The 142,184-nt window shown below is 42.8% G+C and overlaps 5 protein-coding genes, 1 long non-coding RNA gene and 1 pseudogene across 6 annotated transcripts; 4 read left to right on the top strand and 3 right to left on the bottom strand.

Moving 5' to 3' along the window:
* The window catches only part of LOC110498366, a 12,140-nt pseudogene extending 7,565 nt beyond the window's left edge, over window positions 1-4,575 (top strand).
* A 1,560-nt stretch (window positions 4,576-6,135) lies between these two features.
* LOC118941482 lies at window positions 6,136-7,771 on the top strand. The gene is made up of 2 exons (XR_005037752.1): window positions 6,136-6,416; window positions 7,438-7,771. It is a non-coding gene; the product is annotated as an uncharacterized LOC118941482 (long non-coding RNA).
* Window positions 7,772-33,548: 25,777 nt separating this feature from the next.
* On the top strand, window positions 33,549-34,295 carry LOC110498581 (uncharacterized protein K02A2.6-like). Its single transcript, XM_021575234.2, has one exon. The coding sequence runs from the start codon at window positions 33,895-33,897 to the stop codon at window positions 34,213-34,215; it is 321 nt and encodes a 106-aa protein (XP_021430909.2). The 5' UTR covers window positions 33,549-33,894; the 3' UTR covers window positions 34,216-34,295.
* Window positions 34,296-72,722: 38,427 nt separating this feature from the next.
* On the bottom strand, window positions 72,723-98,737 carry LOC110497981 (serine/threonine-protein kinase PAK 6-like). Its single transcript, XM_021574481.2, has 9 exons — window positions 98,307-98,737; window positions 86,972-87,219; window positions 85,203-85,814; window positions 82,979-83,512; window positions 80,489-80,622; window positions 76,929-77,055; window positions 76,720-76,845; window positions 74,796-74,930; window positions 72,723-74,303 (listed from the first exon to the last, which is right to left on the bottom strand). Exons 2-9 carry the CDS (start codon window positions 87,173-87,175, stop codon window positions 74,136-74,138), a joined length of 2,040 nt encoding a protein of 679 aa, XP_021430156.2. The 5' UTR covers window positions 87,176-87,219; window positions 98,307-98,737; the 3' UTR covers window positions 72,723-74,135.
* A 14,618-nt stretch (window positions 98,738-113,355) lies between these two features.
* Window positions 113,356-116,488, bottom strand: bub1bb (BUB1 mitotic checkpoint serine/threonine kinase Bb). The gene is made up of 9 exons (XM_021574480.2): window positions 116,089-116,488; window positions 115,663-115,831; window positions 115,351-115,410; window positions 115,086-115,230; window positions 114,785-114,981; window positions 114,512-114,678; window positions 114,200-114,396; window positions 114,029-114,126; window positions 113,356-113,801 (listed from the first exon to the last, which is right to left on the bottom strand). Exons 2-9 carry the CDS (start codon window positions 115,803-115,805, stop codon window positions 113,531-113,533), a joined length of 1,278 nt encoding a protein of 425 aa, XP_021430155.1. The 5' UTR covers window positions 115,806-115,831; window positions 116,089-116,488; the 3' UTR covers window positions 113,356-113,530.
* Window positions 116,288-119,961, top strand: zfyve19 (zinc finger, FYVE domain containing 19). Its single transcript, XM_021574479.2, has 11 exons — window positions 116,288-116,720; window positions 116,858-116,979; window positions 117,087-117,140; window positions 117,230-117,393; window positions 117,480-117,622; window positions 117,764-117,869; window positions 118,043-118,270; window positions 118,490-118,566; window positions 118,825-118,926; window positions 119,039-119,202; window positions 119,334-119,961. Exons 1-11 carry the CDS (start codon window positions 116,667-116,669, stop codon window positions 119,410-119,412), a joined length of 1,293 nt encoding a protein of 430 aa, XP_021430154.2. The 5' UTR covers window positions 116,288-116,666; the 3' UTR covers window positions 119,413-119,961.
* Window positions 119,962-121,648: 1,687 nt separating this feature from the next.
* On the bottom strand, window positions 121,649-138,927 carry zgc:162989 (uncharacterized protein LOC100037351 homolog). The gene is made up of 4 exons (XM_021574478.2): window positions 138,508-138,927; window positions 122,710-122,790; window positions 122,274-122,306; window positions 121,649-122,078 (listed from the first exon to the last, which is right to left on the bottom strand). The coding sequence occupies exons 1-4, from the start codon at window positions 138,694-138,696 to the stop codon at window positions 122,010-122,012; spliced, it is 372 nt and encodes a 123-aa protein (XP_021430153.2). The 5' UTR covers window positions 138,697-138,927; the 3' UTR covers window positions 121,649-122,009.
* Window positions 138,928-142,184: the final 3,257 nt, after the last annotated feature.

The raw sequence follows: 142,184 nt of genomic DNA, 5'->3' as shown, positions 1-142,184 counted from the left end.
TTGTATATGTTGAATAAAGTACGTTTATTGACTCATATCTGCTGTCCTGCGCCTGACTCCTCTACACCAGCTACACACAGACCTCATTACACCCTCTCATTATCCTGTGGACAGAGAAAAACAAGAGCTACCTCATCTCATCTTTTGTGGAGACCAAAGGGGAGATTATGATATCCAAGACTGCAGTTGAGTTTGTGGGGTATCCTTTTCTCAACTGCCACTTTAGCCCTGATTGAATTACCCTCAAATACTAAGACATCATCATTCTTTTCTGCCACACATTGTGAATGCAAACTCCCTTAACATGTCAATCCGGGCATAACAGGCAGATGAGAATAATCTACCCTAAAGGAACCAGACTAGTCCAACTACAGCCCACAGCCCTTCTGGAATGCTGGCTGCCAGATGGTGGCGCTCAACTATCAAACTATGGGTAAAGCTACTGTATAACATCTATCTGGGATTAGGATTGTTTTATGGCTGATAAACTGGTGTAATAACTTATGATTGTTCCATCATTATTATTAGTCATTATAAGGCACATTTGTAGAGTTTCTTTATTGATGTTAAGTGATGTTAAGTGCTTCTTATATTCACCACTGCAGGTCAGTGTTGACCTGTTTTGAGTTGCACGTTGCACACTGCTCTACTGCACATGCCACAAAAATGCAGATCCATCTCACATGAAAATGTTGTGCTGTATGCATTAGTGAAGAAACATGAATGTGATTTTGAAATGTTCTGAAAATATGTTGTTTTTTTCTCCAGATTTCCTAATGCAGCACAACATGTCTTTATTTGAATTCAACAGAAGAACAGACTACCTCCTCAATCATGACCTCTTCTGCGTTAGTAACAAGAAGTTTGACCCCTACTGTGACAGGATCGACACCATCGTTGACAACACACTGACCATCAAGGCATGTAATTATTATTATTATGTTAACTCCAATCTCAGAGAGAGCAGCAGACATCGGCACTATTCAGTATTCTTGCTTCGGGCTTTTGTGCCAGGCATTTAAAATATCTCATAAAAGATCTAATGTAGTTATTGGACTGTTTAGTCATTATCAAACCACTCTGGATTATTATCCACGGTTCCACTTTGGAAGAGCTGATGCAGCTGGCTGTTTGTAACTGGGGGCTATTTTCCTCCCACTTGTTTTTCAGAGTAGCATACCCTCAGGCTTTCTCTCGCTCTCATCTCTCTCTTTCTGTGTGTGTGTTCATCTTGGTTGAACATGTCTGTCTGTTTTGTGATAGTCTACTGTAAGTGGACAGTCAATATGTATACAGGTCTGCTGTGTCTGCAGCTCTATTTCTTCTTGGGTCTTTCTATAAATAATGGGGAAATGTGTGACATTGGGATCAAATTTCTAAATGGTTTGAAACGACAACAAAAATATTTTTATGCAGTTCCACATGTGTACTTAGAGGAATAAAAGTGAATATATTAAAATTGGCCCATAACTCTACCTATACAACATCATAGGCCTAGGACTATACATAATTTAAGCAGGCTTTATACAGACATTTGGCAAGTCAATTCAAGGTTTTTCAGGGACTTTTTCAAGCACTTAATTGTAATCTTCAAGGACCTCAATGTTATACACTTGTATAATTTATATAATTGTACATATAGGGCCTAATATAGAACCCTCCCCCCAAAAAATCAAGCAATAAGTGTAAAAAAAGTAGGCCAATGCCAATGCATTGATATTCAAATTATTATTACATTCTAAAATATGTGAGAATAATGTGGACATTGCCTGACTAAATAGATTGGATGCATGCTGATTGTTTTGTAGCCTATGTGGCCGACACAGAGACACATAATAAACCCATGAATAGCGATGAATTCATCTCACCATTTGAATCTCACCATCGCAGTTTTTATGATGAGAAAGTGACCAAAAACCAGGTTCTTTTTTTTTAGAGGAATGATTTTTTATGGAAAGCCAAGTTGAAGCCAACATTAGATGTTGTCGTCCTCATAATAACCGAATGTGGTTTTACCGCAACAGAGTAGCACAATACCCTTCAATTGAAGCGATGGGAAACAAACATCAATTCCCACATCTCTCACAAAAATGGATCAAAAAGGAAACCACAGATAATTATATGGGAGCATGAGCACTTTTAATTGAGTACAATGATTACAAGAACATTTCAAGCACCAAATTGAGGAAATTTTCATATTTTCAAGGTAGGCCTATTCCAGTAGGCCGCTTACATTTCTGAGCTCCAAGTTCAAGTAGATGATATAGGTTTTAAGTATCAAGGTCTTTAAGAATTTGATTTTGCAATGCATACATTATTTTAGATTTTTGTGCCCACGAAAACTGTTTTCACCCCATTACATTAAAATACACAAAATGTTACCTAGTTACACTGCATTTCTGAGATCTCTATACATAAAACTATCCGACAGCTAGATCCAGGATTCTTACAGGGTTCAAGTTCAATGACACATTTAACTGATTCATACTTAACAACTTGCAAGGACAGAAAATAAATGTTTTATGCCACACGGTTGTGGACAAATCAATCAATACAGCAACCATGATAAAGGGTTAAACATAGGTTGTAAATCAACTTGTACATTTGATTGAATCTAGCTATGATCCTCCATAATATATTAAGGTAATGACATGAAAAAAATGGGGAGATTATTGTCAATTATCAGTTGTAACAAGATGTCCAGTGTAGGAAATCCTCAATGTTAACCTAGTTCATAGAAAGACCCTTACCATAGGCCTACATGTGTTTCTAAAGGCGTTACAGTCATTTAACTGACTTGCCTAGTTAAATAAAGGTTACATTTGTTTAACCAAATCATCAGTGGAGGCTGCTGAGAGGAGGACGGCTCATAATAATGGCTGGAACGGAGCAAATGGAATGGCATACAAAAAAATGCTAACCATGTGTTTTATTCCGCTCCAGGCATTACCACAAGCCCGTCTTCCCCAATTAAGGCACCACCAACCTCCTGTGTATCATATATATCCGTTATCATAACTCCATCATAATTCCTTACAGATCTATTCAGGCCCGTTTCTGTCAGACAAGAGTGTGAAGACAGGCGTGTAAGAAGTACCGGACCAAGTTGTATCCCATACCGAACACCATTAACCCAGTGTGGAACGAGGAACCATTTGTTTTTGAGAAGGCATTTGTTCAACTATAATTTCTACAAGCTAACCATTTTGCCTTGCTGAATGCATGTCAGAAGGGTCAAGCTTGTTGTGTGGACAGATCCTGCTACCTGACATGGCCTCCCTCAGGATCGTGGTTCACGAGGAGGGCGGGAAGTTTCTGGGCCACAGGATCATTCCCACTGAGGCCTTTCAGTCAGGTCCACAGGATCATTCCCACGGAGGCCTTTCAGTCAGGTCCACAGGATCATTCCCACTGAGGCCTTTCAGTCAGGTCCACAGGATCATTCCCACTGAGGCCTTTCAGTCAGGTCCACAGGATCATTCCCACTGAGGCCTTTCAGTCAGGTCCACAGGATCATTCCCACTGAGGCCTTTCAGTCAGGTCTGTATGATAACATGTTGCATTACCTTTCTCTTATACCTGTGAAGTAACACTGCTATTAATCTAGTAAAACCACAGTATTAACATGGTGTTGTTAGTGTTGAGTGATTACAGCTTTGCTACATAGATATAAGAGCAACTTCATGTAGCGTTACCTACAGTATTTCTACATGGGTTTAAACTGCACCTCTGCCCAGTCTTTCCGACAATGAGGCTGATTGAAGTAGACCTTGAGTCAGAAGGCTTCTGACTGTGTCTGATTGATTCATGGGGGTTTGAGCCCTGCAGGCTTCCAGCACATCTGTCTGCGCAGCGAGAGCAACATGCCGCTCACTCTGACAGCTCTCTTTGTGTACATCAAGGTCAAGGACTACATCCCTGCTGCTTTTGCAGGTACAGTACACTTACTTTCAGCTTCTATTTTTTAGAAAAGGTACAGAATAATTTGTATTCACATTTCAATTTTCACATTGGATGATTGTGTAGGTAGGATAGGTAGAACACCTATAGATGGTGTTTTAAGAGTCATTGATTTGAAATAAAATTTTCACTAGGGGACTGATTTCTTCTGTACTGTCTTGTTCTGCCTCAGATTTCAAAGATGCCTTATTCAACCCAACAAAGAATTCTGAGAAGGCAACAAAGACAACAGAGGTAAATCAATTCCCAGACAGAGCTCATTGAAACACTGAAAATGTTTCACTCCTAAGGTTCTCCTTTCACAACAAAACATTTCCATAGTAAGATGTGAACAGGGCTTGATTGGTTTTATGGTGTCTTTGTTAGGGATTTGATGGACTTGTTCTCTGTCCCCACATTCTTCAGCAGACTACGTCTCCCCCTATGAGGTGCCCCTTGTCAACATAACACAGACTGTGGGGGAGGAGACTGCATTTGCAGAAACAGGTAAGAAGGCTGTTTCCTGTTGGATAGGGTCAACATTTCAATTCACTATACTAAAGATACTAAAGCTTCCTCTCCAGTGAAGTAAGCTGATACTTCTACTAGTACCCAGGATACTCCACCTACTCCTGAAGAGGCCCCTTCAGAGCCTGAACCCAACATGGATTAAATGTCACCCCCAAACACTGTCAGTGTGGAGGATGAACCTGCCCCAATCATTCAGCCATCTGTTGTTAACCCCACCCAGAGTGTTAAGAAGTTTCCAGAGCCTGAGGGCCTCCCTAAGGTTGACCCAGAGGCTGAACAAGCCACAGAGTTGACTCCTGACCCCAAGGTCGTCCCTACCCCTGATCCAGATGTTGAATCCACCACAGGAGGTTGGTGGCACCTTAATTGGGGAGAACGGGCTTGTGGTAATGACTGGAGCGGAGTCAGTTGAATGGTGTTTGATGCCATTCCATTATTTCCGTTCCAGCCATTATTATGAGCCGTTCTCCCCTCAGCAGCCTCCATTGGAATCCACTCCTGTTGCTGACCCTGCTGTGGCTCCTGACCCTGCATCTGAGCCCAGCTCATCTGATCCTGCACCTGAGGACTCCACTCCTGTAGATGCCAATGAAGGTAACATCAGTGACTCTTCTGTGTTGTAAAAAGGAAACACATCAGTGGCGGTTGGTGCAGTTAAGATGAGAGAGGATGTTTTTTTTTCATGAGCATTGCTGATTCAGAGGGGTTGGGTTAAATGCAGAAGGTACATTCAGTTGTACAACTGACTGGGTATCCCCCTTTCCCTTATTTATATTACAGCATATTGGATGACTGTCATTCATATTCCATTCACCCAGCTCAATGTAACATCGATTCAGTTTAGACAACTACATTATACTCGAATCTCTATATCCCTATACCCATCATGAGGTTGCTACAACCTAGCCTATAAATGAACGTTTACAACATAGGTGTATAGGTTGATAGAAATTTGAGCAATCAAGTTGATTGAACTTGACACGTTCAATAATGCCTTGCACACTCTTGCCTGCATCTAGCTGATCTAGGGTGTAATCATTAGTCCAACAGTTGCAAACAAGAGTTCAGGTATGTTTATTCTCTTTTCGTTCAGCTTGCTTCCAGTCAATAAACGTTTTTCAACAGAATCGGCAGAATGAATACACCCCTGCTCACACACAAGCACAGTTCACTTTCATACCAACCACATACAAACAGCATAATCCCTTTGATCTTATAATTCCTCTTATCTGTTCCCTTCGCTTGTGGACTTCAGTTCACAACACATCAGCTGCCTGTGACCAAGCAAAAAAAACTTTCCAAGCCAAACCTTCAAATCCTAACCGCTACATACAGCCTATATCATTGTCACCATGTTAGCTAACACCATAATAAACACAGCAACTAAAACTAAAACGTTAGTAAATCCACTACAATCATGCAGTACGGAGTACAGTCAGCAAGTAGTTTAGCAGTTACACCAGTGGGTCCCGGTGGCAATAAATGAATAAAACCTGTCACGTGTGCTCCCTCTCCAGCCTCTAGGCTGCTCGTTATGGAACACACCAGTCACCATCATTACGCGCACCTGCACGTCATCAGACTCACCTGGACTCCATCACTTCCCTGATTACCTTCCCTTTTTATGTCACTCCTTTTGGTTCCTTCCCCAGGTGTTATTATTTCTATGTCATGTCTGTGCTTCTTATTTTGTAGTGTTTATTTATACACGCACTCCCTGAACTTGCTCCCCAACTCTCAGTGCTCATCATTACAGAATAACACCTCACCTAAGGGAAGCATCAGGGAGTGTTTTTAGTTTTTTTGGTGGGAATGACATCGGGTCCAGGAGCCGCTACAGGCTCTCATGCCCTGCCTCCGCTGGTTCGTCTGGCTCTCATGCCTCAGCCAGATCTCCAGGCTCCAGTGCCTGTCAGGTTCCCACACCCCAGCCGGCGACAGGTCAAGTGAGTACAAATTCTTATTTTCAATGACAGCCTAGGAACAGTGGGTTAACTGACTTGTTCAGGGGCTGAACGACAGATTTTTACCTTGTCAGCTCGGGGATTCGATCTTGCAACCTTTCAGTTACCCAGTCCAACACTCTAACCACTAGGCTACCTGCTACTCCCTTTGGTTCCTTCCCCAGGCATTATTGTTTCTGTTGCTGTGTCATGTCTGTGCATTGTTTGTGTTTCTTATTTTGTATTATGTTGTGTTTATTTATTAAAACACTCACTCCCTCAACTTGCTTCCTGAATCTCAGCATGCATCGTTACAAAACCAAAAGCTTACCTTGACTTAGAAGAGTTCCAATGTTGGATAGCCAGCTAGCTACCTTAGCATCCCTCTCTATTTGAGCCGGGTGTTTGAGTAGGCTAAACTAGCTAGCTGCATTCGCTAGCTAAGTAAGTTAAAGTAAAAAATACTATGAAATATAGCTCTGTCTCTCTTTCTTCTCCTTTAAATTATTCTGTTCAAAACTGTTAAACTATTATATTTTTCTCTCTTTGAGTCAACTACTCACCAACGGTTTATGCACTGCAGTGCTAGCTAGCTGTAGCTTATGCTTTTAGTACTAGATTAATTATCTGATCCTTTAATTGGGTGAACAACATGTCAGTTCATACTGCAAGAGCTGATAGGTTGGAGGATGTCCTAATTACTGTGTAAGCCTATGGAAGGGAGTGAACCACGAGCCTCCTAGATTTTGTATTGAAGTCAATGTACCCAGATGAGGCCGGACACTAGCTGTCCTCCAGCTACACCATGGTGCTACCCTACACAGTGCTGTTGATGCTACTGTAGACCTTCATTGTGAAACAGTGTGTTTTATCAATTATTTGGTGATGTGAACATATTTAGTATAGTTTAATCTAAAAAGGTTAACTTTTTTAATGTTTCACTATTTTTGTTTTCAGGAAATTCACTAAGGAGGATGCTCTAAGGAGCCTCTGAAATTCATATATCATATGTGTCCTCTTTCAGAGCTGTCCACAGTTGCCTGTGAGGACATAAAGGAACTGGAGAAGAAGTTCCAGAAGAAAGTAGAGCAGCTCATCCAGAAATACAGCGACACATTCAAAGCGCTCAATACAACTCACTCCTAGATGTTTTAAAGCCCTCTGTAGTTAAGTTTTATGACTCAACAAATTCATGTTTTATTTTAATCTCATCCACTAGGGGTGATGGCAGACACACAGAATGTATTCATGTTGTTTTTCTCTTGGCCCGTTTAATTAACAAGAATTATATTTAGACGTATAATAATTAGCTTTAGGCAGATTTTGAATATTCCTCAGCTAATGTGTTTTTCTTGGTAGAGCACTTAATGAAGGGATAAAAATAATATCCTCTAAATGTGCTTGCTAAATGACTAAAATGTAATGTGTAAGATATGTTTTTAACTAGAAACATTTATTGCTTGTGGAAGAACAATTCTAGGCTTGTACCCGGACACTTTTGTTGAGTAATAGGACCAGGAGTTTTACCTGACCATTTCCTGGTCAGGTTACATTATCAGGAAAACATCCTGGCCCTAGGATCCTACTTTAAATCAGCATACTGCTGCTAGGATGAAGTAACAGACCTCTGTGAGGCAGTAATGTGGAGGCCTGATAACGCCCCTGGAGCCGTTGATAGAGCCCCGTGAGTTTACAAAGATCATGCCATATAATTAGAAAATAGATTGGGTATGAACCTTCTTATGATGGGATAAAGGTCAGACATTTTGGTCAGGGAGTTGTTCATACATGGTTTGCCAGCGATGTGATACGATATTGTGTAAAATAATTAATTTGAATTTATCTGCACTAGCTTTGTTAGCTAGCTAGTCAGACAGTATAAGAGGAATGATTCCAATACTTGTTCAACTGAACTGCCAATATGCCAACATTCCATTCAGACTATGTAGTCAGTCCACAGCCATACACTGGCTGAAATCTGTTGATGATAGGACTTAGAGTATTGATATTGTAACATATAATAGCTCTCACAGCTTTCTAAGAAAACATACATGTTATGGTCTGTTTACATATATTTTAGAGGCTATTTATACAGAAATTTGTTATAAAGTTGTCACTAATTCTATTACTCAATTTATGATATATCACATGCCTTTTATTTTCATGCAGACGTCAAATATGAATTATGCCTATACTGTCATTCATTCCAATTAGACTGGTTTGGAGTTCTCCCTGATCAATATGGCTGCCATTTTCACCCCATTATGGAACATTGAGAGTTTATGGGATAGCCCCTCTAGTAATTTAATAGGATCTCTATGGATCATCCATCCCCCTCTGGGTATTACTGTAGGGATCAGCAGCAGACTATTGTCCCCTTTGCCATGTCATGTCTAAAACCTGGTCTCTGATGGTGAGACGGCAGAGACCGTCCCTAGGGAAGAGGGGGATGTAGCAGAAGGGGAGGCTGCAGGTGGATCTCAGAGCTCTGTGGATGGAGCAGTGTGATCAGATGAAGAAGAGGAAGAGGTGAAGTTCAGACAAACTGCCAGAGTCAATTTGATATTAAAGATATTTTTGATAGTTCTTTGCATAAACATAATGTATCTCTTATTCAAGGATGTCTTTATTTTTTACATTGCATCCCATGTACTGGATGAGCAGTTCAGGTAAGGTGTGTTTATTTAAAGCCAATAGTGTGTAATGAACTTACACCTGTGACTATTCACCTGAGCACCCTAACCACTGAGCACCCTAACCATTTCTCACCATACACTGCTCTTGGCTCTGTTTACCATGCCTATCAATTTCCTCTGGACTCACCCAAAACTGTGACTCATTCCCATGTGCACGGCCCTACCATGTACCTAAACTCATGAGTGAATCTCACCTCATGCCTTCAGCTGATGGCTGGAAGCCAGGCCTGTAGCACGGTATTGATTATCCATCAAAACCAGGTGCTCTGTGGCGCTCTTAACATAAGCTCTGGATCTGCATCAGAGGTCAATCAGGTAATTTTCTCTGGGTTGTGACCTCACCGCCCAGGGAACAGACACCCCCCCCCCGGAATGGAAGGCCAATCGAGCTAGCGACAGCAGCATCTCATAGTCAGGTCTCAGGCAGTCACAGTCAGAATCTGTTTCTGAGTGTGTGCAAATGCATGGCAAAGGTTGTGTTACAGTCGTTTTTATATACAGTTGAAGTCGGAAGTTTACATACACCTTAGCCAAATACATTTAAACTCAGTTTCTCACAATTCCTAATTTTTCACAAATGTCAGAATAATTGTAGAGAGTGATTTACTTCAGTTTTTATTTCTTTCATCACATAGTATTTGGTAGCATTGTGTCACGACTTCCGCCGAAGTCGGCTCCTCTCCTTGTTCAGGCGGCGTTCGGCAATCGAAGTCACCAGCTTTCTAGCCATCGCCACTCCATTTTTCATGTGTCCATTTGTCTTGTCTTGTTGTCATACACACCTGGTGTTCATTTCCCCAATCAATCTACTTGTATTTAACCCTCTGTTTTCCATCATGTATTGTGTGTAATTGTTTTCATGTCTAGTGATGTTCGGTAAGCTCTTTTACTTTATTGTTCTGTTTTATGAGCATGTTTGTTTTGTTGTGCTCCCGGTTTGAAACTATAATAAAGTGCGCTTTATTTAATCATACTCTGCTCTCCTGCACCTGACTTCGCCTTCATACACATCTTGACAGAATTACACAGCGATTGAATTTATTTATTTTATTTTACCTTTATTTAACTAGGCAAGTCAGTTAAGAACAAATTCTTATTTTCAATGACGGCCTAGGAACAGTGGGTTAACTGCCTTGTTCAGGGGCAGAACGACAGATTTGTACCTTGTCAGCTCGGGGATTTGAACTTGCAACCTTTCAGTTACTAGTCCAACAGCTCTAACCACTGCCGCCCCAGGGTAGCCCAGAGTAACCTTGAATGTAGTCAGCAGGATCAGGTACCCCGGTTAGAGGAGTCGAGGAGCGCGTCCAGGAACATTCGGCCATGCTACATCATCTTGGTGCCATGATGGATCGCGTTGTCCAGACCATGGACCGCTGGGAGAGACAGGTGGTTTCCAGTGCCTCGACCAGCACAACCGGGGTTGTCTCCACCCGTTTCATCCGGAGAGAATTCCGGGGGGATGCGTCTCTCCCTTCTCAGGGAGTATGATGGAACGGCAGCACAGTGCCAGGGATTCTTGCTACAACTGGACCTCTAGGGGGGCGAGGAGCGCCCAGGACTTCGCCCTTGAATTCCAAACCTTGGCTGCCAGAGCAGGCTGGAACGACAGAGCCCTCATTGACCACTATAGATGCAGCCTATGAGAGGACGTCAAACTGGCCTGCAGGGATGCCACCATTACCTTTGACCAACTGATGGATTTGTCCATCTGGTTGGATAACCTGCTGGTCACCAGCGGACGTTCAGAGGGGGCTCTGTTGGTTCCATCATCCAGCAACCCAGCTCCAGTGTCAATGGAGTTAGGAGGTGCAGCGCATAGGGAGACGGAAGGAGAAGCCATCACGTGCACCATCTGTGGCCGCAGACACAAACACACTGCCGGTCGGTGCAGTGTTGGTTCCTCTGGGAGTCGAGGCAACAGGCAGGGCACTCTGGCATCACCCCAGGTGAGTTTGCACCACACTCATCCAGAGTCCTCTGTTGATCAACTGTTTGTGCTTCTTTGTTTCCCTGAGTTTTCCCCACATTTTCAGCATAAGGCGCTCGTCGATTCAGGCGCAGCTGGGAATTTTATCGACAGAGCATTAGCCATTCGGTTAGGGATCCCCATTTTTCCTATAGTTAGACCCTTCCCGGTATACGCTCTAGATAGTCGACCATTAGGGTCCGGGCTAATCAGGGAGGCCACCATCTCCTTGGCCATGGTTATGCAGGGGAATCATGAGGAGAGAATAAGTCTCTTTCTTATTGACTCACCTGCATTTCCTGTGGTACTATGCCTTCCCTGGTTGGCTCTGCATAACCCACTATTTCCTGGCAACAGAGTGCTCTCACGGGGGGAGGTCGTGAGAGTGCTCAGGGATGTGTGTGGGGGTTTCCGTTGCTGCTACTACGGTGGAAAGTCCAGATCAGGTCTCCACTGTGCACATCCCCTCAGAATATGTCGATTTGGCTCTCGCCTTATGTAAAAAGAAGGCGACTCAATTACCACCTCATCGATGGGGGGATTGTGCGATAAATCTCATGGCAGACGCTGCGCTTCCCAGGAGTCACATGTTTCCCTGTCGCAAGCAGAAACGGTGGATATGGATACATATGTCTCTGAATCCCTGCATCAGGGGTACATTCGGCCCTCTACTTCACCTGCCTCCTCGAGGTTCTTTTTTGTGAAGAATAAGTATGGAGGTTTACACCCGTGCATTGACTACCGAGGTCTCAATCAAATCACGGTGGGGTACAGTTACCTGCTCGCTACCTCTTATCGCTACGGCGATTGAGTCAATGCATGGGGCACGCTTCTTCACGAAACTGGATCTCAGGAGTGCGTATAACCTAGTGCATATCCGGGAGGGAGACAAGTGGAAGGCAGCATTCAGTACCACCACAGGGCATTATGAGTACCTTGTCATGCCGTACGGGTTGAAGAACGCCCCATCAGTTTTCCAATCCTTTGTAATCTATATTTTCAGGGACCTGCACGGGCAGGGTGTAGTGGTGTATATCAATGACATTCTGATTTACTCCGCTACACGCGCCGAGCATGTGTTCTTGGTGCACAAGGAACTTGGACGACTGTTGGAGCATGACCTGTATGTCAAGGCTGAGAAATGCCTGTTCTTTCAGAAGGCCGTCTCCTTCTTAGGGTATCGCATTTCCACACCAGGGGTGGAGATGGAGAGTGACCGCATTTCAGCCATGTGTACTCCCACCACAGTAAAGGAAGTACAGCGATTTTTAGGGTTTGCCAATTACTACTGGAGATTTATCCGGGGTTTTGGCCAGGTTGCTGCGCCCATTACCTCATTGCTAAAGGGGGGTCCTGTAAGGTTGCAGTTGTTGGCTGAGGTGGACAGGGCCTTTGGGCAGCTAAGAGCTCTGTTTACTTCGACGCCAGTGCTGGCCCAACCGGATCCCTCTTTGGCATTCATAGTGGAGGTGGACGCGACCGAGGCTGGGATAGGAGCTGTGCTCTTGGGCACGCCACTGAAACTCCGCCCCTGTGCTTTCTTCTCAAGGAAGCTCAGTCCAGCAGAGCGTAACTACGATGTGGGGGACCGAGAGTTGTTGGCTGTGGTTAAAGCATTGAAAGCGTGGAGACATTGGCTTGAGGGGGCTAAACACCCTTTCCTCATCTGGACTGACCACCGCAACCTGGAGTACATCCGGGCAGCGAGGAGACTGAATCCTTGTCAGGCGAGGTGGGCTATGTTTTTTACTCATTTTGTGTTTACCTTATCCTACAGACCAGGTTCCCAGAATAAGAAGGCAGACGCACTGTCCAGACTGTATGACACAGAGGAGCGGCCCATGGATCAGACTCCCATATTCCCGGTCTCCTGCCTGGTAACGCCGGTCGTGTGGGATCTGGATACGGACATTGAGCAGGCACTGGATACGGAGCCCGCTCCCCTCCAGTGTCCCGTTGGGCGTAAGTACGTTCCGTCTGCTGTCTGTGACCAGTTGATCTCTTGGGCCCACACGTCTTCCCTCCTCTGGTCATCCGGGAATCGGTCGGACGGTGTGCTGTCTGACTGAGAAGTACTGGTGGCCCACTTTGGCAGAGGACGTGAGGGTTTATGTTTCCTCCTACTCGGTGTGTGCCCAATAGAAGGCTCCGAGACACCTGCCCAGAGGTAAGTTACATCCTTTGCCCGTTCCACAACAACCTTGGTCACATCTGTCAGTGGATTTCTTAACAGATCTTCCTCTCTCACAGGGAAATACCACGATCCTGGTCATTGTGGATCGTTTTTCTAAGTCCTGTCGTCTTCTCCCTCTGCCTGGTCTCCCTACGGCCCTACAGGCTGCGGAGGCCCTGTTTACTCATGTCTTCCGGCACTACGGGGTGCCTGAGGATATAGTGTCGGATCGGGGTCCCCAGTTCACGTCGAGAGTTTGGAGGGCGTTCATGGAACGTCTGGGGGTTTCGATCAGTCTTACCTCAGGTTTTCACCCCGAGAGTAACGGGCAGGTAGAGAGGGTCAACCAGGATGCGGGCAGGTTTCTGCGGTCCTATTGCCAGTGCGGTCCTATTGCCTATTGGACGACTGTGGTGCGCGGAGGAGACATAAGAGGCCGCTCGATTCCATCTCGTCGTCAGAAAACCAGCGCGGACCGTCACCGCAGTGAGACCCCTGTGTTCGTACCGGGGGGCCTGGTCTGACTCAGCCCCAAAACATCACTGCTCTAGAGGAGATATGCATGGAGGAATGGGCCAAAATACCAGCAACAGTGTGTGAAAACCTTGTGAAAACTTACAGAAAACGTTTGACCTCTGTCATAGCCAACAAAGGGTATATAACAAAGTTGAGATAAACTTTTGTTATTGACCAAATACTTATTTTCCACCATAATTTGCAAATAAATTCATTAACAATCCTACAATGTGATTTTCTGGATTTTTTTTCTCATTTTGTCTGTCATAGTTGAAGTGTACCTATGATGAAAATTACAGGCCTCTCTCATATTTTTAAGTGGGAGAACTTGCACAATTGGTGGCTGACTAAATACCTTTTTGCCCCACTATATATATATATATATATATATATATATATATATATATATGTATATATGTATGTGTGTGTGCTTATACAGTGCCTTGAAAAATAATTCCCCCCACTTGGTGTTTTTCCTACTTTGTTGCATTACAACCTGTAAATTAAATGGATTTTTATTTGGATTTCATGTAATGGACATTCCAGCAGGACAATGGCCCTAAGCATACTGCTAAAGCAACACTTGAGTGGTTTAGGGGGAAATGTAAATGTCTTGGAATGGCCTAGTCAAAGCCCAGACCTCAATACAATTTAGAATCTGTGGTATGATTTAAAGATTGCTGTACACCAGCAGGAACCCATCCAACTTGAAGGAGCTGGAGCAGTTTTGCCTTGAAGAATGGGCAAAAATCCCAGTGGCTAGATTTGCCAAGTTTATATAGACATAATTGCTGCAAGAAAGTGGCTCTACAAAGTATTGACTTTGGGGGGTGAATAGTTATGCACGCTCAAGTTTTCTGTTTTTTGTCTTATTTCTTGTTTGTTTCACAATAAAAAGTCATTTGCATCTTTAAAGTGGTCCAGTATCTGTTTGGATTACCTGGATTACCTTCACACACACACACACATGTTGTGTAAATCAAATGATACAAACCCCCAAACATCTATTTTAATTCCAGGTTGTAAGGCAACAAAATAGGAAAAATGCCAAGGGGGTGAATACTTTCGCAAGGCACTGTATATGTGTTTATGAGACAGGGAGTGCGTGTGATTGTAATCCAGTGTCTCCAGCCGGCAGATGGTTATCTAAGGCCAGCCATTAGCCACCAGGTGTTCAAACAGCAGTATAAGGGATAAGGTACCTTCTGTTTTTACTTATCAAACAGATACTGGACATCTTTAATTACCCCTTACACTTACAAAATATGAACTGGAACAATATCTTACAGCCTGTCTGCAGAATATATTTTGGGAATGGTAGTTTTCATGTAATGGGCTGAGTGAGGCTTTCACTTAAATGGCCTCAAAATCATCTCCAGTGACGAGTGTTGTCTGTTTCCTCCCCAAGTGAATCCAAGGAGACTAAGAAGTAAAGGCAGTCAAAGCGCTCAGGTTCAGACAAGGTAAGATGAGCTGAATGTGTACTTATGGAATCACATAAAAGACCACTCATTCAACTCATTGATTCAATCATTGTTCGATGTACTGGTACAGTACAAACAATACAGTGTTCTTGTATTCAGAGCTTTAAATGCAGGTTGGAAAGCAAAATCGTTTGCACGTGGTAGAGTGCTGCTGTGTTCTGAGTTGGAACATCTTCATTTTAGACAGACTACAAAGTTTAATGGTAACATAATCAATTAGATTATTTTTATATATATATTTAGGCTGAAAAGGGCAGTGAGCGTGGGCCTGGCTGAGGAGTCTGCCAAGACTGATACAGTGGCAAGTATATTCCTTTTGAGTTAAAATAGAACCTGCTATTACAGATTATAATTATAGATGTCTCAGGTCTATTACTTTAATGGCAACACTAGGATGTACACGTGTCTCTGTAACTATTGCAGATCTTTCCACATCCACATTCAGAAATTCACATGGTTTTCATTATCATTATCTACTGTGGTAGACAGGGAGAGTAACTATGGTTACACTGACTGAAAGAGCTTTTCCTGAAGTGTATTGTACAGAAATGTGATTCATTCACATGACCACCCTGTCTGTTCACTCACATGCAGACACACGTGCCACATATGGAATCATGTAGTGACCAAAAAAGTGTTAAACAAATAAAATAACATTTTATATTTGAGATTCTTCAAATAGCCACCATTTGCCTTGATGACAGCTTTGCACACTCTTGGAATTCTCTCAACCAGCTTCACCTGGATTGCTTTTCCAAAAGTGTTGAAGGAGCTCCCAGATATGCTGAGCACTTGAATGCTGATTTTTCTTCATCCTGCGGTTCAACTCATCCCAAACCATCTCAATTTGGTTGAGGTCGGGGGATTGTGGAGGCCAGGTCATCTGATGCAGCACTCCATCACTCTCCTTCTTGGTAAAATAGCCCTTACACAGCCTGGAGGTGTGTTGGGTTATTGTCCTGTTGAAAAACAAATGATAATCCCACTAAGCAGCGTATCGCTGCAGAATGCTTTGGTATCCATGCTGGTTAAGTGTAAATAAATCACAGACAGTGTCATCAACAAAGCACCCCAACACCATAACACCTCCTCCTCCATGCTTTACGGTGGGAAATACACATGCGGAGATCATCCGTTCACCCACACGATGTCTCACAAAGACAAGTCGGTTGGAACCGAATATCAGGACAGATTTCCACCGGTCTAATGTCCATTGCCCGTGTTTCTTGGCCCAAGCAAGTCTCTTCTTATTATTGGTGGCCTTTAGTAGTGGTTTCTTTGCATACATTTGACCATGAAGGCCTGATTCACAAAGTCTCCTCTGAACAGTTGATGTTGAGATGTGTCTGTTACTTGAACTCTGTGAAGCATTTATTTGGGCTGAAATTTCCGAGGCTGGTAACTCTAATGAACTTATCCTCTGCAGTAGAGGTAACTCTGGGTCTTCCTTTCCTGTGGCGATCCTCATGAGAGCCAGTTTCATCATAGCGCTTGATGGGTTTTGCAACTGCACTTTAAGAAACTTTCAAAGTTCTTGAAATGTTCCATATTGACTGACCTTCATGTCTTAAAGTAATGATGGACTGTCATTTCTCTTTGCTTATTTGAGCTGTTCTCGCCATAATTTGGACTTTTCCAAATAGGGCCATCTTCTGTATAGTACCCCGACATTGTCACAACACTCATTGGCTCAAATGAATTAAGAAGGAAAGAAATTCCACAAGTGAACTTTTAAGGCACACCTGTTAATTGAAATAATTCCAGGTGACTACCCCATGAAGCTGGTTGAGAGAATGTCAAAGCTGAGAGAGTGTACAAAGCTGTCATCAAGGCAAAGGGAGGCTACTTTGAAGAATCTAAAATGTATTTTAATTTGTTGAACACTTTTTTGGTTACTACATGTGTTATTTCATTGTTTTGATGTGTTCACTATTACTCTACAATTTAGAAAATAGTAAAAAATAAAGAAAAACCCTTGAATGAGTAGGTGTTCTAAAACTTTTTACTGGTAGTTTGCATTTCAGAGAGGGGTTATAATGTGATAACTTATTTGGTCAACACAACAAAAGACCACTTGATGGAATTGTCTAATCTATTGTGACCCATCAGTATTGATCTCCTCTCAGGTTGCACCTTCTGAGTGGCAAGAAAAAGTATGTGAACCCTTTGGAAATACATGGATTTCTGCATAAATTGTTCATAAAATTTGATCTGATCTTCATCTAGCTCACAACAATAGACAAACACAGTCTGCTTAAATTAAAAACACACAAACAATTATACGTTTTCATGTCTTTATTGAACACACTGTGTAAACATTCACAGTGCAGGGTGGAAAAAGTATGTGAACCCTTGGATTTAATAACTGGTTGACCCTCCTTTGGCAGCAATAACCTCAACCAAACGTTTTCTGTAGTTGCAGATCAGACCTGCACAACGGTCAGGAGGAATTTTGGACCATTCCTCATTACAAAACTATTTCAGTTCAGCAATATTCTTGGGATGTCTGGTGTGAACCGCTCTCCTGAGGTCATGCCAAAGCATTTCCATCGGGTTGAGGTCAGGACTCTGACTGGGCCACTCTAGAAGGCGTATTTTCTTCTGTTGAAGCCATTCTGTTGTTGATTTACTTCAGTGTTTTGGGTCGTTGTCCTGTTGCATCACTCAACTTCTGCTGAGCTTCAGTTGGCTGACAGATAGCCTAACATTCTCCTGCAAAATGTCTTGATAAACATGGGAATTCATTTTTCCGTCGATGATAGCAATATGTCCAGGCCTTGAGGCAGCAAAGTAGCCCCAAACCATAATGCTCCCTCCACCATACTTTACAGTTGGGATGAGGTTTTGATGTTGGTGTGCTGTGCCTTTTTTTCCCACACATAGTGTTGTGTGTTCCTTCCAAACAACAACTGTAGTTTCATTGTCCACAGAATATTTTGCCAGTAGCGCTGTGGAACATCCAGGTCCACTTTTGCAAACTTCAGACTTTTTTGACAGCAGTGGTTTCTTCCATGGTGTCCTCCCATGAACACCATTCCTGTTTAGTGTTTTACTAATTGTAGAATCATCAACAGAGATGTTAGCATGTTCCAGAGATATCTGTAAGTCTTTAGCTGACACTCTAGGATTCTTCTTAACCTCATTGAGCATTCAGTGCTGTGCTCTTCAGTCATCTTTGCAGGGTGGCCACTCCTAGGGAGAGTAACAACAATGCTTAACTTTCCCCATTTCTAGACAATTTGTCTTTACCGTGGACTGATAAACATCAAGGCTTTTAGAGATACTTTTGTAACCCTTTTCTGCAAGTCAAAAATTCTTAATCTTCAAAATTCTTAAATTCTTAAATAGGTATCCTGAGATCTCTTTTGTTTGAGGCATGGTTCACATCAGGCAATGCTTCTTGTGAATAGCAAACTCATATTTTGTGTGTTTTTTATAGGGCAAGGCAGCTCTAACCAACATCTCCAATCTCATTGATTGGACTCCAAGTTAGCTGACTCCTGACTCCAATTAGCTTTTGAAGAAGCCCTTAGCCTAGGGGTTCACATATTTTATCCAGCCTTCACTGTGATTGTTTAAAGGATGTATTCAATGTAGACAAGAAAAATACAATAATTTGTGTGTTATTAGTTTGAGCACACTATGTTTGTCTATTGATCAGATCAGATCAAATTTGATAACCAATTTATGCAGAAATCCAGGTAATTACAAAGGGTTCACATACTTTTTCTTGCCACTGTACTGTACCATCTAATTTGTAACGGGTAGAGTAACTGACCAGATGAACTGTTTACAGACATACTCTTCATGTCCTTCAGTCATTCACACTTGCTTGGCATTCACACACAGCCATTCAAAGTCTCTGCCCTCATTGACACATATTGGTACTGTAGTCTACAGACAGCAGTCCTCAGCAGGATACTCTGGTGAAGAGACACCTGGCCTGGCCAATCATTTGCTGTAAACAAACACACACCCCTACACACACCAATTATTTTATTTACTTTCACATACATTTTGAAGTATTCATATATACATTTTTTTGAAAATACAAGTAGTTGAATATTGCAATGTAATTGGAAATACACTTGGAAAGCACTGGCATGTATTTGAAAAAACTTAAATACATAGAGCATTTTCAAATACACATACAGTGCCTTGCGAAAGTATTCGGCCCCCTTGAACTTTGCGACCTTTTGCCACATTTCAGGCTTCAAACATAAAGATATAAAACTGTATTTTTTTGTGAAGAATCAACAACAAGTGGGACACAATCATGAAGTGGAACGATATTTATTGGCTATTTCAAACTTTTTTAACAAATCAAAAACTGAAAAATTGGGCGTGCAAAATTATTCAGCCCCCTTAAGTTAATACTTTGTAGCGCCACCTTTTGCTGCGATTACAGCTGTAAGTCGCTTGGGGTATGTCTCTATCAGTTTTGCACATCGAGAGACTGAATTTTTGTCCCATTCCTCCTTGCAAAACAGCTCGAGCGCAGTGAGGTTGGATGGAGAGCATTTGTGAACAGCAGTTTTCAGTTCTTTCCACAGATTCTCGATTGGATTCAGGTCTGGACTTTGACTTGGCCATTCTAACACCTGGATATGTTTATTTTTGAACCATTCCATTGTAGATTTTGCTTTATGTTTTGGATCATTGTCTTGTTGGAAGACAAATCTCCGTCCCAGTCTCAGGTCTTTTGCAGACTCCATCAGGTTTTCTTCCAGAATGGTCCTGTATTTGGCTCCATCCATCTTCCCATCAATTTTAACCATCTTCCCTGTCCCTGCTGAAGAAAAGCAGGCCCAAACCATGATGCTGCCACCACCATGTTTGACAGTGGGGATGGTGTGTTCAGCTGTGTTGCTTTTACGCCAAACATAACGTTTTGCATTGTTGCCAAAAAGTTCAATTTTGGTTTCATCTGACCAGATCACCTTCTTCCACATGTTTGGTGTGTCTCCCAAGTGGCTTGTGGCAAACTTTAAACGACACTTTTTATGGATATCTTTAAGAAATGGCTTTCTTCTTGCCACTCTTCCATAAAGGCCAGATTGGTGCAATATACGACTGATTGTTGTCCTATGGACAGAGTCTCCCACCTCAGCTGTAGATCTCTGCAGTTCATCCAGAGTGATCATGGGCCTCTTGGCTGCATCTCTGATCAGTCTTCTCCTTGTATGAGCTGAAAGTTTAGAGGGACGGCCAGGTCTTGGTAGATTTGCAGTGGTCTGATACTCCTTCCATTTCAATATTATCGCTTGCACAGTGCTCCTTGGGATGTTTAAAGCTTGGGAAATATTTTTGTATCCAAATCCAGCTTTAAACTTCTTCACAACAGTATCTCGGACCTGCCTGGTGTGTTCCTTGTTCTTCATGATGCTCTCTGCGCTTTTAACGGACTTCTGAGACTATCACAGTGCAGGTGCATTTATACGGAGACTTGATTACACACAGGTGGATTGTATTTATCATCATTAGTCATTTAGGTCAACATTGGATCATTCAGAGATCCTCACTGAACTTCTGGAGAGAGTTTGCTGCACTGAAAGTAAAGGGGCTGAATAATTTTGCACGCCCAATTTTTCAGTTTTTGATTTGTTAAAAAAGTTTGAAATATCCAATAAATGTCGTTCCACTTCATGATTGTGTCCCACTTGTTGTTGATTCTTCACAAAAAAATACAGTTTTATATCTTTATGTTTGAAGCCTGAAATGTGGCAAAAGGTCGCAAAGTTCAAGGGGGCCGAATACTTTCGCAAGGCACTGTAAATACTCCCATTCATTTGAACCCAGGTCCTAGGAGTATTTGAAATAATGTTTTTGGAAGAGATATTTGAAAATATTTTCAAACTGTAAGCTATTTATAGGAAATTATTTGAAAATACTTTCAAATCATTCCAAAATAAATACTTGATTTGGTCCATGTTACTTGAAGATACTCAAATACACAGAAAGTAAGTATGCAAATAACAAATAATCAAATACACATGTATTTGAACCCTGGTCTGACACATTCACATACACACACCTGTCCGCACATGTCTGTACGCATGCATTGGTATATAGTGGCGGTTGTCGTAAATGTTGTTACAACAGATTGGCCATCCAGGCCTTGGCCATCCAAAACGCAGATGAGCTAACACATGTAATAACGCATAATGCATACAGTTCAATCTTAAGCATGTACAGATCCTATATGCCTACTGGTAGACAAATTACAAATGTGGAATTCTATCTTGTGTTCCAACATGTGCTAGATACAGAATAGTTCCAATGCTGATGTGTGAACATCATATGGATTTTTTTTTTGATGCACGTATAGGCTTCAGATTTTCCAGTTCATGCTGCCAAAATTAAATATCATGCAGACCTGAACGCAGGGATGCAAAGGTCATCCACCTTGACCTTCGGATAACATACAGTATACATCTATAAGGGTTAATTATATTGACATATAGTTAATCCTGTAATTAATAAATATGTTTGCTATTTCTTTATCTCCGCATTGTCTCCCTCTTTGTTACGAGCCGGATTGGGTTATGAGTCTCTCTCTCACCCACTCACCCTCTCTGACCTCTCACGTCCACTTGTCTGCAGCTCAATCAGGGGGCCCTGGCGGAGCACAAGAGGAGGATGAGGTCACTTCCTGATGATCTGAGGGAGCCTGTGAACGTTTGTGTGGGGACCCACTTCCCTGAGCAGGTAGACCAGGCTGGTGAGAAGCAGCAAGACACGGTGGGCTTCTATGGAAATGTCTTCCTGTGGTAGACAGGTCGAGGAGCATATCTCCTCTCCTTCCTCTTCCTCAGCATAGGAGATATATTTGTATGGTCAATATCTGAGAATATTGGGCGTGACATGTTAGAAGTGTTGATACTACAGTTACTATTTTTGAATTCTTCTATGTTTCACTGTGCTCTAATACAAATCGGAGGGGCCTATTAAGGTTATCTATGAGTTGGATGAGTTGATGATAGTCAAGTTGGAATGTTAGGCATTTTTCAAACATAAGCCTCTAACTCTTAAGTCTCATAGTCACAGTCTGTAGTAGTTCTCTTTTTGCCTTAATAGATTGACAAATTAGGTACAATGTGGCGAGAAGGAGGGGATCTGTCACAGTTCAATTGGACTCGGTTTTATTAATTACATTCTCCCACACATAATTCATACAATGGCTTTCTATGCATAAGAGCACAGAATCCATGTTGTAATTTTCTGAGAAACTTTAGATAAAGGAAAGGTAGAAGATCAGAACAGAGAAGTCGCCCATTATGCAGGCTTTGTGTCAATTCTATTCTGTTTTTATGGATGAACTGATGTGCATTTAGGCAGACTTCCTCCCACCATGGGAGACTACTTTTACCTGCGTCTATGTAGTTAGTAGCAGTGACGTGAAATACAAATTCATACTCAATCATGTGTATTGTTATAACACATTTGTTTTCAGAGTTTACGGTAATTCAGCTAGCTAACTACTGTACCGTCTGATGATAAACGTTCAGTCGCATCGCTTGTTTGTTGTATTGTGTGTGTGAGCTTGTAGAGCTGTGTGAGTGTGCTTGTTTGTATACAGGCATATATTTAGGCCCAAATGACAAGCGTGTACAGGCCAGGGTGAATCATCAGCAGCATGTCCATTACTGAGTGAACTGAGTGCATCTTAATGACAGACACAGTGAAGACAGGGGAGAAGCAATTTAGTAAAAGCATGCAGAGGCACTACGCTATTTATAACTAGCTATGCTGTTTGAGCTCACTGGCTCTTTTGTATTTAAGCAGATGACACATGTGAAGACTGGTTCCTATTGCCAGAGTGCCTCTGTCTCTCTCTACTTTCAATACAGGGAAACCAGAGATTGGGGCCCTGGCAGATCTTCTGCTGTAAAGCTCTTCTTCTGCCTGTCCTGGCCACCAATCTGGAACACAATGGGCTTACTCATTCATAATTACACATAATTACAATGCTGTTTCTCTCTGTCTATTATGATTTTAGCCCCAAATGGGGCAATTCATTCCCACAAAGGCAAGGCGATGAGAGAGGCAGGTGGAAGGTGCAGGTCTCACGCCACACATTTGAGGATATGTTGTCAGGAGCTGAGGAATACTCTGAGTTGAGACATTCATCCACATTGGCAGTTATATGATGGAGAGGCTGTCACATCAGGAAGAGGCATGGGGACTCGTTTATCAGACCTTTACATACAGTGCCTTCAGAAATTATTCACACCCCTTGACTTTTCCACATTTTGCTGTGTTACAGCCTGAATTTAAAATTAATTAAATTGAGGTATTTTATCACTGGCCTACAAACAATACCTCATAATGTCAAAGTAGACATTTCTGCTGAATAATTAAACATGAAAAGCTGAAACGTCTTCTGTCAAGTATTCAACCCCTTTGTTATGGCAAGCCTAAATAAGTTCAGGAGCAAGAATATACAGTGCCTTGCGAAAGTATTCGGCCCCCTTGAACTTTGCGACCTTTTGCCACATTTCAGGCTTCAAACATAAAGATATAAAACTGTATTTTTTTGTGAAGAATCAACAACAAGTGGGACACAATCATGAAGTGGAACGACATTTATTGGATATTTCAAACTTTTTTAACAAATGAAAAACTGAAAAATTGGGCGTGCAAAATTATTCAGCCCCTTTACTTTCAGTGCAGCAAACTCTCTCCAGAAGTTCAGTGAGGATCTCTGAATGATCCAATGTTGACCTAAATGACTAATGATGATAAATACAATCCACCTGTGTGTAATCAAGTCTCAGTATAAATGCACCTGCACTGTGATAGTCTCAGAGGTCCGTTAAAAGCGCAGAGAGCATCATGAAGAACAAGGAACACACCAGGCAGGTCCGAGATACTGTTGTGAAGAAGTTTAAAGCTGGATTTGGATACAAAAATATTTCCCAAGCTTTAAATATCCCAAGGAGCACTGTGCAAGCGATAATATTGAAATGGAAGGAGTATCAGACCACTGCAAATCTACCAAGACCTGGCCGTCCCTCTAAACTTTCAGCTCATACAAGGAGGAGACTGATCAAAGATGCAGCCAAGAGGCCCATGATCACTCTGGATGAACTGCAGAGATCTACAGCTGAGGTGGGAGACTCTGTCCATAGGACAACAATCAGTCGTATATGTAACGGTTTTCTTTATGAGAAGGAGAGTCGGACCAAAATGCAGCGTGTAGATTGCGATCCATGTTTTAATGAACAAACGTAAAACACGAATCAATGCAAACACTACAAAATAAAGAACGTGATGAACGTAACGAAAACCTAAAACAGCCTATCTGGTGAAAAACACATAGACAGGAACAATCACCCACCAACACACAGTGAAACCCAGGCTACCTAAATATGGTTCCCAATCAGAGACAATGACTAACACCTGCCTCTGATTGAGAACCATATCAGGCCAGACATAGAAATAGACAAACAAGACATCCAACATAGAATGCCCACCCAGTTCACGTCCTGACCAACACTAAAACAAGAAAAACACACACAAACGATGGTCAGAACGTGACAGTACCCCCCCTCCAAGGTGCGGACTCCGGACGCACAACTTAAACCTATGGGGGAGGGTGTGGGTGGGCATCTGTCCGCGGTGGCGGCTCTGGCGCTGGACGTGGACCCCACTCCATAACAGTTTTAGTCCACCTCCTTTGCGTCCCTAGATAGGTTACCCTCCTTAAAGACCGCTCGGGACAGAGGGGCAGCTCGGGACAGAGGTAGCTCGGGACTGATGGGTAGCTCAGCACTGAGAGGAAGCTCAGCACTGAGAGGAAGCTCAGCACTGAGAGGAAGCTCAGGCAGGTGGTTGGATCCGGCAGATCCTGGCTGGCTGGCGGTTCTGGAAGAGTCTGGTCGACTGGCGGATCCGGAAGAGTCTGGTCGACTGGCGGATCCGGAAGAGTCTGGTCGACTGGCGGATCCGGAAGAGTCTGGTCGACTGGCGGATCCGGAAGAGTCTGGTCGACTGGCGGATCCGGAAGAGTCTGGTCGACTGGCGGATCCGGAAGAGTCTGGTCGACTGGCGGATCCGGAAGAGTCTGGTCGACTGGCGGATCCGGAAGATTCTGGTCGACTGGCGGATCCGGAAGATTCTGGTCGACTGGCGGATCTGGAAGATTCTGGTCGACTGGCGGATCTGGAAGATTCTGGTCGACTGGCGGATCTGGAAGAGTCTGGTCGACTGGCGGATCTGGAAGAGTCTGGTCGACTGGCAGATCTGGAAGAGTCTGGTCGACTGGCAGATCTGGAAGAGTCTGGTCGACTGGCAGATCTGGTAGAGTCTGGTCGACTGGCTGCTCTGGCTGCTCCATGCTGACTGGCTGCTCCATGATGACTGGCAGCTCTGGCTGCTCCATGCTGACTGGCTGCTCCATGCTGACTGGCAGCTCTGGCTGCTCCATGCTGACTGGCTGCTCCATGCTGACTGGCGGCCCTGGCTGCTCCATGCTGACTGGCGGCCCTGGCTGCTCCATGCTGACTGGCGGCCCTGGCTGCTCCATGCTGACTGGCGGCCCTGGCTGCTCCATGCTGACTGGCGGCCCTGGCTGCTCCATGCTGACTGGCGGCCCTGGCTGCTCCATGCTGACTGGCAGCTCTGGCGGCTCCTTGCAGACTGGCAGCTCTGGCGGCTCCTTGCAGACTGGCAGCTCTGGCGGCTCCTTGCAGACTGGCAGCTTTGGCGGCATCCTGCAGAAAGGCAGCTCTGGCGGCTCCTTGCAGACTGGCAGCTCCTTGCAGACTGGCAGCTCTATGCAGACTGGCAGCTCCTTGCAGACTGGCAGCTCCTTGCAGACTGGCAGCTCCTTGCAGACTGGCAGCTCCTTGCAGACTGGCAGCTCCTTGCAGACTGGCAGCTCCTTGCAGACTGGCAGCTCTATGCAGACTGGCAGCTCCTTGCAGACTGGCAGCTCTATGCAGACTGGCAGTTCTGAACAGGCGGGAGACTCCGGCAGCGCTGTAGAGAAGGAAGGCTCTAACAGCGCTAAACAGGCGGGAGACTCCGACAGCGCTGGAGAGGAGGAAGGCTCTGGCAGCGCTGGACAGGCGAGGCGCACTGTAGGCCTGATGCGTGGTGCTGGCACTGGTGGTACTGGGCCGAGGACACGCACAGGAAGCCTGGTGCGGGGAGCTGCTACCGGAGGGCTGGGGTGTGGAGGTGGTACTGGAAAAACCGGACCGTGCAGGTGCACTGGAGCTCTTGAGCACCGAGCCTGCCCAACCTTACCTGGTTGAATGCTCACGGTCGCCCTGCCAGTGCGGCGAGGTGGAATAGCCCGCACTGGGCTATGCAGGCGAACCGGAGACACCGAGCGCAAGGGTGGTGCCATGTAAGCCGGCCCAAGGAGACGCACTGGGGACCAGCTGCGTAGAGCCGGCTTCATGGCATTAGGCTCGACGCTCAATCTAGCCCGGCCGACACGCGGAGCTGGAATATACCGCACCGGGCTATGCACCCGCACTGGAGACACCGTGCGCACCACTGCATAACACGGTGCCTGTCCGGTCTCTCTAGCCCCCCGGTAAGCACAGGGAGTCTGCCCAGGTCTCCTACCTGGCGTAGCCACACTCCCTGTTAGCCCCCCCCCAAGAAATTTTTGGGGCTGCCTCTCAGGCTTCCATCCGCTACGTCGTGCTGCCTCCTCATATCTGCGCCTCTCCGCTTTCGCCGCCTCCAGTTCTTCTTTGGGGCGGCGATATTCTCCTGGCTGAGCCCAGGGTCCTCTTCCTTCTAATTCGTCCTCCCATGTCCATACCTCCTCTTTGGGCTGCTCCTGTTGCCTCTTCTCCTGCTGCACCTTTGGGCGGCTACACTCCCCTGGTTTAGCCCAGGGTCCTCTCCCGTCGAGGATTTCCTCCCATGTCCAGAAATCCTTATTGCGCGTCTCCTCGCGCTGCTCCTGCCTGTTGACACGCTGCTTGGTCCTTTTGTGGTGGGTGATTCTGTAACGGTTTTCTTTATGAGAAGGAGAGTCGGACCAAAATGCAGCGTGTAGATTGCGATCCATGTTTTAATGAACAAACGTAAAACACGAATCAATGCAAACACTACAAAATAAAGAACGTGATGAACGTAACGAAAACCTAAAACAGCCTATCTGGTGAAAAACACATAGACAGGAACAATCACCCACCAACACACAGTGAAACCCAGGCTACCTAAATATGGTTCCCAATCAGAGACAATGACTAACACCTGCCTCTGATTGAGAACCATATCAGGCCAGACATAGAAATAGACAAACAAGACATCCAACATAGAATGCCCACCCAGTTCACGTCCTGACCAACACTAAAACAAGAAAAACACACACAAACGATGGTCAGAACGTGACAGTATATTGCACAAATCTGGCCTTTATGGAAGAGTGGCAAGAAGAAAGCCATTTCTTAAAGATATCCATAAAAAGTGTTGTTTAAAGTTTGCCACAAGCCACCTGGGAGACACACCAAACATGTGGAAGAAGGTGCTCTGGTCAGATTAAACCAAAATTGAACTTTTTGGCAACAATGCAAAACGTTATGTTTGGCGTAAAAGCAACACAGCTCATCACCCTGAACACACCATCCCCACTGTCAAACATGGTGGTGGCAGCATCATGGTTTGGGCCTGCTTTTCTTCAGCAGGGACTGGGAAGATGGTTAACATTGATGGGAAGATGGATGGAGCCAAATACAGGACCATTCTGGAAGAAAATCTGATGGAGTCTGCAAATGACCTGAGACTGGGACAGAGATTTGTCTTCCAACAAGACAATGATCCAAAACATAAAGCAAAATCTACAATGGAATGGTTCAAAAATAAACATATCCAGGTGTTAGAATGGTCAAGTCAAAGTCCAGACCTGAATCCAATCGAGAATCTGTGGAAAGAACTGAAAACTGCTGTTCACAAATGCTCTCCATCCAACCTCACTGAGCTCGAGCTGTTTTGCAAGGAGGAATGGGAAAAAATGTCAGTCTCTCGATGTGCAAAACTGATAGAGACATACCCCAAGCGACTTACAGCTGTAATCGCAGCAAAAGGTGGCGCTACAAAGTATTAACTTAAAGGGGCTGAATAATTTTGCACGCCCAATTTTTCAGTTTTTGATTTGTTAAAAAAGTTTGAAATATCCAATAAATGTCGTTCCACTTCATGATTGTGTCCCACTTGTTGTTGATTCTTCACAAGAAAATACAGTTTTATATCTTTATGTTTGAAGCCTGAAATGTGGCAAAAGGTCGCAAAGTTCAAGGGGGCCGAATACTTTCGCAAGGCACTGTACTTAACATGTCACATATTAAGTTGCATGGACTCACTCTGTGTGCACTAGTTAAAGTTATAAGCATGCTTGTTGAATGACTACCTCATCTCTGTATCCCACACATACAATTATCTGTAATGTCCCTCAGTCGAGCAGTGAATTTCAAACACAGATTCATCCACAAAGACCAGGGAGGTCAGAAGGACAAGCTATTGTTTGATGGGTAAAAAAACAAAAACAGATATTGAATATTCCATTGAGCATGATGAAGTTATTAATTACACTTTGAATGGTGTATTAATACACCCAATCACTTCAAAGATATATGCATCCTTCCTGACTCAGTTGCCGGAGAGGAAGGAAACCACTCTGGGATTTCACCATGAGGCCAATGGTGACTTTAAAACAGTTACAGAGTTGAATGTTTGTGATAGGAGGAAACTGATGATCGAGCAACAACATTGTACTTACTCCACAATACTAACCTAAATGACAGAGTGAAAAGAAGGAAGCCTGTAGAGAATAAAAATATTCCAAAACATGAATCTTGTTTGCAACAAGGCACTAAAGTAATAATGCAAAAAAAGGATTTCACTTTTTGTCCTGAATAGAAAGTGTTAATTTCAGGGCAAATCCAATAGAACACATTACTGAGAACCACGCTCCATATTTTCAAGCATAGTGGTGGCTGCATCATGTTAAGGTTTTAATCACTCGTAGATGTAAGGTCCCCTGATTTGGGGACCTGTGTGGTTCTGGTACCAGTTCTAACCAATATTTTCCCTTATAAATCGATCTGTGGACACCGTAGATCAAAATTGCTTGCATTGAGCGATAGCCCTGGTTCCCACGAACACAGTAGTATATCTGAGCCCGTGTGACATAGTATGTGAAATTTGAAACCACTGGTATGTCCCTCCTACAATTTCATTCTCTCTTCCGACTGTCCATCACCTCCTGGCTGAACCCTACTTTGCAACCACTGACAAAGCACATGTATGGAGCGAGATGGCAAATTGTTAGGATAGTAAGAAAAGCTATGCATGAAACATAAACATTAAATTAGATCTATAAACGTACAAACCCTATGTTACGACTATGAATTAACATTTACAAGTTCAATTCTAACTTTACATCTCCCTTTATTCAGTTACAGATCTTTTTTATGCGTACAAACTTTTGTCAGTAATGTGGCACCTGCAAAGGACATGAAGCGAACGTACTGTAGCTAGTTGAAGATAGCTAGTCAATCAAGCAACTCTAGCCCAGACATTAGAGTTGCTTTGCAGCTTCCGGTTTCATTTCCAAAATAAAAGTCTAGAGCTTGTTTTAGAACTGCATTCAATAATGATGTTATACCAGTAGATGGCGTAGTATAGGCTTTGGCATTCAGCAAATGACTTGTGTGAGAATGATAAAGACACAGAAGAGCCTTGTCTAGAATAACTGCCTGAGCTGCAAAATAGAAAGAGCTGCAAAATAGAAAATATTATTTAGGCTAGGCCTATTCCGCTATCTATATATGCCATGCTATTGTGTGTTATTTAAAGGTCATTTATTTTTATAGCCGCATGGGTCTACTGTGGTGATCATGTAACCTAATGAATAACACTTTTTCCAGTATTTGGGAGCACGGAGTGTAGGCCTTATATTAGGCAATTTGACTGTTGTATTAGTGAATTCCACTCTGTATGCAGGCTTGTTACAGCCATTTGCGTTACACAACCCCATCACACTGAGGCTATATCCATATAAATAAATGAGACAAAACAAAATATTAGGTCTTGGCTATAACCTGTCCTGAGTGAAATAGCCGAAGGATCCCAAATGGTCAAGACTATCTATAGCCTATTCTTATTGCTAGATCTGTTTTCCCCATCGGCCACTGTACGTGTTTCTTCAACTATTTTGTTTAAAATGTATTTAGAGGCTATATTTAAAGGCCTGTGAGCTAGGGTCTCTTTTTAAGGGGAGCCTTATAATAGAAACAGTTATAAAACACAAATTGAGTTCTAAAATTATTCCACAAGACACCAGTACCCAAAATGATAGCCTAAATTGTAGTGCTTACAAGTTGAAGGCCTATTTTTTATTTGGATAGGCCTAAATGAAACATTGAATTATTAAAGTGATAGACTAAAGAACTTTGGATAATTTCTATCATTTTGAGCACACAGTCCCAAAATAGAACAGTCCCCCTTCTAATTTCCTTAATTTTGTAGCTAGAGTCAAATACATTCTGTGGCACACATAAGAGTCAAATACTTTCTATAGAACAAACTTCACATCAGGATAGGCAACCAAAATTAATAATTAACGTATGTGTGTTATATTAAACATAGAGGAGGGAGTAAAATGTAGGCAAGCAATAAACATTTCAGAACTACTACTAGTCAAATAAGACATGGGAGAGATGACAAATTTTGGCAAAGAGATTTATTTCTAGACTAATACTCTTGAAACAAAAAGCCAAACCGAAAACTGCAGACATTACAAGTGCCTCCCCACGATTCGCGATCAAACCGACATGCAAATTCAAATGAAACGCAGCCTAACGTGAACAGAAATCTCAACCAGCAAGCAAGCAAGTTGCAGCGATGAAGAATTCAGTGCGTGCGTGTTCACGCGAAGGGGGAGGGGGGATTCTGGCAGGGGGGGAACTTTTTGGCACAACACCGGCAACCCACATTGCGCACACCTGGCAACCATCATTGCGCACACCTGCTCCCCATCGTTAAGCACACATGGACTTCATCACCACCCTGAATACTCACTCTCCCTTCATATAGCCCTCAATTTTCCTCCGTCATCAGGCTGTGTTGGTTTTTGGGTGCGTTCAGTACGCAGCTCCTGTTTTGTATTATTATGAAACTCACCTTCTGCACCTGCTTCCAGACTCCCTGCGCATACGTTACAATTATGCTATATTTAGAAAGCATATAAGTCATTGCATGCCTTGCTCATACAGTTTTGTTGAATAGGAAATACATAATATCAAATATTTCATATTATATCATATTTGTACTATGTACTTGAGCTTGTGTCCTCAAAAGTGACTACACCTCAGTCATGTATAACAATTTGTACCAGAAAGGTGAGATTTTAACCTTTTTTTGAGCAGCATTACTAGTTATTGTTTATGGCACTCATGATAAATAATTATTTTGGGGCATTATGTAGAGGACATTTTCAGTTACATTTAACTGGTTAAGGACTGGGGAGTTTTTCAGGATTAAAAAAATGGTGGAATGGAGCTATGCACAGGCAAAATCCTAGAGGAAAACCTGGTTCAGTCTGCTTTCCACCAGACGCTGGGAAATTAATTCACGTTTCAGCCGGACAATAACCTAAAACACAAGGAGTGAATGTTCTTGAGTGGCAGAGTAATAGTTTTGACTTAAATCTGCTTGAAAATCTGTGCAAAACTTGGAAATGGTTGTGTAGCAATGATCAACAGCCAATTTGACAGAGCTTGAAGAATTTTGAAAAGATTAGTGGGAAAATATTGTACAATCCAGGTGTGGAAAGCTCTTAGAGACTTACCCAAAAAGACTCACAGCTGTAATCGCTGCCAAAGGTGATTCTAACATGTATTGACTCAAGCATGAATACTTATGTAAATGAGAGATTTCTGTATTTAATTTTCAATACAATTGCAACAATAATAAAAAAAAAACACGTTTTCACTTTGTCATTGTGTGTAGATGGGTGCTGCAAGCTGAGGTTCTGTGCGGACTACAGGCGGCTGAATGAGGTAACCAGGAAGGACTCATACCCCACACCACGTATCGATGAGTTGCTGGACCTGGTTAGGAGGTCCGCCTGGTTCTCCTCACTAGACCTCCGCAGTGGCTACTGCCCCTCTCCACAGAGGCCAGAGCCAAAACTGCATTCTCCACTAACAGAGGACACTGGCAGTTCAAGGTCCTGTGCTTCGGCCTGTGCAACGTTCCAGCTACTTTTGAGCGTTTGAAAGACAGGGTGCTGGATGGCATCCCCCGACAGCAGTGTCTGGTATACCTCTATGACATCCTGGCCCATGGCAGCTCCTTCCAGTCAGCCCTGGTGGCTCTTCGGCGTGTGCTGGAGCGGGTGGTTGCCGCAGGTCTGAAGTGTCACTTCATGAGGAGAGAGGTGTCCTTCTTAGGCCACAGAGTGGGGAAGGAGGGGATCAGCACCATGGAGGACAAGGTGGGGGCTGTCCGAGACTGGCACACCCCCACCGACCAGCGTCAGCTGAAGAGCTTCCTGGGCCTGGCCTCGTACAACAGGAGGTTTGTACGGGGCTTCTCAAGTGTCGCTACTCCCCTGAACCGCCTGCTGCTGAAGGACAAGGCCTTCACTTGGACTGTGGAGTGTGACGAGTCCTTCAACACCCTCAAACGTGCACTGATCGAGGACCCCGTGCTCGCCCCCCTTGACCTCACCTTGCCCTTTATCCTGGACACAGACGTAAGCAATGTGGGCATGGGTGGGGTGCTGGCCCAGGTGGGGCCAGAGGGGGAGAGAGTGGTGGCGTACTTCAGCAAAACATTTGACTAACATGAGCGCCACTACTGTGTCACCCGGCGGGAGCTCTTGGCTGTTGTGGATTCCGTCAAACACTTCAAGTACTACCTGGGTGGCCTGCCCTTTACTGTAAGGAATGACCACTCTGCTCTCCAGTGGCTCATGTTTTTCAAAGAGCCAGAGGGGCAGGTGGCTCGCTGGTTGGAGGAGCTTCAGCCATATGACTTCACAGTGGTGCACCGGGCAGGGGCATGCCACTCCAACGCCATGTCCCATCGGCCCTGTACTGCAGACGGCTGCCGCCACTGTGAGCGGAGAGAGGAACGGGAGAGAGACCTGTGTGCAGAGGAGGGGGTCTGTGCCACAGTGTGTCGGGCGAGCGGGCCTGTCTGCTGTGAGCTGCAGACTGTCGACATGGCTGAATGGGGGCAGCAGCAGGGACGGGACACAGGCCTGCAGCCAGTGCTACAGTGGGTAGGGGCGCAGGTGAGGTCACCATGGGAACAGGTGACAGCGCTCTCACTCGCGACCAAAGGGTTGTGGTCAAAGTTTGAGAGACTGCGGCTGGCTGAGGGCGTGCTACAGCGGGCATGGAAGGAGTCAGCTACGGGAGAGGAGAGGTGGCAGGTGGTGGTCCCAAAACCACCGCGGGAGGCTGTGCTCCAGAGTACTCATGGGAGGGTGGTGACTGGACATTTTGGGGTCACAAAAACACTCCGCCGCCTCCATCAGGGCTTTTACTGGGGGCAGCACTAGAGGGATGTGGAGGACTTTTTCCGCCACTGTGACCACTGCACAGCGAGAAAGGGCCCCCCAGGCAGCTCTCATGCTCAGCTCCAACAGTTCCCAGTGGGGGCTCCCATGGAGAGGGTGGGAGTGGATGTAGTTGGGCCATTCCCCACCACAGACAGTGGAAACCGTTGGGTGCTCACGGCCATGGACTATTTAACAAAATGGCCCGAGTCCTATGCTCTGCCTGACCAGGAGGCAGAGACCATCGTCGACACCCTGACAGCGGAGATGTTCAGCAGGTTTGGAGCTGCAGTGTCCATCCACAGCGACCAAGGCAGAAACTTTGAGTCTTGTGTTTTCGCCACCATGTGTGAGAGGCTGGGTATGCACAAGACCCGCACTACTCCTCTCCATCCTCAAAGTGATGGCCTTGTGGAGCGCTTCAACTAAACGCTTGGACAGCAGCTAGCCATCGTCTCTGCCAAACACCAGCGTGACTGGGACAAGCACCTGCCTATGGTCCTCATGGCATGCCGCTCTTCTCCACCTCCTGCACGCCTGCCCTCCACATGCTGGGGAGAGAGATTCGCACCCCTGTGGAGATGGCGTTTGGTTGGCCCCTGGTTAGCACTCATGTTCTCCCGGGGCCGGAGTATGCCCGGAGACTCCAGGACCGCCTGGAGACAGCCCACACCTTCGCCAGAGAGCAGCTGGTGTATGCAGGTGTGAGGCAGAAGAGGAACTATGACGTGCACACCCGGGGAAGGAACTTTGTGGCTGGGGAGCTGGTCTGGGTCTACAGCCCCCTAAGAAAGAAAGGCAGATGCCCCAAGTTGGACAGTCACTGGGTGGGATCCTGCAGCATCCTGGAGAGGGTAGGGGAGGTTGTTTACCGGGTGCAGCTTCCTCCCAGGAATTCCCCTCTCTGGCAATGACATTCTCCAGGCACCCACCCCCAGGTGCCGCAGACAAGGCTCCAGACAGCCCACTCCCCCTGTCTCCCTCCCTGTGTCACCGCGTGGTTCCCCGGAGCCACGAATGGTGTTCCCTATTCCTGCTTCCTTGTCCCCCATATCCCTTCCTTCATCCCCTGGGTCCCAGAGGGGCAGCCCCCTGCCACGGATGGAGCCCCCTGTTTCACATCTGGACACTCTGAGATCATCACGGCCACGCAGGCAAAGGAGACCTCCGGGTCGCTTCAGACACTTTGTTTGTTCCCTCTGGGACGAGGGACTTTGTGGCGGGGGGCTGTGTAGTGACCTGCACAGACTGCTGTGTGTTAGGCTATTAGTGGGTTGTGTTGTACTTACCAGTGTTCGCGGGGAACGACATGCCAATCAACCTGCTATAGGCCAATCACGGGAATGCCTGGGATGTTCTGATGCCGGGCATCCTGGCGGTTGGTGTAGTGACGTGGAGGGTGGTTGGGCAGGGGGATGGAGACCAGGTTTAGCCATTGTTCTCTCTCTTACATTTGGCCTTCACAAGAGAAGGTCACGGTTGGTTTGTGGGGTATCTTTCATTTAATTTGCGTGGGCTACGGCCAAACTGTAGCCTGTGTAAAGTTGGGTTAATAAACCGTCAATTTGTAAACTCAAGCCTCAGTCTGGACAATTGTTCCTCCATGATCTAGTCAGGTCATTACAATATTACAAGTCTCCAGGTCCAGAAGGTTGGAACTTCCATTCCCCAATTGGACTTCTCCCATCTTCTAATGCTTTGACATTTAAAAAAAAGAGGATATCAGTGTCCACAGGCCATTTGCTTAGGACAGCTTGAGCCTGAGATTACTGTCACCTCACATACTGCTGAAATGTGTGATACCACTCAGCCTTGAGTCACTTCTATCATAATGTTACATAAGGACCAGCAGAAACTCACCCACCAGCTGGAGGGTGAAGGCCCCAGGCAGGCAGCATCCTGTCTGGTCAACACCGTGGACAGCTCACAGTCCAGGGAACACAGGACTAGATTAGGTGTATCAATCACTCGCTTTGGTGATCAAAAACTGTGGTACAGATACATTCCTTTCTGGAATTGCATCTCCCTTTTGAGAATCAATCAGAATAAAATAATATGTGGTGTTTGTGATTTTTTTTCTCTGTCGATGATGAAAGAGAGAGAGAAAGAAATTGCGAATGCGTCTAAGACATGATCATTTCAGTTGACTGAATAGATGGGTGGTATGAGAGAGAAATAAAGCAGATAGGAAAGGAGTGTGAATGAGAGAGAGAGAGAGAGAGAGAGAGAGAGAAAGAGAGGGGGGGGGGGGGGGAGAGCGAGAGAGAGAGAGAGTAAAGGACATGACAGAAGGTGCAAGGTTTCTCTCTCCCGCTGAAGATGAGTGTTAGCCTGTGTGGGCTGGGAGGGGGCGGGTTATGAACAACACCATGTGTGGGGTTGAGAGGGATATGAGCACCCCACACCTTCCTACACAAAAGGCCAATACATTCACAGCCCAAGTCCAATCAAATTAACAACCCAAGGCATATTGTTAAATAAGTGGATTTTAACAGGCCCATCTCCTCTAGTTCTATCAAATAAATGCTGAGGGTCTGTCCCATTTTTGCAAGGTCTCAGACCGTATGATTTAGCATTTACTTGTGATTCAAATAAGAGTGACTTCTTGGTCCCACCTATGGTTTAAATCCTAATGCCCTCCCTCCTGTTTGCCAGGCAGGTCTTTCACCTGTAATATTTACCCTCAGACCTGCCCAGGTGATTAATTCTGCTCTACCTCTGCCTCCCGGCACCATCTGGAAACACTGTTGCCTAGTAATACCTCCATAATGGCTCCTAGCTCCTTTTTTAATGGGCCTATGACTCACAGTGAGCAGAGTAGCTAAAACAACAACAGTTACACACAGTGGCCCTGGTGAGGTCATGATTCCAACAAGAGTGTGATATTTGTAACTCTTTGACTGGGACTTCGTGCTAACGAGAGCTCTTGCTCTCTCTAAACTCATGTTTAGTTCTCTAAGCCAATTGCCATTTGGAAAGCTGGGTGAGCTTTACATTACCCGCATGGGATGCATGGTTAAAAATAGTAGGGGTTGGAAAGAGTGAATTCATGTAATTCATGGTGGGAAACCAATTAGTATGACTGGCAGGTCTATCCAAGATGGCGTAGCAGTTCAGACGTCTTTGTCTTTGTCTTGTCGTGTCCCGCGCATATATATTTTTTTCCTTCGTATATATTTCATATTTTTAAAATATATTTTTAACCTCAGTTTCAACATACTCTTCTGCAACCCGCCTCACCCAATGTGGTATGGATCTGCTATTTTCTATACTTTAGAACCGGAACCCCTAACAGAGGCTAGTCAGCTAACTAGCTACTAGCTAGTAGTCAGTTAGCCACTGCTAGCGGTGTTCAGCTAACCTTAGCCCGGTCAACTCCTGCCAGTCTGCACAGTGCGATTCAACCCAGCGCATACCGGACTGCTTTTCTCCACATCTCCGGTTTCCTACCGTAAGCTCTAAGCCTTTTCACATGGATCATCGCAGCTAGCTAGCTGCTATCTGTGTGGCTACCTCCTGGCTAACGTCTCTGTCCCGAAGCAAGCACCAGTGAGCCTGGAACTAGCCTCGTGCTAGGCCAATCTCCCGGCTAGCTGAAGAGGTCCATCAGCCACTCCTTGGGCTACAATACCTATTTTGCCAATTGGCCTGGACCCCTTTTGCTGCCGACAAGGAGCCCTGTCGATTCAATCACAACTGGTCTACCGACGTAATCCATCTGAAGGGTTTCAACATGCTCCTCCATTGCAACGTCCGCCTAAGGCCCTTCTGCTAGCCACGGCCTGCTAGCTGTCTGAATCGCCGTGTCTCCAGCTCGCCTAGCTATCCACTGGTCCCTGTGATCACTTGGCTATGCATGCCTCTCCCTAATGTCAATATGTCTTGTCCATTGTTGTTTTGGTTAGTGATTACTGTCTTATTTCACTGTAGAGCCTCCAGCCCAGATAACTGATGTTCTGAAAGAGTAGCAAAATCTGAACCCCTACAAATCACCTGGGCTAGACAATCTGGGCCCTCTATTCCTAAAATTATCCGCCGAAATTGTTGCAACCCCTATTACTAACCTGTTCAACCTCTCTTTCGTATCGTCTCAGATCCCCAAAGGTTAGAAAGCTTCCGCGGTCATCCCCTTCTTCAAAGGGGGAGACACTCTAGACCCAAACGGTTACAGACCTACAGTATATCTATCCTACCCTGCCTTTCTAAGGTCTTCGAAAGCCAAGTTAACCTTTCTGATCTCCCCATCCCGGATCCGGGTTCGTGAATACAGACTCAAGCTCATTACCATAACGCAACGTTAACTATTCATGAAAATCGCAAATGAAATGAAATAAATATGCTAGCTCTCAAGCTTAGCCTTTTGTTAACAACACTGTCATCTCAGATTTTCAAAATATGCTTCTCAACCATTGCAAAACAAGCATTTGTGTAACAGTATTGATGGCTAACGTAGCATTTAGCATTAGCATTCAGCTGGCAACATTTACACAAAAAAACAGAAAAGCATTCAAAAAAATCATTTACCTTTGAAGAACTTCAGATGTTTTCAATGAGGAGACTCTCAGATAGCAAATGTTCAGTTTTTCCTGAAAGATTATTTGTTTAGGACAAATCGCTCCGTTTTCTGCGTCACGTTTAGCTATGAAAAAACCCCTGTATCCAGGATTGTGTAAATCTATCAGCAAGCTCATTAGCATAACACAACGTTAACTATTTATGAAAATCGCAAATGAAATGAAATAAATATGCCATCTCTCAAGCTTAGCCTTTTGTAAACAACACTGTCATCTCAGATTTTCAAAATATGCTTCTCAACCATAGGAAAACAATAATTTGTGTAAAAGTAGCTAGCTAGAGTTAGCATTTCGCGTTAGCATTTAGCGTTAGCATTAGCGTTAGCATCCAGCACGCAACATTAACAAAAACATAAAAGCCTTCAAATAAAATCATTTACCTTTGAAGAACTTCTGATGTTTTCAATGAGGATACTCTCAGTTAGATAGCAGATGCTCAGTTTTTCCAAAAAGATTCCTTGTGTATTAGAAATAGCTCCGTTTTATACATCACATTTGGCTACCAAAAAAAATCCATAAATTCAGTCCTCAAAACGCAAACTTTTTTCCAAATTAACTCCATAATATCGACTGAAAACATGGCAAACGTTGTTTAGAATCAATCATCAAGGTGTTTTTCACATATCTCTTCATTGATACATCGTTCTTGGACACATGCTTTCTCCCCTGAATCAAATGGTAAAGTAGAAGCAGCTGGCAATTGCGCACCGAATTCGACGCAGGACACCAGGCGGACACTTGGAAAATGTAGTCTCTTATGGTCAATCTTCCAATGATATGCCTACAAATACGTCACAATGCTGCTAAGACCTTGGGCGAATGACAGAAAGTGTAGGCTCATTCGTTGCGCAATCACAGCCATATAAGGAGAGAATGGAAAACAGAGCTTCAGAAATTCTGCTAATTCCTGGGTGATGCATCATCTTGGTTTCGCCTGTAGAATGAGTTCTGGGGCACTTACAGACAAAATCTTTGCAGATTCTGAAACTTCAGAGTGTTTTCTTTCCAAAACTGTCAAGAATATGCATAGTCGAGCATCTTTTCGTGACAAAATATCGCGCTTAAAACGGGAACGTTTTTTATCCAAAAATGAAATAGCGCCCCTAGAGCTCTAACAGGTTAACAAACAGATCACCGACCATTTCGAATCCCACCATACCCTCTCCGCTGTACAATCTGGTTTCCGAGTTGGTCATGGGTGCACCTCAGCCACGCTCAAGGTCCTAAACTATGAATAAAATACAATGCTGTGCAGCTGTATTCATCAACCTGGCCAAGGCTTTCGACTCTGTCAATCACATCATTCTTATCGGTAGACTCAACAGCCTTGGTTTCTCAAATGACTGCCTCGCCTGGTTCACCAACTACTTCTCTGACAGAGTTCTGTGTGTCAAATTGGAGGGTCTGTTGTCCGGACCTCAGGCAGTCTCTATGGGGGTGCCACAGGGTTCAATCCTCGGACCTACACTTTTCTCTGAATACATCAATGATGTCACTATTGCTGTTGGTGATTCTCTGATCCACCTCTACGCAGACGACACCATTCTGTATACTTCAGGCCCTTCTTTGGACACTGTATTAACTAACCTCCAGACGAGCTTCAATGCCATACAACTCTCTTTACTTGGCCTCCAACTGCTCTTAAATGTAAGTTTAACTAAATGCATGCTCTTCAACCGATCGCTGCTCGCATCTGCCCGCGAGCTGCATCACTGCTCTGGACGGTTCTGATTTAGAATATGTGGACAACTACAAATACCTATGTGTCTGGTTAGAATGTAAACTCTCCTTCCAGACTCACATTAAGCATCTCCAATCCAAAATGAAATCTACAATCGGCTTCCTATTTCGCAACAAAGCATCCTTCACTCATGTTGCCAAACATACCCTCGTAAAACTGACTATCCTACTGATCCTTGACTTTGGCGATGTCATTTACAAAATAGCCTCCAGGACACTTCTCAGCAAATTGGATGCAGTCTATCTCACTGTCATCCGTTTTGTCACCAAAGCCCCTTATACTACCCACCACTGTGACCTGTATGCTCTTTTTGGCTGGCCCTCGCTTCATATTTATCACCAGGTCATCTATAAGTCTTTTCCTTATCTCAGCTCACTGGTCACCATAGCAGCACCCACCTGTAGCCCACACTCCAGCAGGTATTTTTCAATGGTCACCCCCAAAGCCAATTCCTCTTTAGCCGCCTTTCCTTCCAGTTCTCTGCTGCCAATGACTGGAATGAATTGCAAAAATCACTGAAGCTGGAGACTTATATCTCCTTCACGAACTTTAACTTTAATTTAATTTGATTTCATTTTTATTTCACCTTTATTTAACCAGGTAGGCTAGTTGAGGACAAGTTGTCATTTACAACTGCGACCTGGCCAAGATAAAGCATAGCAGTGTGAACAGACAACACAGAGTTACACATGGAGTAAGCAATAAACAAGTCAATAACACAGTAGAAAAAAAGAAAAAAAAGAGTCTATATACATTGTGTGCAAAAGGCATGAGGAGGTAGGCGAATAATTACAATTTAGCAGATTAACACTGGAGTGATAAATGATCAGATGGTCATGCGCAAGAAGATATACTGGTGTGCAAAAGAGCAAAAAAGTAAATAAATAAAAACAGAATGGGGATGAGGTAGGTAAATTGGGTGGGCTATTTACCGATAGACTATGTACAGCTGCAGCGATCGGTTAGCTGCTCAGATAGCAGATGTTTAAAGTTGGTGAGGGAAATAAAAGTCTCCAACTTCAGCGATTTTTGCAATTCGTTCCAGTCACAGGCAGCAGAAAACTGGAAGGAAAGGCGGCCAAATGGGGTGTTGGCTTTAGGGATGATGAGTGAGATACACCTGCTGGAGTGCGTGCTACAGGTGGGTGTTGCCATCGTGACCAGTGAACTGAGATAAGGCGGAGCTTTACGAAGCATGGACTTGTAGATGACCTGGAGCCAGTGGGTCTGGCGACGAATATGTAGCGAGCTGTTGGCTGAGGTTGGAGTAGCCAGGAGGAAGGCATGGCAAGCCGTTGAGAAATGCTTGTTGAAGTTTTTGATTATCATGGATTTATCAGTGGTGACCGTGTTACCTAGCCTCAGTGCAGTGGGCAGCTGGGAGGAGGTGCTCTTGTTCTCCATGGACTTTACAGTGTCCCAGAACTTTTTGGAGTTAGAGCTACAGGATGCAAATTTCTGCTTGAAAAAGCTGGCCTTTGCTTTCCTGACTGACTGAGTGTATTGGTTCCTGACTTCCCTGAACAGTTGCATATCGTGGGAACAATTCGATGCTATTGCAGTCCGCCACAGGATGTTTTTGTGCTGGTCAAGGGCAGTCAGGTCTGGAGTGAACCAAGGGCTATATCTGTTCTTAGTTCTGCATTTTTTGAACGGAGCATGCTTATCTAAGATGGTGAGGAAGTTACTTTTAAAGAATGACCAGGCATCCTCAACTGACGGGATGAGGTCAATATCCTTCCAGGATACCCGGGCCAGGTCGATTAGAAAGGCCTGCTCGCAGAAGTGTTTTAGGGAGCGTTTGACAGTGATGAGGGATGCTCGTTTGACTGCGGGCCTGTAGCGGATACAGGCAATGAGGCAGTGATCGCTGAGATCCTGATTGAAGACAACGGAGGTGTATTTGGAGGGCCAGTTGGTCAGGAAAACGTCTATGAGGGTGCCCTTGTTTACAGAGTTAGGGTTGTACCTAGTGGGTTCCTTGATGATTTGTGTGAGATTGAGGGCATCTAGCTTAGATTGTAGGACTGCCGGGGGTTAAGCATATCCCAGTTTAGGTCACCTAACAGAACGAACTCTGAAGCTAGATGGGGGGCGAACGATTCACAAATGGTGTCCAGGGCACAGCTGGGAGCTGAGGGGTGGTCGGTAGCAGGCGGCAACAGTGAGAGACTTATTTCTGGAGAGAGTCATTTTTTAAATTAATAGTTCAAACTGTTTGGGTATGGACCTAGAAAGTATGACATTACTTTGCAGGCTATCTCTGCAGTAGACTGCAACTCTGCCCCCTTTGGCAGTTCTATCTTGATGGAAAATGTTATAGTTGGGTATGGAAATCTCAGAATTTTTGATGGCATTCCTAAGCCAGGATTCAGACACGGCAAGGACATCAGGGTTGGCAGAGTGTGCTAAAGCAGTGAGGAAAACAAACTTAGGGCGGAGGCTTCTGATGTTGACATGCAAGAAACCAAGGCTTTTTCGATCACAGAAGTCAACAAATGAGGGTGCCTGGGGACATGCAGGGCCTGGGTTTACCTCCACATCACCCGCGGAACAAAGGAGAGGGTGCGGCTAAAGACTATCAAAACTGGTCGCCTAGAGCGTTGGGGACAAAGAATAAAGGGAGCAGATTCCATCAGCAAGGGCATTGAAGATGAAATGTGGCTGGGTCTTTCAGCATGACAATGATCCCAAACACACCACCCGGGCAACGAAGGAGTGGCTTCGTAAGAAGCATTTCAAAGTCCTGGAGCGGCCTAGCCAGTCTCCAGATCTCAACCCCATAGAAAATCTTTGGAGGGAGTTGAAAGTCCGTGTTGCCCAGCAACAGCCCCAAAACATCACTGTTCTAGAGGAGATATGCATGGAGGAATGGGCCAAAATACCAGCAACAGTGTGTGAAAACCTTGTGAAGACTTACAGAATACGTTTGACCTCTGTCATTGCCAACAAAGGGTATATAACAAAGTATTGAGATAAACTTTTGTCATTGACCAAATACTTATTTTCCACCATAATTTGCAAATTAAATTCATTAAAAATCCTACAATGTGATTTTCTGGATTTTTTTTCTTCTCATTTTGTCTGTCATAGTTGAAGTGTACCTATGATGAAAATTACAGGCCTGTCTCATCTTTTTAAGTGGGAGAACTTGCACAATTGGTGGCTGACTAAATACTTATTTGCCCCACTGTATATATATATATATATATATGTATATATATATATATATATATATAATATATATATATATATATATATATATATGTATTTATTTGTATTGTGTTATTGACTGTACGTTTGTTTATTCCATGTGTAACTCTGTGTTGTTTGTGTCACACTGCGTTGTTTTATCTTGACAGGTTGCAGTTGTAAATGAGAACTTGTTCTCAACTGGCCTACCTGGTTAAATAAAGGTGTTCTCAACTAGCCTACCTGGTTAAATAAAGGTGAAATAAAAATAAAATAAAATGTAAAAGGTGCAGATCTCAGGTGAGATCAAATGGAAATGGAGACTGACGTCGAAGTGAAACTGAAAAACATCCATACCATTATCACAAAAAAATTATAGTTTTCATATTATAATAATAGCATACTCATTAAGTAATGTTCTGTCGATGCTTAAAAATAATTTTCAAGAAATGTCAGAAATGTCAAGCAAGCTTTTGAGGTTTTGTAACAAGCCTTTTCAGTCGCTGTGTGAAGTGGGGCTAAAATAAGCGTTTTCATTATGCCTCTATTTCAAAGCACTTGAAAGCTTTTATTGTTGCAAGTGGCCACAGTAGGATTCCAAGCTGTCAGAAAAGCAGAGACATTTTTCTTCAAATCTATTCGTACACGAGAATTTCAGCTTTTCATTGTATAACACAACGTATTGAACTCCACTGCTATGCCAGAACAAAGCAATGCATGTTGTTACAAGAGTAAATACAGTGTTACAAGACAGGTAAGAGCAACATATATAAAATCCTTTGAATTAAGACCTAGACATCCAGGTGAGGGGAGGTCCTTACTAATTAGCGACCTTAATTCATCAATCAAGTACAAGAGTGTAGCGATAAACCGCAGACACTCGGCCCTCCGTGGAATGAGTTTGACAAGTGCTCTAGAGAGTGCTCAGAGAGCTGTATTCCAGCCAGTATCTAAGCTTTGTGCTGTTGCAGTCTGAAAAACCATTCCATCAGTGTTGTAGAACTCGAGCCTAGGACTTGACAATGACTCGACCAGTGGTGACTCGGACTTGGACTCAACTACTTGTGACTTTGTTGTCAAACTCTCTATTTTTCATAATTCAACATACTGGCTAAAACAGCAAATGTTAGATAGCTGTATTATCTATTTAGCCTTAGAAATGTGTAACACTAATGAAATGTAGCTTCAAAAATAGTTGGACAGCAACTTTTAGCACTACCAAGGGACTCGTGACTTGAGTATAAAGGACCTGACCATGGACTCGTACACTCGGGACTTGAGACTCGACTCAGACTCGAGGTTTAGTGACTTGACTACATCACTGCTTTCCATCATCAACATAGTTTTATTGCACTGCACAGAATTGATCTTGTAGAAATTAACATGCCAGGATACTGTACAATGCTTGTTGTGCCCCTTGACATTTTGATTAATTCATGCCATTAAAAATACCTGAAGAGCCTTTCTTCTAGAAATGTGTTAATCCTTTTCAGCCAATACAATAGCAATGTTTCCATTGGGAGATGTATTAAACCATCCTGAATTCCAGTCCTTTACTAAGCCTGTAATGGCTGGTGGCGGTACAAGAAGGTGAGGACCAATGGTGTGGTAAGTGTCAATTTTTTTAATAAAGTAAAAGAACACTGAACAAAAACAACAAAGTGAACGAACGAAACCGAAACAGTTCTGTCTGGTGCAGATACAAACACTCAACAGAAAACAATCACCCACGAAACACAAGTGGGAAAAGGCTACCTAAGTATGATTCTCAATCAGAGACAACTAACGACACCTGCCTCTGACTGAGAACCATACCAGGCCAAACACAAAACACAACATAGAAAAACTAACATAGACAACCCACCCAACTCACACCCTGACCCTACTTAAACAAAGACATGCCAAAAGAACTAAGGTCAGAACGTGACAAAGCCAGACAATTTCCTTAAACCTGAAATATTTAGAAGCATTTAGAAGCATTATATTTTGCATTATGTGTTTATCAAAATAAAGTTTTGATACGAATATAAATAGAGAACTGTTGCTATGTTGCAAAGCTGCCATGCGCATTGCATTTGACAATTCAACATTTTTGTCAATTGATTTATCAAAAATGATCCAACTCCTTGAGTGACATCCTCTCTGAGGACATTCTCTCTATAGTGTGCTGCCAACAGTAGAACTGACCTCCGCTAAGTCTCCTCAGAGAGAGACACATGGACCAGCCCCATGACAGGAGGCCTGCTGCTTCCTCCCTGTGTGTGAAAACTTTGCCTGAACTCAAGCTGTTGTGTCCTCATACCAAATCAAAGGCCATTAGTATAATTAAAAGGAGATGAGGAAAGCAAGACACTCGAGCAGGCTCCTCTCCACTGCATACAGCGAGATCAATCTTGTGAGCCCCAGTCAGATATCTACCAGCGCCCAACCAGAGGTAATGTTCAACTACCATGAAGCAGTGGAAAAACACAGGGAGACACAGGGATCTTTGCACAAAGCACAAATGGACTGGTGTTCTGCCCTGTCCATACTGATTTATACAAGATGTGTATAATCTGATGTTGGCAAACAGGCATTGGATGTACTCTAATTTTTTGTGTAATTTTTAAGTATTGTATTATTTCTATATATTTTTGTAAATGTATTACCTTCATTTTAACTCTCACTCCAGCCTGGTCTCATAGACTAGACGTCACATAGTAAATGTAAATCCAGGACACCCAAATTAGTATTATATTTATTTTTATTTATTTTATTTCACCTTTATTTATTTATTTTATTTTTGAATTTTACCAATTTTTCTCCCCAATTTCGTGGTATCCAATTGTTTAGTAGCTACTATCTTGTCTTATCGCTACAACTCCCGTACGGGCTCGGGAGAGACAAATGTTGAAAGTCATGCGTCCTCCGATACACAACGCAACCAAGCCGCACTACTTCTTAACACAGCACCATCCAACCCGGAAGCCAGCCGCACCAATGTGTCAGAGGAAACAGAAACACTGTGCACCTGGCAACCTTGGTTAGCGCGCACAGCGCCCGGCCCGCCACAGGAGTCGCTGGTGCGCGATGAGACAAGGATTTCCCTACCGGCCAAACCCTCCCTAACCCGGACGATGCTAGGCCAATTGTGCGTCGCCCCATGGACCTCCCGGTCGGTTACGACAGAGCCTGGGAGCAAACCCAGAGTCTCTGGTGGCACAGCTGGCGCTGCAGTACAGCGCCCTTAACCACTGAGCCACTCGGGAGGCCCTATTTCACCTTTATTTAACCAGGTAGGCTAGTTGAGAACAAGTTCTCATTTACAACTGCGACCTGGCCAAGATAAAGCAAAGCAGTGCGACACAAAAAAACAACACAGAGTTACACATGGAATAAACAAACATACAGTCAATAATACAATAGAGAAAGTCTATATACAGTGTGCAAATGAGGTAGGATAAGGGGGGTGTGGCAATAAATAAGCCATAGTGGCGAAATTATTACAGTATGGCAAATTAAACACTGGAGTGATAGATGTGCAGAAGATGAGTGTGCAAGTAGCGGTACTGGGGTGCAAAGTAGCAAAATAAATTAAACAAATAACAATATGGTGATGAGGTAGTTGGATGGGCTATTTACAGATTGGCTATTTACAGGTGCAGTGATCTGTGAGCTGCTCTGACAGCAGGTGCTTAAAGCTATTGAGGGAGATATGAGTATCCAGCTTCAGTGATTTTTGCAGTTCGTTCCAGTCATTGGCAGCAACGAACTGGAAGGAAAGGCAGCCAAAGAGGAATTGGCTTTGGGGGTGACCAGTGAAATATACCTGCTGGAGCACGTGCTGCGGTTTCGGTGCTGCTATGGTGACCAGTGAGCTAAGATAAGTCGTTGCTAGGTAAAGCCCTGCCTTATAGATGACCTGGAGCAGGTGGGTTTGGCGATGGACATGAAGCGAGGGCCAGCCAACGAGAGCATACAGGTAGCAGTGGTGGGTAGTGTATGGGGCTTTGGTGACAAAACGGATGGCACTGTATGCATCCAATTTGCTGAGTAGAGTGTTGGAGGTTATTTTGTAAATGACATCGCCGAAGTCAAGGATCGGTAGGATAGTCAGTTTTACAAGGGTATGTTTGGCAGAATGAGTGAAGGATGCTTTGTTGCGAAATAGGAAGCCGATTGTAGATTTAATTTTGGATTGGAGATGCTTGATGTGAGTCTGGAAGGAGAGTTTACAGTCTAACTGGACACCTAGGTATTTGTACTTGTCCACATATTCTCAGAACCGTCCAGAGCAGTGATGCTGGACAGGTGGGTAGGTGTGGGCAGCGATCAGTTGAAGAGCATGCATTTAGTTTTGCTTGCATTTAAGAGCAGTTGTAGGCCACGGAAGGAAGGTTGTATGGCATTGAAGCTTGTCTGGAGGTTAGTTAACACAATGTCCATTACTTTTAATTTAACCTTTATTTAACCAGGTAGGCTGGTTGAGAACAAGTTCTCATTTACAACTGCGACCTGGCCAAGATAAAGCAAAGCAGTGTGACACAGACAACACAGTTACACATGGAATAAACAATAAACAAGCCAATAACACAATAAACAAGCCAATAACACAGTAGAAAAAAGAAAGTCTATGTACAGTGTGTGCAAAAGGCATGAGGAGGTAGGCAATAAATAGGCCATAGGAGCGAATAATTACAATTTAGCAGATTAACACTGCAGTGATAAATGAGCAGATGATGAATTGCAAGTAGAGATACTGGTGTGCAAAAGAACAGAAAAGTACAGTGCCTAGCGAAAGTATTCGAACCCCCTGGAACTTTGCGACCTTTTGCCACATTTCAGGTTTCAAACATAAAGATATAAAACTGTATTTTTTTGTGAAGAATCAACAACAAGTGGGACATAATCATGAAGTGGAACGACATTTATTGGATATTTAAAACTTTTTTAACAAATCAAAAACTGAAAAATTGGGCGTGCAAAATTATTCAGCCCCCTTAAGTTAATACTTTGTAGCGCCACCTTTTGCTGCGATTACAGCTGTAAGTCACTTGGGGTATGTCTCTATCAGTTTTGCACATCGAGAGACTGAATTTTTTTCCCATTCCTCCTTGCAAAACAGCTCGAGCTCAGTGAGGTTGGATGGAGAGCATTTGTGAACAGCAGTTTTCAGTTCTTTCCACAGATTCTCGATTGGATTCAGGTCTGGACTTTGACTTGGCCATTCTAACACCTGGATATGTTTATTTTTGAACCATTCCATTGTAGATTTTGCTTTATGTTTTGGATCATTGTCTTGTTGGAAGACAAATCTCCGTCCCAGTCTCAGGTCTTTTGCAGACTCTATCAGCTTTTCTTCCAGAATGGTCCTGTATTTGGCTCCATCCATCTTCCCATCAATTTTAGCCATCTTCCCTGTCCCTGCTGAAGAAAAGCATGCCCAAACCATGATGCTGCCACCACCATGTTTGACAGTGGGGATGGTGTGTTCAGCTGTGTTGCTTTTACGCCAAACATAACGTTTTGCATTGTTTCCAAAAAGTTCAATTTTGGTTTAATCTGACCAGAGCACCTTCTTCCACATGTTTGGTGTGTCTCCCAGGTGGCTTGTGGCAAACTTTAAACAACACTTTTTATGGATATATTTAAGAAATGGCTTTCTTCTTGCCACTCTTCCATAAAGGCCAGATTTGTGCAATATACAACTGATTGTTGTCCTATGGACAGAGTCTCCCACCTCAGCTGTAGATCTCTGCAGTTCATCCAGAGTGATCATGGGCCTCTTGGCTGCATCTCTGATCAGTCTTCTCCTTGTATTAGCTGAAAGTTTAGAGGGACGGCCAGGTCTTGGTAGATTTGCAGTGGTCTGATACTCCTTCCATTTCAATATTATCGCTTGCACAGTGCTCCTTGGGATGTTTAAAGCTTGGGAAATCTTTTTGTATCCAAATCCAGCTTTAAACTTCTTCACAACAGTATCTCGGACCTGCCTGGTGTGTTCCTTGTTCTTCATGATGCTCTCTGCGCTTTTAACGGACCTCTGAGACTATCACAGTGCAGGTGCATTTAAACGGAGACTTGCTTACACACAGGTGGATTGTATTTATCATCATTAGTCATTTAGGTCAACATTGGATCATTCAGAGATCCTCACTGAACTTCTGGAGAGAGTTTGCTGCACTGAAAGTAAAGGGGCTGAATAATTTTGCACGCCCAATTTTTCAGTTTTTCATTTGTTAAAAAAGTTTGAAACATCCAATAAATGTTGTTCCACTTCATGATTGTGTCCCACTTGTTGTTGATTCTTCACAAAAAAATACAGTTTTATATCTTTATGTTTGAAGCCTGAAATGTGGCAAAAGGTCGCAAAGTTCAAGGGGGCCGAATACTTTCGCAAGGCACTGTAAATAAAATAAAAACAGAATGGGGATGAGGTAGGTAGATTGGGTGGGCTAATTACAGATGGACTATGTACAGCTGCAGCGATCGGTTAGCTGCTCAGATAGCTGATGTTTAAAGTTGGTGAGGGAAATGAAAGTCTCCAACTTCAGCAATTTTTGCAATTCGTTCCAGTCACTGGCAGCAGAGAACTGTAAGGAAAGGCGGCCAAATGAGGTGTTGACTTTGGAGATGATCAGTGAGATACACCTGCTGGAACGTGTACTACGGGTGGGTGTTGTTATCGTGACCAGTAAACAGAGATAAGGCGGAGCTTTACCTAGCATAGACTTATAGATGACCTGGAGCCATTGGGTCTGGCGACGAATATGTAGCGAGGGCCAGCCGACTAGAGCGTACAGGTCGCAGTGATGGGTGGTATAAGGTGATTTGGTAACAAAACAGATGGCACTGTGATAGACTGCATCCAGTTTGCTGAGTAGAGTATTGGAAGTTATTTTATAAATGACATCGCCAAAGTCGAGGATCGGTAGGATAGTCAGTTTTACTAGGGTAAGTTTGGCGGCGTGAGTGAAGGGGGCTTTGTTGCGAAATAGGAAGCAGATTGTAGATTTGATTTTGGATTGGAGATGTTTTATATGAGTCTGGAAGGAGAGTTTACAGTCTAATCAGACACATAGGTATTTGTAGTTGTCCACATATTCTAGGTCAGAACCGTCCAGGGTGGTGATGCTAGTCGGGCAGGCGGGTGCGGGCAGCGAACAGTTGAAAAGAATGCATTTGGTTTTACTAGCGTTTAAGAGCAGTTGGAGGCCACAGAAGGAGTGTTGTATGGCATTGAAGCTCGTTTGGATGTTAATTAGCACAGTCTCCAAGGAAGGGCCAGAAGTATACAGAATGGTGTCGTCTGCGTAGAGGTGGATCAGGGAATCACCAGCAGCAAGAGCGACATCATTGATATATACAGAGAAAAGAGTCAGCCTGAGAATTGAACCCTGTGGCACCCCCATAGAGACTGCCAGAGGTCCGGACAACATGTCCTCCGATTTGACACACTGAACTCTGTCTGCAAAGTAGTTGGTGAAGCAGACGAGGCAGTCATTTGAGAAACCAAGGCTGTTGAGTCTGCCGATAAGCATGTGGTGATTGACAGAGTCGAAAGCCTTGGCCAGGTCGATGAATACAGCTGCACAGTATTGTCTCTTATTGATGGCGGATCACTGACCGGTTATGATGTCGTTTAGGACCTTGAGTGTGACTGAGGTGCACCCCTGACCAGCTCGGAAACCAGATTGCATAGCGGAGTGGGTATGGTGGGATTTGAAATGGTCAGTGATCTGTTTGGGAAAGGTGTGCCGCTAGCGGGACACCTCGACAACATCCGGTGAAATTGCAGAGCGCCAAATTCAAATGAAATTACTATAAATCTTTAACTTTCATAAAGTCACAGGGGTAATACATCAAAATAAAGCTTAACTTGTTAATCCAGCTGCCGTGTCAGATTTCAAAAATGCTTTCCTGTGAAAGCAAACCATGCGATTATCTGAGGACAGCGCCCCGCATACCAACACATGAAAACATGTAGGCGCAACATGAAAGTCAGAAATAGCGATGTAGAAAATGCCTTAATTTGATGATCTTCTTCTGTTGGCACTCCAAAAGGTCCCAGTTACATCACAAATGGTTATTTTGTTCGATAATGTTTTTCTTTATATCCATAAAAACTCAGTTTAGCTGGCGACCTTCAATAATACAATAATCCATCCAGTTTCCCTCCATCAAAATGCATACAAAATGAATCCCAAACGTTACTAATAAACTTTTCGAAACATGCCAAACAACGTTTATAATCCAACCTTAGTTTATTTGCGTATTAGGATACCTATCAAATTTAATACGGAGAATAGTATGTTCATTACCGGAGCTAAATAGGAAAGAACACGTTTTCTTCCACGCACTTGGAAACACTACAGCCAAAATGGGAGCCACCTAGAAAAACTCCACTTTCTGGCTCATTTTTCCAAAAACAAGTCTGAAACTCTTTCTAAACACTGTTGACATCTAGTGGAAGCCCTATGAACTGCAATCTGGGAGGACTTGGGCTTATAATTATAGTACTAGCCATGGAAAATAGTGGTAAACTGAATTTTGATTTTTTGGGATGGTTTATCCTTGGGGTTTAGCCTGCCATATCAGTTATGTTATACTCACAGACATTATTTAAACAGTTTTAGAAACTTTAGAGTGTTTCCTATCTAAATCTACCAATTATATGCATATCCTAGCTTCTGGGCCTGAGTAATAGGCAGTTTACGTTGGGCACACTTTTCATCCGGACGTGCAAATACTGCCCCCTATCCCAAAGAAGTGTTTAACTTGGCTTTCGAAGACCTTAGAAAGACAGGGTAGGATAGATATAGGTCTATAGAAGTTTGGGTCTAGAGTGTCTCCCCCTTTGAAGAGGGCAAAAATTTCCAATCTTTGGGGATCTCAGACGATACGAAAGTGGGGTTGAACAAGCTAGTAATAGGGGTTGTAACAATTTCGGCTGATAATTTTAGGAAGAGAGGGTCCAGGTTGTCTAGCCCCGCTGATTTGTAGGGATCCAGATTTTGCAACTCTTTCAGAACGTCAGCCATCTGGATTTGGGTGAAGGAGGAATGGGGTAAGCTTCGGCAAGTTGCAGTAAAGGATGCAGTGCTGTTGACCGGGATAGGGGTAGCCAGGTGGAAAGCATGGCCAGCCGTAGAAAAATGCTTACTGATATTCTCAATTATAGTAGATTTATTGGTGGTGACAGTGTTTCCTAGCCTCAGTGCAGTGGACAGTTGGGAGGAGGTGCTCTTATTCTCCATGGACTTTACAGTGTCACAGAACTTTTTGGAGGTAGTGGTACAGGATGCAAATATCTGTTTGAAAATGCCAGCCTTTGCTTTCCTAACTGCCTGTGTATATTGGTTCCTAACTTCCCTGAAAAGTTGCATATCGCGGCTATTTGATGCTAATGCAGTACGCCACAGGATGTTTTTGTGCTGGTCAAGGGCAGCCAGGTCTGGAGTGAACCATATCTGTTCCTGGTTTTGAATGGGGCATGCTTATTTAAGATGGTGAGGAAAGCACTTTTAAAGAATAACCAGGCATCCTCTACTTACGGAATGAGGTCAATGTAACAATCTCGTCTTCATCGGATGAGGAGTAGGAAGGATCGGACCAAAATGCAGCGTGGTAAGTGTCCATGATTATTTATTATACCAGAACACGAAAATACAAAATAACAAAGTGAATGTAAGAAATGAAAATCGAAACAGTCCTGAAAGGTGAAAACACAACACAGGAAACAACTACCCACAAACACCAGGTGGGAAAAGGCTACCTAAGTATGGTTCTCAATCAGAGACAATGATAGACAGCTGCCTCTGATTGGGAACCATACCAGGCCAAACACATAGAAAATAAAACATAGAAAAACAACATAGACTGCCCACCCAACTCACGCCCCGACCAAACCAAAATAGAGACATAAAAAAGGAACTAAGGTCAGAGCGTGACAGTCAATATCATTCCAGGATACCCAGGCCAGGTCGATTAGAAATGCCTGCTCAATGAAGTGTTTAAGGGAGCGTTTGACAGTGATGAGGGGTGGTCGCTTGACCGCAGACCCATTACGGACGCAGGCAATGAGGCAGTGATCGCTGAGATCCTGGTTGAAGACAGCAGATGTGTATTTGGAGGGAAGGTTGGTAATGAGGGTGTCCATGTTTACGGATTTGGGGTTGTACCTGGTGGGTTCATTGATAATTTGTGTGAGATTGAGGGCATCAAGTTTGGATTGTAGGACGGCCGGGGTGTTAAGCATGTCCCAATTTAGGTCATCTAATAGCAAGAGCTCTGAAGATAGATGGTGGGCAATCAATTAGTGCATGGTGTCCAGGGCACAGCTGGGGGCAGAAAGTGCTTTATAGCAAGCGGCAACGGTAAAGAGACTTGTTTCTGGAGAGGTGGATTTTTAAAAGTAAATTGTTTGGCACAGACCTGGATAGTATGACAGAACTCTGCAGGCTATCCCTGCAGTAGATTGCAACTCCGCCCCCTTTGGCAGTTCTATCTTGTCGGAAAATGTTATAGTTGGGGATGGTAATTTCAGGGTTTTTGGTGGTCTTCCTAAGCCAGGATTCAGACACAGCCAGGACATCCGGGTTGGCAGAGTGGGCGAGGGCAATGAATAAAACAAACTTAGGGAGGAGGTTTCTAATGTTAACATGCATGAAACCAAGGATTTGACGGTTACAGAAGTCAACAAATGAGAGCACCTGGGGAATGGGAGTGGAGCTAGGCACTGCAGGGCCTGGATTAACCTCCACATCACCAGAGGAACAGAGGAGGAGTAGGATAAGGGTACAGCTAAAGGCTAAAAGAACTGGCCGTCTAGTACGTTCAGAACAGAGAGTAAAATAGCAGATTTCTGGGCACGGTAGAATAGATTCAAGGCATAATGTACAGACAAAGGTATGGTAGGATGAGAATACAATGTGTTCCGTTTGGCATGGCTACATAAGACAGATGGTTACTTAAGGCAAAAACAAAAGTAGGGTGGTTGGTCGAGGTGGATGGGTGGGATATAACGCAAACATCTCATCATGGACAACTTTAGCATTTTCACTAATTAGCAACTTTTCGACTACTTAGCCAGTTAGTTAACCCTTCCCCTAACCCTAACTTGAACCCTTTTAGCTAACCCTTCCCCTAACCATAACCTTAACCCTTTAATCTAACTCCTAAACTTAACCTTAACCAGTAACCCTAACCTCTAGACTAACAGCCTAGCTAGAATTCGTAGCATATCTTATGTTTAGCAAATTCATAACATATTTTTCGTTTTGCAAATTTGTAACATATCATACAAAATGGGTGATGGATATCCACACGTCTCACATTTACGTACATAATAATATAAAATGCTCTGAGACCAGGTTGCTCACTCAGCAACTTCACTCCCACTCGTCTCTAGTTCCAAATTCCAACCCTCGGTTTCCCTCAACCCATCCCACCTATCTCTGCTGGCCACCCTCTTTTGATTTTTATGAGCCATATATCTTTCAACTATGCTGTGATTTTTAACATACAATTTGAATATATCTAATCGAATAGAATCCACCGATTGCGAGTTAAAGATAAATACTTTTGCTAAAAGTATTAATATATTATCAATTGACTGACCAGGTCTCGAATCTTCCAAAAATGCTGTACTACATATGAAAAAGTATGTGGAAACCCCTTCAAATTAGTGGATTAGACTATTTCAGCTACACACGTTGCTGACAGGTGTATATAATTGAGCACACAGCTATGTAATCTCCATAGACAAACATTGGCAGTAGAATGGCCATCCTGAAAAGCTCAGTGACTTTCAACGTGGCACCGTCATAGCATGCCACCTTTCCAACAGGTCAGTTCATCAAATTTCTTCCATGCTAGAGCTGCCCCGGTCAGCTGTAAGTGCTGTTGTTGTGAAGTGGAAACGCCTAGGATCAAAAACGGCTAGGGCCGAACAGTCGCACACAAGCCTGAGATCATGCACAATGCTAAGCGTTGGCTGGTGTGGTGTAAAGCTCGCGGCCATTGGACTCTGGAGCAGTGGAAATGCGTTCTCTGGAGTGATGAATCACGCTTCACCATCTGGCAGTCCGACGGAAAATTCTTGGTTTGGCGGATGCAAGGGAAACGGTACCTGCCCGAATGTATAGTGCCAACTGTAAAGTTTGGTGGAGGAGGAATAACGGTCTGGGGCTGTTTTTTATGGTTCGGGTTTGACCTCTTAGTTCCAGTGAAGGGAAATCTGAACGCTAACGCATACAGTGCATTCGGAAAGTACTCAAACCCCTTGACTTTTTCCGCATTTTGTTACATTACAGACTTATTTTAAAATTGATTAAATCGTTTTTTTCCTTATCAATCTACACACAATACCCCATAATGACAAAACAAAAACAGCTTTATAAAAATTTTTGTTCATGTATTAAATATTAAAATCTTAAATATTACATTTACATACAGTTGAATTCGAAAGTTTACATACACCTTAGCCAAATACATTTAACCTCAGTTTTTCACAATTCCTGACATTTAATCCTAGTAAAATTCCCTGTCTTAGGTCAGTTAGGATCACCACTTTATTTTAATAATGTGAAATTTCAGAATAATAGTAGAGAGAATGATTTATTTCAGCTTTTATTTCTGTCATCACATTCCTAGTCGGTCAGAAGTTGACATATTCTCAATTAGTATTTGGTAGCATTGCCATTAAATTGTTTGACTTTGGTCAAACGTTTCAGGTAGCCGTCCACAGCTTCCCACAATAAGTTGGGTGAATTTTGTCCCATACCTCCTGACAGAGCTGGTGTAACTGAGTCAGGTTTGTAGGCCACCTTGCTCGCACACACTTTTTCCGTTCTGCCCACAAATCTTCTATAGGATTGATGCCGGGGCTTTGTGATGGCCACTCCAGTACCTTGACTTTGTTGTCTTTAAGCCATTTTGCCACAACTTTGGAAGTATGCTTGGGGTCATTGTCCATTTGAATAACTTCCTGACTGATGTCTTGAGATGTTGCTTCAATATATCCACAGAATTGTCTTCCCTCATGATGCCATCTATTTTGTGAAGTGCACCAGTCCCTCCTGCAGCAAAGCAACCCGCACAACATGATGCTGCCACCCACGTGCTTCACGGTTGGGATGGTGTTCTTCGGCTTGCAAGACTCCCCCTTTTTCCTCCAAACATAACGATGGTCATTATGGCCAAACAGTTCTAATTTTGTTTCATCAGACCAGAGGAATTTTCTCCAAAAAGTATGGTGTTTGTCCCACGTGCAGATTCAAACCGTAGTCTGGCTTTTTTATGGTGGTTTTGGAGTAGTGGCTTCTTCCTTGCTGAGCGGCCTTTCAGGTTATGTCGATATAGGACTTGTTTTACTGTGGATACAGATACATTTATACCTGTTTTCTCCAGCATCTTCACAAGGTCCTTTGCTGTTGATTGATTGCACTTTTTTGCACCAAAGTATGTACATCTCCAAAATTGCTCCCAAGGATGAACCAGACTCGTGGAGGTCTTGACTGATTTCTTTTGATTTTCCCATGATGTCAAGCAAAGAGGCACTGAGTTTGAAGGTAGGCCTTGAAATACATCCGCAGGTACACTACCAATTGACTCAAATTATGTAAATTAGCCTATCAGAAATGCATAAAGCCATGACATCATTTTCTGGAATTTTCCAAGCTGTTTAAAGGCACAGTCAATTTAGTGTTTCTAAACTTCTGACCCACTAGAATTGTGAGTTATAAGTTAAATAATCTCTCTGTAAACAATTGTTTGAAAAATTGCACAAAGTACTTGTCCTAACCGACTTGCCAAAACTATAGTTTGTTACCAAGAAATTTGTGGAGTGGTTGAAAAAATAGTTTTAATGACTCCAACCTAAGTGTATGTAAACATCCGACTTCAACTGTAAGTATTCAGACCCTATACTCAGTACTTTGTTGAAGCACCTTGGCAGCGATTACAGCCTTGAGTCTTCTTGGGTATGACGCTACAAGCTTGGCGCACCTGTATTTGGGGAGTTTCAATCTCCTCTGCAGATCCTCTCCATCTCTGTCAGGTTAGATGGGGAGCATCGCTGCACAGCTATTTTCAGGTCTCTCCAGATGTTCGATCAGGTTCAAGTCTAGGCTTTGGCTGGGCCACTCAAGGACATTCAGAGAATTGTTCAAAAGCCACTCCTGCGTTGTCTTGGCTGTGTGCTTAGGGGTTGTTGTCCTGTTGGAAGGTGAACCTTCACCCCAGTCTGAGGTCCTGAGCACTGTGGATCAGGTTTTTCTCAAGGATCTCTTTGTACTTTGCTCTTTTCATCTTTCCCATGATCCTGACTAGTCTCCCAGTCCCAGTCCCTGCAGCTGAAAAACATCCCCACAGCATGATGCTGCCACCACCATGCTTCACCGAAAGGATGGTGCCAGGTTTCCTCCAGACGTGACAATTGGCTTTCAGACTAAAGAGTTCAATCTTGGTTTCATCAGACCAGAGAATCTTGATTCTCATGGTCTGAGAGTCTTTAGGTGCCTTTTTGCAAACTCCAAGCGGGCTGTCATGTGCCTTTTACTGAGGAGTGGCTTCCGTCTGGCCACTCTACCATAAAGGCCTGATTTGGTGGAGAGTTGCAGAGATGGTTGTCCTTCTGGAAGGTTCTCCTATCTCCACAGAGGAACTTTAGAGCTCTGTCAGAGTGACCATCGCTGCTCCCTTGTGGCGCAGCAGTCTAAGTCACTGCATCTCAGTGCTAGAGGCGTCGATACAGACCCTGGTTTGATTCCAAGCTGCATCACAACCGGACGTGATTGGGAGTCCCATAGGGCGGCACACAATTATCTTAGCATCGTTCGGGTTGTTGTTTTGCCGGGGTAGGCCATCATTGCAAATAAGAGTTTGTTCTTAACTGACTTTCCTAATTAAATAAAGGTAAAATAAATATAAATAAATATATTCTTTGTCACTTCCCTGACCAAGGCCCTTCTTCCCTGATTGCTCAGTTTGTTCGGGCTGCCAGCTCTAGGAAGAGTCTTGGTGGTGCCAAACTTCTTCTATTTAGGAATGATGGAGGCGACTGTGTTCTTGGGGACCTGCAATGTTGCAGAAATGTTTTGGTACCCTTCCCCAGATCTGTGCCTCAACACAATCCTGTCTTGGAGCTCCATGGACAATTCCTTCAACCTCATGGCTTGGTTTTTGATCTGACATGCACTGTCAACTGTGGGACCTTATATAGACAGGTGTGTGCCTTTCCAAATCATGTCCAATCAATTGAATTTACCACAGGTGTACTCCAATCAAGTTGTAGAAACATCTCAAGGATGGTCAATGGAAACAGGATGCATCTGAGCTCAATTTCGAGTCTCATAGCAAAGGGTCTGAATAGTTATGTATATAAGTTATTTCAGTTTTTTTTTTTATACATTTGAAAAAAAATCTAAAACCTGTTTTTACTTTGTCATTATGGGGTATTGTGTGTAGATTGATGAGGAATTGTTTTTATTTAATACATTTTAGAATAAGCCTGTAACGTAACAAAATGTAGAAAAAGTCAAGGATCTGAATACTTTCCAAATGCACTGTAAAATGACCTTCTAGACGATTCTGTCCTTCCAACTTTGTGGCAACAGTTTGGGGAAGGCCCTTTCCCGTATCGGCATGACAATGCTCCCGTTTACAAAGCGAGGTCCAAAGCGAGGTCCATGCCTGACCTCACTAATGCTCTTGTGGCTGAATGGAAGCAAGTCCCCACAGCAATGTTCCAACATCTAGTGGAAAGCCTTCCCAGAAGAGTGGAGGCTGTTATAGCAGCAAAGGGAGGACCAACTCCATATATATTACCATTAATATGAGATGTTCGATGAGCAGGTGTCCACATACACTACATTTGGTCATGTAGTGTTTTTCTAAAGTTAATTTTAGATAATTGTTATGCTTTTTCAGCTATTCCTGAACCTGAGACCAGAAGCAGGCTACCTGAGGGCAATACCAGAACAAATGGTCTATTGATTCTGTTTCCTCGCAACAAAATCTGCAGAACTGCAATGGTTGTATGCATCCCAGGGAGTTAATACTGTACCATGTCTGAATATGAAGCTTAGTTAATTAATCTGGAGGGCCCTTCGTTATGGCCCGGCTGGTCTTATTTTTCTCCTCTGGAAGTTGTCAAGGGAGAAGCAGAATAATGATAGTGAAGGAGTACATCTTGTTTTCCTCAGTGTGATCTGGGTAATCCCAGACCCAGGCAGGCATCCTCAGGTGTGGTCCAATTAGGACAGACATGATGAAACACTCCTAATGGGCTGTGTGCCTTTTGGAATTTACAGGTAAAATTAAAAGGTCTGGTTTAATCAGGCCCCAGACTAACTCCTGTTCATGATTTCTATAAAATAATGATCATACATGTTGTGTGAGGATTCTTTACCATCCACAAGTAGCTATGTTATTTTTCTCTGCTGTGCCTTGAGAGACTTGTTGATTCAGTATATGTGGACGTGTCCTCTCCCTAGAGACTAATTCAGTCATTATGACTGATAATAACAAGCTGGCTTTACATGAGCCTTAATTTTTGATCAGCCATTCTAGTGGGCTGCAGCTGGGTGAGAGCGAGCAGGGAATGGGAGATAGAGTATTTATCCTGGCATCTCTGCTTTCTCCGCATACATCTGTTCAATTAGTCAGCCTCATGGGTCCTGCTCATTCAGACTCTGCATATTTAAACTATATCCCTTTCATTCTATTATCTGAATGGAAGGTATAGTGTATTTAATGACAAATTCAATCCCTGTGCATTTTTGTCATCTCTGAACATATTCAATGACAATTCTTATTCTGCACTCTTTTGGATCACTTAAAATTCTAACCACATGCAATTGCACTTTTTTGTCAAAGCCTATGAAAATGATACATGAAAATGATGTACACGTAGAATGACATGCCAGGCACCGATCGTGAGCTATTTATGTATTATGGAGTGTATGTTATTTATAATGAGGGATACCTGGAAAAAATCAGATCACTCTAAAATGAAAATGGATGGCCCTCCCTTTAGTAAAATATATTTTTACCCTACCCTCCCTGAACTCTTGAAAAAAAACGACTGACCCTCCCCTATACCCTAAATAATTATTAAAACATAAAATGGATAGCAGATAACATGGCTACTGCTTATCCTCACTCTTAGGACAGACCAGAGCCTTAGATATGCCGTTTTTTCAGGGATCAAGGTCAGACCCAAGTGCAAACTGTGTGAAGTAGCAATGTTTATTGTAACATGGGCAGACAAAGGACAGGTCAAGGCAGGCAGGGGTTGATAATCCAGAGTAGGAGCAAAGGTACAGGACGGCAGGCAGGCTCAGGGTCAAGGACAGGCAGAATGGTCGGGCAGGCAGGCTCGGAGTCAGGACAGGCAAGGGTCAAAGCCAGGAGGGCGAGAAAAGAGAAACTGGAAAAAGCAAGCGCTGAGACACAAGACGCTTGTAGGCTTGAACAAATAAGACGAACTGGCACAGACAGACAGAAGACACAGGTATAAATACCCAGAGGATGAGTGGGGAAGATGGGAGACACCTGGAGGGGGTGGAGACAAGCACAAGGACAGGTGAAACAGATCAGGGTGTTTTTCGATTTGTAAGCATTACATGACAAAGTAGCCAGATGGTTGTGGATTTGCAGATCACCGCGGACAAGGGTGAAAAGATATCCATTATAATAAAGGCACTGCATGAATCAATCATGCCTGAATGAATCAATTAATTTCACATGACTGGAGACAAGCAGAATCTTTAATACCACAACAGAGCATGACAACGAATGAGTACATGCTGCAGCAACGGAGAAGTTTTGATTTCTATACAGGCTATTGTTTAAAAAGAGTATAGTGTAAGTTTGGAACAGTGCTAAAATTGTCTATCAACTGTAAAAATGTAGGCAACAGAACCAGTTACAACTGAAGTATCTGATCATCAATGAAAAAGCCATTAATTGTTTAACACAGCAGCCACATATCATCAGGTTGGCCTATATTGACTTGTAAAAAAATATAATTTGGGAAACTTTCATTTTTTTGATATTACAAAATAGGTGTGTGTTGACTGTGATTAGGCCATGGGAATGTAAGAGCATCTGCTAGGCTAAATTAACAAACTAGGCATGCATAGCTCACCACATGATCCTTAAACCAAAGACTGACCAAACTCGAGTATCTAAAACTGAATTCAAAGGCACTGTTGAATGACTGTATAGCCTAATAAGGCATTTTCCATTTCATTATTTTTTAATTCTAAGTAATTGTATGTTTTAAATGTCATTGTATATAGCATAAATGCTAAATATATAGGCATGTTGGTGAAGTGCTGTTGTTGATGTGTTGATGAAAGGCTGAGCGTTCCTGCCAGCCTGTAGCGTGTCACAAATGCTTTACAAATGATTTCTTAAATGGCAGGCTATAGCCTTGAAATAATAAAATAGCCTAAATCATTTTCATTCCTTAGGCCACCTGGCTTGCTCCTGACTGATTTAGAGTTAGTACGTTGTTTAACAGTCTGTTGAAAGATCCAACGTCAATGTCGAAAATCAATGTCGAACAGAATCATTACTTCCCATACAAAGTACATGTTTTGTCTCCTCATCGGCTATAGAAGGCTCTGAATGTCATAGAGACAAACCAAATATATCCCATATTCATCAGAGTCACGTCTTTCCCCAGGATTTTACAGCTAGTTTCTAGCATAAAGCATTGCGGATTAAAGCGTCGTTATAGATCACTTTGCATAATCATAATCATGTTTCTTTTTTCAAAATCTCAAGTTAACAAGGAGTAGTCCTATGCTTTTAGCCATTTTCTTTAACAAAACCCACAACTCCCTCACATACTCCTTCAATTCAAGCACTGGTTTTAACTTAACACACCAAGCTCATCACTGACACTGAGATATTTAAGGAGTTCTTGGTGACTGAATTGGCTGACAAAATCTTTGGATAGTAGACTATCATTTAATCTGTCAAACAGGTAGGCCCACCTCTTATTTCTTGAATAGGAAGAAATAGGGTCCAGCACAAAGCGGTCTTGTTGTCAAATTAAAATGAGGGCTGTTTATATTAATTTGGTCTTCTCTAATTAGCCTAACTTCAGCACCGATGTGCTGTCCATCTCCACGGTGACGGCATCATGTAAATTATTTGAACATGGCTTATCTACAGTATAGGCCAGCCTTTCTCAAACTGCTTTGTGCCAGGGACAGTCCAGAGGTGTCAAGGTGTTTTCAACAGCCAGTCTGTTGTGATATTTAGATGTTGTTGCAGCGAGAGGAGAAACTGGTCTCACATAAGTAGGTAAAATGAATGGGGATTAACGTCTTCACTGCCATCTCGCAGAGTTGGTGGTATTCTCCGCTACTGAACAGCTAGAATGTGGATTGGCGCATCTCATTAAAACGAGTGTGCAGGCCTTGGTCACAGGACAGCTCCAATAGGGCCGAATGCACTGTATGCTGCAGACCAGCAAGCATTCCTCAACAGATTGGTGTCGGTCCACGGAACAGGGTTTGAGAAGGGCTTTTATAGGCTATGGATAATTTTATTGAGACCACACTAGACACACTTAATATTGCATGCCCAGCAGAGAATCAGGGATTAGGGGCATCGCCAAGCACACATGAGACAATAAGCAACTAATTATCAAACCCTGACCAATATGACATTTCATTCATTACAAATTACATGATGCTCCTCTAGACAAAAAAAAAAAATACTAAACCCTCCCTGTCTGAAATTGAAAAAGCATGAAACTCCCCCATTTTCCTCCAGCTAACTATTGTGTACATTTCGACCTCTCCTAAAATATATTTGTAATATTATGCACCTCAAAAGGCATCAATGATATCAACAAGTAGGCCTACAGATTATCTGGAGATGGAGAGAAGTGTGAGAGCCAACACAGTAACTCAAGCACAGCCTGCAGACTCCCTGCTAGGATTCACTTTAGTCTGAGAGCGCAAGTCTATTTCTGGAGGAACCCAGCTCTGAAATAGCCGCCAAGGGCTGCAAGCACTCCACTGGAGTACCAGATAAGAGCATGGAGAGCACAACTTTTATCAAGCAGCCTACTGTGAAACTTTCCACTAAGTCATAATCTACAAGGTGGGCTTGTTTGTACACTACATGGCTAAAAGTATGTGGACACCTGCTCATCGAACATCTCATTCCAAAATCATGGGCAGTTGGTCTCCCCTTTGCTGCTACAACAGCCTCCACTCTTCTGGGAAGGCTTTCCACTAGATGTTGGAACATTGCTGCGGGGACTTGCTTCCATTCAGCCACTAGAGCATTAGTGAGGTCAGGCATGGATCTCACTTTGGACCTCGCTTTGTGCAAAGGGACATTGTCATGCTGAAACAGGAAAGGGCCTTCTCCAAACTGTAGCCACAAAGTTGGAAGGACAGAATATAGAATGTCTAGAATGTCATCGTATGCTGTAACGTTCAGATTTCCCTTCACTGGAACTAAGGTGCCTAGCCCGAACCATGAAAAACAGCCCCAGACAATTATTCCTCCCCCAATAAACTTTACAGTTGGCACTATGCATTCGGGCAGGTAGCATTCTTCTGGCATCCTCCAAACCCAGATTCATAATTCAGACTGCCAGAAGCTGAAGCGGGGTTCATCACTCTAGAGAACGCGTTTCCACTGCTCCAGAGTCCAATGACGGATAGCTTTACACCAGTCCAGCCAATGCTTGGCATTGCACATGGTGATCTTAGGCTTGTGTTCGACTGCTCGTCCATAGAAACCCATTTCATGAAGCTCCCGACGAACAGTTCTTGTGCTGACGTTGCTTCCAGAGACAGTTTGGAACTCAATAGTGTTGCAATCGAGGACACGTGCTACGCGCTTCAGTACTCGGCAATCCCGTTCTGTGAGCTTGTGTGGTCTACCACTTCACGACTAAGCCGTTGTTGCTCCTAGATGTTTCCACTTCACAATAACAGCACTTACAGTTGGCATGGGCAGCTCTAGCAGGGCAGACATTTGACGAACTGACTTGTTGAAAAGGTGGCATCTTATGATTGTGCCACGTTGAAGGTTGAGCTCTTCAGTAAGGCTAATCTACTGCCACTGTTTGTCTATGGAGATTGCCTGGCTGTGTGCCCGATTTTATACACCTGTCAGCAACAGGTGTGGCTGAAATAGCCAAATCCACTCATTTGAAGGGGTCCACATACTTTTGTATATATGGTTTATCAATGACTCATATAATTACCTTAATTACCTTAGTTGCTAAAACTATTTTTGGACTTATTAATTAATGATACAGTTTATATACCTATTGATTATTGAAGAATATAATTTATTAATTAATCATGAGCTACGTTCAACTGTCATACCCCATCAAAACCCAGAATATAAGCTTGTTTTACTTTAATGTTTGTAAACAATTAAAATCGAAAAAATAACACTCTACAGCCTCAAAACATTGTTAAAACTATAAATTGTGATATCATGGATGGTCAGTAATTGCATCCATAGCTCTGTCTATGAGTTTAAGAGTGGTTACATTTCTCTAGGGCTGACCTAGTTTGGCTTCCTGGGATTAGGTTATATTGTTAAGTTACAGAATCTGCTGAATCACATTGACCTGATTAAGATCTTATCAGCATTGGAGGAGACAGAGGTTGCATCATAAACACAATGGCTCATTGGTATGGAGAGCGTACGTTAGCAATAATTAAAGTAGAATGGTGGTGAGAAGCAGAGACGCTGGCTGACCTGGAGCTAAAGGAATAAAGCTGTCTCTGAGGACATTCAGCGCTGATACACCACTCAGTCTGCGCTTTTACAAGAAAATACAACAGAGGTCCTCTGGAGTTAAGTTACCCCTTGGGATAACTTCAAATTGAAGGGGAAAGCCTAAAATATTTGAGGGTAGACGGGGAAATGTATCCTTGAAATTAAGAGGGTAAATGTAGAACCATAATTAAAATATGTATACAAATATTTGCTAATACCACATTATTACATATCTGCACTACAATGATATATTCTAAAACGGGTTGTTTGATCCTGGATACGGATTGGGCAAGCAGAGTTCCAAGCCGTGCTGTATTGGCCATCACAGACACACCTGCTAACAGTTCCATCTGAAAAAGGAGCTTGTCAAGAAAACAACACGAAGAGCAAAGTCTACTGATGCAGCTCCCATTGAGGCCACTAGCACTACTCCGTCTCCTTCTGTCACGGAGGAAGTGCCAGAGACCATCTCAGAAGCTACAGTTGTGGCAGCTACAAAAGGAAGAGGAAAGGCGCCCCAAAAGGGAAAAGCTGTATCTCAGGAAATTGACATTGAGCCAGCTACTGAATCAGAGCAGCCGAGAAAGCCCCACAGAGGGAGAGCGGCAAGAAAATAGAGCTTAGGCCTTCATAGATTTTTGTTTGTATGCTTGCTAATGTATGATTGCTCAACTTATTATTATTTATTTTTTTACTTCTCTGGTGTTATAGCTAAGCAAGGCCCGAGGGGGTGTGGTATATAGCCAATATACCATGGCTAAGGGCTGTTCTTACATACGACGCAACACGGAGTGCCTGGATACAGCTCTTAGTCGTAGTATATTGGACATATGTCAAAACCCCCCGAGGTGCCTTATTGCTATTATAAACTGGTTACCAACGTAATTAGAGCAGGAAAAATAAATGTTTTGTCATACCCCTGGTATACAGTCTGATATACGGCTGTAAGTCAATCAGCATTCAAGGCTTGAACCACCCAGTTTATAATAACATATACAGTGCATTCGGAAAGTATTCAGGCCCCTTGACTTTTTCCACATTTTCTTACGTTACTGCCTTATTCTAAAATGGATCAAATATATTTTTGCCCTCATCAATCTACACACAACACCCCATAATGACAAAGCAAAAACAGTTTTTTTAGAATTGTTTGCAAATGTATTAAAAGTAAAATACCTTATTTATATACATTTAAGTGTAAAGGCTGTTGGAAGGAGAAGGTGAGGTCCAAGGTGCAGCGTGGTACGTGTTAATCCTTTTATTAATGGAACTGAACACTGATGAACAAAACAACAAAGAGAACAACTAAAACAGTTCTGTCTGGTGCAGACACAAAAACAGAAAGCAACTACCCACACCCATAGTGGGAAAACAGGCTGCCTAAGTATGGTTCTCAATCAGAGACAACGATAACCAGCTGCCTCTGATTGGGAACCATACCAGGCCCAAACATAGAAACACAACACCTAGACATACAACATAGAATACCCACCCACATCACACTGAAAAATAGAAACATTCAAAGCAATCCCCCCCCCCCCACACTGAGAGAAGATGATGAAGATGATTGACTGAGAGAAGTTGATGATGAAAAGACTGTGGGGGCTTTGACATTATCGATCATAGTCTGCTGCTGGAAAAACATATGTTTTTTTGCTTTACACCCCCTGCTATATTGTGGATAAAGTGTTACCTGTCTAACAGAACACAGAGGGTGTCCTTTAATGGAAGCCTCTCCAACATAATCCAAGTAGAATCGGGAATTCCCCAAGGCAGCTGTCTAGGCCCATTGCTTTTTTCAGTCTTTACTGATGAATTGCCACGGGCTTTGACTCAACACTATACGTCAGCTACTACAGCGACAGAAATGACTGCAACACTTAACAAAGAGTTGCTGTTAGTTTCAGATTGGGTGGCAAGGAATAAGTTAGTCCTAAATATTTCTAAAACTAAAAGCTTTGTATTTAGGACAAATCATTCACTGAACCCTAAACCTCAACTAAAACGTGTAATAAATTATGTGGAAATTGAGCAAGTTGAGGTGACTAAACTGCTTGGAGTAAAGCTGGATTGTAAACTGTCATGGTCAAAACATACTGACACAACAGTAGCTAAGATGGGGAGAAGTATGTCCATTATAAGGTGCTGCTCTACCTTCTTAACAGCACTATCAACAAGGCAGGTCCTACAGGCCCTAGTTTTGTTGAACCTGGACTGCTGTTCAGTCATGTGGTCAGGTGCCACAAAAAATGACTTTTCAATTGGTTCAGAAAAGGGCAGCACGGCTGGCCATTGGATGTACACAGAGAACTAATATAAATATTATGCATGTCAATCTCTCCTGGCTCAAAGTGGAGGAGAGATTGACTTCATCACTGCTTTTATTTATGAGAGGTATTGACATGTTGAATGCACCGAGCTCTCTGTTTGAACTACTGGCACACAGCTCAGACACCCATGCATACCCCACAAGACATACCACAAGAGGTCTCTTCACAGTCCTCAAGTCCAGAACAGACTATGGAAGGTGCACAGTACTAAATACATGGGACTCTATTCCACATCAAGTAACTCATACAAGCAGTAAAATTAGATTTAAAGAACAGATAAAAAAAAACACCTTATGGAACAGCGGGGACTGTGAAGCAACACAAACATAGGTACAGACACATCCATATATACACACATGATAGCATGTGCACTATACACAGCTCATGGGGATCCATAATAAATACAAATACCAAAACAACCAGATTTAAACTCTTACTGTCAGTTTCTGCATGAGTAAACTTCAGTCCTATTTGTATCACATTGCCTCTGATCAAATCTATCTGAGGGGAAATCTTAGATGTAATGTTGAGATAATGGATCTGGCTCATCAGACCTGCTGTGGGTTTTGATGAAGAGACATGTTGACCGGCTGGTGAACAGTAAGGAAGTGCTTCTTCTCTCACCTACAATATCTGGGTCCTGCTTTTCTCCTGCTGTCTTTTATATTAGCAATTAAAACCTAATTAAAATCAACAGAAGGCGTGGAGGGGGGTGCTGCTGGACATGAGTTAAAAATTGCCTTAAGCATTTTCTACTTACTAGAATTCAGGCCAAGTTGTGTTAGTGTGTTAGTGTATACTGCTGGTGGTTAATTACACCAGTTGACAGACAGAATGGGCTGATTCATCCTCATTCTCTCCTCTAAATCTCCTCTTCCAGGAGCCTGGTTGCTGCGCTCTTACAGGTCAATGCCATTGAACCTGAAACAATAAACTTCTTGAAAGGAGTTGCTGAGGGGAACATGAATAAGGTTTTTGAACAACATCATCAAATGAATGATCTACTGTATGTACACTGAGTGTACAAAACATTAGGAACATGTTCCTAATATTGAGTTGCATCCCCTTTTGCCATCAGAACAGCTTAAATTTGTCAGGGCATGGACTCTACAAGGTGTCGAAAGCGTTCCTCAGGGTTGCTGGCTCATGTTGACTCCAATGCTTCCAATGCTCCAATGCTTCCCACAAGTTGGCCGACAGTGGATCTCTATACTGATTAGCTAATTTCTTCTCAACCCACAGATTCTCATTGAGATCTGGTGACTGGGCAGGCCACTGCAGTAAGCAGAATTCACCATAATGTTCACGGAACCATTCCTGTATAATCCTAACCTTGTGACATTGGGCATTAACCTACTGAAAAAATACATTTGCAGATGGATACATTGCTCTCATGAAGGGATGCATCTGAATGGCACTGATGTTCAGATATCCTGTGGCATTCAAATGTTGCTTCACTTTTATCAAGGTGCCCAATGTGTGCAATGGAAACTACCCCACACCATCACACCACCAACACTAGCCTGAAATGTTGACACGCGTCATAATGGATGCATGTACTCATGTGGTTTTCTCCATACCCTAGTCCTCCCATCAGCATGAAACAGCAGGAACCGGGATTCATCAGACCAGACAATGTTTTTGCAATTTTCCAGTGTCCAGTGTTTTCATTCCTTAGCCCACTGCAATTGCAGGTTCTTGTTTTTTGCTGAAAGAAGTTGAACTCTGTGAGGTCGTCAGCTGCCATACCCCATTCATGTCAAGGTACGATGAGTTGTACATTCTTTTATGGGTCTTTGGGCACTATTGTTGTACTGGACTGTCAGTTGACTAACTGTAGCCAGTCAGTTGCGCTGCACAATTTGTCAGCCTTCTTTGTCCTCTTTCATCAATTATATTTTTTTTTACCATTGGCCTGCCGTTGGCTGGATGTCCTTTGGGTGGTGGACCATTCTTGATACACACGGGAAGCTGTTGAGCGTGAAAAACCCAGCAGTGTTGCAGTTCTTGACACACACAAACCGGTGCGCCTGGCACCTACTTCTATACCTCGTTCAAAGGCAATTCAATATTTTGTCTTGCCCATTCATCAATAGCTTTCACCTGGATTCACCTGGTCAGTCTACGTCATGGAAAGAGCAGGTGTTCCTAATGTTTCTAAACTCAGTGTGTATGACAAACAAAAAATAACAGTGATTTACAAAACAGTTGGTTGCGAAACACTTCAACAGGACAAATAAAGCATTGAAAAAACATTTTCCTCAATACAGTATTCATCACGGTAGCCATGTTCAGAGACCGCTCTCCTGTCACGTGGACAGAACATGACACATTATTAGTATCACAGCATGCAGCAGGTTACATGGGAAAAGAATAGACGTTGTCGTACAAACAGGGTTCTTGTCACTGATTACAGAGATCAAAGGGATCAAAGGCAGTGAGAGGGCCAGGTTTCCTGGCACAAGGGAGCCGAGGGGAGTTGCTACAGTATGTAAATAATACCTCAATTCACTGGAGCTGTATCATAGGGGTGGGATGGTGTTTTTGGCACCTGTGCAGTGATGAAAACTCAAATTTCCATTCTGTCTTAAAAAGCTAAATCAGTGCTCCAAACCTGACTATACTATATTATTCTCTGAAAACTTTGGTAAGAGAAGAAACTATATTCATGCATATGTATAAGTCATAATATAATACATTATTTAAAACGTTCATATCATGCAGGATTCGCTGACCTTTAGCAACGAAATGGTATAAAATTGAAAATCCAAGCTTTCTATTTTGACCCATGTGAGAGAGGCTGCTAAATTTAATTAGAGCTGTATGTGAAAGAATGGTATTAAACCTGGGGGGAAAAGAGACTGATTTAAGCACCTCTTTTGCAGCCGCTTTAACCTGGCACACATCAAAAACGCAGCAATGTTTTTCTCCTTGAGTAATTATTCAGTTCAAATAGCATATATTTCCTCCCGGCGGAGGGAAGTTATTCTGAACGGATGTTGCAGCAGCATAATGGACCTCAGATGGCTGTTTCCTTGACAACGCAAGGAGGGTGTGTAGAGAGAGAGGTATAAAAGCACATGCAGCTCCTCGCTGAGGCTCACTCTGAGGTAAATACACTCACTGTCAACACAGAGGGGGCCCTGATTCACTCTCCCTTTCTATCTCAGAACACAGTCTGAGGCTCACCTCCAGAAGTTACCGTCAAGCATGATGAGACCTAAGGATCTGCGTCAGGGCTCTGGCACCAAGACCTTCCTGGACGCCATGCATGATGGCAAAGTGCACCTGGCGCGCTTCGTCCTGGATGCGCTGGACAACCGCATAATCAACTCCAAGACGGAAAATGGCCGTACCCCTTTGATGTTCGCCGTTTGCCTGCAGGACCCCGGGGGTAGGGCCAAGTTTACCCGCCTGCTGCTGGAAAAAGGGGCCGACGTGAATTGCCAGGATGAGCACGGGCGTACCTCCTTGAGCCTGGCCTGTGAGCTGGGCCACCTGGACGTGGTCAAACTCCTGGTGCAGTTCAACGCCGACCCTGATGTATCTGACGCCTGGGGGAACAGCGCCCTGATGTACGCAGCCTACACCGGCCATAGCCCCGTGTTGGATTTCCTGGTCAGGGCTTTCAAAAGAATGGGCCTGAGACTGGACCGCACCAATCAGGCTGGCCACTCTGCCATCCAGGTGGCCAACTTCTTTGGGCATGACCACTGTGTCCAGGCCCTGAACTCTGGGAGGAGGGGGGTAGTGTCAGATGACCCACTAGGGGAGGTCGGATTTGGGATGGAGGCCGGGACAGAGCGGCAGCAGCCCAACAAGCTCCCCAGGCAGGTTCTGGAGAGGTTCTCTAAACAGTTCCAGAGTCAGGATGAAGACCATCTGCCTGGCGTGTTCCAGAGACAGCTGAGGGTCGGGGACAGTAACAAACTGTGGGCGCGCATCAGATGCCAGAATCAGTCTCTAGATAGAAATCACCTTGAGCGGGCCCTGTCAGAAGAAGAACAGGATGACATATTCACAGCCAAACAGATACAGAACCATAAGCTATGGGACATGAGGGGGGTTAAAACACTGAGCCATCACCCATCGCCATGCCAGAAAGATGTCAACAGACACAGAGGAATTAAACAGGAGGAGCCAGAGAGTATTCCACTCTGGGACAAAGCAAAGCCATTTAACCTGGACCTCCTGAGCAGCAGAAAGCAGTCCTATCAGGGTGATGTGTGTGACATGAGCCTATCAGGCAGGAAATTAAAGAGAGCCTCGCTGCAGGACGAGAGATCCCTGATAGCAAAGATTGAATGTCAAAAGAGCACCTGGGAGGTGACAAACGACACTGACAAATCCGTCACGGCACCAAAAGCACTTTTAATCGGTATAAATAAATCTCAGAGAGCACCCGAGGATTCCATCAGGGCGCCAAAAAATGATAATAATGACGTCGCTCAATCAAGCAGGAGAGGGAGTCAGAAGCGTGGCAGCCTCCCGCCGAACGGGCGACTCAACAAACTCCTCTTCCACAGAGCAGAGATGGAGCCGGAGAAGATTCCTGTCCGTCCACCGGGGTTCACCGGGCTGGGGACCAGATTACTGCGGCGATTCACCGCCCCCGAGTTCATGAGACTGGTAATTGACTGTTCCTCCGGTTCCTCACAGGGCAGGGGGAGGATGTCCCGGTCCGAGACTTTTCCCTTTTCACACACGCACCAGAGAGTTAACAGTCAGCCAAGCGTGGACAGCATTAGCGGGGTGAAGTGTGAATTTGAGAGCACTTCCCAAGTTGTCTCCCTGGAGTAACAGGGAAACCAATTGTTCAATTTGAAGAATTAGGAGAAGTCGATTTGATAAAGCACTTTAGATTCCACATGTTCAAGCAGTGTGGTACATTATCTCCTTTATTCTTAGATTGTAAAATAACGATAATCCTATAGCTCTATCGTGTTTCTTCAGGCTAATGAACATAGCCCATTGCTTTGTCTGTCGATTCAGTCATGTGCTATATGCATCAATCGTAATGATGGCAGTGTCGCTTTTATTTGTCAAAAATAATGTTATATTATACTATTATACTATGGAATATGTAGCCTATATTCTAGGTAAGCCTGTCATGTATAATTGTTTACAATGAATCATGATGTTAATATGCACAAGCTATGCTATGTGACTTGTCATATATTTATTAAAATATAAAAAAAATGTGACAGAATTTTCATTTCTGCATTTGATATGATGCATGTATGTGAGAGAGAGAGCTGGGAGAGAGAGAGATACAACTGTGTGAAAGGGGGCATTAAACATCAAACTGAATTGGAACAAAATAACAGTGCTTAGATTATCAAGATCAAGAGTCAATATGCATTATTTATTGATTTTTAGAAAATGTAAATAATGTATAATTCTCTTTTTCATGAATGTCCTACATAGAAATACAAATACATGAAATATGTTGTGTCACTGGTAAGAATACAAAGACAATGTGCAATGTGCTCTCAGCTGGTGGACGTTCTTCACATGCCAAACCTGTGTGCTTTATCTATTCAAACCAATGCAAATACTGCAAACACACACACACACACACACACACACACACACACACACACACACACACACACACACACACACACACACACACACACACACACACACACACACACACACACACACACACACACACACACCCACACACACACACACACACACATGTTCAGTAGCAACACACACATCCTGTAGTTTCAAAAGTCAGTCACCACACAGTGGAAGGGATGTTTGAGGCAATACTAACACAGCGTCCAAGCGTAAACACAAACACTTTCAAAATTAAGTCAAATTCATCCCATATAACTAACTATACAATGGCTCTGCAAGTAGTAAGTCCTAATATACAGTATCTGTATTTACATTATTTGTTCAACCGCTACATTTCAAGTTGATAATCTAAAATGTTTACTTATTTGCAATTTCACATCTTAGGCTACAAACAGTTCACAACCCTTTTCAGAAAAGCAAAATATAATAAATATTAAAATAAATATGATTCATTGAGCCCAATAAAAATAAACAGCCAACCCATCCACACATTTGTCATGGTGATGTTGGAGGATGTCTCTCATGTCATCTCTCAGTAGCATGTTTTAACCATTCCGATCAGGCCAGGTGTGCCTTCATTTGGCCATGCAAATTGTTCACTGACAAGGTGCAAGGTTTCACTGAACTTCAGTCAGTGTCCCATATGGTTGTAGAGGTATGTAACATCACGCTTCTCTCAAAGTCATGAGCTACCACAGCTTGAGCCTATAGCACAAGCTGAAAATACACAACTAATATCCAAACACTACGATGGGAAACTGCTCAATTACGGTAAAGGTTCACAATATGCTACAGTTTACAGTTCCCTTGGATTTCAAGTTTTATATAATGCACCAATGCTAGATTGGTGTTATGTTGAGAGGAATTCTATTGGATGTTGTCTATCACAGGTAGGCCCAGACGTTGTTGAGATGAGTGAGGAATACTGTTTGTTTGCATGCTGCCGTAACACTATGCCAACTCACTGCTAAAGTGCTTCTTAGATTTGCAGGCCCAGGCTGTGTCACTGTCTACCAAGCCTGCCGGCCTGCTGCCATGAGCTCTGTAGCAGCACCAGGCTCTCTGGTGCTGCTCCCTCCCTGGGATGGTTGCTGACTGGGTTGGGCCTGGGCAGGTCACACTCAGGGTACAGTAGTAATCAGAGATCAGGGTCCATCAAGGGGGGGAGAATCAGCAGCGGGACATGCGCTTGCGGTACTGTTCCACCAGGGGCACCAGGCACTGCGGGGAGCCGCTCTGTAGGAGGAAGGGGTGTTCTAGCAGGTCTGTGGCGCTGGCACGCTCCACTGGGTCTCGGATCAACATACGGTCCAGGAAGTTCTTCAACACCGGGGAGACCTACACAAAGTGTGAAGTCCAAGTTAATTCAGCAGACATGTTGAAATAGAGAAAAGGTGTTATCTCTCCATGTATGTATTATTTTATTTTTTAAATATTTTTTTACCCCCCTTTTTCCTAATTTCGTGATTACGATCTTGTCTCATGACTGCAACTACCCAACGAGCTCGGTAGAGGTGAAGGTCAAGTCATGCGTCCTCCAAAACATGACCCGCCAAACCGCACTTCTTAACACCCGCTCGCTTAACCCGGAAGCCAGCTGCACCAATGTGTCGGAGGTAAGTAACACTGTTCAATTGACCACCAAAGTCAGCCTGCAGGCGCCCGGCCCGCCACAAGGAGTTGCTAGAGCGCGATGAGCCAAATGAAGCCCCCCCGGCCACACCCTCCCCTAACCCGGACGCGCCCTTTAGGACTCCCACTCACGGCCGGTAATGACACAGCCCCAGACTCGGGAGGCCCTCTATGTATGTATTCTGTTTCACCTCTGACCTGTGTTGAGTTCCGTACAGTGGGAGCTGGCTCATCCCTCAGTCTTCTCATTGCTGCAACAGGGGTCTCACTGAAGTAAGGGGGCTCTCCATCCACCATCTCAACTACCATGATACCCAGAGACCACACATCTACCTGGCAGACACAACAAACCAGTATATATTCACCTTCAGTCAGTGTTGACATGCACATGAATACTGGACATCATGAGTATTTGTTTGGATACAGCTAGTCTGTCATTAGTATGCAGTAATATACAGTGCCTTGCGAAAGTATTCGGCCCCCTTGAACTTTGCGACCTTTTGCCACATTTCAGGCTTCATACATAAAGATATAAAACTGTATTTTTTTGTGAAGAATCAACAACAAGTGGGACACAATCATGAAGTGGAACGACATTTATTGGATATTTCAAACTTTTTTAACAAATCAAAAACTGAAAAATTGGGTGTGCAAAATTATTCAGCCCCTTTACTTTCAGTGCAGCAAACTCTCTCCAGAAGTTCAGTGAGGATCTCTGAATGATCCAATATTGACCTAAATGACTAATGATGATAAATACAATCCACCTGTGTGTAATCAAGTCTCCGTATAAATGCACCTGCACTGTGATAGTCTCAGAGGTCCGTCAAAAGCACAGAGAGCATCATGAAGAACAAGGAACACACCAGGCAGGTCCGAGATACTGTTGTGAAGAAGTTTAAAGCCGGATTTGGATACAAAAATATTTCCCAAGCTTTAAACATCCCAAGGAGCACTGTGCAAGCGATAATATTGAAATGGAAGGAGTATCAGACCACTGCAAATCTACCAAGACCTGGCCGTCCCTCTAAACTGTCAACTCATACAAGGAGAAGACTGATCAGAGATGCAGCCAAGAGGCCCATGATCACTATGGATGAACTGCAGAGATCTACAGCTGAGGTGGGAGACTCTGTCCATAGGACAACAATCAGTCGTATATTGCACAAATCTGGCCTTTATGGAAGAGTGGCAAGAAGAAAGCCATTTCTTAAAGATATCCATAAAAAGTGTTGTTTAAAGTTTGCCACAAGCCACCTGGGAGACACACCAAACATGTGGAAGAAGGTGCTCTGGTCAGATGAAACCAAAATTGAACTTTTTGGCAACAATGCAAAACGTTATGTTTGGCGTAAAAGCAACACAGCTGAACACACCATCCCCACTGTCAAACATGGTGGTGGCAGCATCATGGTTTGGGCCTGCTTTTCTTCAGCAGGGACAGGGAAGATGGTTAAAATTGATGGGAAGATGGAAGGAGCCAAATACAGGACCATTCTGGAAGAAGAACCTGATGGAGTCTGCAAAAGACCTGAGACTGGGACGGAGATTTGTCTTCCAACAAGACAATGATCCAAAACATAAAGCAAAATCTACAATGGAATGGTTCAAAAATAAACATATCCAGGTGTTAGAATGGCCAAGTCAAAGTCCAGACCTGAATCCAATCGAGAATCTGTGAAAAGAACTGAAAACTGCTGTTCACAAATGCTCTCCATCCAACCTCACTGAGCTCGAGCTGTTTTGCAAGGAGGAATGGGAAAAAATGTCAGTCTCTCGATGTGCAAAACTGATAGAGACATACCCCAATCGACTTACAGCTGTAATCGCAGCAAAAGGTGGCGCTACAAAGTATTAACTTAAGGGGGCTGAATAATTTTGCACGCCCAATTTTTCAGTTTGTTAAAAAAGTTTGAAATATCCAATAAATGTCGTTCCACTTCATGATTGTGTCCCACTTGTTGTTGATTCTTCACAAAAAAATACAGTTTTATATCTTTATGTTTGAAGCCTGAAATGTGGCAAAAGGTCGCAAAGTTCAAGGGGTCCGAATACTTTCGCAAGGCACTGTACATGTACAGTTTGTTAGGATACACATTTTTTTGAATATCTTCTTTCTCACCTCAGTGCTGTATGGTGATTTAGAGATGACCTCCGGAGCCATCCAGTAGGGTGTTCCCACTAAAGACTTCCTTTTGGGGATGTCTTTACTGATCTGAGCACAGAACCCAAAGTCGGACAGCTTGATCTATACAGGGACATTAAAATTAAATTATAAACAGATGTGTTTTTCTCAACTGAATTAAAAATACTTATGAGAGAGAGACTTACCCTCCCATCCAGTGTTAGCAGTATGGAGTCACTCTTGATGTCCCTGTGGATAACCCCCTGGGAGTGAAGGTAGGCCAGGGCTTGCAGCACAGCCTCACACACTGTGGCTATCTGCTCCTCACTCAGCCTGCATAGGAGAGTGACACTGATATATCAAATCAAACTTTATTTGTCACATGCGCCAAATACAACAAGTGTATACCTTACTGTGAAATGCTTACTTACAAGCCCTTATCCAACAGTGCAGTTCAAGAAGAGTTGAGAAAATATTTACCAAATAGACAAAAGTAAAAAATAATAATAAAAAGTAACACAATAACAATAACGAGGCTATATACAGGGGGTGCCAGTACCAAGTCAGTGTGCGGGTGTACAGGTTAGTTGAGGTAATTTGTACATGTAGGTAGGGGTGAAGTGACTATGCATAGATAATAAACAGCAAGTAGCAGCAGTGTACAAAAGGGGGGGGGGGGGGGGGGTCAATGTAAATAGTCCAGTGACGATTTTATGAATTGTTCAGCAGTCTTATGGCTTGGGGGTAGAAGCTGTTGAGGAGTCATGTTTGGCCACACAGTTGTGGGTGAACAGGGAGTACAGGAGGGGACTATGTACACACCCCTGAGGGGCCCCAGTATTAAGGATCAGCGTGGCAGACGTGTTGTTGCCTACTCTTACCACCAGGGGGCGGCCCGTCAGGAAGTCCAGGATCCAGTTGCAGAGGGAGGTGTTTAGTCCCAGAGTCCTTAGCTTAGTGATGAGCTTCGTGGGCACTATGGTGTTGAACACTGAGCTGTAATCAATGAACAGCATTCTCACATAGATATTCCTTTTGTCCAGGTGGGAAAGGGCAGTGTGGAGTGCGATTGAGATTGCGTCATCTGGGGATCAATTGGGGCGGTATGCGAATTGGAGTGGGTTTAGGGTGTCCGGGAGAATGCTGTTGATGTGAGCCATGACCAGCCTTTCAAAGCACTTCATGGCTACCGACGTGAGTGTTATGGGGCGGTAATCATTTAGGCAGGTTACCTTCGCTTCCTTGGGCACAGGGACTATGGTGGTCTGCTTGAAACATGTAGATATTGCAGACTCGGTCAGGGAGAGTTTTAAAATATCAGTGAAGGCACTTGACAGTTGGTCCACGCATACTTTGAGTACACGTCCTGGTAATCCGTCTGGCCCAGCGGCTTTGTGAATGTAGACCTGTTTAAACCTTTTGTTAACATCGGCTACCGAGAGCGTTATCACACAGTCATCAAGAAAAGCTGGTGCTCCCGTGCATGCTTCAGTGTTGCTTGCCTCGAAGCGAGCATAAAATAAATTTAGCTCGTCTGGTAGGCTCACGTCACTGGACAGCTCACGACTGGGTTTCCCTTTGTAGTACGTAATAGTTTTCAAACCATGCCACATCCGATGTGTGTCAGAGCAGCTGTAGTAGGTTTCTATCTTAATACTGTATCCTGCTTTGCTTGTTCGATGGTTTGTCTGAGGACATAGCACGATTTCTTATAAGCTTTCAGATTAGTCTTCCGCTCCTTGAAAGTGGCATCTCTAGCCGTTAGCTCGACGCGGATGTGGCCTGTAATCCATGGCTTCTTGTTGGGATATGTATGTACGGTCACTATGGGGCTATGGGGAGGACATCGTCGATGCACTTATTGATGAAGCCGATGACTGAGTTGGTGTACTCCTCAATACCATTGGATGAATCCCGGAACATATTCCAGTCTGTGCTAGCAAAGCAGTCCTGTAATGTACTATCCGCGTCATCTGACCACTTCCGTATTGAGCGAGTCACTGGTACTTCCTGCTTTAGTTTTAGCTTGTAAGCAAGAATCAGGAGGATAGAATTATGGTCAGATTTGCCAAATGGAGGGCGGGGTAGAGCTTTGTATGCATCTCTGTGTGTGGAGTAAAGGTGGTCTAGGATTTTTTTTTCTCTGGTTGAACATGTGACATGCTAGTAAACATTTATTTAAGTTTATCTGCATTAAAGTCCCAGGCCACTAGGAGTGCCGTTTCTGGGTGAGCATTTTCTTCTTTGCTTATGGCCTTATAGAGTTGGTTGAGAGCAGTCTTAGTGCCAGCTTTGTTCTGTGGTGGTAAATAGACGGCTACCAATAATATAGATGAGAACTCTCTTGGTAGATAGTGTGGTCTACAGCTTATCAGAAGGTACTCTACCTCAGGCGAGCAATACCTCAAGGCTTCTTTAACATTAGACATCGCACACCAGCTGATATTAACAAATAGACACACACCCCTACCCCTCATTTTACCAGACGTAGCTTTTCTGTTCTGCCGGTGCATGGAAAATCCCGCCTGCTCTATATTATTCGTATCGTCGTTCAGCCACATCTCGGTGACACAGAAGATATTACAGTTTTTAATGTCTCGTCAATTTTATTTTCCAATGACTGCACGTTAGCAAGAAGAATGGATAGTAGTGGGAGTTTACTCGCTCGCCTATGGATTCTCAGAAGGATGCCCGATCTGCGGCCCCTTTTCCTGCATCTTTTCTTCAAGCAAATGAAAGGGATCTGGGCCTGTTCCAGTGAAAGCAGTATATCCTTGTGGATAGGGTTCTACATGGAGCCCAAAACGGTTCTACGTGGAACCATCAAGGTTTCTTTAAAATGTTATCCTATGGGGACAGTCGAAGAACCCTATTAGGTTCTAGATGTAACCTTTTTTTCGAAGAGTGTAGTGGTGGTTCAGACAACTACATGCATTCACTGTATCTCGTGTTTGCATCATGAAAATATAGCCTAGCTGATTTTGAACACTGAAGAACTGTGCTACAGAAACACCCCAGAAAATAGTTTTTTTTTTTGTTCTGGCTAATAGCTTTATTGATTGTTTAAAAAACGTATTTGGGGTTGGATTGGAGTATGAAGGAGGTATAATTTAGCTGACAAAAGCTGAAAATGACAGCCAATGTGATCTGGCCCATTTTTATATGTCAGTTAGAAATGCACTCAGTCCCCATGTCTCTAGGCTCTGAGGTATACTCCTGTCTCTGTATTGTGAATGAGCCAACTTTCAGTTTGGAATTTAAAATACATTGACAGGTAGAGTTCAAATTCACTGACAATTCCTTGTGTCTAATATCGAGTGGGCCATTTTCTTGCTTTTGTTTATGCATTTCTAGTATCTGATATACAGTACTGAACAGGATGAGAGCATAGATAAAATTGTGTTTTGGGACTAAATTAATTTCACCACATTTCATTTGAACACACACAAATCAAATTATGTTATCGGATTATATTTTCCCATAGGAGGACAGTGTTTTGCTAAAGTGGCAGTGAAAATGGGAGTGACTGTGCGTAGTTGCCTGTCCTCTCAACTAATTAGTACCACACTACCCCTTAATGGTGAAAATAGGTACTGAAGACATAACAAGAATTTTGCTTCATCCTTCTGTCACACATGTCCTTGAAGTCTTGTCTCTTAAAAATGCCTATATTTGACATTATATTGACCCCTCAATACAATTTGCCCCCTGTATGACAGCAGTTATTTCTGGCTGTGTAGGTCAAGTCTGTGCAATGTCTCCATACCTGGTCTCAGACACGATGTTGGTTAGTGCTCCACCCTGTAGGTACTCCATAATGACCCAGAGCTCCTCCTCCACCAGGGCACTTTTAAACATCTCCACCACATTCCTGTGCTGGTAGTCCCTCATGATCACCACCTGGACAAACACATACAGTTGATAACAGAGGTGTCATGTAACGTACCTGATGATTTCAAGAGGGTACTCATGGGCAAAAAAAGGTTATTTGGGTATTATTGTCTGGGAAACAGTTTTTACTTTCTTATTTTTTTTATTTAACCTTTATTTAACCAGGTAGGCCAGTTGAGAACAAGTTCTCATTTACAACTGCGACCTGGCCAAGATAAAGCAAAGCAGTGCAACACAAACAACAACACAGAGTTACACATGGAATAAACAAACATACAGTCAATAACACAATAGAAAAAAGTCTATATAGAGTGTGCAAATGGGGTGAGAAGGTAGGCAATAAATAGGTCATAGTAGCGAAGTAATTACAATTTAGCAAATTAACACTGGAGTGATAGATGTGCAGATGATGATGGGCTAGTAGAAATACTGGTGTGCAAAAGAGCAAAAACGTAAATGAAAACAATATGGGGATGAGGTAGGTAGATTGGATGGGCTATTTACAGATGGGCTGTGTACAGCTGCAGCGATCGGTTAGCTGCTCAGATAGCTGATGTTTAAAGTTAGTGAGGGAGATATAAGTCTCCAACTTCAGCGATTTTTGCAATACGTTCCAGTCATTGGCAGCAGAGAACTGTAAGGAAAGGAGGCAAAAGGGGGTGTTGGCTTTGGGGATCACCCGTGAGATATATCTGCTGGAGCGCATGCTATGAGTGGGTGTTGTTATCGTGACCAGTGAGCTGATATAAGGCGGAGATTTACCTAGCAAAGACTTATAGATGACCTGGAGCCAGTGGGTCTGGCGACGAATATGAAGCAAAGGCCAGCCGACGAGAGCATACTGGTCGCAGTGGTGGGTGGTATATGGGGCTTTGGTGACAAAACGGATGGCACTGTAATAGACTACATCCAGTTTGCTGAGTAGAGTGTTGGAGGCTATTTTGTAAACGACATCGCCGAAGTCAAGGATCGGTATCGGAGGGTATGTTTGGCAGCGTGAGTGAAGAAGGCTTTGTTGCAAAATAAGAAGCCAATTCTGGATTTAATTTTGGATTGGAGATGTTTAATATGAGTCTGGAAGGAGAGTTTACAGTCTAGCCAGACACCTAGGTATTTGTAGTTGTCCACATATTCTAAGTCAGAACCGTCCAGAGTAGTGATGCTAGTCGGGCAGGCAGGTGCGGGCAGTGATCGGTTGAAAAGCATACATTTAGTTTTACTAGCATTTAAGAGCAGTTGGAGGCCACGGAAGGAGTGCTGTATGGCATTGAATCTCGTTTGGAGGTTTGTTAACACAGTGTCCAAAGAAGTGCCAGATGTATACAGAATGGTGTCGTCTGCGTAGAGGTGGATCAGGGAATCACCAGCAGCAAGAGCGACATTGTTGATGTATACAGAGAAAAGAGTCAGCCCGAGAATTGAACCCTGTGGTACCCTCATAGAGACAGAATTCCGGACAACAGGTCCTCCAATTTGACACACTGAACTCTATCTGAGAAGTAGTTGATGAACCAGGCAAGCCAGTCATTTGAGAAACCAAGGCTATTGAGTCTGCCGATAAGAATGCGGTGATTGACAGAGTCGAAAGCCTTGGCCAGGTCGATGAAGACGGCTGCACAGTACTGTCTTTTATCGATGGCGGTTGTGATATTGTTTAATACCTTGAGCGTGTCTGAGGTGACCCGTGACCGGCTTGGAAAACGGATTGCACAGATGAGAAGGTATTCTAAATGGTCAGTGATCTGTTTATTAACTTGGCTTTAGAAGACTTTAGAAATGCAGGGTAGGATGGATATAGGTCTGTAACAGTTTGGGTCTAGTGTCACCCCCTTTGAAGAGGGGGATGACCGCGGCTTCCAATCTTTAGGGATCTCGGACGATTCGAAACAGAGAGGTTGAGCAGACTGGTAATAGGGGTTGCAACAATGGCGGCGGATAATTTTTAGAAAGAGAGGTTCCAGATTGTCTAGCCCAGCTGATTTGTACGGGTCCATGTAGAGAAATGCTTATTGAAATTCTCGGTTATCATGGATTTATCGGTGGTGACAGTATCGGTAGCGTCAGTGCAGTGGGCAGCTGGGAGGAGGTGCTCTTATTCTCCATGGACTTTACAGTGTACCAAAACAGTGACTTTGTGTTATCTATCTCTACGCTAGAACTAGATGGATCTAAGGGGGCATTTGACCCAGCAGTTTCAATGTATTTTGTTTGACAATTTAAAATGCATTAAACATGTTAAACCCGGCAACAAATAAATAACATCTGGGCTCTGTTATGTGATGTATCCCAGCATGATTTATTGGTGATTCGGGGTGGTGTTTTGGGGGGGGTCATTGAGGATAGTGTTGACTGGAGGTCGTCATACCTCGTTGAAAAGCAGCTCTCTACGTTGTTGTCTCCGCAGGTCCATCATCTTCACGGCCACCTGCCTGCCGCTGTGTTTCTCCCGAGCGATACACACCACCCCTGTGGACCCTTCTCCAATCTTTACAAAGTTCTCCAGGTACGACCGAGGGTCTCCCTTGTCCACCACCATGTTCAGGGCAGCCTTAAACTGTTTATGGGTCACCTTGGGGGGGTCTGGTGGCGGCCTCTGTGGGTGCTGAGGGGGTCTGAAGGCAGGGGAACATGTGCCTGGGGGGCTGGTGGCCAGGGAGCCTGTGGGGGAAGGCCGGAGCTGGGATGGGCTGTCCTGTCCGGGGAAGGGAGCATTAGGGCAGCCTGAGTGTCTCAGAAAGGGGTCAGGGCCGTTGGGTCTCAGGCCCATGTTGGGAGACAGTCCCAGGGTGTAGCTGGCTGAGGAGCGTACCGTCCTGTGGGGTCTGATGCCACTCATGAAGGGACTACTGGTGGTGCTTGGTAGGAAGCCTGACTGGTGGTGCCTCAGAGCCGACTCTGCCTGGACGATAACAAAGAGAGAGAGAGAGAGAGAGAGAGAGAGAGAGAGAGAGAGAGAGAGAGAGAGAGAGAGAGAGAGAGAGAGAGATAGAGGTAGAGTTGGCTGTCTTCCCAGGGTCACTGGCTTGCTTTATTACTGGATGTAAATCACAGTGCTTCACTCTCACACTATGCATTGACTTCACCTGGTGCGCTCCCTGCTAAAACGTTGCCATAGGTACCTCAATGTACCCTTGAGATTATGCCAAACATAGCATCTCTCAATGTTTACAAGCACATCGAAGCAATCAAGTCACAAATCATATTTTATCATCCCGAAAAAAACAACAGCATTAATTGAGCAATCAACTGTAGAATGCAGGAATGCAGGCTGCTATGTTTTACCTAAAAAAAAACAGTTTAAGAAGTAACTCGCTGGCCATATTATGGAAAAGGATTTTTAAAAGAGTAAAGCTGTAAGTTACAGTTTATACCACAGTTAGCTACTGGCCAATGTGATATTGGTTGACTACACTATATATACAAAAGTATGTGAACATCCCTTCAAATTAGTGGATTTGGCCATTTCAGCCACACCTGTTGCTGACAGGGGTATAAAATTGAGCACACAGCCATGCCATCTCCATAGATGAACATTGGCAGTAGAATGGCCTTAATGAAGAGCTTGGTAACTTTCAACGTGACACCGTCATATGATGCCACCTTTCCAACCAATCAGTTCATTCAAATTTCTGCTCTGCTTGAGTTGTCCCGGTCATCTGTAGGTGCTGTTATTGTGAAATGGAAACGTCTAGGAGCAGCAATGGCTCAGCCACAAAACGGTAGGCCACACAAGCTCACAGAATGGGACCGCCGAGTGATGAAGCACTTAAAAATTGTCGGTCCTCACTCACTACCAAGTTCCAAACTGTCTCTGGAAGCAACTTCAGCACAATAACTGTTCGTCGGGAGCTTAATGAAATCGGTTTTTCAACCGATTAGCTGCACACAAGCCTAAGATCACCATGCGCAATGCCAAGAGTCGACTGGACTGATGTATAGCTCTCCGCCATCGGACTCTGGAGCAGTGAAAACGCGTTCTCTGGAGTGTTGAATCACGCTTCACCATCTGACAGTCAAATGGACGAATCTGGGTTTTACAGATGCCAGGAGAACGCTACCTGCCCCAATGCATAGTGCATAGTGTAAAGTTTGGTGGAGGAAGAATAATGGTCTGGGACTGTTTTTCATGGTTCGGGCTAAGCCCCTTAGTTCCAGTGAAGGGAAATCTTAACGCTACAGCATACAATGACATTCTAAACGATTCTGTGCTTCCAACTTTGTGGCAACAGTTTGGGGAAGTCCCTTTCATATTTCAGCATGACAATGCCCCATGCACAAAGCGAGGTCCATACAGAAATGGTTTGTCGAGATTGGGGTGGAAGAACTTGACTGGCCTGCGCAGAACCCTGACCTCAACCCCATCAAACACCTTTGGGATGAATTGGAACGCCGACTGCGAGCCAGGCCTAATTGCCCAACATCAGTGCTCGACCTTACCAATGCTCTTGTGGCTGAATGGAAGCAAGTACCCGAAGCAAGTGGAAAGCCTTCCCAGAAGAGTGGAGGCTGTTATAGCAGCAAACGGGCTGGCCTATGACAATGTCCATCTAAAATATAGATGAGAGATTATGATTAAGTGATCTGCTCACCTTCAGGTCGTAGGAGGAGTATGGTCTGCCAGGGCTGTTGTGGGAGTGGATGTAGAGGTTGGTGCTGTACTCCGGAGGGGGGCGACCCCCATGGTCGGTATGCTGGACAGCCATGGCTGGGCTGTAGAAGAACGAGATAGGCCTCTGTTTTTGTGGCATAACCCTGGGCACCTGGAAGTCTCTCTTAACCATCAGTGTCTCTGTGGGGCTACCCACCTCACAGCTGATATAAGCCCCCTTAATAGGCACTTGCATTGGCTGGGATAGAGCCAGGGGTCCCTCCAGACAGCTGATGCTCACTTCATAGGTGGACTTGGCCCTGGGGAGAACGCCGTTCGGCTGTAGGGTAATACTCGTCCCACTCTCACTGTGGATGTTATGAGCCCTGTCTCTCCACTGCTGCTGCTCCAGCTCATCTTCTCCCAGGTCTTCATACTGGTAGGTGTCCCCCTCCTTCACCTCCCCCAGCCTGCCCAGGGACTGGGCCCTTTTCCTGGAAGAAGGGCTGCTCTTCCTCAGAGAGTTGGAGCTGGTCACCGACAACCTGCTCATGTCGGAGATCATGGTTGAGATGTAATCTCCATGACCGATCATACTCCCACGCACGATGGTCTGAAAGGAAAGCAGTAATGTTCAGCCAACCTGGAATGATTGTAACATACTGCACACAGGCACTTCTATTTTGCAATGTGGCTTGTATAAAAACTGTAATGACGGATAGATTATTTCTAAAGAGTGAAATCTCAAGCAGCAAACATCGCAGTGGCGTAGAAAAAGAGCATCACCTTGCCCTGACAAAACAAGATGACACAGACTTAAAAAATGTGTTGGGCCTTCCAGTTGAACCTATTAGAGAAAGGCCAATTTGATGATTACTCAATCTCTGGTTAAAGTAAAGTTCTGTTCATCATCACGAGAGTCTCCTATGTTTGTCTGTCTTTGGAATAGTGCTCTGGTCAGATCTCACAGCTGCACAGGTAGCCAAACTAATTAACATCCCACTTCAAATTCATTACAAATGACAGAATTGCGAATTATTGTACAAATGTCTCAAATGTAATAATTATTTTTGTAACCTCTCCAACCTTTGCCTCTGCCGTAAACGCTACATTATTTACATACAGAACACAAGTCTTCCCTGTACTACCAATTCAATCCTGATGATCCTGTTAAAACCATGACCTTGCTTCACTGGGATTTTGAAATGCAAAACTGAAATTTATCCAATGGTGGCAATGAAAGTGTTTTGTGTTTTTGTAAGGGGCATATCGGCATGAGTATTCAGCCTAGTGCAGAAATCCTTAGATTTGCAGGCTTTTTTGCTCACTGGCATTTCCACTGCTGTACGTGCACTTTCTATCCCTCAGCCATGGATCGTTATTATTTTCCTGCATGGAGTAATAAATCTTGGAGTCTTCAAGGATTCGCGTAGTACAGTCAATGTACACAGCAGGGTCATTAGCTGAGCCCCGTGATAGATAAGAAAGCAATATGACAGGGAGAACAGCAAGTGCTGGCAACCACACTGCCATCGCTGGACTAGGGAAACTTTAGACGACAAAAGCAGGGTAACTCTGCTGAAGATCTAAAGGGGGCGTTATAGCCTGATAAAAACACTTATGATGGAGGGTTTTGAGGCTTACTAAAACTGGAAAAATCTCAGAAATAAAATCCTATACATTCTCAGCTCTTTTTGTCTGTTAGATAATGCGTTCAGAGAAAAAAAACCCGTGCAAACAGGAAAGTGAGCTGAGAATAAGGTCCAGTACCTTCTTTGGCTTGAGCTCCACGGAGGTGATCCGGGAGGGGTCCATCATAGGCTTGGGCCTACGGAGGTTCTCTATCAGACTGTGCCATTGGGTCGGCAGGCCCACAAAGCAGCACCGCTTGGCGTCAAACGAGGTGTGCACCCGGTGCTCAAAGTTCTTTGGTGTTGAGATCTCTGGCCTCTTCTTTTTCTTCTTACGAAACATCGTCAGGTCCAGAAGACTGACAGCTTGCCAAACTCAAGACGGCCCTGCATGGACAAGAAATAGACACATTCGATACATTATTTTTCTAAATTAGCAGCTACTGTTGTTACCATTGATAAAGTCACTTACAGCTTCTTTAATCTATGAACAGTCAATTATCCATCAATGTGAACATTGAAGTTACTATAACAACATCAGACACTTCCATTAGAAAACGAAATACAAGTGAATAAACTCCAATCTGTCTGTCTAAAAAATATTCTCTCCGTGATATGTCCATCTTCCAGACTGGCTTTCTGTCTATCATTTGCTTTTGTGCCTTATAACCTGTCTTAGGGGGACAAGTTTGTAAGCCTGTGTGTAATGAAGGGTATCTATTAAGGCTTGTTCATTCTCTGTGCCCTTTTACTGACGAGCACACAGTCGACCTGGCCAGAGCCCACAGGCTTTCAGTGCATTAGAGGGAGGAAAACACAAATAGTCCACCCACCATAACCCCTAACGTTCCTATGCTGGAGTCTACCACCATAACCCCTAATGTCCCTATGCTGGAGTCTACCACCATAACCCCTAATGTCCCTATGCTGGAGTCGACCACCATAACCCCTAACTGCCCTATAATGGAGTCTACCACCATAACCCCTAATGTCCCTATGCTGGAGTCTACCCACCATAACCACTAACTTCCCTATAATGGAGTCTACCACCATAACCCCTAATGTCCCTATGCTGGAGTCTACCACCATAACCCCTAATGTCCCTATGCTGGAGTCTACCACCATAACCCCTAATGTCCCTATGCTGGAGTCTACCACCATAACCCCTAACTTCCCTATGCTGGAGTTGACCACCATAACCCCTAATGTTCCTATGCTGGAGTCGACCACCATAACCCCTAATGTTCCTATGCTGGAGTCTACCACCATAACCCCTAATGTCCCTATGCTGGAGTCTACCCACCATAACCCCTAATGTCCCTATGCTGGAGTCTACCACCATAACCCCTAACTTCCCTATGCTGGAGTCTACCACCATAACCCCTAACTTCCCTATGCTGGAGTCTACCACCATTCTGCTAGAGTCCACTATAACCCCATCCCCATCCTTATGCCACTGAAGAAGCACGACTTTCTCTGGCTTCTAGGGAAAGTGACCTCTCAAGTTTTAGATATAAAGCCCTCTGCACTGCATTGACCCATACCTTTTGACAAAATAAAATGTTACTTGTTAAACAAAATCTCTTTCTCTGAACAATTGTATTAGTATAAAATGAGTGGCATAGTGTAAGCTAGGGACACTGCTGTCATGAATCTTATATGTACAATGAGGTCTGCAATTAAAAGACGAGTGAATATGACAGTATAAAATAAATAATAAAAAATACTTAGCTATATTGTATAGATCAAGACAAATCGGAAATGATGTTATTTTATACGAATATAATTGCCTAGAGAAAGAGATTTGTTTAACAAGTAACATTTTATTTTCTCAAAAGGTAGGGGTCAGAATTATTGACATACCTTTCAATAACCTTTTGCAATGGACATCTCTGTCTCTGGCCTTGAAACCCATTGAAAACTTGTGGTTTGAATTGAAGAGGGCAGTCCATAAGTACAGACAAAGGATATCAAGGATCTGAAAGATCCCTCCCAGTGTGTTCTCCAACTCATAAAACATTTTAGAAAAAGGGTCAGTGCTGTTATCCTCGCAAGGTGAGGTATTGAAAGGTATTGAAAACAGGGATGTCAATCATTTTGACCCTTACCTTTTTGAGATTTTTTTAAATTACTTTTTCAACAAAATCTCTTTCTCTGAGCAATTGTATTAGTATAAAATACTTGTTTGTAGCATACAAAAGAGCTCTGTATTTGAATGATTTATTTCATACCATAAGTTTTGCTCATCTCTATCAAGTGTCAATAATTTTGGACTCCACTGTATCTACTGTACCACGATACAGTAATCAATTATATTACATATCATTTAATTAGCTGTACTTGAACATAATCCATAATTAGTTGAAAATATACTGCTGCAGATGAGCTGCTCTTTGATAAAGTTTTGTTGGGCCTCCCGGGTGGCGCAGTGGTTTAAGGGCGCTGTACTGCAGCGCCAGCTGTGCCACCAGAGACTCTGGGTTCGCGCCCAGGCTCTGTCGCACAATTGGCCTCGTGTCGTCCGGGTTAGGGAGGGTTTGGCCGGTAGGGAAATCCTCCGACACATTGGTGTGGCTGGCTTCCGGGTCGAACCCTGTGTTAAGAAGCAGTGCGGCTTGGTTGGGTTGTGTATCGGAGGACGCATGATTTTCAACCTTCGTCTCTCCCGAGCCCGCACGGGAGTTGTAGCGATGAGACAAGATAGTAGCTACTAAACAATTGGATACCACGAAATTGGGGGGAAAAAGGGGGGTAAAAATTCAACAAAATACAAAAAAAAAAACACAAGTCTTGTTGGAGAACTGATTAATGTTTGTCAGAACATCATATGGGAACATGGCTGGTGGCCCACTGCAACAAGTTCTCATGACACACATTTACCACAACAAAGATGCCGTCAGTAGAATACCCAACATCTGCCATGATGTATTGTGGGAGTTGAGGAAATCACTACTGCAGCTCGGCATGCAATCACACTGGCAGCCTCCTCTGCTCTCTTCCCCCAGACAGCCCTCTAATCAGCTGCAGTGACCCCCGTTATGCCAACTGCAACAGTGACCCCCACTGCATGCCAACAGCCCGGTCTTCACCCTGGCACCAGAGTGGAGAGGCCCCCAGTCACACTTCAGATTAACCTGATTTATAAAGGGAGAGATGGGGGGGGGAAGGTGGGGGGAAGGTTGAGGGAGTAGAGTATCAATGCTGGGAGGGACATGTCCCCCTCCAAGGATAATTCCATCACAAGGCTAATGTGCTAAGTGTTGCATAAGCGTATCATTATGTGCTCTCCCTATGTACATAATGTGGAGCTGAGAAGGAATTAAATTGAATTCCATCTGACAGGGACACTATGGCGTGAGGGAGGCTGTCGGGAGGTGGGGGTGGGTGAGATGGAGAATGGAGCTGGGACCACAGAGCAGGGTAAACCTGGCTGTGTTTTCAGACATGGACCTAGTTTTTCACTCTAAAACATGAAAAGGCTTTTAAGGCCTGTTTGTCTTTTGAGTTTGAGTAACGAAAGGCTCGAAATAGACAGAAAATACACTACTGTTTTTTTGTTTTTTTCACTCCATATGCCCGGTTCTCTGGTTCTGTGTCTGTTCAGCACTGTGAAGTGCAGATGTTGGCAGTACTGAGCCAAATATTTATACACTACTCTTGTGTTTCCTGTACAAGCAGATCAATCAATATTTACTCATGAGTGAAATGCAAACTGCTACAGTCATCCGATGCCAGTGATGATGGGCTGATACTGTCACAAACAGAATAGCTGCTCTCACTGCTCTGTGCTATTCTATGAGGCATCATTGATGAGGCATCATCTATGAGGCATCATTGCCATGCAGACCTGCAGATAACAGAACACAACAGCATTCATTATACATCACTGTATTCCTTCTATGTGTTTCCATTCGGTATACATGGACATTACGAAGTAAAGAACTAAGTATTTGGACCCAAATAAAAAAACACAGTATCTTGATTCATGTTCAACAAAATTAATTGAAAAGTAGGAGCTGAATATTGGTTTACAAGCTGTAATAACATGCATCTGCACTTATACCGACCTCTCACAAATCTACTAAACTTATGAATGTCCAGATAACAATATCTTATAGTTTTTTCAGCCCATAGGAAAATAAGTATAAATGGATGTGGAGCTAAACTTGCACTTGCTGTAATAATGGTTTCTGGTCACATACATACTTTTTTGCACCACTGTAAATGACTCTGAACTACAGGGACTTGACCCCATGCAGCTTGGCTTGAATCGTACCAAAGTGCTGAAGCAAAACTTGGGCAGATGCTGTCAAGGATATCAAAAGCCAAAGAGGATGAGGCAATTCTAAATTGTGCTACACTGGTTTGTTTCTTTCTAACTCCATGAACACACCAGCAATATAGCATGAATCCAAATATCTGCCATGAACACAGAACCAATCACATGTCCCTTTGACAATTACATTTTAAACGATTGATGGCTCAGAACAAACAATCATTTAAAATCACTTGTCAAAGGGACACATGCTAAATCTTTATCAGTCGTACTGGCCTACTTTGGTTGGAAGGCATACTTATTCTAGTAGTACAGTGACAGTCTGACCAATAATCACTCCTGAGATTTAGCCTTTCTCACTTCTAATTTGTATGAATTACAGCCCCATTTTCCAAACAGACAACCTATAATTCTAGTATGTCAGTGACCCTGTAAACAACATACCTCAGACCCCAAACATGCCTTCACACCCTGCGCTCATCTTCAGATCTAACAACAGCCATACTCCCTGTGAGCAGCTTTAACATGCAGACAAGCCTCTCAGTTATCCCGTCAATCCATTATGGACAGGACTGGTGAGGGATAGCTTATGCACCCTCCTACCGTAGTTATATCAGCCAGATTTGGAGATGTTGAGTGGGAGGGGGTAGAAAGAGATACAGAGAGATAAGAGAGCTATTAGATTTGAGTTCGCCAAGCTCAAGTGAGCGTTTTCCTTATTTTGCCCTGATTCCATTTCTATCTTGTTTTGGCAGGCTTGTACTGATGTATGGAGTGTGTAGGTAAATATGCTTGTAGGATTAGTAGCGTGTCCACTGTGTTCAGCCCTCCTCTGATCCAATTTTAGGACACAGTTTCTCCTGACGAATGTTTGTTGTGCACAAGATTTGTGTCAAATTGTGAGGTGTGGGTGGGAGAAAGGACAGAAGGTAATCCTCTTTCCGTTTGTCAATGCAGAAATAAGCATAATGCAAGGCTAAATAGCACAGCTGGATCTGTGCCGTGCTCTTCTATCAGCTTTTTTATGATGACCATTTTGCCCTTTGAGTGTAATGAGACTGTGTTGTCCCTCAAGGGGCCAGGGGTGGAGGGGTCTGTCAGTGTTTATGACTGTGGTTGATGCTCTCCTTTCCTTCCGTAAGACTGCCTGTTTTCTCTAAAAAGTAACTTCTAGAGGCAATAACAGAGATGCGTCAACATGCGTGATGATTATTGTGTTAAACAGGTGTAATGAAGCTAGATTCATATGAGACAAAAAGGCACACTCCCTGCATGTATATTTCATTAATAGGTGGTCTGATGTATCATGCAAGTCGTGTGCAAGCAAAAAGCGAGACACGCTATAGAACCTGCACTAAGTTAATTGTTGCCAGAGTGTGACTGTGCTCCCAGCAGCCGTGTTATAGCATGCTAGAAAGTAGAGTCACTAGGGACAGACCTTCCTCATAGAGGATAAAATTGATTTTATTTGCTGATAATCAATAATCATGTTACAATTACTCAATATAACAGGAGCTATTTGAGCAGAGGGCACAGGACACTAAAATACAGCATATTCAAGGAAATTAATTACACACATCAAATGTGGTATAAGAGCTAGACAAAAATAAAATGCTATGAAAATAAAGAAGGTTAATTTGTGCATGCTGCTTACTCCTCCCAAGTGTGGTCTTTATTTGAGCTAGTGCTACAACAACAGCATTTCCCAACCGTATTATTGTATCGCTAGCTCAAATAAAGATCACACTTGGGAGCAGAACCAGATTAATTTCACATTCATGGCTCTAAAAAGAACAATATTTTTGAAAAGTGAGAATGTAAAATTCACTGAACTACATCATCTGTCCCTGCAAGAGATAAAGACTCCTGTAAAGTAAGAAAGTCAGAACTGTCTCAACCTTCTTCTGCAGTGAGCTAAATCAGGGTCACAAAGTGTTTCTTGGTAGTCCTAAATAAATCTACTTTGAAACCAAAGTGTACACCTCACACACATGGTTATGGGCCTAAAAAAAACAAGACACCTGTACCATGTCAGATATAGAGTTGAAATGTATTACATTTTGAGTTTTCATCCCAATATTACACTTTATATACATCACAGAAGACTGAAATATAACATAACCGTTTGACATGGAAACACTGTATTTTCTGTGTTACATTTTTTTATTGTTTATTAATTATGAAACATATGAAAAACATTCCACCCATGAGGTCACTGGTCATTAGACTGGATCAACCACGGACATTCTGGTTAGAAAAAAAACCGGAATGATTTTTCATCATGTTTTTAGTCACTGAATGAACAGAAAACAGCCTCGGATATGGAGCCAGAGACAGGACAATACATAAATGTCCTTATCCAACAACTTTGTGCTTTCTGAGCTTGTATGGTAGACACAGTGCATGACTGCACATCACTTTTGGTTGAATGTTCATAGTATGGAGTGGAGGAATAGTCTGAGAGAAGGAACAGACCAAAGAGAGAGAGAGCGATAGGGGAAGGGGGGGGGGTATTGAGTGAGGGCTGTCACTGTCGCCTGCCACTGACGTTTCACTTGTTTTGCTGTCTCACTTTATTATCTTGCTGCATGTTGTCATCCCTCCTCAACACCAAGAGACTCAATGTCTTTATATGTCAACCTTGACTGGCTTCGCTGGCTGTAAACAAGCCGTGATAAGAGGGATTTGAGAAGAGGACGGGGAGCTTGACACAGAATATACATCATTCTGCCTGAATTAGATTGGCACAGATTCTCCAGGCCCAGTAAGTGGGAGACAAAATGGCTTTGTTCTCCACTAGGCCAGAGTTGATGAAACACTAACATGTACGAGTCATGTACATTAAAAGTTAGCTCTTATCTATCCCAAGAACTTTGACATAATGACATTGTAAATGCAGCACCTCTCAAGTCGTCATCTTTGATGTGCTATTCACTGCATGTCTACAGGGATGCTGCTGACACATGCCTGTACCAAATGAGTGCTCTAATGAGTCCTAGCCCCCAAACCGCCCGGTCATATATTGTACTTCTAACTGTACCACAGGCCTATAGGCAGTAGGTAAGTAAAGTATACTACTGACACGCACTCTGTCTAATTTATGATGCTCCTGGCTTCCACCAGTCCTTTAAACAATCTGACTCTCAGCAGATAAAGTCGTATCATCTGGCCAGATCAATGAAGCAGGTCAAATGGCCTCTCAGGGGTCTAATTTATTGATGCATTGGGCCTCCCTGGCGAGCTTTACTGTACACCCTTCTCCCTATGAAGCCATGATTCATCTTTCACCGCTTCATCCTCAGCGCACCTCTCCCAGAGACAAAATGACAAAGATTTTTTCATCTCCCATGTTGTCAATTTGCGGCAGCTCAGTTCTTCTTCCTTCATCCAGTATGGCCGCTGTCTCATCACACAATGTGACTGCTGGGCACCCCGTCCTCATTTTACTTGGTCATGGCCATTGGCCACAGTAAGCTTTTAATAACCACTCTGCTCTCCTCAGCTCTCCTCTCCCCTAGCGGACATGACTGCTAAGCAAGCATTCCTCTGGCAGGCCAACATGTGCACACAGTGCTGGCTGTATGGTAAGGGTACATACAGTATAGGAAGAAGTATGTCCCAGCAGCACCTGTGTGCTTCTCCATGGGGTGCGTCATTTCATTTGCCATCGCTCTGACAGCACTCTAAGGCAGTGCTAGACCGTGAAGGGGAAAATGATTAAAAAAAAGGCTCCAAAAGAAGTAATGAAGTGAGAAGAGGACCCATGAGTGTGCATGACGCGTCACTCACCCCCAGCTAACATACTCTATGTCCATCTGGCTCTGTGTGGAATAATAAAACTCTCCTTTCATCTGCTCTTTCTCTCCCTCCCTCCCTACCTGGCCTTCTTGAATATCAGTGAGAAACCTGAGACACAAACACATGGCGTGTTCGTTACCGCTGGCTGTGGTATACAGAGTGACCAAGCTGTAGCCTCCCCCCACCAATTAATTAAACATACTTACAAAATGTAGAATGGGGTAAATTAATGACTGATCAAGTTGCATGAGTGCTGATTATTGATTAACCTCAATTAATCCTCCAGCACCTAGGAGTGGAGCCTCTGCCACTCCTAACCTTCTCTGGTTTGGGGGAGCTGAGCTCTATAGATCTGTTGATCCAGGATGTCCCAGAGCAGCACTTCCCTGTCTGATGGCTCTAACTGGCCCTTAGCCTGCTAGGTAAAAGAAACATCCCTGTGCTGTGCTGCAGGTGCACAGGGGCCATTCAGCTGAGTCAAACGGGGTCAACTACTCACAACTTTATTAAGGGTGTGAGAGGTAAGTGCTGTATGTCATACTGCTGCAGTCAGATGGGAATACACCTTCTTAAGGCTAGGGGCAGTATCCTGAATTCCGGATGACTGATGTGCCCAAAGTAAACTGCCTGTTACTCCGGCCCAGAAGCTAGGATATACAGATAATTGGTAGCATTGGATAAAAGACACTCTGAAATTTCTAAAACTGTTAAAATAATGTTTGTGAGTATAACAGAACTTATATGGTAAGTGAAAACCCGAGGACCATCCATCTGGACATTTTGTTTTGAGGTCACAGGCCATTTCAATGCTAGCCTATGGGATATACAAAAAAATTGACCTATATTGCAGTTCCTATGTCTTCCACTAGATGTCAACAGTCTTTAGACAGGGTTTCAGGCTTGTTTCTTGAAAAATTAAGTAGTTGTAGTTTATCCAAGGTGTCCTTCATTAGAAAAGTAGTCTTGTTGTGCGCGTGAATGAGGTTCGCACTCTTCGTTATTTATCTTCCCTATTGAACATACTACTCTCCGTATTAAATATGATCATTTATTTAGATATTAGAGTACCTGAGGATTAATTAGAAACATTCTTTGACTTGTTTGGACAAACTTTACCAATAACTTTTTGGATTCGTTTGTATGCATGTTGAACGAGTGGATTACTGAAATGAATGGCGCCAACTAAACAGACTTTTTTGGATATAAAGAAGGACTTTATCAAACAAAACAACCATTCATTGTGTAGCTGGGACCCTTGGGATTGCAAACAGAGGAATATCTTCAAAGGTAAGTGATTTATTTTATCGCTATTTGTGATTTTGTGACGCCTGTGCTGGTTTGAAAAAGTATTTTGATGTGGGGCGCTGTCCTCAGATAATCACATGGTGTGCTTTCGCCGTAAAGCCTTTTTGAAATCTGACAACGCGGTTGGATTAACAAGAAGTTAAGCTTTAAAATTATGTAAGACACTTGTATTTTCATGAATGTTTATTATTACGATTTATGTATTTTGAATTTCACGCTCTGCAATTTCACAGGATGTTGTCATAGTGGAACGCTAGCGGGACACCTAGCCGCAAGTAACTGTCCAGTGAAAATCTCACTTTAAAAGTAAAAATTCTGTTAACTCATACCCAAATAATGTATTTGTGGCCAAAGCATAATTTGGAGGTAAAAATAAACACTTCGAAATCCCAACCACAAACTGATTGTTTAAAAAATGCTTGCTATTTCCTCATAGAGGATGATGTCACCCTCCTGAGGAAGACAAGCAGGCCAATAAGTGTTCTGACCGGTATACAGTATATGAATGACCGGTATATGCCCACGCCATTCTGTTGTTTGGGTACGCTCACACCATTTCAACACAGAAAAGTTGTTTTGTAACATACTTAATCAAATAAAAAGTTACAAAAATATTTAACCTATATTGTAATTAATTATAGGTCATATTTCAGAGAAATCTGGAAACACTGGACAGTTATTTTAAGACATAATTGGCAGTGTGTCCCTCCAGAGCATGTAGTTAGAGTCCTAACCACTGGTCACAGTAAAGAGAAATCCATCAATGTTTTACCGTACCAGCAATCCCATGAAAACTATATACCATTATATTCTCTAATTTATTTAATTACTTAAAACAAGACTAGTGTGGCGTAGACTATTACAATAATGCAATCTATAGTATAAGACCTTGCGAAATGACATGACTGTTTAACTGTCAGTCTGCCACTGGGTCTCTGCTATTCCCTGAACATGTATTCTCTGTATCATCAATTCCACAGAGTACAGTCAGTGCTTGACTTGGAATGAAATAGGTGCCGGGACTCATTTTGGGTGCCGGTACTGTTTATATTTAGGTGCAGGAACTCCACAATACTTTTGAGCTAATGTTCTAAAATAGGAACAGGAGCTCAAGCAGTAGAAAATTTGAGGGGCCGGTCCCCAGCAGAGCTCCTGCCCAAGTCAAGAACTGTGTACAGTACAACCATCCTGACTCACAAAAGGAACACATTTTGTGCATGTTTTCACTGAGCAGAAGAAGAAAGCTTATGTGGATGCCTTCCCTCGGCATCCACGTAAGCATAACTATACATGCAGCAGCTGGATCCATTTCAACTCAGTGTTCGTCTGATATAAAGCTATAGAGTTCACCTGAGCTCTCAGCTCACAGTCACAGATAAGGACAGATGCATAGTGACAACAATAAGCACCTTTATTGTCAGTGCATACATGTAATCAGCATGAAATGCTATAACTTTGTCTATATTATCTTCACATGATTAAATCTGTCAAAACTCTGTTTGCTCACCAGCTAAACTGAGGTTACATCCTTTCAACAGAAGCTGAGGACAGAGAGAGGGATGGAGGGAGAGAGAGAGAACGTGGGGTAGGTGGGCAGAAGGTGAAAGCAGCTCCTTTCTGAGATGCAGCCTTTCCCAGAATCCAGCACATCACCCAATCAGCTTTTCATAGTATTTTCTTCTCTCCCTTATTACCACATGGGCATACTGCATTCTGCTCTCTCTCTCTCTCCCTCCCCCTCTCTTTCTCTGTCACTCTCTCCCTCTGTATTTGCATCTCCTCCACCAACGCTGTTGCCTGCAGACGTCACACACACACACACACACACACACACACACACACACACACACACACACACACACACACACACACACACACACACACACACACACACACACACACACACACACACACACACACACACACACACACACACACACACACACACAAACACACACAGTAGCCTGCTCTTTATCAATGGAGCTAAGCCACTTTTCCTTTTTTCTCCCCCATGCCCCCATCCCCCCTCCCCAGAGGGAATAAACAGGGTCTGTGGAGGGAGAAATTAGTGCTATAAAAATGGCAGGCTCCTTACCTTGCGGTTCGCTGAAAAGGAGAGCCTTTCCTCCAGGAAGGGCAGAGGCTTGCGAGCAAGAGTGCGCACACACACATACACTGTACAACAAGCACTCGTTATACACACTACGTCACACAAACCCTCACACAGGAATATACACACACACACAGTCGAGGAGGGCTGGCTCTCAAGCAGGCACACACTGCAGGCTGCTGCTTGCTTGAGAAAGCTTGACGCGTTCCTCCCTCCAGGCAGACGCACACACTGCCATCTCAATGGCTCTTTTTTGGGGGATGATTCATCCCCAGCTTCCTCCGTGGCTAACAACTTGTCCGTGTGCCGCTGCACCGCTGCCTGCTCCCGGGGACACAGGGTGGCCAGTGAAAGGGACAAAACCAGAGAGGAAAGGCAGTATCCAGGATGAGAGACTATCACAGCCATACAGAGAGCTTCTCTCCCCCCCCCCTATCTCTCTCTCTCTCTCTCTCTCTCTCTCTCTCTCTCACACACACACACACACACACACATCCCTCCCTCCTCTCTCTCTCTCTCTCTCACACACACACACACACACACACACACACACACACACACACACACACACACACACACACACACACATACACACATACACACACACACACCCCTTCCCACTCTCTCGCTCCCTTTATCACCTCCCTACCTCCTCCCACCTTCTCATTGGGCTGTCTTTGCAGTGGCCCTAAATTGATAGCAGTGTGCCGTGTGTGTCTGTTTAGGCTGGTTTCCAATGACTGAAAGGAAAGGAGAGCTGCTGTATACATCATCTGGGATACGTTTCATCCACCTGGCCCCCCTGCCCTTCTGCACCACATGAGGGGGTGATAGGAGAACAGTGGCAGTAACCGAAGGTGACGTTTTCTTCCTGCCCGGTCAATGGATGCATTATCCATGTTAATGACAGGGTCAGAGATGGGAGCGTGACCAGAGAGGGCTATTTCTGTGGCTGGTTATTATGAATCATCCTAATCTCAAATACGATCCAATCTCCGTTTCTCTCTGAATTTATGACCTAAGGATTAACATGTTAACACTAAATTTATGCTGAGGGAAATCCTCATGTCAGCATAATCATTTAGGATTACCATTATCGTTATTCCCTTCTGCACAATTTCTAACCTAGCTGTAGACACCATTGCATTTAATAATACACATTCAGCCCCAGCTATATATAAGCATAAAGATCGAATACTTTTATCAAACAAAACATACTGTATCTGTGAAAAAAGGAGAAAGACGATAGTCACACAAAAAAGCAGAAGAATGAGAAAATGAAATGCATAGCAGAAATAGCCTGCCAAACAACATTTAGAACACTATAATACGTGGTCATTTAGAACACTGTAATACATGGTCATTTAGAACGCTGTAATACACTGTCATTTTCAACACTGTAAAACACTGTAATTTAGAACACTGTACTACACGGTCATTAAAACACTATAATACACGTTTATTTAGTAATACATGGTAATTTAGAACACTGTAATACCTGGTCATTTAGAACACTGTAATACACAGTAATTTACAACGCTGTGATACACGGTCATTTAGAACGCTGTAATACACGGTCATTTAGAATACTGTAATACACGGTCATTTAGAACGCTGTAATACACGGTCATTTCGAACACTGTAATACACAGTCATTTAGAACACAGAAATTTAGAAAGCTGTAATACACGGTCATTTAGAACGCTGTCATATAGAACGCTGTAATACACGGTCATTTATAACACTGTAATACACGATCAAATAGAACGCTGTAATACACAATAATTTAGAACGCTGTAATACACGGTCATTTAGAACACTGTAATACACGATCATTTATAACACTGTAAGACACGATCAAATAGAACGCTGTAATACACAATCATTTAGAACGCTGTAATACACGGTCATTTAGAACACTGTAATACACGGTCATTTAGAACGCTGTAATACACGGTCATTTAGAACACTATAATACACTGTCATTAAGAGCGCTGTAATACACTGTCATTAAGAGCGCTGTAATACACAGTCATTTTAATGTTTAACTCTTTGTTGTTTTTAGAACACTGTCACATTTAGAACACTGTAATGCACAGTCATTTAGAGCGCTGTAATACACGGTCAAATAGAACGCTGTAATACACAATAATTTAGAACGCTGTAATACACGGTCATTTAGAACACTGTAATACATTGTCACGTAGAAAACTGTTTTACATGGTCATTTAAAACACTGTAATACATGGTAATTTAGAACTCTGTAATACACGGTCATTTAGAACGCTGTAATACACAGTCATTTAGAACGCTGTAATACACGGTCAATTAGAACACTGTAATACATTGTCACGTAGAAAACTGTATTACATGGTCATTTAGAACACTCTAATACATGGTAATTAGGAACACTGTAATACATGGTCATTTAGAATGCTGGAATACACTGTCATTTAGAACACTAATACACGGTCATTTAGAACGCTGTAATACACAATCATTTAGACCACTGTAATACATGGTCATTTAGAACACTGTTATACACAATCATTTAGACCACTGTAATACATGATCATTTAGAACACTTTAAATCATGGTAATTTATAACACTAATACATGGTTATTTAGAACACTGTAATACATGGTAATTTAGAACACTTTAAATCATGGTAATTTATAACACTAATACATGGTTATTTAGAACACTGTAATACATTGTCACGTAGAAAACTGTATTACATGGTCATTTAGAACACTTTAAATCATGGTAATTTATAACACTAATACATGGTTATTTAGAACACTGTAATACATGGTCATTTAGAACACTGTAATACCTGGACATTTACAACACGGTAATACCTGGTCATTTAGAACAATGTAATACCTGGTCATTTAGAACAATGTAATACATTGGCACATAGAACCCTGTAATACATGGTCATTTAGAATGCTGTAATACATGGTCATTTAGCATGCTGTAATACACAGTCAGTTAGAACACTGTAGTACCTGGTCATTTAGAACACTGTAATACCTGGTCATTTAGAACGCTGTAATACACGGTCATTTAGAACACTGTCATTTAGAACGCTGTAATACACGGTCATTTAGAACACTATAATACACTGTCATTAAGAGCGCAGTAATACACTGTCATTAAGAGCGCTGTAATACACGGTCATTTTAATGTTTAACTCTTTGTTGTTTTTAGAACACTGTCACATTTAGAACACTGTAATACACGGTCATTTAGAACGCTGTAATACACGGTCAAATAGAACGCTGTAATACACAGTCATTTAGAACGCTGTAATACACGGTCATTTAGAACACTGTAATACATTGTCACGTAGAAAACTGTTTTACATGGTCATTTAAAACACTGTAATACCTGGTCATTTAGAACACTTTAAATCATGGTAATTTAGAACACTAATACATGGTTATTTAGAACACTGTAATACATGGACATTTAGAACACTGTAAATCATGGTCATTTAGAACACTGTAATACAATGTAATACCTGGTCATGTAGAACAATGTAATACATTGTCACGTAGAACACTGTAATACGTTGTCATTTAGAAAGCTGTAATACACGGTCATTTAGAACACTGTAATACACGATCATTTAGAACACTTTAAATCATGGTAATTTAGAACACTAATACATGGTCATTTAGAACACTGTAATACACGATCATTTAGAACACTTTAAATCATGGTAATTTAGAACACTAATACATGGTTATTTAAAACGCTGTAATACATGGTCATTTAGAACAGTAATACACGGTCATTTAGAACGCTGCCATTTAGAATGCTGCAACACACGGTCATTTAGAACACTGTATTACAAAGTAATTTAGAACACTGTAATTTAGAACGCTGTAATACACGGTCATTTAGAACACTCTTATACATGATCATTTAGAACGCTGTAATACACGGTCATTTAGAACGCTGTAATACACAGTCATTTAGAACGCTGTAATACACGGTCATTTCGAACACGGTCATTTGGAACACTGTAATACCTGGTCATTTAGAACACTGTAAAACATGTTGTAATACACTGTAATACATGGTAATTTTATCATACGTTTGTTTATGTGTAATTGTTTGCTGTTGTTTTTGTCGCACTGCTTTGCTTCATCTTGGCCAGGTCGCAGTTGTAAATGAGAACTTGTTCTCTTCTGGCCTACCTGGTTAAACAAAGGTGAAATAAAAAATAAATAAAAAATGTAGTTTACTGTAATACATGGTAGTTTAGAACACTGTAATACACGGTCATTTAGAACGCTGTAATTTAGAATGCTGTAATACACGGTAATTTAGAACACTGTCATTTAGAATGCTGTAATACACGTTCATTTAGAACGCTGTCATTTAGAGCGCTGTAATACACGGTCAATTAGAATGCTGTAATACAGTTAATTTAGAACGTTTTAATACACGGTCATTTAGAACACTGTAATACACGGTTATTTAGAACACTGTAATTTAGAACGCTGTAATACACGGTCATTTAGAACACTGTTATACACGGTCATTTAGAGCGCTGTAATACACTGTCAATTAGAATGCTGTAATACACGGTTATTTAGAACGCTGTAATACACAGTCATTTAGAATGCTGTAATACACGGTCATTTAGAACACTGTAATACGCGGTCATTTAGAACACTGTAATACCTGGTCATTTAGAACACTGTAATATATGGTCATTTAGAACACTGTAATACATGGTTATTTAGAACACTAATACATGGTAATTTAGAACACTGCAATACTTGGTCATTTAGAATACTGTAATACATTGGTACGTAGAACACTGTAATACATGGTAATTTAGAACACTACAATACCAGGCCATTTAGAATACATGATCATTTAGAATACAGTAATACGTTGTCATTTAGAACGCTGTAATACACAGTCATTTAGAACACTGTAATAGATGGTCATTCACAACACTGCAATACATGGTCATTTAGAACACTGTAATATCTGGTCATTTAGAACACTGTAATACATGGTTATTTAAAACGCTGTAATACATGGTCATTTAGAACACTGTAATACATGGTTATTTAGAACACTAATACCTGGTCATTTAGAACACTGTAATACATGGTTATTTAAAACGCTGTAATACATGGTCATTTAGAACACTGTAATACATGGTTATTTAGAACACTAATACCTGGTCATTTAGAACACTGTAATACATGGTCATTTAGAACACTGTAATACATGGTTATTTAGAACACTAATACATGGTTATTTAGAACACTGTAATACATGGTCATTTAGAACACTGTAATACATGGTCATTTAGAACACTATTACATGGTCATTTAGAACACTGTAATACATGGTCATTTAGAACACTGTAATACATGGTCATTGATTAGAACACTGTAATACATTGTCACGTAGAACACTGTAATACATTGTCATTTAGAACACTGTAATACATGGTCATTTAGAACACTAATACACGGTCATTCAGAACACTGTAATACACGGTCATGTAGAACACTGTAATACACGGTCATGTAGAACACTGTAATACATTGTCACGTAGAACACTGTAATACATTGTCACGTAAAACACTGTAATACATGGTCATTTAGAACACTAATACCTGGTCATTTAGAACACTGTAATACATGGTAATTTAGAACACTGTAATACATGGTCATTTAGAACACTGTATTACATGGTCATTTAGAATACTGTAATACACGGTCATTTAGAACACTGTAATACATGGTCATTTAGAACACTGTAATACACGGTCATTTAGAACACTGTAATACATGGTAATTTGATTCAAAAATACCTTTGCATAGGCTCTATAACAACCGTAATGAATGTTATTTAACCCCACATCAAAATAACCTGGGCAAAAGACAGATTATGGCCACTTGGGGGCTTGGCAGATGTGACCCCCCTTCACTGTTCTCTTTGTTGTCATCGCTGTTATTGCTGATATTGATTGGCCTGCCTTTTGTTGGGTCTCTTCTGTTAGTACTTTTTTTCATATTGGGTGGGCAGGGCAGTTGTACAGCCTCATCCCATAGCACAGGTCTCCTACTAATATCCCACAATAACAGAAATACCCTGTAAATGCCCCTGTTTGCTTAGGCTATCTGGAGGTCTCTCGTTCTTTTGCTGCTTGTTTATAGACACCAGTTTGTTTGCTTGTTCCCCTTATCCCGTGACATCGTGCATACAGTGTGTGGAACCTGGCTTGATTGGTTTTAAAAAAGTCAGAGTAGCGATCCTCCCTTTATTTATAACAATATGCATTCTGGCTTTGGCCTCTATGTTATTTATCTGGCTAATATTGTATTATAATTCAAAATCAAACACGAGGCAATACAAACCTCAAAATGTGACTTTTGTCAAAGAGACTGACACATTGCATTAAAGCAATAACGATAGTGACTTGCTGTGCTAGCCAGAGGCTGAACAGTTCACATATATTGTTGTTTGTCATGCATTGTCATGCTTGATGAGGCTGCTAATGCTTCTGATTATTATAATGAGTCACCAGATGAACTGGGGTTAATGATACACGCATTCCAAAGTAGGCCTTTTTAACCTTTTGTAGCTATAGTAATTCAATGGAAGCCTTTATCTTCATAAGAAACCACTTAAATTGCTTGCATTTCAATTTCAATTACATTTAGTCGGGTTACTCAGGATTTGCCCTGGGCAATATTCAAGAATGGGGTAGAGCGCCTCAGGACATTAGTGTTGACTGTGGTTGTGGTTGACTCAGTGAGTGGTCATCAGTGAGTGGTCAGAGCCCACATCAATTCTATGACCTGAGAACCTCAGAGTGAGCAGCAGCCCCTGAGTCCATATCCTAACATTGTCAAGCATGACATGGCATTATTCTGAAATGATTAGCTGTCATACACCTGTCCCTTTTCTATGGCTAGTTCAGCATAACCCTACAATGAGCTACGTCAGGTCTTGCAAGGGCTTCTGCTAAGTGAAGTAATGGCTTGGGCGGGAATTTTGCTATTAACTGCTGTTGTAAATAAAACCAGACATAGCTTAAAAGCACCAGCTGTGAGACATGGTCAAAATAGCCTGACTGTGTTTGCCTATCAAACTAACCGGGCCAGACAAAAGTCCCCCTCCTAGGGCCTTGCAAAACCCTGTTAAGCATAGATAGTAGCCTCTCCACAGCTGGCTTTAAGAAGAGAGAAGTATGGACTTTCTGCATCAAGAACTATCTGGATAAGCGTTTAATAAGTCATGCAGCAAACATTTCAGTAAGAATACAAATGATTCAGCTAAGATAGATAATTGCAATAACACTAAACATTGTATGTGTATCTATTCTCACAAAATTAACACTTTTGGGGACTCACCAGTTGAGAGGCACTCAGATCCAGTCAAAATGAAGGGTGAGGTCCATACAGTGTTTTGTGTGTGGGTTTCTACGTGAATTCCTCCAGCAGTAAATGTGATTTAGGATGTTCTTCCCTCTAGTTCCTTGGTGTAGCAGCAGCAGCCTGGTGGTAGGGGTCTCAGGGGAGTGACTAGGCCTGCTCTGCTGCTCACACAACCCAACTAAGGAGACTGGATTTAACTTGCTAATTAGTCACCTATCTCCCACCCAGTCATCAAATCTGCCCTCTGAGCAGCCATGTATCCCATCATCACAGTGGATTACTTGTTACTATATCAGTAGGGTCAGACTGGACCTCCCTCGGACAATTAAGAAAATATGAAGTTAAAATTAAGATTCTGGCTGATACAATATGACAAGTAGCTTTATCATTGTGGGCGTTCTCCATAACAGAAAAATTCAAGAACATCCTCCAGTTAGAGAATGTAATAATTTCATTTGAATAATTAAGATATATGTGGCCACATCAAACATGGTGAACTGAGTTAGTTTATGGCAGTTTGAAAGTGCAGCTCGTTGCAGAGTGTTTGCTCCTTTAGCCTCCAGCAAGGGCTTGTGTAGAGCAGTATACTCAATGAGGAATTGAACAATTTTATGGTTGAGAGGAATGAGGCAAAAGTCTGGCTGCACAACCGATTGGCAAACGTACTGCAAATTGAGAAATCATGTGACTAAACGGAATAAAAATAAGAAACTACACTATGAGACAAAGATAAAAGCTTTGGAGCACCTGCAACAAAATTGTGGGAAAAAAGGCACTCAGCTCCATGATTCATTGAATCAGATGGCTCATTCATCACAAAACCAACTGATATTGCCAACTACTTTATTGATATTTTCATTGGCAAGATTAGCAAACTTAGGCATGACATGCCAGCAACAAAGAACACCCTCTTGCACTACACATCCAAGTATATCTGACCAAATTCAGAAAGACAATAATTGTAATTTTGAATTCCGTAAAGTGAATGTGGAAGAGGTGAAAAAAAATGATTGTTGTCTAGCAACAATGATAAGCCAGCGGGGTCTGACAACTTGGATGGAAAATTACTGAGGATAATAGCGGACGATATTTCCATATCTTCAATTTAAGCCTAATACGAGCCTACTGCGCTCAGGCCTGGAGGGAAGCAAAAGTCATTCCGCTATCTAAGAATAGTAAAGCCCCCTTTACTGGCTCAAATATCCGACCAATCAGCCTGTTACCAACCCTTAGTAAAGTTTTAGAAAAAATTGTGTTTGACCAGATACAAAGCTATTTTACAGTAAACCAATTAACAACAGACTTTCAGCACGCTGATAGGAAAGGACATTCAACAAGCACAGCTCTCACACAAATGACTGATAATTGGCTGAGAGGAATTGATGATAAAAAGATTATTGTGGCTGATTTGTTAGACTTCAGTGCGGCCTTTGACATTATCTGCTAAAAGAAGACACGTGTTATGGCTTAACACCCATTGCTATATTGTGGATAAAGAGTTAACTGTCTACCTCAACTAAATAATGTGGAAATTGAGAAAGTTGAGGTGTCTAAACTGATTGGAGTAACCATGGATTGTAAACTGTCATGGTCAAAACATATTGATACAACAGTAGCTAAGATGGGGAGATGTCTGTCCATTAATAAAGCGCTGCTCTACCTTCTTAAAAAGCACTATCAACAAGGCAGGTCCTACAGGCTCTAGTTTTGTCACACCTGGACTACTGTTCAGTCGTGTGGTCAGGTGCCACAAAGAGGGACTTAGGAAAATTGCTATTGTCTCAGAACAGGGCAGCATGGCTGGCACATGGATGTACACAGAGAGCAAACATTAATAACATGCATGTCAATCTGTCCTGGCTCAAAGTGGAGAAGAGATTGACTTCATCACTACTTGTATTTGTGAGAGGTGAGGTGAGAGGAGACATGTTGAAAGCACTGAGCTGTCTGTTTAAACAACTACCACACAGCTCAGACACTCATGCATACCCCACAAGAGGTCTCTTCACAGTCCCCAAGTCCAGAACAGATTATGGGAGGCGCACAGTACTACATACAGCCATGCCTACATGGAACTCTATTTCACACAGGTAACTGATGCAAGCAGTAGAATCAAATACACCTTATGGAACAGCGAGGACTGTAGAGCAACACAAACATAGGCACAGACACATGCATACACATGATAATATATGCACTATACACATGCGTACACATAGATTTTGTGTCGTAGATATGTGGTAGTGGGGTAGGGGCCTGAGGGCACACAGTGGTGTGAAATCTGTTATGAATGTATTGTAATGTTTATGAAATTGTATAACTGCCTTAATTTTGCTGGACGCCAGGAAGAGTAGCAGCAGCTAATGTGGATCCATAACAAATAAATACAAATACTCATCTCATATTCAATTGGAGGTTCAAATAACCTCAGTTGAAAAACATGCAAAGTAGCCCGTATTTGAACTCTGCGCACTAGAACTCCTCATGCATGCCCTCTACTGACAGTGAGTCATACGACAGGCTCCAGTTCATCAGGCAACAATTATCACAAGACTCATCATAAACACATCACAAGACTGTTCACCCCGCTATCATCCAAAAGGCGAGGCCAGTACAGGCGCATCAAAGCAGGGACCGAGAGACTGAAAAACAGCTTCTATCTCAAGGCCATCAGACTGTTAAACAGCCACCACTAACATTGAGTGGCTGCTGCCAACATACTGACTCAACTCCAGCCACTTTAATAATGGAAAAATGTATGTAAAAAAATGTATCACTAGCCACTTTAAACAATGCCACTTAATATAATGTTCTCATACCCTACATTACTCATCTCATATGTATATACTGTACTCTATACCTCAGCCACGCTCAAGGTCCTAAACGATATCTTAACCGCCATCGATAAGAAACATTACTGTGCAGCCGTATTCATTGATTTGGCCAAGGCTTTCGACTCTGTCAATCACCACATCCTCATCGGCAGACTCGACAGCCTTGGTTTCTCAAATGATTGCCTCGCCTGGTTCACCAACTACTTCTCTGATAGAGTTCAGTGTGTCAAATCGGAGGGTCTGCTGTCCGGACCTCTGGCAGTCTCTATGGGGGTGCCACAGGGTTCAATTCTTGGACCGACTCTCTTCTCTGTATACATCAATGATGTCGCTCTTGCTGCTGGTGAGTCTCTGATCCACCTCTACGCAGACGACACCATTCTGTATACCTCTGGCCCTTCCTACAACTCTCCTTCCGTGGCCTCCAATTGCTCTTAAATACAAGTAAAACTAAATGCATGCTCTTCGATCGCTGCCTGCACCTGCCCGCCTGTCCAACATCACTACTCTGGACGGCTCTGACTTAGAACACGTGGACAACTACAAATACCTAGGTGTCTGGTTAGACTGTAAACTCTCCTTCCAGACCCACATCAAACATCTCCAATCCAAAGTTAAATCTAGAATTGGCTTCCTATTTCGCAACAAAGCATCCTTCACTCATGCTGTCAAACATACCCTTGTAAAACTGACCATCCTACCAATCCTCGACTTCAGCGATGTCATTTACAAAATAGCCTCCAATACCCTACTCAACAAATTGGATGCAGTCTATCACAGTGCAATCTGTTTTGTCACCAAAGCCCCATATACTACCCACCATTGCGACCTGTACGCTCCCGTTGGCTGGCCCTCGCTTCATATTCGTCGCCAAACCCACTGGCTCCATGTCATCTACCAGACCCTGCTAGGAAAAGTCCCCCCTTATCTCAGCTCGCTGGTCACCATAGCATCACCCACCTGTAGCACGCGCTCCAGCAGGTATATCTCTCTGGTCACCCCCAAAACCAATTCTTTATTGGCTGCCTCTCCTTCCAGTTCTCTGCTGCCAATGACTGGAACGAACTAAAAAAATCTCTGAAACTGGAAACACTCATCTCCCTCACTAGCTTTAAGCACCAACTGTCAGAGCAGCTCACAGATTACTGCACCTGTACATAGCCCAGCTATAATTTAGCCCAAACAACTACCTCTTTCCCTACTGTATTTATTTAGCTCCTTTGCACCCCATTATTTTTTATTTCTACTTTGCACATTCTTCCACTGCAAATCTACCATTCCAGTGTTTACTTTGCCACCATGGCCTTTTTTTGCCTTTACCTCCCTTATCTCACCTCATTTGCTCACATCATATATAGACTTGTTTATACTGTATTATTGACTGTATGTTTGTTTTACTCCATGTGTAACTCTGTGTTGTTGTATCTGTCGAACTGCTTTGCTTTATCTTGGTCAGGTCGCAATTGTAAATGAGAACTTGTTCTCAACGCCTACCTGGTTAAATAAAGGTGAAATAAAAAATATATATATAATCTACTGCATCTTGCCATCTTTATGTAATACATTTATCACTAGCCACTTTAAACAATGCCACTTTTATGTTTACATACCCTACATTACTCATCTCATATGTGTATACTGTACTCAATACCATCTACTGCATCTTGCCTATGCTGTTCTGTACCATCACTCATTCATATATTTTTATGCACATATTATTCATCCCTTTACACTTGTGTGTATAAGGTAGTTGTGAAATTGTTCGGTTAGATTACTCGGTTATCACTGCATTGTCGGAACTAGAAGCACAAGCATTTCGCTACACTCGCATTAACATCTGCTAACCATGTGTATGTGACAAATAAAATTGTATTTGAACCTTTACTTCTAATTTATTGAAAAATTGTCACCACAGAGCTGTGGGGGTACCGACAGAATCAGTCAAAAGTTTGGACATGCCTACTCATTCCAGGGTTTTTTCTAGTTTTACTATTTTCTACATTGTAATAGCGAAGACATCAAAACTATGAAATAGCATCTCGGAGTCACCGCTTCACTGTTGACGTTGAGACCGGTGTTTGGCAGGTACTATTTAATGAAGCTGCCAGTTGAGGACTTGTGAGGTGTCTGTTTCTCAAACTAGACATGAATGTACTTGTCCTCTTGCTCAGTTGTGCACCAGAGCCTCCCACTCCTCTTTCTATTCTGGTTAGCGCCAGTTCGCGCTGTTCTGTGAAGCCTGTAATCAAACCCACAAATGCTGATGCTCCAGACACTCTACTAATCGAAAGAAGGACAATTTTATTGCTTCTTTAATCAGACAAGTTTTCAGCTGTGCTAAAATAATTGCAAAAGGGATTTCTAATGATCAATTAGCCTCATAAAATGATACTTAGACTAGCTAACACAACGTGACATTGGAACTTGCTAATGGACCTCTGTACGCCTATGATATTCAATTTTTAAAATCTGCCGTTTCCAGCTACAATAGTCATTTACAACATGAACAATGTCTACACTGTATTTGTTACGTTAACAGACAAATAATGTGCTTTTCTTTCAAAAACAAGGACATTTCTAAGTGACCCCAAACTTTTGAACGGTAGTGTATGTTGATTTGTTGTGTATGTTGACTTTTTAGGTTTCTACATGATTTCATAATTTTGTTGTATTCAATAATATTCTACAATGTAGAAAAGCGCAAAAATAAACAATAACCCTTGAATGAGTAGGTGTGCCCAAACTTTTGACTGGTACAGTACATATATATGTGACGGCAGGGTATCCTAGTGGTTAGAGCTTTGGACTAGTAACTGAAAGGTTGCAAGTTCAAATCCCCAAGCTGACACGGTACATACAGTGCCTTGCGAAAGTATTCGGCCCCCTTGAACTTTGCGACCTTTTGCCACATTTCAGGCTTCAAACATAAAGATATAAAACTGTATTTTTTGTGAAGAATCAACAACAAGTGGGACACAATCATGAAGTGGAACGACATTTATTGGATATTTCAAACTTTTTTAACAAATCAAAAACTGAAAAATTGGGCGTGCAAAATTATTCAGCCCCCTTAAGTTAATACTTTGTAGCGCCACCTTTTGCTGCGATTACAGCTGTAAGTCGCTTGGGGTATGTCTCTATCAGTTTTGCACATCGAGAGACTGAATTTTTTCCCCATTCCTCCTTGCAAAACAGCTCGAGCTCAGTGAGGTTGGATGGAGAGCATTTGTGAACAGCAGTTTTCAGTTCTTTCCACAGATTCTCGATTGGATTCAGGTCTGGACTTTGACTTGGCCATTCTAACACCTGGATATGTTTATTTTTGAACCATTCCATTGTAGATGTTGCTTTATGTTTTGGATCATTGTCTTGTTGGAAGACAAATCTCCGTCCCAGTCTCAGGTCTTTTGCAGACTCCATCAGCTTTTCTTCCAGAATGGTCCTGTATTTGGCTCCATCCATCTTCCCATCAATTTTAACCCTGTCCCTGCTGAAGAAAAGCAGGCCCAAACCACTATGCTGCCACCACCATGTTTGACAGTGGGGATGGTGTGTTCAGGGTGATGAGCTGTGTTGCTTTTACGCCAAACATAACATTTTGCATTGTTGCCAAAAAGTTCCATTTTGGTTTCATCTGACCAGAGCACCTTCTTCCACATGTTTGGTGTGTCTCCCAGGTGGCTTGTGGCTAACTTTAAACGACACTTTTTATGGATATCTTTAAGAAATGGCTTTCTTCTTGCCACTCTTCCATAAAGGCCAGATTTGTGCAATATACGACTGATTGTTGTCCTATGGACAGAGTCTCCCACCTCAGCTGTAGATCTCTGCAGTTCATCCAGAGTGATCATGGGCCTCTTGGCTGCATCTCTGATCAGTCTTCTCCTTGTATGAGCTGAAAGTTTAGAGGGACGGCCAGGTCTTGGTAGATTTGCAGTGGTCTGATACTCCTTCCATTTCAATATTATCGCTTGCACAGTGCTCCTTGGGATGTTTAAAGTTTGGGAAATCTTTTGTATCCAAATCCGGCTTTAAACTTCTTCACAACAGTATCTCGGACCTGCCTGGTGTGTTCCTTGTTCTTCATGATGCTCTCTGCGCTTTTGACGGACCTCTGAGACTATCACAGTGCAGGTGCATTTATACGGAGACTTGATTACACACAGGTGGATTGTATTTATCATCATTAGTCATTTAGGTCAATATTGGATCATTCAGAGATCCTCACTGAACTTCTGGAGAGTTTGCTGCACTGAAAGTAAAGGGGCTGAATAATTTTGCACGCCCAATTTTTCAGTTTTTGATTTGTTAAAAAAGTTTGAAATATCCAATAAATGTCATTCCACTTCATGATTGTGTCCCACTTGTTGTTGATTCTTCACAAAAAAATACAGTTTTATATCTTTATGTTTGAAGCCTGAAATGTGGCAAAAGGTCGCAAAGTTCAAGGGGGCCGAATACTTTCGCAAGGCACTATCTGTTGTTCTGCCCCTGAAAAGGCAGTTAACCCACTGTTCCTAGGCTGTCATTGAAAATAAGAATTTGTTCTTAACTGACTTGCCTGGTTAACTAAAGGTTAAAAAATATGTTTATATTTAAAAAAAAATACACAGCAGTGACAGCTATGCATTGATATGGATTGAACCGTGTCATTTTCACCTCTGGATTTCTCCCTGTCATTCTCACACCCTGCCTACACCACTGAAAGGTTAATTACACTGGGAGGTTACATGAAGCAGGCAAATGATAAAGAGGAAAGAAAGACAGATACATAGTGTGTTATTAGTGGTCCTGTCTGGCTCAGTTAGTAGAGCATGACCCTTGTGGGTTTGACTCCCACAGTGGACAAGTTTGAAACTTTTTATATACACAAACTCTAAAATACATACATGATGACACTGATAGTCTGCTACCTAATAATAAAACACTGAACATGTCCTTGTTGAAATGTGTCAGTTTGGAAGACCAGAGCCCGCTTGCTCTTCCTTGCCACTGCCCCCTGACTCCAAGGCCTTCTTCTGTCGGTAGCGCTCAGCCCGCAGTTCCTCAAAGCAGAACTCGGAGGCGCCACTGAGCAGCAGCTTCTTGCAGTACATGCTCTGCTCCAGAGCTTTCCCCTCTTCCTGCTGCTGTTGCTGCAGTCTCTTCAGAGGAGTCTCATCCCCGCAGGGCTTCCGTGCAGACAACACTGAATTCACCGCTGGGTTGATCTTACACGGTGTCCTGGAGGAATAAGGTGTCAGAACAAATAACTAAAACACAGCTGGAGCAGAAACAAACTATGCCAAAGGCATACAGCTCAGGGTTACTGCTGGGTTTAAGTCACACAATTTTGAAATAATTTATTGCTCGACCTACATTTCTTTGAATAGAAAAATGGATCTTTGCTGTTCCAACCGCAGTAGTTAATTCAGTTAGTTATGATTAAGATGATCTCAGTTTACACTCACATAGCTGGAGGCTGATCCGACTCCTCCACAAAGGGCTGGAAGTTTGGCTTGCTGGGCAGAGCCACAACACTGTGACCAAACCTGGACTTCATTGGCATCTACAATAGAGCACACACAAATTCAGTCATAAATTATAACAAGCCTTAAGTCCCATTACTGTGTGTCTCATACCTTTACGTTGCTCCATTTCTCAGGCCTCTGCTCGTTCTCCTTGAATCTCGATGGGGGTGGGGCCATCCAAGATTCCAACTTTAGTTCAGAGGGCTCAGCACTGACAGCCTTGTTCTCATCAAAGATCACAAGGCAACTGTTTTGACCACTGCTGGCCAGAGCTGGTGGGCCTTGTAACTGTAGGCTTCGTGAATTACCTGTGAACAAACAAGTAATATAGAGTCAAAAATCATAAATATATTCTCCTTTATGACATTATATAACACTTTAACCTGGAATGATTTATCATTTTGAAAAGAGACATGTGCTTACTGCTTAGTGCTGCACCAACTCTACTAATGGGTGCAACAGCCTTTTTCTTCCCCCTGTGTTTTAGATCCACCAGAGAAACCCGCTCAGGCTTTGCTGCCTCAGCTTCCTCCTCCTCGTCATTCACCATTCCAGACATCACCTGCCGGGACACACGCGCCTGCAAAGCCCTGCAACAGATGACACAAAATATTGAATTATGCTAGGAAAACTAAAACCACCTCAAACAGCATGGAAGTAAATCCAGCAAAAAATTTAATTAAAGTAGATCCATACTTGTGGAACTGCAGGAGTTTCTCCAGAGGTTCAGCCCCACGCTTGAAGCCCTCCTGGTAGACACTGTCTGCTGTTCGAGAGTTACCCTGATTCTCATACTCCTCAGACCAGGCAATGTAGAAGGAAGCCTGTTGTACTCCTATTCCCTGGGCTCGCATATATCTGTAGATATCCAAAGGCTCGTGACCGCTCTCTGCCTAATACAGGAAGACAGAGTACACACACAGTCATGAATACAACTTGTTTGATTGACACTTGTCACATGATAAAGCTGTATGAACAAAGGACAGCGGTTACTTACAAATTTGATCCATAGGTCAACATAACGGCTGTCATTGTGATATTTATTTTCCTCTGTAAAGCACATCACAGCTCTCTCCAAAAGCACATTAAGGTTACTCTCCTTTCCTCCCTGTGGATAGGTCTGCTCTGTCCATTTAACATACCTGTTCAAAAGGCACCATGTTATCTGGCTACAATAATGACATCAATGAACATTAAGACATTCACACTAATATTCATTCAGGTATGATCAGTTTTGGCCAGAGTAATCCTTTTCATCTTACCGATCCCAAACATCAAGGGGGTCATCTCCATCATACACTCTCAGTTCAGACTCAAAAGCCCTGAAGACAACAAACACATTGGTTGAACACAAAACAATAGGCCTGTTTGCAGATTTGTCAACACTGTAAATTCACACCATTCAGTCAAGCCAAGAACCAGAATGCCTTGTGGAACTGCCCCAAAACTTATTTAACGTTAGATAGCTTGTAAGCAAAATTCCCACTTTATGCTGTCTCTCCCTCCCATCCCAAGCACGGCACTCAAATCCCTGTTTGTAGATAGTTAAAGTACTTTAATAAAGGCATCCTTACTGTTTGTGTTGGTTGGTGGCAGAGCTCGAACCCTCTTGCTGTTGACTGAGTGCCTGGTGTAAAACTGATATGGCCCGACCTTTCTTCAAGGGCTGGATGTTCTCTTTGCAAAGTTCCCAGTCTGCCTCTCCACCTTCTGCCATTTTGGTTCTGTAAGTCAGCTAGCTAGCTACAATAACAGCAGACACAAACAATGACAAGCCACACAAGTACATCTCTTGGACAACTTGTAATATTTTACAAGGCAAGTAACAAGCAAGGTATCACGCTTTGAAATGTGTTTGCAAAAGCGCTAGCTACAGTAGTTACATAACAATAACTAGCTAGGTGGCTAGCGTTAGCCAAAGTAGCTAGCTGGTTAGCTAGCTACTACAAAGCTAGGTTTTCAAATCGTATTAGGCTAACGTTATATCAAACATATCTTACCCTGCTAGATTTATTTTTTTTCTTCAACAACTTTCTTGATAAAATATGTATATTTTTTGTCAAAGTTAAACAACACTGGACTGGGTCGTTGTCCTTTTCATGCTGGTTGCTCTGAGTCTTTTGAACTCGAACCGCGAGAAGATTTGGACAAAGATGATTGGATGGTCACACCCAACGATGTTAGTAAACGAGAAACTCGTTTGAAAAAATCTATGTGTTTTTCGCCGATAGTATATTATTTACGGTGGATACGAAAACCATTCAGATATAATATCTTCCATAAAAAAAATATGTTTGCTTTACATTTATATTTTAGGACTACATTTATCATGTGGCTGCACGCTCACGGAATGCTAGGTTGAAGATGGCCAGTTATATTTTGAACCTAGACTTAATGTACATGCAACTTCCGGTGGACTTCCTGATTGATCAATGGATTTTTCTTGGATAGTCTAAACAAATCTAGCTATGAAATAGTTAGTTTTGTTTATTTGACAAATGACTGTATCATACGTAGATGGCATGACGATAGCAGTAGTGGCCGTTCAACCAGATCACATTATTCTAAATGCGGCGAAATGGACAACCGTTGCTATTGTTGTGCATCAAAGTTCACTCTCTTCAGGAAGGAGGTTTGTTTCTACCCCCTAGTAACGTTACTCATTTTCAGTTGCTGTATTTACCTGAATATTTGACTGCCTATAATTGTCAAATCATCTGGTACAGGTTCGAACTCCTTGTTTTATGTTTTAATTGTCATCTTTTACAGTTGGGCTGTAAGAACTGTGGGCGTTCATTTTGCTCGGGTTGCCTGACTTTCAACGCAGTGGTGCCTCGCTGTGGCAACACCCAGCAGAAGATCTGCAAGCAATGTCATGGGAATCTCACAAGGTGGAGTGATGATGTAGTTTTGCTTTTCTACCAAAACGTTATACCTATTCAGTAACATGATATTTGATCCGCTGGTTTTGCTTGCTCTCTGAATACTGTTTTGGCAGTGGAGAAACCCAAAATAATGCCGCAAGATGGTCCCCTCCTGAAAACTACAAAAAGTGAGTACAGGTGGTTTGATGAGTCGACTGTTCGCTATATGTTGCTTATCGGTAGATATCATAACGCCTTTTATATTGTGTTTGCGCAGACGTGTTGCTGCTCTTGAGGCCAAACAAGGACAACCGATACCACCCCTTGAAACAGGGGGCAGCAGAAATGCCAAACTAGGCCTCATTCCAACCAAACGTCTGAGTAAAGAGGACCTGGCCATCGCTGAGAGGCTGCAAAAGCTGAAAGAGGACACCAAACCAAGTGAGCATTGTCTAACACACTATGTTCCAATAGGCCTATATCTTTACTGATACCTGAAATTATATCTGTGGCTAACCTTTGTTTAGAGTCCATCCCGTCAGAAAAAGAGATTGAATCCCGTCTGGCTGCCCTGAAGGCTCCTCTCCAGCCTGTACCCTCTGCAGGGGAGATGGAGGACCGCTTGGCAGCCTTACAGGGAAGACCTCCTCCCTCCCAAGCCCTTCTACCTGTGAGTCTGAGCATTAGACTACACATATTAAGCAAACACTTTGTGTTGCTGCTATTTGACCTCATTCATTCTGTATCCAAATTCTTCAGGTCTTAGTGAAGTCCCATTATTGCAATAACTTAGTTTTGTGGCTCTGTGCAGGTACACCAGCCCCCTGATGTTCGGACCTCAACAGAACAAGCCAATGACCTGATCACTCAGTTGTCAGAGGAAGTTGTCATAGACACCCAACAACCAAATCCTGAAGGTATTTGGATTCTTCCCATTTGTAACTTTACCAACTTTAATGAAAAGTGTTATGTGTTATGTGAGATATTACTGTAGATTAGTCTTTATTCAAAGATAACAATTCAATGGCTTCCTACTCTATCAAGCTGTTGTAAATGCTGAATCTATTTTCTAACCATGTTTCCATTCCAGGTGTGGATGGCCCCATGAATGACTTGAATAAGCAGGAGGGGGATAGGCTGGAAGAGAACCTGGATAATGGGGGTGGGCTGCAGGATGCAGCCAGGCAGCTGGAGGATAAAAAGAACCGCCTGCTGGCCGACGCCATGGAGGACCTGAGACGGGACCGCTGCTCCCAGGAACAGGTTCTACAGATGGCCAAGAGGCTGGCCCAGCTCAAGGGACAGGACCCTGACAAGGGTAAATTACTAAATGTAGATATTAACCCCCCCCCCCCTCCCCCATATAAATGCTTCATACAGAATCACACCATAGCTATGAGCGAAAGAGAGGAGAGGAAACCATATTTCAACAGTCACTGGAATGCTTCAGTGTGGTCAAATCTGTGTTCTTGTTTATGTGATGTGTCATCTGTGTTGTATTGTTGTGCTGTAACAGTGTTCTGTCATGTTGTTTCAGTCACAATGGAAGACTTCCAACACCCTGACAGCGAGGACGAGACTGAGGAAGAGGCCATGACGAGGATACTGAAAAAGGTCTGCAACTAAAAGCAGAACCTACTTTGAATATGTACTTTATTTCAACGGAGTCCTTGTTCTTTTACATTCCTACCCATAGTGGCGATGCATATCAACCTCTTTTAAGATAGTGCTACTTTTCATAACCACATGGGACAGCTGTTTTGCCATTTTATTTATAATAGTCATAATTGAAAGAGACAATTGAAACTGTGATCTGGTAAAGGTGAATATGAATGATAAAGCAAACTGTGGTCATTGTTTACTCATTCCCAGCTCACGGAAGAAGCTGCATTAGATGAGGCCAGTGGCTACAACATACCTCCTGAGCACAGTGGCCCTAGGAACATAGAGAAGACAGACGCTCGCGTGAAACCGGTAATAAACCTGCAGTCCTCCTTGAATACACACACTTCATAGAATTCCACAAGTAAATTGCAGATAGTAAAAGAACAAAATTAAATATATATTTGTTTAATCTATGTTATAGACACCAGTTCCTTCAACGTCGTCGAGAACCCCAGCAGCTGTCGTAACCTGTCAGGATTTAGACAGTGACGAGGATGAGCTTCCCTGGTGCTCCATCTGTAACCAGGACGCCTCCATCCGCTGTCACACTTGTGATGGTGATTTGTACTGCAACCGCTGCTTCAGGTACTGCACAATACTACTACTATGGCCACATAACTCAAGCAAATCATTGCATTGACATCATTGCAGTGATTTACGAGAAAGTTAGATTCCCTGCGATTCATCCTGGTGTTTTTGTAATGTTTTTTTCCCAGGGAGGGCCATGATAAGTATGTCAGGAAAGAGCACCACACAGCTAGTTACACGGCACCTAAGAAGAAGAAGACGACGTGAGACTGCAGGGGCTGGCACCACTACTATCTGGATGGTCACTCCTGAGAGATGTGTACTATATCTTTAAGAAGCTGGACAGTTTTCTTGGAATTCCGCAAGATCACAAAGCGAAGGCTGATCCAAACATTACTACCTGTCTTACAAAGAGACCAAGAAGAAACCCTGATTATGTTGCTAATCTAGTGTAATATGCAGCAATCTATCAAGTGTAGTTAAAGATTGCTTCAAAGTGGCTATTCTAGGGGGTAACATTATGGGGTTGCAGCAGCATAATTCAATGCTTAAGATAGCAACAGAATAACTATTGTAGATTCACATGATGTAATGTCTAAGCAATATCAGTCATTCACATGTGGACTGTTGCCAATAACATGTAGTATTTGTGTAATATCAATTTTCCTTTTAATATGTTGTGTAAGTCTAACTTACTCTCACAATTGTTAAACATTGTATTTTAATGTTACCCTAACCCTTTGGATTTTGGTCCAATTAAATAAAGGTGTCTGGGCTATTTGTTGTGCTACCTCAATTGTCTCAGAGGCTTAGTTATGAGCAGTGTGGTTTGATTTGATAATGCACTTTAATTGGCTTGCAGATATCTTATTTGTTGTCATGATACTGAGAGAGATGCTGAGTTGGGGACAATAACAACAACATGCACACATGTCACAGAAACACAAGTTTCTCATTTGGGATGATGTCAGCTTCTCACTAGAGGCCCATAGAGGAGCTAGTATAAAAGGATTAGTGAAGGCTTTGTTTTCTTTTGGCAGGCAGGGTAGTCTCGGACGTTATTGTTGTTTCCTGTAGCTGCGTGTAATGTAGATATAAGGGATGTAAACCATTTCTGAGAGATTTGAAGTGAATTACCTCGACTAACTTGTACATCCACACACAGACTTGGTACTGATACCCCCTGTATATAGCCTTGTTATTTTACTTTTAATTATTTTTTACTTTATTTGGTAAATATTTTCTTAACTCTTTCTTGAACTGCACTGTTGGTTAAGGGCTTGTAAGTAAGCATTTCACGGTAAGGTCTACACTTGTATTCGGCGCATGTGACAAATAAAGTTTGATTTGATGAAAAGTGATTTCCTGTTGGCTTTTTTGCTGTGTGGCAACCACTAATATAACCACAAAACATTTTCACTCTTTTGGCATACCCATAGAATTAGGAATTAGAATACTGAGTATACAAAACATTAAGAACTATTTCCATGACAGACTGACTGGGATGAATATTAGGAAGGTGTACCTAATGTTTGGTATACTCAGTGGAATTTAATAGGATCTCTTTGGGCATACCCCTCTAGGGCTTCTCCAATCATACACTAGGACAGCCACAGTTTCAGAAAGGTTGGAAAGGAGGATGAAAAATCAGGAGAATTACTTTAATGGAGCTCTTTGCCAAATTACCTTTAGTGTATGACAGACAGAGAGAGGGGCAGAGTGCAGTTTTATCAGGGTACATTACTGTCTGGCTCACTCTGGAGAGCCATAATGAAGCTCACCTCCAGGGATTTAGTCCATTAAGGCCCAGATAAAGGCCCTCTCTGTGTTTGCCTACCTTGGTTATCCCACACAGTGACCACAGGAAGGAAATGGACAGTCATAATGGATGCAGATAGAGATAATGGACCACGTCTATGCTATAGTTGTTGCCTGTGCTGCTGACATGCTGTCATTTTCAGTCAAGTCCTATGTTTCAATTAGACACTACCTCTGATCACAAAAAAAGGAATTTCAGACTCATAGTGAGAATGAGAATATGTATGACTTCATAAGCGTAGGAGGGAGAGTGATGTAATTTAACAAAAAAAACATGAATTTATGTGTAATATGTGTAGGAACATCGGTGTGTTAAGGTGCAAACATGCAGAATTGTTAGAGCGATTTTAGAGTGCTTAAAACGTAACATTGCCCCTCAATAATGCTGATTTATCCACTGGTGTTGAGTGGAATTATATTTTGAAGGGTGAAAACAGTATTGGAAAAGTTGGCAGTACCATTGTGTAGCAAAACTGCCTTGGGGCTGTGGGGGCTGCCATTCCCGTTGCCCTACTTCTGCTGCCATTGACTATTCAATCTCTTCCTCTCGTCTCTTATAGAGTTTTCAATGTGAAGCGTGTAGCTTTTAGAACAATGCTGTTTTGATGTTTATTATACACTGACTAGCTTTATCCTTCTACAAAATGACAAGTCAGCCATATACAATAGATAGACATCCAAAGCCTTGTCTTGAAAATGTTACGTTTTATTGACATACAACACTGTTAACAGAACAAAATATATGTACATAAATAGGCAACCAAAAATATACAGTCTTACACAAAAACTTTCCACGTGGGTAATATACAATACATTTAATTACTGGTGCATTGTTTGTATTGAGGGGAATCAAAATGTTAAAACGGTCCAAAAACAAAGTAATATAAAACACTAATCAAAACCCACTGTTCTCTTTACAGACCAACATTGACCCACGTGTGCAGAGAGAAGGTCCCATTAACATGTAACTGCACAGACAGACATCCAGAATACAAGGTCATGGCGAGGGAGCTTTACATTGTCTTGATTCTTGATTTGACCTCTCATCATTTCTTTAGGGGTCCTGACATTTTGCGTAGGCCCTTAATCCGATAAAGCAGCCCATTAATAAAGTCCTGAGAGGGAGGAAGAAAAAACTAGATAACGCCACCTGTTTAAGCAGTTGACTGTAAAACTCTTTCTGAGTCTGTGTAGGAGCAGTGAACCATTGAATTGCAACTATTTATTTGTAGAGAACAAACACTTAGCAGACTTTTGTTTCGTTTTCGAGTACATGACCAAGGCTATAACGATTGCTTGTTGTGTCTCACCTCTTTAGGCTTGCCACATTCCTGCAGTAACTCCTGTAAATTGTCAGAAACAAACAAGGCCTCAGTAACTGATGTGGACATTGCTCTTTCACATCAAATATTGTGCAAGCACACTAACTGGGGTCAAGTGCTTGTAAAGCAATTACATTACTTTGTTGAATATTCCTGGGTTCATGTGTAAAGTATAAACAAGGGCATGGCTGAAGTGTAAGTATTGGCTCATACTGTGACCCACAAAATGGCCTCTTGACTGGAAAATGTCTACAGTATGTTTTCCCTGTCTATGTTTTTCTTTTAATGAGATTGTTTTATACGGCTCAAGATTGTCAGATTGGATGTCTCTGTGTTCTGGAGTAAATGATGGGCAGGGCTAACTGACAACACTGTGTTGGTGCCTGAGCTCCTCCCAGGGGCAACCTGTCTGTAGTGTACTAACCTGCAGTCTGGATCTCTGCTCCACGTCTGACAGCTCCAGCAGCTCATCTATGTCAATCTCTAACTCTGGCATCTCCTCCTCCTGGACGGACGGACGGACAGGCAGACAGGCAGACAGACAGACAGACAGACGGGCAGACGGGCAGATGGGCGGACGGGCGGAAGGAGGGAGGGAAGGAGGGAGAAAGTGACAGAAAAAAGTGGTCAGAGACAATGGACCTCTTTGGAGCCCCATACACACATCCATACCACCACAGACAGACACTGGAACATTGTTTTTTTTACCAGCCATGCAGACATAGATGACTGGCGCTCTCTGCCAACCCACAGTGTTTACAAACCAGTTTAACATATTTAATTCTTAACGGTACCAAAGAGAATGAGTCTCCAAGTACCACGTTTAAAAGCCATGCATGATGTACCACTACAACAATAATTTACGTGTAACCTAAAATGACGTCAAATTGTAATTTTTCCACATTAAAAGGTTGTCAATGTATTCTAAGTAGATCTACAAGACTATAGTCAACAAGACTACAACTTAGTTGTTATTATACTGGCATTACATAGTGGTATAAAAATAATAATTATTATATTACTAACAATGATGAGATTGATGATAGAAGCATTCAGGCAAGAACGAGAGACCAGGGGCGAAGGATAGGCAACCACCATCTAATTTCATGGATGATTTACCCAGCTGGCATTTTGCTAACCCAGTAAAGTAAGAATCACTCCGGTTTAAATGTTTATGAGATAAGATTGCAAGAGTTTCAGCTTCCTTATACTGGGCTCATTCCTTTATATGGCAAATGTCCTGCGCAGATTAGTCTCTAGGCCTAATGTGCCTTCAGAAAGTACTCATACTCCTTGACTTATTCCACATTTTGTTGTGTTACAGCCTGAATTCAAAATGGATTAAATATATTTTTTCTCTCACCCATCTACACACAATACCCCATAATGAAAAAGTGAAAACATGTTTTTAGAATTTTTTGCAAATGTATTAAAAAAGAAAAACAGAAATACCTTATTCACACCCCAGAGTCAATACTTTGTAGAAGCACCTTTGGCAGTGATTATAGCTGTGAGTCTTTCTGGGTAAGTCTTTAAGAGCTTTCCACACCTGGATTGTGCAAAATTTGGCAATTACTATTTTCAAAATAATTCAAGCTCTGTCAAATTGGTTGTTGATCAGGTCTTGTCATAGACTTTCAAGTAGATTTAAGTTGAAACTGTAACTTGGCCACTCGGGAACATTCTTGGTAAACAAGTTCAATAAAGGTAAAAAAAACAAAACAAAAAAACAACTCCAGTGTAGATTTGGCCTTGTGTTTTAGGTTATTGTCCTGCTGAAAGGTGAAGTGTCTGGTGGAAGGCAGACTGAACCAGGTTTTCCTCTAGGATTTTGCCTGTGCTTAGCTCCTTTCTGTTTCTTTTTTATCCTGAAAAACTCCCCAGTTTTTACTGGTAACAAGCATACTTATAACATGATGCAGCCACCACTATGCTTGAAAATATGGAGAGTGGTACTCAGTAAGGTATTGGATTTGCCCCAAACATAACACATTATATTCAGGACAAAAAGTTAATTGCTTTGCCCCATTCTTTGCAGCATTGCTTTAGTGCCTTGCTGCAAATAAGATAAATGTTTTTGGAATATTTTTTATTCTGTACAGGCTTCCTTCGTTTAGTATTGTGGAGTAACTACAATGTTGTTGATCCATCCTCAGCTTTCTCGTATCACAGCCATTAAACTCTGTAACTGTGTTTCGCAAATTACTACTTGCTAGCTTCATTTACAAACACAAAGTTGGAATCTAGCTAGCTAGCAAGTGATTTTGGGCACTGATGAACAGGGTTGGGGATCCCAGCTAGCAATGAGGAATTGGCCCAGAAGCAGCCCTCTTCCGGGGGACTGGAACTGATTGAAATCGGCCGGGAATCGGGTGTCGGACTCGGCCTGGAAAGAAAAATGAATGACTGCCCAGAATCGGCCCAAGTACATTGGGTCCTTTCAGTCTACTTGAATTCAGCCGACTTTGCCGGCATCTACCAGAATCCCCCCAGAAGAGGCCCGATGCAAGTTTAAATAAATGTATACAAAATTACCCGATTTAGTAATTTTAAATATTACTATTATACATTTATACATAAATATTATACCCATTCACCACAAAAAAAAATGTATGTCAGAGGAAACACCGTACACCTGGTGACCGTGTCAGTGTGCATGTGTCTGGCCCGCCACAGGAGTCGCTACCCAGCTAGCACAGTGGATTCCGGCTGAGAGTCGGGCCACTCGGCTGAGAGTCAGACTCGGCCGACGTCATGTCGCCCGAGTCTGGGCCACCTTCAGCAGTATTACTTATGGCTAGAATGCAGGGATTGAGCTCGGGACGATTCCGGTGTGAGTTATCTGGCCCAAATGAATTACTTGGGGCTCGGGCCGATTCCAGTGAGAGTTATCTGGCTCAAATGTATATATTACTGTACTTGGGGATCGGACCGATTCCGGTGAGAGTTATCTGGCCCAAATATATATATTACTGTACTTGGGGCTCAGGCCGATTCCAGTGAGAGTTATCTGGCCTGAATATATTAGTTGGCGCTCGGGGCGATTGGGGCTACTCTCTGGCAGATGATTACACGGGCTGCTTTATATAATTAACATTGCATTATTTATTAATTTTTTCTGTGATAAAAAAATTAATTCACATTTAAATTATTTAAGAGTCCTGTGTAGTATTTTAGAATTTTCATTCTTTGCGCAAGGCAATTAATAAGCATGAAAAACTTTGTGGATGGAACTTTCCGAGTGTCGCAGCGGTCTAAGACACTGCATCACATTGCAAACTGTCATCAAGGCAAAGGGTGGCTACTTTGAAGAATCTAAAATATGAAATATATTTTGATTTGTTTTACACGTTTTTGATTACAATGTGATTCCATATGTGTTATTTCATAGTTTTGATGTCTTCACTATTCTACAATGTAGAAAATAGTAAAAAATAAAGAAAAACCCTGGAATGAGTAGGTGTATTCAAACTTTTGACTGGTACTGTATATATACATTGATTCTTTAGAATATAACTTATAAATGCCTCATGAGCTTAGTTCAACTGTCACACTCCATGAGAACCCAAAATATAAGCTTGTTTTTTCCCAATGTTTGTAAACATTGTAAATGTAAACAAACACGGTAAAGCCTCATACCATGTTTAAAACAATACTTTTGATATCATGGATGGGCAGTTCTTGCATCCATAGTTCTGTCTATTAATATGAGCGTGGTTACATTTATCGAGTATCATCCCTCAGCTTTTTACCAAAACGGAGGCGGGGTGTCCGTTTTGTTATTGTTTCATTTGTGGATTTGTCCTTTAAACAGCTGCAAATTTTCAAGATATCAAAGTGTCACCAACAAAAAGGTAAACAATAGGCCTATAGCAAATGCAGCATATGGCATTCCCTTTTCACATGTAAATAGCACTTCTCAGTAATGCTCAAAGCAAGCCATTCCATGAGCCCAGTCAGTCCTCCATGATGACAAAATCATAATCAGCAAGAGTAGGCCTGGTAAATAAGTCCTTAGTTTTGGGGTTATGCTCAGGTAAAACAATTTGGATGATCTATACTTCTACATTTCCAAGTCCTATTCTTGAAGATCAAGGGCCATAACATTTATTGGAATGACTGGAATTCTGATAGACTTTGGTTTTTAATATAAAAATATAATTTTATCGTATTATTAAATGTAGTACCCAACCCATAAAGAAAATTTAACATCCATATTTTGCCAGCTACAGTATGTAATCTTTAACATTGATTTATCCTGCAATAGATGTCGTTCAATTGGTAACATACATTTTTGTCTTCTTCTAATGCCTCTTCAGGGGAAAGTAATCTAAAAGTAACTTAATGTAATCAGATAACGTTACTGAGTTTGGGTAATCCAAAATTATGTTACTGATTACAATTTTGGACAGGTATCTCGTAACTGATTACATTTAGAAAGTAAACTAACCAACCCTGCTGATAATTTAATTTTAATTTAACCTTTTATTTAACTAGGCAAGTCAGTTAAGAACAAATTCTTATTTACAATGACGGCCTGGGAACAGTGGGTTAACTGCCTTGATCAGGGGCAGAACGACAGATTTTTTATCTTGTCAGCTCAGGGATTCAATCTAGCAACCTTTCGGTTACTGGCCCAACGCTCTAACCACTAGGCTACCTGCCGCCCCTGATAAACAGTGAGCACCTTGTGCTTTATTTAAGATAGTTTGACTGCTTGCAATTTTATGAAGTTGTAGACATGTTTTTCGAAATCACTCCTGAGTGCACAGCCAGACTTTCCCGACTCGAGAGGATGCAGTGCACTGATTAGTTTTTCATGGATATTTTTTTACTTGAGAAATACTGCACAAACACCTTAGCTAGATGTAAGATTGCACGACTATGATCTCCTCTGCAAAAACATCTACATTAATTACAGATTTCTTGATTTTTCTTAGATTGATGTAACTTGACGCTTATCTGGAAATATAATTATCTTATTAACTCAGTAGGCTGTGTTAACAGATTCCAAAGTAATTCAGTAATCTCCTAGCAATGCAAATTACATACCCAATATATACGGTACATGAGTGTCTGCCAACTTTGAGAAACATTGCAAATCCACTCCCAGACCAAAATAACTAAAACAAATACTAATGTAACGGTAATCCATCTATATTCTGGCTGATATCTCCCCTTTGAAGACCATTTACTGAGAGGAAATGATGATGGCTCACTTCAGGCCACAGATGGCTGAGCAAGAACATTTCTGGAGTCAGCAGGTATAGTGTGGGGGCCCTTTATAATTTTCCAGTTGGGGGTTTTAAAGGCAGGTCTGTTGAGGTTGGCAGGTTTCTGGATGAGGAGAGAGCTCATCAATGAGGCTATTGCTGAGTGGTGGAAGAGACGAGGGTCCCCTGTGTGTCCCTCTAATTGATAAATGCTGCCAGGTCTGACTGTTTGTGATTCTGCTGCAGACTGGCATTATTCAACGAAAGCAGGGCCGTGCTGTGCTGGACCAGCAAACCACTGATGCAGTGATCCTCCCTCTGTCTGACTGCCTTGAGACTGCAGGGAGATGAACAGTACAACAGAATATCAATGAGTGCAACAACGTCAGAGGGAAGGAAAAATTATGAATTTGTTATTGTCAGGAGAATGCCTTTGCAACCCTTCTAGTAGTTCTTTAATGTTTTATATTGTGTGTGGTTGATGCTTTTCGTTTGAGTAATTTTTTATAGTCAAAGAAATGTTTTATCTGGAGCTGGGACTGAAAATGTCTCGACAGCGCTTTTGAATTTAGTAAAGCTAGTCTGACAATAAAATTAATGTTGGCAGCTACGTTGTTCATGAAAAAATGTGTGGAATTGAGGATTCATTACCATATAAAGTAAACATTGACATCAGGAATCACATCATAGTCCAGTAGTACTCATTCAAGCTACATTTTCCACTTTGCTTGTATCACAGAAACACTATGACCACATCACAAACCAATGTTCGAATCGTTATTGGACAGAACTAGGTTACCTAAACCAATCAGCGTTATTAGTTGATAATACTCTGAGATCTAAAGGAAACCTTTCCCAGGAACCAATCAAAATGCTGCCAACCAATCAAAATATACCAAAACAGAAGGGTCACAAGTCATATGCATATTGATAATCTGAGGTCATCTGCGTTGTGCAGAGGCTGTAACGAGTTAAAGAGGCATCAAGCATTTAGTACGGTATACATTAAAATTCAAGCCTTATTGACTTACATTTGTAAATTAATAATGACCCAACTGCACTCTGAATTATATTTATAAAGAGTAAAGGACAATATGTTCATTTGAAGTGTGTTTCAGTATCTTTTTCCCTACTCTTGAATGAGTGTTTTGTCACACCTATAAGAATAGCAACTATTTTCCTAAAAAGTGTGAAGTCGGGGGCACTGTTGGAAGCCAAGGATGTAGAACACGTTTCCCTATCGTTCCTGAGTTAGTGACCAAATGTATATATTTAACCTTGCAAAATTGTATATATTTCTGTTTGGTCAGGCGTCTGAAGAGACCTCTAAACAATTCAGATCAAGTCTGAGAAATGTAAGTTTGTAATGTCATCTACCTGGCCAAAAACGGAGTATGCAAGAGCAGGCCGCAGCAAGCACGCACCCTCTCCTGATTCACCCCAGCCACCGGATGCTACGGCTAATGTCAGCCCCACGGGAACACTGACTGGGGAGCTGCTACAATCCGTGATGGGCAGCCTCAGAATTGACTCTCTCTACCAATCTCAGGTCAGAGATATCAATGGTCAAAGACGAGCGTAAAAAATCTATAAAGAGTAAACAGAATAAGCTTGACGCCTACGGAGCTGCCTTATTGGAGCTGGAGTGCGGTGCTACAGACCACAGCACTTGCATTAGCGAGCTAGAGGCTAACGTTGGCTAATTAAAAACTAGGGTGGCATACCTTGACAATAGATGCGAAGATATGGAAAGTAGAATGCGGAGGAACAACATTCGTCTTCTGGGAATACCGGAGGGAGTGGAGGGCCCAAGACCGACGGAGCTGCTCGGCCTGCTTCAGGAGCTGCTCGGCCTGGAGGAGAAGCCGATGCTAGACCGGGCCCACCGCACCCTGCGTAGCTGACCCCGGGATGGAGAACCCCCATGACCATTTGTCATCAGGGTGCACTTCTTTCACGTCTGCAATGACATACTGAGTAGATCGGGAGAAGCATATCCTCTCCTCTACAAGGGTAAAAGAGGCTTGATATTTGCAGACTACACCACGACTGTGGCTAAGAAGCGGGCTAGCTTCGGAGCTGTGAAGCGCCAGCTGCGATTCTGCCCGGGCATGAAATTCGGCCTCATCTACCCTGCAGTTCTGACTGACTTTACCGGACGGATCCACGCACAGATTCGAGGACCCGGCTCTAGCGGCCGATTTCATCAACAAGAACGTGAAAGCGGCTGTTGTATCGCATGGTGTGGTACAAATGGTTGGTTAGCTGGTCTTGTTAGCAGGATAGTTAACAGGCCAGCTGGCAGACTGGTTGGCTAGCGAAGCCAACTTTGCTGGGTTCATTGACACTTGAATGTCGTTCTTTGTTTTTCAAATTTAAGCTATTAGGGTCAACTACGATCTTTAGTTTACATTGTCCTTTACACGTCCTCTCTCTCATAAGACATAACTCAGCCTAGTGTAGCCCATCCAGCTGGAGGGAATGGTTTTAATTTTCTTACTTGGAATTGTAGGGGCATCAATAACCCAGTTAAACGTAGTAAGGTGCTACACCACCTTCATTAACTGAAAGCTCACATCATCTTTCCCCAAGAAACTAATCTGAAGGCATCACAACAGTCATGTCTTAGGTGCAGATGGGTGGGTCAGATGTTCCATTACTCATTTCAGAATAAGGCAAGAGGGGTGGCTATTTTACTTCACAGATTGGTACCTTTTACAAGTTCTAATGTGATTGCAAATCCACATGGTAGATACATAATTGTCAGTGGTAGGCTGCTCAATACGAATGTACTTCTTGTTAATATTTATGCTCCTTGTTGGGACAATGGTGATTTCTTCAAATCGTTTTTTTCTACACTCCCGATATGCCCTCCCATATGTTGATCTTAGGTGGTGACTTCAACTGTTGGTTAGACCCACATTTTGATCGATCCTCCACTAAACCTATTACCTTGTCAACATCAGCTAGAGTTGTCCAAACCGTCATGTCTACATTTGAAGTTTCAGACCCTCGGAGAATGTTTAATCCATTTGGAAAAGCATACTCTTTTATCTCATCGGTTCACCACACTTTTACGTGCATAGACGACTTCCTTGTAGATGACAGACTTCTCCATTCCATGTCTTCATGTTCATATAATCCAATGTATCTGACCACGCCCCTGTTACTATGGAAGTGGTCTTTCAAACTGTTGACAACCTTGGCGGCTAAATACTCAACTGCTCAGTAATGAACACTGTCAATTTTGTTTTGGGTCAAGTACAAATAGAACCCAAAACATCTCTGTGTCTACTCTCTTGGAAACTTTGAAAGCTTACTGTATATCAGAGGTGAAATGATTTCCTACACCGCACATGAGAACAAACACGCTGCATTGCCCAATTAGATGACATTTAAGTCGTTTCACCATCTCCAGATATTTATAAAGAGCGTTTAACTTTGCAAGCAGAATTTGACACATTTTTAATAGACCAGGTTACTGAACTGCTTGTCAAGTCTAGGAGCACTACGAGCAAGGAGATAAAGCCAGTAAATTATTATGCTTTTCAAATCTTCAAAAAGATCGACGGCCTAATTCTTCCTTTTATGTGGGACACAAAGCTTTTACGAAAACAGCTTTTGCAGAGGCCCAAACCAGATGGCGGTCTAGCGCTACCGGGTTTTAGATTCTATGATTGGTTCTATTATTATTATTATCTATTAACCTTAGGATCATTCAGTACTGGTTGCAGAGCAGAGAGATACTCCCACCCCCAATTTGGCTAGAGATGGAGGCCGCCTCATTTATACCGGCATCATTGTCTTCCCTCACTCCTCCGTTACAGGCCCTTACTCCTCCTTCACCGAAAATACATGCCTCAAAACAACATTGAAGATCAGGAATCAATTTAGGCGCCACTTTGGGTTTCAGACAACCTCTTATTTCGCTCCGGTAGCCACAAACCCAGCTTTTCCCACTTCTATGGTTGATGGTGCTTTCACAACATGGTCTAGTCTCTGTATTAAAATATTTAGGGATCTTTATATTAACAATACATTTAGTACGTTTGAACAATTATCAGCTAAATGTGGTCTCCCCAGACATCATTTCTTTAGGTTCTTACAAGTCCGGAGTTAGGTCCAAAGCAAAGATCCCCGATTCCCCACACTTCCTGGTGAAACACAGTTTGACACATTTCTTATCCCACTTCCTACACTGAAAGGCACCTTGTCAATAATCTACAGTCAAATTTGCTCACAACAAACCACCTCATTAAACAATATTAAATCCTCATGGGAGGAGGAACTGGGTGAGGAAATATCAGATTAACTATGGGAAGGGGCACTCAAAAAGGTACATACCTCTTCTATTTGTGGCACGGCACGGTCTTATTCAATGCAAACTCATTCATAGGGCTCACTGTACCAAAGCAAGATTATCCAAAATTTACAAGGATGTGAACCCTAATTGTGTACAACGTAACCAGTCTCCTGCTAATCATGTACACATGTTTTGGTGTTGCCCATCTCTTGTTGGTTTCTGGAAAGACATCTTTAACACACTTTCAGAATTAAGCGGCACACAGAACGAACCAGACCCTTTAATTGCATTTTTTGTGGTTTCCTTACCCACATTACAACTGACCAAAATAACGAGACGATTAATTTTACTTAGATGGAAATCCTCCGTATTCTCATGCGGTTTGGATTAAATCCGTTTTGAATTGCATGAAGCTGGAAAAAATTAAACACACCCTCAATGGGTCTATAGACAAATTCTATGCAATGTGGGCTCCCTTTTTTTCATATGTTAAATGACTACATTTCCCTGCAGTTAATGAGTGATGCATATTTATATTTATAAATCGGTGATGTATGTGTATATACGGTATCTCGGATGTTAAGGAGGACTGTATTATCTGTGCTAGTTCACCTGTAACAACTGTATGAAAATAAATATTTTTTTTGTCTTAGTTTTTTGTGTTGTTATATTTCTGTCTCACTCTTTGTTTTGCCCTATTGTTGTCTTTGATTTGTTGTTTTATATTACTACCAAATAACTTACAAGTTGTCACGCCCTGACCTTAGTTATCTTTGTTTTCTTTATTATTTGGTTAGATCAGGGTGTGACAAGGGTGGTTTGTTTAGTTTTTGTATTGTCTAGGTGTTTTGAATGTCTAGGGGTTTTTGTATGTCTAGGGTTTTTCTAGTCTAGGGGGTTATATGTCTATGGTTGCCTAGATTGGTTCTCTATCAGAGGCAGCTGTTTATCGCTGTCTCTGATTGGGAACCATATTTAGGTAGCCATATTCCTTGGTTATTTTGTGGGTTGTTCTATGTTTAGTTGCCTGTTCTGCACTAGCCATATTGCTTCACGGTTCGGTTTGTTCAGTGTTCTCTCTTTTATGTTATGTTCGCTTATCACGCTGCGCCTTGGTCTCCTCTTTATGACGACCATGACAGAACAACCCACCAAAAAAGGACCAAGCAGCGTGCTAAAAAGGAGTGGACATATTGGACCCGGGAGAAAGCAGAGTGGAGGACATCCTGGACCTGGGAGGAGGTAATGGCAGGGGACAAGACCCTGCCATGGAAGCAGGTGGAGAGGAACGGTGTCAATATGAGGGTACACGGCTGGCATGGAAGCCCGAGAGGCAGCCCCAAGATTTTGGGGAGGCACACGTGGAGATTGCATGAGTCAGGTCGGTGACCTGAGCCAACTCCTCGTGCTTACTGTGGGGAGTGCGTTACTTGTCAGGCACCGTGTTATGCATTTACAGGGCGAAAATAAACATCCAGCCAGGACGGATTGTGTCACCTCTACACTCCAGACCTCCAGTATGCCTTCACAGTTCAGTACGTCCTGTTCCTCCTTTCCGCACTCGCCCTGAGGTGCGTGTCCTCAGCCCGGTACCACCAGTTCCGGCACCAGGCCTACAGTGCGCCTCGGCAGTCCAGAGCGTCCGGCGACGGGTCCCCAGTCCAGAGCGTCCGGCGACGGGTCCCCAGTCCAGAGCGTCCGGCGACGGGTCCCCAGTCCAGAGCGTCCGGCGACGGGTCCCCAGTCCAGAGCGTCCGGCGACGGGTCCCCAGTCCAGAGCGTCCGGCGACGGGTCCCCAGTCCAGAGCGTCCGGCGACGGGTCCCCAGTCCAGAGCGTCCGGCGACCATCCATGCAGGGAGGGTCCCCAGCCCGGGGCCTACGGCGAGGATCTGCAGTCCAGAGCCTCCGGCGATGATCCACGGGTCAGTGCTACAAGAGCGGACTCAGTGTAAAGAAGGGGGGCGGAGACCAGAACCAAAGCCGCCACCAAGGTTTGATGCTCACCCAGACCCTCCCATATGGGTTCAGGTTTGGGGCTGGGAATCCGCACCTTTTGGGGGGGGGGTGTGCCTTTTTTTGTATATCTAGGGGTTTGTCTATGATTGCCTAGATTGATTGAGAACCAGAGGCAGCTGTTTATCGTTGTCTCTGATTGGGAACCATATTTAGGTAGCCATATTCCTTGGTTATTTTGTGGGTTGTTCTATGTTTAGTTGCCTGTTCTGCACTAGTCATATTGCTTCACGGTTCATTTTGTTTAGATCTGTTCAGTGTTCTCTCTTTTATTAAAGAGTTATGTTCGCTTACCACGCTGCGTCTTGGTCTCCTTATGACGGCCGTGACACAAGTGCAATTTTGTTGAAAATCCAATAAACTAAGTTAAAAAATATATATTTTAAAGGTGTGAAGTCAGCGATATGGTTTAGTGCCACTGCCACTCAGACCCAACCAGCTGGCTACTTGTATACATTAGATGTCTCTAACTCAGCTATTGACATAGGGTGTCGCAACTTTTGCCGAAGTCGGTCCCTCCTTGTTCAGGCGGTGTTCGGCGGTCGACGTCTCCGACCTTCTAGCCATCACTGATCCATTTTTATTTTCCATTGGTCTTGTCTTTCACACCTGGTTCCAATCCCATCAATTACATGTGTATTTAACCCTGTATCCCCTCATGTCCTTGTCTGAGATTGTTTGTGTTGGTGCACAACGGGTATTGTGCCCACTTTTATGATTTTGTAAATTTTGGAGTTTTGTGAAGCATTTATTAAACAACTCCGTTTATACCAAGTTCGATTCTCCTGCGACTGACTTCCCTGCCATCAACACGCACCCGTAACACAGGGGGCTGACAGTAAATGCTTCTTCACGGAAGAGTCAGAGTACCCAACCACAGCTAAACTTACCTTCCCCTGAGTTCATGTGAAATTAATGCCATTTACCAAGGCTCATGAACCAACAATGTCTCCCCCGGCCACAGCAATGGGCAGTGTCTACCAAACAACTAATCCACCTCAGACTGGAGTTTGTCAAGACACCACTGAAATCTGACATGAAAACAATGGCTCCTTAAATCCTCAGAGTTAGGACATACTTAGGGCCATGATGTTTTTTTCTGACTGATGACCTGCCCAGGAAACCTTGCTGGCCCTAGTCATAATGTTTTATCCATACAGGGCTGTGCTACAGTTGAAATACAAAGACTATCTACCAGACAACTACAATAACAAAGGAGTACTGTCGAGGTACTGTTACTGATACTGTCTTATCTCATCAATCATGCAGGGATCCCATCCCTCTGTCATGAAGGGCCTTCTCTCTCCGGGATTCCCCAAGACGAATTAGTACAGTCTGGAACTCAAGTTAAACCTAATAACATTAGTCTTGTACTGATTATATGTTCAAAGCATCTGCTGTACTGATACCTATTTTTTTATTTTACCTTTATTTAACTAGGCAAGTCAGTTAAGAACAAATTCTTATTTTCAATGACGGCCTAGGAACAGTGGGTTAACTGCCTTCCTCATGAAGCTGGTTGAGAGAATGCCAAGAGTGTGCAAAGCTGTCATCAAGGCAAAGGTTGGCTACTTTGAAGACTCAAATAATATATATATATATATATATATATATATATTTAGGAATAAGGGCAATGCAAACCTTACAAAATGCCAACTGCTATTACAGTGGTTTTATTAAAATCACCCAGGCTTAGCTCACATGCATGTGCTCTCTACTGGCCAGATCTGGTGGAGACACTGGGAGGAGACGCTGGGTGTCTGCCACCAGAATGGCAGTGGAGGCTGGAATAATGGACGGCTCATAATAATGGCTGGAACGGAACAAATGGAATGGCATCAAACACACGGAAACCACGTGTTTGATCTATTTGATACCATTCCACCTATTCCACTCCAGCCATTACCATGAGCCAGTCCTCCCCAATTAAGGTGCCACCAACCGCCTGTGCAGACTGGGTGTAATAACTGCCTCTCCCTCCCATATCAGTGTTTTTTTATTTATTTTATTTCACCTTTATTTAACCAGGTAGGCCAGTAATTTGCTAATAAATTAATTAAAAATCCTACAATGTGATTTTTTTGGATTTTTTTTCTCATTTTGTCTGTCATAGCTAAAGTGTACCTATGATAAATTACAGGCCTCTCTCATCTTTTTAAGTGGGAGAACTTGCACAATTGGTGGCTGACTAAATACTTTTTTGCCCCACTGTAGCTATTTCAGGAACTAAAACTTTCATGAGGACACCACTCACATGTGATGCTCTCTCATGCCCTGAAGTATCAGTAAGCCATATGCAGAGTATTTTTTGGCAGTGGAGGAGAATGTTTTGCTTGGAGGCACTCAGACCATCTGTGGTCACTCATTGCCCCAGCCTAAATTTCTCCTCCATCAGGACAGTAAAATGCGAAACATCACCCTCCTCCACCCCCACCTACCCCAATCCAGCTTCAAACAGAGGCTGTTACAGTGGTGTAAAGTACTTAAGTAAAAATATTTAAAAGTACAACTTAAGTCGTTTGTTTGGGGTATCTTGTCACGAGTCCGACCGAGGGTGGCTTCCCTTCCCGGTCGGGTGGCGCTCGGCGGTCGTCGTCACCGGCCTGTTAGCTGCCACTGATTGTCTTTCCTCCCCCTCCTTGTATGTTTATTGGTAGCACCTGTTTGTGATAATTAGTGGGGCTTTATTAGACAGCCGGCCCACCTGTTTGTTGTGCGGGATTGATTATTGTAACCTTCGGCTCTGTAGTAGAGGAACATATTTGTTCATTCCCCGTGTTTGGGGCCGTTATTATTGTGAGCACCCTGTGGTGCGTTGGTGCATTAAAGAGCACAGCATTGCACTCTCTGTCTCCTGCGTCTGACTCCACACCCACGACACCCGGAGCGTTACATATCTGTACTTTACTATTTATATTGACAACTTTTACTTTCACTCCATTACATTCCTAAAGAAAATATGTACTTTTTACTCCCATGCATTTTCCATGACACCCAAAAGTACTTTTGAATGCTCAGGCAGGACAGCAATATGGTCAAATTCACGCACCTATCAATATAACACATTGTCATCCCTACTGCCTCTGATTGGGCGGACTCACTAAACACAAATACTGCATTTCTAAATTATTTCTGAGTGTTGGAGTGTGCCACTGTCTGTTCCTAAAAATATATACATTTGTCCTGTCTGGCTGGCTTAAAGGTCCAATGCAGCTATTTTTCTTATCTCAATATCAAATCATTTCTGGACAACAATTAGGTACCTTCCTGTGATTGTTTTAAATTAAAATGCTCCAAAATAAACAAAAATAGCTTCTTAGCAAAGAGTAATTTCTTAAGCCAGAATTTAGCTAGGATGGTCTGAGAGTGGTCTGAGTGGGGAGGGGATAACTGAAAACTACCTGTCATTGGCAGAGAGGTTTAAAACAAATGAACTAATTTACCACCTGGTGAAGTCCCACCAAAATAGGTTGACATTTCAGGTGGTCTTTTCAAACAGCTCTTACACAAAAAGGGCATTATCATAATTTTCACAATTTCACAGTATTATTCCAACCTCATGGTGTAAATATTTCTAAAACACATGAATATCACGTTTTGAATGCACTGGGCCTTTAATATCTGGAATTTAATGTATGACAATTGATAACTTTTTTTTTTATAACTTTTTTCTACCACTGTACTTAAGCACATTTAAAACCAGATACTTCCAAACTTTTACTCAAGTTGTATTTTACTTGACTAATTTTCTATTAAAGGTATCTTTACTTTTACTCAAGTATGACGATTTAGTACTTTTTCCAACACTGCTGTGTTGTCATATGATCTCCATCATTAGGTGAACGCCCATGCTCCTGAAGACATCCCTCTTCATTTGGGAGCCAGACTTCTGTTGCCATGGCATTCCCAGCAAATTGTTGCAGCCTCTGAATAGCAGTGCAGTTATGACACGGGGGTCCTACGATCTCCACACAAGGGTCCCAGTCATAATCTAAATAAATTATGTCTCCGTTTGTGGTGTGCAGTCCTGGCCTTAAGTAGATTTATATAGGCAGCCTCCCTGTCGAGATCTAGGCTGTAAACCTCAAGTTCTTAGATGTGTTCTGATAGCAAACTGTCCAGAGGCAACAGAGATTTGCCTCCCTGTCTGAACCCATGTCACAGGGGGGTTGATGCTCATCTTCTGAGGACAGAGGCTGCTGCCACAATAGTACTGTCTGTGTAGTGTTCATTAATAAGGAAAAGGGTGATTGTATCAGCCAATCACTATATTTATGTTACATAATATTTAATTATCTCTTGAATGCTGTATGTATGTCCATTCAGCGATCAGGAAAGGGTATACAATCATTTAATATGATGTATCATCATCCTAATATGATGGTAATATAATGCGTATCTTATCACTAGTTTGTTACACAACCCCCAAGAAAACGACCAATCAGAGCTCTATATTCTGTGCTTAACACCAAAGCAGTGTAGGAAAATAATTTGCTGACAGTAAATGAAGCCTGGATCAATGCACACACAGCCACACCTCTGTTCAGACACTCCACTCTCCCTCTCTTTTTGCTTCACATGTTGTGTAACCCTCCTCAGGCACCTGTGCTGCTCCGTACCTCCCATGCGTTCTACCCACACAGCCCGTGGGACCTAGCTAACTGTGCCTGTAGCAGCCTTGCACGACCTACCTCACAGTCAAAGAGCAGGTGCAGCTGATCGTCGATCCACTCCTCGATATCCAGCCTCCTCTGCAGGTCCTTACGGTTGTATTTGACGGTCAGCTTGCCCAGTTTGCGATGTGGAGGCTCCTCTGTTTTGTCTGCAGACTGGAACATCACCCTGGACTGGGTGCCTGGCTCCGACGCCATGCCTGCCATGGCCTCGGGAAAACAGCTGAGGAAACACAGAGCCGTCTCTCTCGTTCTATCTCTCCCTCTGTCTCTGGTGCTCTCACTCCCACCCTCTCTCTTCGCTGTCTTTCTTGTGTGCTCACTCTTTTTCTTCTTCTCTTGCTCTAGCTCTCCTACCTATCTATCTTACTTGCTTGCTCTGTCTATCTCTGTCTGCTCATCTCTCTCTCTCTAGTTCTCTCCTTCCCTCTCTCTCCCTCCCTCACACACTCCCTCCCACCCTTCCTTGCAAGCTCGCTGCCTGTGGAGGATGGTAATGAAATACTCCTCTGTGTGTGTGTGTCTCAGTAGGTGTGTATCTGGGTGTGTTTGCTATCCTTCTCTTTCAAGTGGGAGAGCATAGGTCAATTACAGAGTGATAAAGACTAAGGGTTGAGGGTGGAACCAAAGCTAGGAGTATGGCAGCTGTTATCAATAATTATATTTTCATAATTTTGTATTCCAGAAATTAATTATTGACCCAAATTCTAACAAATTATTTTTGGTTTCAAATTTCCCCATGTGTCCTAATCAAGAAGTGACTGCATTACTCTGTGGTTTATCATCTCTACATTACAGCATATGTTCAAACTATGGGCCCCTGTTTATCCACACTTATCACAATATCTGGGTCTCCCTGACAGGTGATCCAGACTTCATCAGTGTTCATTAGCTCCCCTCAATGTAATTTATAACAGCTATTATCAAGTGTACGTTTAATCAGCCTTGAAGCCAGTTTGGCATCCTCAGTTACACCTCCATCAATGATGGATGAAAAAAATAGAGGGCCGGTAAATGCTATTAATGATCACTCAGAGGGTAAAACCCCAAACCCAGTGATAAGGCTCTGAACTAACCCATTTCATTTGACAAGGTCAAATATCACCAGCAACTAAATGAGTCAAGATCAAAACTAAGTAGTTGTCCTTTCTGTGCCAAACTAGTACAGTTGAGACTAGAGGGCTAACAAGGGTACACCGTAGAGTTTCCACAGATCCTATTACAGTATTAACAATGAGACGTTGCTTTTATTTTTGGCAGTGTATCAATCAGCCGTAGCGTTATGTGTTCACTTGCTGATGCACAGTCTGTTACAAACACTGAATTATTGAGCTCCTCTGGCAGCTCACCTATCCAGGCAAACATATTCATTCATCACATCCACTGCAACCTGGTTCTGCATTGCCAGGCTGGCTGAAAGGGGACTGGGGCTAGGGACCAATGGATCAGAGGACCAAGGCTGGCCGTCTCTTCAATTTAGACACACCTCAAATACGTGCTGAATCTCACACACACTTGGCTGTTGATTGGTTATCTTTACACTGCAACTAGTGTGTAAGCCAGTGTGAGCTAGTGAAGGAGTTTTTAAGTCAAATCAAATTTTGTTAGTCACATGCACCGAATACAACAGGTGTAGACCTTACAGTGAAATGCTTACTTACGAGCCCCTAACCAACAGTGCAGTTTCAAAAAATATATAGATAAGAATATGAGATAAAAGTAACAATTAATTAAAGAGCAGCATAAAAAATAACAATATATACAGGGGGGTACCGGTACAGAGTCAATGTGTGGGGGCACCGGTTAGTTGAGGTAGTATGTACACCTGCTGCTCTTGTGTTTTTACTGGTTTACTAGACGTGTGGATATTATGGTGAGTCACTCATAACACTTTGCCAATAACAAACATAATGTGTACGTACGCGTGTTCGTTTGTCTTAAAAGGTTATTGACTTTCACATTACTTGTTTCAGGCAGCAGCAATGACTCAGTACAGGAGTCACTATGCAGCATCAGCTTCATGTAAAGAGGAATAAGACAGTAGGGGCCCATGAGTCATTGACATTCAGACAACAATATTTCAGAACACACACAAGAAACTGATCATTCAGATGATCTGGATAATCTTCTGTCTGACACTGCCATCTTGTGGATATAAACAGGTAGCATTTGGTAAAAGAGAACATTTTGACTGAGATGTAATGTTATCATAGCAAAGTTTGTAATACAGTCAAAGTATTCTTACTAGCTTATTATAAATATAAGTATACTTCCGTTCACATCTTGGGTTTTACATTTTATTTTGTTAGTTAAGGGAAAAAAAGTTTTTTAATTGTTTGTAAATTTACATTTGTGAATACAAAATTTGGCCAAAAGAATAATGAAATTAATGACATGAAATTGTTTATATTGTAGGTAAAGAATCCAACCATTACCTCATCTCTCCATAATAGGGTCAAATCTTCATAAATATGATCAATTGTAAATCAACTGATGTCTTGCCACAGATTCTTTACCCCTTCACACATTCAACCTCCCGCTGCATACCCCCTCTAGCACCAGGGTCAGAACCAGGGTCAGCACACTCTCAAATGTTGTTTTTTGCTATCATTGTAAGTCTGCCACACACACACTACATTTATTAAACATAAGAATGAGTTTTGTCACAACCCGGCTTGTGGGAAGTATTATTACACCTTATACATACTTATTACACCAGGTCACAAATAATAATATAATAATAATCAATAATTTTGCTCTTTCTTGAGCCATCTTATATATAAAACCTTACTTGTTCATCAAAATAAAAATAATACAATGATGGAAAGACCTGTGTAACGATATTCGTCTTCCTCTGACGAGCAGTAGTCAAGATCGGACCAATGCACAGCGTGGTATGTGTCCATGTTAACAATTGGCTCATTCATCCCCCTCCTCTCCCCTGTAACTATTCCCCAGGTCGTTGCTGCAAATGAGAATGTGTTGTCAGTCTACTTACCTGGTAAAACAATAGATAAATAAATAAAATAATATTTAATAAATAAACTGAACACTGAAAATACAAAAAAACAAAGTGAAAGACAGAAACGAAAACGAAACAGTTCTGTATGGTGCAGACACACAACAGAAAATAATCACCCACAAAACACAGGTGGGAAAAGGCTACCTAAGTATGATTCTCAATCAGAGACAAAAATTGACAGCTGCCTCTGATTGAGAACCATACCAGGCCAAACACAGAAATACAACAAAGAAAAAAGAACATAGACTACCCACCCCAGTCGAAGTGTACCTATGATGAAAATGACAGGCCTCTCTCATCTTTTTAAGTGGGAGAACTTGCACGATTGGTGGCTGACTAAATACTTTTTTGCCCCACTGTATGTGGGAGGCAATGTGGGAGGCAACATCCAATATTTTTTCCAACATATATTATCAAAAAATGATTCCAATAAGGCATGACATAAGATATAGATAGATACAACATCATGTTGAAACAGGTCACATGTAGTTCTGTTGTTGTATGGACCAAAATAAATACATATCGTTCCTACTGATAAGTCAACAGGGGTAATCAAAGGTAAATTCTGAGGGTCAGGTCTCGACATGTTCCTGAATAATAAAGCAACACCTGAGGGAATGGTATCTAAAATGACTGCAAAATCTTTAGGTGTTACAGGGCTCTTGTAAAGTGA

The sequence above is a fragment of the Oncorhynchus mykiss genome, chromosome 19 (assembly GCF_013265735.2).
Source record: "Oncorhynchus mykiss isolate Arlee chromosome 19, USDA_OmykA_1.1, whole genome shotgun sequence".
Lineage (NCBI taxonomy): Eukaryota > Metazoa > Chordata > Actinopteri > Salmoniformes > Salmonidae > Oncorhynchus > Oncorhynchus mykiss.
Note: the sequence above shows the minus strand (reverse complement) of the source record. Positions and strands in the feature narration are given on the sequence as shown.

Excerpts from the sequence above, each read along its gene's own strand:
- LOC110498581 (XM_021575234.2), top strand. The coding sequence starts at position 33,895 with ATGGAGAGGGTGGGAGTGGATGTAGTTGGGCCATTCCCCACCACAGAC.
- LOC110497981 (XM_021574481.2), bottom strand. The coding sequence starts at position 87,175 with ATGTTTCGTAAGAAGAAAAAGAAGAGGCCAGAGATCTCAACACCAAAG. Across the intron at positions 76,846-76,928 it reads TGCTAACACTGGATGGGAGG|ATCAAGCTGTCCGACTTTGG; the intron begins GTAAGTCTCTCT and ends GTCCCTGTATAG. Across the intron at positions 74,931-76,719 it reads AATCACCATACAGCACTGAG|GTAGATGTGTGGTCTCTGGG; the intron begins GTGAGAAAGAAG and ends TGTGTCTGCCAG.
- bub1bb (XM_021574480.2), bottom strand. The coding sequence starts at position 115,805 with ATGGCAGAAGGTGGAGAGGCAGACTGGGAACTTTGCAAAGAGAACATC. Across the intron at positions 115,411-115,662 it reads GCCACCAACCAACACAAACA|GGCTTTTGAGTCTGAACTGA; the intron begins GTAAGGATGCCT and ends TGTTGTCTTCAG. Across the intron at positions 114,679-114,784 it reads AAACTCCTGCAGTTCCACAA|GGCTTTGCAGGCGCGTGTGT; the intron begins GTATGGATCTAC and ends CATCTGTTGCAG.
- zfyve19 (XM_021574479.2), top strand. The coding sequence starts at position 116,667 with ATGGACAACCGTTGCTATTGTTGTGCATCAAAGTTCACTCTCTTCAGG. Across the intron at positions 117,623-117,763 it reads CCTCCCAAGCCCTTCTACCT|GTACACCAGCCCCCTGATGT; the intron begins GTGAGTCTGAGC and ends GGCTCTGTGCAG. Across the intron at positions 118,927-119,038 it reads CAGACGCTCGCGTGAAACCG|ACACCAGTTCCTTCAACGTC; the intron begins GTAATAAACCTG and ends TCTATGTTATAG.
- zgc:162989 (XM_021574478.2), bottom strand. The coding sequence starts at position 138,696 with ATGGCAGGCATGGCGTCGGAGCCAGGCACCCAGTCCAGGGTGATGTTC. Across the intron at positions 122,791-138,507 it reads ACCTGCTCTTTGACTGTGAG|GAGGAGGAGATGCCAGAGTT; the intron begins GTAGGTCGTGCA and ends CCGTCCGTCCAG. Across the intron at positions 122,079-122,273 it reads AATGTGGCAAGCCTAAAGAG|GACTTTATTAATGGGCTGCT; the intron begins GTGAGACACAAC and ends CCTCCCTCTCAG.